Consider the following 144,179-nt stretch of genomic DNA (forward strand, 5'->3'; position numbering starts at 1 on the left):
AAGCTAAATTTATTTTTAATTTTGTAGTGTGACCACCTCCTCTATTCCGGCTTGCTGAAAAGCTGCCTGGATGTTTCCAGCTGCTGAGGTGGATGGATGTAGCTGTGATTGTGGATATGAAGTCACCTGCAGGATATTCCACCCGGCCATCAGCACACGGTTGTGCTCTTTGCTCACCCCACAAACCAGTCGAAGTAAAAAAAATGGTGCAAATGACTCAGAGCACTATGCGACTTAACATCTGAGGTCATCAGTCGCCTAGAAGTAATTAAACCTAACTAACCTAAGGACATCACACACATCAATGCCCGAGGCAGGATTCGAACGTGCGACCGTAACGGTCGCTCGGCTCCACATTGTAACGCCTAGAACCGCACGGCCACTCCGGCCGTCAGTCGAAGTAAGGTTATTAAAAAGAGTCGAAGGAACACACAAACTAAAATCTGAGACTTCAAACAACAGAGACTTCAAATAGCTGTAGCGTCGGCAGCTCTATAGGCGGTTACGTTTCACATTTTAGTTGACAGAAGACGAACGATTTTTATGATCAAATCTAAGGTGAGACTCTAGATTTGATCACATTTGTTTGACGAAAGGCGAGATTTAACAAAGTTCTCTCTTACACTGTCAAATTTATTTGACACGTATATTTCACATATTAACTTTGAAAAAGAAATATGATGTCTAGTGCCGGCCTCAGTTATCTGACAGTTGTTATTCTGTCCTGCATCACCGTCTTCGTGTAGTTAAAGTTTCCACTGCAGCATCATTCGATGAATACTCACTGAAATTCTGACTTTAACTGTTTGTAGCTTCTCTTTTATACATCGTTTTGGAGGACGTTCATACTTGAGTACAGATTTCTCTAGCTTATTTTTTGCTGCCTCGGGAATATTCCGTTTCCGCTGACTCATATCGACTTGCTTCTGCCCAGGAGAGTTCTAGTTCGGATTCTTCTACATGTAAATAAGGTTCCGGGACCTTCACTTTCGGTGGACCGCCGTGTTTACCCACGGCGACTGTGCCCAGTTTGTCCCACTTTCGCTGGATGTGTTTGTCCAGCGCTGCTTCCTTAAGTGGCTTACGTGGCTTCGCCTGCTCAATAGTACTGGCCGAATCATTACAACGTGTGATATTGGTTTCCAACGGCATACTGATTTGTAATTAAAATCTTCTATGGTGACGACAGCGCAATGTTTGGCTTGGACCCTTTCAAAATAAAGTAAGTTGCCTAATTAAAAATCAAAAATATGTAGTGAATTGTGTTAACACTGAATGTAGCGTCTAAGCACCATTGCGCCTTGAATTTTCCAAATGCAGATTTTTTCTCTATTTTCAACTCTGTATTCCATATTATCCGATTGCTTCATATTATCTTCCATATGAAACTGATTAATTGCGTTTCTTTCCAATTAGAAAAAATTTCCAAACTAATTTGTCCACAAAATATAACCAACCATAATAAATACAATCTTCCTTTTTTTCTTTTGATTCTGGGAATTGTAATCGTTCTGATGGCCATCCACGTCTAAGCAAAGAAGGTTCAAATGGTTCAAATGGCTCTGAGCACTATGGGACTCAACTGCTGTGGTCATCAGTCCCCTAGAACTTAGAACTACTTAAACCTAACTAACCTAAGGACATCACACACATCCATGCTCGAGGCAGGATTCGAACCTGCGACCGTAGCAGTCGCACGGTTCCGGACTGCGCGCCTAGAACCGCGAGACCACCGCGGCCGGCAGCAAAGAAGGAAAAGCAGAAATGTGGAAGGAGTATATAGAGGGTCTATACAAGGGGATATACTTGAGGAGAATATTATGGAAACGGAAGAGGACGTAGATGAAGATGAAATGTCGTATATGATAAGGGTGATGAGTTTGACAGAAAACTGAAAGACCTGAGTCGAAACAAGGCCCCGGGAATAGACAACATTCCATTTGAACTACTAAAAGTCTTGGGAGAGCGACTCCTGACAAAACTCTACCATCTGGTGAGCAAGATGTATGAGACAGGCGAAATACCCTCAAACTTCAAGAAGAATATAGTAATTCCAATCCCAAAGAAAGCAGGTGTTGACAGATGTGAAAATTACCGAACTATCAGTTTAATAAGTCACAGCCGCAAAATACTAACGCGAATTCTTTACAGATGAATGGAAAAACTGATAGAAGCCGACCTCGGGGAAGATCAATTTGGATTCCGCAGAAATGTAGGAACACGTGAGGTAATACTGACCATACGACTTACCTAAGAAGAAAGATTAAGGAAAGGCAAACCTACGTTTCTAGAATTTGTAGACATAGAAAAAGCTTTCGACAGTGTTGATTGGAATACTATTTCAAATTCTGAAGGTAGCAGGGGTAAAATGCTGGGAGCGATAGGCTATTTACAATTTGCACAGAAACCAGATGGCAGTTATTAGAGTCGAGGGACATGAAAGGGAAGCAGTGGTTGGGAAAGGAGTGAGGCAGGGTTGTAGCCTATCCTCTATGTTATTTAATCTGTATATTGAGCAAGCAGTAAAGGAAAGAAAAGTAGAGTTCGGAGTAGGTATTAAAATCCATGGAGAAGAAATAAAAAGTTTGAGGTTTGCCGATGACATTGTACTTCTCTCAGAGATAGCAAAGGACTTGGAAGAGCAGTTGAACGGAATGAACAGTGCCTTGAAATGGGGATATAAGATGAGCATCAAGAAAAGCAAAGAGAGGATAATGGAATGTAGTCGAACTGAGTCGGGTGATGCTGAGGGAATTAGATTAGGAAATGAGACACTTAAAGCAGTAAAGGAGTTTTGATATTTGGGGAGCAAAATAACTAATGATAGTCGAAGTAGAGAGGATGTAGACTGGCAATGGCAAGGAAAGTGTTTCTGAAGATGAAACATTTGTTAACATCGAGTATAGATTTAAGTGTCAGGAAGTCGTTTCCGAAAGTATTTTATGGAGTTTAGCCATGAATGGAAGTGAATCGTGGACGATAAATAGCTTACACAAGAAGAGAATAGAAGCTTTCGAAATGTGGTGTTACAGAAGAATGCTGAAGATTAGATGGGTAGATCATATAACTAATGAGGAGGTATTGAGCAGAATTGTGGAGAAGAGGAGCTTGTGGCACAACTTGACTAGAAGAAGGGATCGGTTGGTAGGACATGTTCTGAGACATCGAGGGATCACCAGTTTAGTATTGGAGGCCAGCGTGGAGGGTAAAAATCGTAGAGGGAGACCAAGAGATGAATACACTAAGCGGATTCAGAAGGATGCAGGCTGCAGTAGGTACTGGGAGATGAAGAAGCTTGCACGCCATAGAGTAGCATGGAGAGCTGCATCAAACCAGTCTCAGGACTGAAGACCACAACAACAACAATCATTCATATAGTAAATTATTATATCAGATATAAAGTATATTCCATATTACGCCAACCATCATTAAGTTTTTAACGGGAACGGAAGGGAAAAGAGAGAAGTATATGTATATTAAACATTCTGTCATTCCGATCACTTCATGAAAAATATTTCAGTCGTGAGCCAATTTATTTCAAAATCTTCATTACATCGAAATTTAATGCGTCAACTATTTTAAGAATCTCGTAAAATGTTGACGAAATATAGTGTTCACTTGCATCGGTTTGCAGAATAAATCCGTGAATGGGAAAAATAGTTGTAGTTTCGTAGTCTAGCGTTGTCGTAGCGGTACACAGGAGTTGGACAGAAAAACGGAAATACCGCGAGAAATGCATGGTTGGACGCAAATGCAGATGCCAGCGAAGCCTGCGCGTTACGCTGTTGTGTCTGACCAGGAACGGCGCCTGTGCCATGTCGTCAGTATGTAGCTAGTGGAAGTCGTAGTAAGAACAGAGTTATGTGTAGTTGTGAGTGTATCACTGTGGCGGTCAGTTGACCCTAATCAGCCAGTTGTTGTTGAGCAGGAGGACCGGACCACATAAGTAACATTCACAGTTTATAACAACAGCACTTTTAGTAAACTCTTTTTTGGCAAAATAAAATTTTATCTTTAAAACTTTTGTGATAAGGTAGGTTAGCAAGAAATCCTTACAAGCACGGGCAACGGCCCTATTCAAACAACAACATTAATCTTTAAACAAACAATAAGTGACTCGCAAGTAAATTAAATTCTGTACACAGTAAAGCTACCAAAAGGAGACTACAATAATGAGATAAACTTTAACCAATAACGGATATAAAATAATTCTTTAATACAAAATCAAATACAAAACACATGCGCCCCTTCGTGACACATTTTCAAAACAGGTGACGTCATATAGGCAGGGGCTAATTCAAGTAACAGAAGGCAGAAGGGGTGCCGACTGGACCCAGATCAGAGGTGGCTACACCCAGAACCCACAGCAGGCGGGCGAGCTGGATAGGGTGCCGCACACAGTACACTGTAACACACTGGAAAAAAATTCTTAGAGCCCGTGCTACTATACGGTTTCAGAAATAGGGGGGGGGGGGGAGGGAGAAAATGACAAACATTAATTCCTCAAACGTAAAATAAACGATGTATAAAATGATAGCCTATTTCACGAACGTTGAAATAAGTAAGACTACTGTTTCACTGTTTACGAGTGAACAAGTAATACAGTTAGGTAACACAGAACGTACACAATGTTAAGCCTGTGCTTTGAACCAACTATAACAACGTCCACACGCACACTGTACCAGGAAAAATATTACAGTTTCACCATACTGGCTTATGCCGTCCGTCAGTCCGAACAATTAATACAACTCGCCTGATCGGACTGTATCACATCAAAAAACCAGTTAGAGCTTTAACCAAACACAATAACACGTGTTTACTTAAACAGCACTAACTAGAGGGGACCATTTGGTTGGCAAGACAGCAGTTCCCGGTCATGGTGGCGAACTTGGGAAACAAGGATCAGTATAATTTGCGCACCAAAAATATGACAAGCAATTCTCACCAAAACTTTTATGAAACCCTGTACAGATCCAAATCAGAGCCGCACTACTCGATTCGGCTAATGTGGCACAGTCCGGTTCCCACACTACAAGCCAGGTTCGGTGTTGCTAACGTGTCGGACACACCACAACCTGTGCGTCGTGCCCCGCCCTGCTCAACCACGCTCGCCTGCGATTCTCCCGCGCCGCGCGGCTCTCCGTCTGTGCCTCTCGAGCACCACACGCCCATCGCGGCCAAAAGCCACGTCCAACAGCCGAGCCCAAACATCACACGATGCCGACCCGATCGATCAATCGATACGAGCCGGCACGACTTAGTCACATCGGAGATAAGTGAATTCCAACGTGGGTAAATAGTTGATGCTAATGTTGTCGGTGTCTCGTAAGCAAGGAACCGGAAGCGTATGGTGCTTCAAGAAACACCGTATCGAAGATTCATACCGGATACAGGGAAATTGGAAAAACGCACTGATCAGCCAGAAATGGCCATCTGCCTAGTAGCTCGCATGTCCACCTTCGGCTCGGAAAACCTTCGGCTCTGAAAACAGCGGCGACGCATCAGGGCATGAAAGCAATTGCGCCTTGGTAGGTCGCTCGAAGGAGTTGGCATCACATCTGCACACGCAAGTCATCTAAATACCGTAGATTCCACGGAGGGTGCGACGAGCCTGAGGCCACGTTCACACAGATCCCAGATGTATTCGATCGGGGTAAGGTCAGGTGAGCAGGCGGGCACCTCATTAATTAAAATTCGCCATTGTGCTCCTCGAACCACTGCATCACACTCCTGGCCTTACGACACGGCGCGTTATCTTGTTGAAAAGTGCCACTGCCGCTGGGAAACATGATGGTCATTAAGGGATGTATGTGGTATGCAACCAGTGTACAATAATCCTTGACCGTTATGGTGTCTTGCACGAGCTCCACTGGATGCATGGTTCTCCAACTTAATGGTCTCCAGAGCTTAACGAAGCCGCAGCCAGCTTGTCTCCACCCCACAGCACAGTTGTCAAGGAGCTGGAAGACGACGGATTCGGACTCTCCCATCGTCATCATGGAGAAGGTATCGGGACTCGTCAGAACATGGGACGTTCTGCCACTGCGCAAACGTCCAGTGCCGATCGTCATGAGCTCGTTTCAGTCGTGTAGCCGATGTTGTGGTGTTAACATTGGCACATGCATTAGTCGTCATGCGCGGAGGCCTATCGTTAGGAGTGTTTGGCGCACTTTGTGTTTGTACTCTGCCGAGCATTAAAGTCTGAAGTTAGTTCCACCACAGTTCGTCGCCGGTGACTTGTGCAAATTGGTTCTCTTTGGTTTCGCCACCTGTTTGAGACACTCATCACAGCACTCGAGCACTCGAACTCTCAACAAGTCTTTCAGTTTCCGAAATACTCATGCCGAGCCTCCGGGCCATCACAAGCTGCTCTCGGTCAAACTCAGGTCGTACACGCAGCGAGCGTGTGTCTGATTAAGAGTCATTCCTCGCCAGGTAACACTGCTATCGCTTGGATGGATTCATATTGGTAGTAGTTCGGTGGTCGTAAATCTCTGGCTGAACAGCTATCTGGTAAGTCACAACGCAGACGAAAGTGCATTTTGAAAAGTCATGACGGGCGATCATTGTTGAGGTTTGTGACGAAAAATAAGTGGGTGCAGAACTGAATATCCCGCTAGCGAACTCAGGCAGCACGAAAATAACACACAGGAAACTCAATAAGCAGAGTAGTGCTGGATAAGTTGCAATTTCGAAGCCACTCAACGGTGATGCAATGGTTCAAATGGCTCAGAGCACTATGGGACTTAACATCTATGGTCATCAGTCCCCTAGAACTTCAACTATTTAAACCTACCTAACCTAAAGACATAATACACATCCATGCCCGAGGCAGGATTCGAACCTGCGACCGTAGCGGTCACGCGCTTCCAGACTGGAGCGCCTAGAACCGCACGGCCACACCGCCCGGCCGGTGATGCAATGGTCTGTAATAGGAAACCCAGGTACTGAACAAATAAACCTGGGTTGTGGAACAATGTAAGAACGTTATTTGGTCGATGATTTCTTTTCATGCTGTTTCCAACTTCTGGCCTAGTTTACGTTCGGAGAGTGAAAAGTGGGAAAAGTTTGGTTGGTGATAATCTGGGCAGCAATATCACGGTATTCTTTGGGCCCCATGGTTACACTTCAAGGTCACATTATTGGCAAGGGTTATGTAACCATTTTGGCTGATCAGGTCCATCCCATTTTACAATGTTTGCTCTAAAGTATTGATGACATGTTCCAAGATGACAAGGCCCGCATCAACCCTGGGCACCACAGTCACTATGTCAGTATTACTGACTCCTTGTGGCCCACTTTATAGAGACGTGTGTGTCATCGCCATCCACCTCCATAATCGTTATGTACATTTATCACTGTTTTGTGGCATGAAAGATATACCATTCCTTTGAAAAGCAGCCAAGATCTGCATTTATCCATACCAAGATGACCACTAGCTGCTTAGAATGCTAATGGGTTTCGTACATCGTGTTAGACATGGTAATTTGTTATGTTCTTTGTGTTTCCATGTTTTCGTCCAGCAACTGTATCTCGGATATCACTATGCAACATTCCACGTTTATGAAGAAAATTAATTTGTGTGTGTGTGTGTGTGTGTGTGTGTGTGTGTTGTGAGAGAGAAAGAGAGAGAGAGAGAATTAATCTGTACCATATAAAAGTCGCATTCTGCTTTATATTTCAACATTTTGATTTGCAGCTCCTTGTGTTGGCGATGTTTGCAGTCAAAATTGTTGAATGTGAGGTCCGACAATTATGCAAAACACCGTTTTGTTCTCAGTAACCACACATAAAACAAATAACACACATAACTTCACAATATTCAGGAAACCAACAGACACAAGGACCACCATTCACAACCTATCAAACCACATACTGACACATAAACATGCAAACTTCTGATTCATGCTACACAGATTAAACAGAACGCCCATGAACAAACAGAACTACACATAAGAACTAAATACAGTAAAACAAATAGCTGTATAAAATTGTTATACTACCCATATGGTAGAGACGTTAAATCAAAAAATATGCAAACAGTACAAAAATGAACCTACCACACACACACACACACACACACACACACACACAAAGATAAAATCCAAACAAAATTCAAATTTAGCGGCCAACTCTCCGGTGAACAAATGAACACCGACTGGGCTGGGACACACCACAAACGACAATCACACCGTGTTCTGGTGAAGTGAAAAGTGTTCTACTACGTTGTTTGTGGGAAATATTTGTGCAACACAACACCTCAGGATGATGCGAAGAATGGATGTGCTTGGAACACGAAAACGTAAGTTAAAACGAATATAGGCGCGAAAACATCGCGACAAACTAAATTACATTCTAGAAGGTACGTTAACTCCCAGCAAAAAGTTTTCTGATCAACATCGTTTGGTTGCAGATTACAACCTACCTATAGCAATTAACACACAAGTGATCCAGAAAATTCAACAAATGTAAAGGTATTTACAAAAAGAAACGATCTTTTGTTTGAACTAAAGATGCACGTAATTTTATAATCATTTAACAAAACAGTTCACATTGCAGAATACAAAACAAAAACCCACTGATGATGACACAGTGGTGCTGAAACATGTTACAATAATGAGTACAGAGAAAAAACGGTGTGCTTCATAACTGGCGGACCTCGCATCCAACAATTTTATCTTTCAAATTTTAAGTACTATTTGAGGAAATCAAGTTGAAATCCTGCGCGGTGGCTGATTGGAGCGGCCGCAAATGAGAAATGCCTTTCCCTAGCTCCCAACAGCCACCTCGGCGAGTGTCAGCTTGATTTGCGCGAATAGCAAATCACGTACATCTGAAACGCAAATTTCGCTAATCACTTTCCTTCTCGCGTAAATTACGGAAAATACTGTTCGCGACGAAATGCGGAATCTTGTGTGCTCACTCTAGCAATCACGAGGCGAATTTTTAGTCACGCTACACTTCTCCGTCAAGAAAAAGTCTTTGACAGAAAGTTTCGAAGGGATTTAGCGGGAGCTGTAAAAAAATATTACCCCGCTACGGGCAGATTGTGTGCGTTATTATTCGCGGAAGACGCAGTCGCCCCCATTGTCTGCTATGGAGGGGGGCGGGGGCGGCGGCGGAAGGCACAATGCGGCGACCTCCGAAACAAGCGTCGGCGGTCCGCGGGCGATAAGCAGATTTCCCACGGGGAGCGCGCGGCAGCAGTTTTCATTAGGGGGTCCTCCCCGGCGCTGACAGATAGCTGGTTGTCCGCCTACCAGACGACGGTTCTCTGCAGACAGCCGAACCGGGAGCTCCAGCGGGCGATGCGAGGGCCGCCGATGGTGTGCTGGGCTGCCGGTTCAGTTCTCCGGCATCGTCCGCCGAACAATGGCGCAATTTCAGAGTTAGCATCTCTACAACAGGCTCCTGTGCAGTAGCACAATGGCGTTCTCGGTGTAATCGGAACGGTAGGTAGGATTGGATGCCTTCCAGAAAATGTAGTTGACCCAAGTTCAGATTCCGTTCCAAACACAGTATACAGCCGGCGATATTCTTTTACGGAGGGACGTACGAGGGGCATTCTCTAAGTAATGCAACACTTTTGTTTTATCGGCCAAGCTAGGTTCGAAAATATTGTGACTTACTTTGCAACATCCTTAAACTTTTCTCCGTCATGTACTGTGTTGCTTTGGTCTTCAGTCCAGAGACTGGTTTGATGCAGCTCTCCATGCTACTCTACCCTGTGCAAACTTCATCTCCCAGTACCTACTACAAACTACATCCGTCTGAATCTGCTTAGTGCGTTCATCTCTTGGTCTCCGTCTACAATTTTGACCCTCCACACTGCCCTCCAGTACTAAATTGGTGAGCCATTGACGCCTCAGAACATGTCCTACCAACCGATCCCTTCTTCTAGTCAAGCTGTGCCACACATTTTCTTCTCCCCATTTATATTCAATACCTCCTCGTTAGTTATGTGATCTACCCATCTACTCTTCAGCATTCTTCTGTAGCACCACATTTCGAAAGCTTCTATTCTCTTCTTGTGCAAACTATTTATCGTCCATGTTGCACTTCTCTACATGGTGGATACATTCCATACAAATACTTTCAGAAATGACTTCCTGATACTTAAATCTATACTCGATGTTAAGAAATTTCTCTTTTTCAGAAACGTTTTCCTTGCCATTGCCAGTCTACGTTTTATATCCTCTCTACTTCGACCATCATCAGTTATTTTGCTCCCCAAATAGCAAAACTCCTTTACTGCTTTAAATGTCTCATTTCCTAATCTAATTCCCTCAGCATCACGCGAGTTAACTCGACTACATTCCATTATCCTCGTTTTGATTTTGTTGATGTTCATCTTATATCCTTTTTTCGAAACACTGTTCATTCCGTTCAACTGCTCTTCCAAGTCCTTTGCTGTCTCTGAGAGAAGTACAATATCATCGGCGAACTTCAAAATTTTTATTCTTTGGCCATGGATTTTAATTCCTACAGCAATTTTTGTTTCTTTCCTTTACTGCTTCCTCAATATACGGATTGAATAACATCGGGGATAAGCTAAAACCCTGTCGCAGTCTCTTCCAAACCGCTGCTTCCCTTTCATGCCCATCGACTTTTATAACTGCCATCTGGTTTCTGTACAAACAATAACCTTTCGTTCCCTGTATTCCAGTCAACATTGTCAAAAGCTTTCTCCAAGTCTACAAATGCTAGAAACGTAGGTTTGCTTTCCCTTAATCTATCTTCCAAGATAACTCGTAGAGTCAGAATTGCCTCGCATGTTCCAACACTTCTACAGAATCCAAACTGATCTTCCCCAACGTCGGCTTCTACCAGTTCTTCCATTTGTCTCTAAAGAATACGTGCTAGTATTTTTCAGCTGTGACTTGTTAAACTGATAGTTCGGAAATTTTCACACCTGTCAACACCTGCTCTCTTTGGGATTGGAATTATACTTGGTGTAAATCCCAGAATTTTTAAAATCAACGAAACGACTATTCACGTTGGTGTGCAGAATGTATCAGTCAGGTGACATACCATCTAACTTTCGGGATAATATCATCCACACAATTATGAAGACTGAAATGCGGACAAGTGCGAGCATTATTATCCCACAATTAGCTTAACAATTAATGCATCCAAGGTGATGACAAGGATAATATGTAAAAGAATCGAAAAGAAAACTGAGGATGTGTTAGTTGACAATCAGTTTTTAGTTTGGGAAAGTTGACGATGCCAGAGAGGCAATTATGACTTTCAGGTTGATAATGGCAGCAAGATTAAAGAAAACTCAAGGCATGTTCATAGGATATGTTGACCTGGAAGAAGCGCTCGACAATGTAACACGGTGCAAGATGTTCGAAATTCTGAGGATAACAGGGATAAACTATAGGAAAAGAATGCTAAAACACAATATGTACAAGAGAGGATAATTTCGGAGTAGGTATTAAAATCTATGGAGAAGACATAAAAACTTTGTGTTGTGGTTGGCAGGAGGCCGAAATGCACGCGTTTTAGCTCACGCAGGCTGGCGTGAGGTCTCGAAGATGACAAGGGAATTAGAATTGAGAAAAACGGACGTAGCTGGTGGAATACGTAACTTTAATTCATTAATGACGAACGTCGATCTTGACATTATATCATTTACAATATCAATTGAAACTGATCGTGGCACCTTGCTAGATCGTAGCAAATAACATAGCTGAAGGCTATGCTAACTATCGTCTCGGCAAATGAGAGCGTAGAAGTCAGTGAACCATAGCTAGCAAAGTCGGCTGTACAACTGGGGCGTGTGCTAGGAAGTCTCTCTAGACTACATCTGCCGTGTGGCGGCGCTCGGTCTGCAATCACTGATAGTGGTGACACGCGGGTCCGACGTATACTAACGGACCGCGGCCAATTTAAAGGCTACCACCTAGCAAGTGTGGTGTCTGGCGGTGACACCACAGAAACAGTAAGAGTAGACGACAAAGAACGAAGTAATTGGACGAAAAGAGTGAAGACAGGGATGTAGTCTTTCGCTCCTACTGTTCAATAAGTGCATCCAAGAATGAATGACGGAAATAAAAGAAAGATTCACTAGTGGAGCTAAAATTCAAGGTGAAAGGGTACCAATGACATGATTCGCTGATGACATGGCTATCCTGAGTGAAAGTGAAGAGGAATTACGTGATTGCTAAAAGGAATGAACAGTCTAATGAGTACAGTGTGTGGATTGGGAGTAAATTGAAGAAGGACAAAAGTACTAAGAAGTAGCGGGCATGAGAATAGATAGAAACTTAACATCAGTATTGATAGTCACGAAGTAGATGAAGTTAAGGAACCAGTGGCGGACGAAGCAAGGACGACATCAAAAGCAGAGTAGCACTGGCTAAAAGTGCATTCCTGGGCAAGATAAATCTGATAGCATGAAACATAGGCCTTAAATTGACTGAGAATATACGTATGGAGCAGAGAATTTTGTGGTATTGAAACATGGATTGTGGGAAAACCGAAACAGGAAAGAATCGAAGCATTAGAGATGTGGTGCTGTAGACGAATCTTGAAAATTTGTTTGACTGATACATTGAGGAATAAGGATGTTCTGCGCAAAATCTAGAGGAAAGAAATATGTGGAAATCACTAACAAGGAAAAGGGACAGGATGGTAGAACATGTGTTAAGACATCAGGGAATAAGTACCATGGCAGTAGAGGGCGCTATAGAAGGTAAAAACTGTAGAGGAAGACAGAGATTGGAATACGTCCAGCAAATGATTGACGACATAGGTTGCAAATGCTACTCTGTGATGAAGGGGTTTGCACAGGAAAGGAATTCGTGGCGGGCCACATCAAACCAGTTGAAAGATTGATGACTCACAAGAAAAAAACTATACCGACACAAATATTCACAGAGCAGCCACAACAGGGCCCTGGAATGCTTCCATTCATAAGTAACCACATTTATCCTACTGGGAAGCAAGAACACCCGCTGACGAATCCAGAAACGCATTCCTTCATGCACTTTTTCTTCCTACTGGAACGGACGTGACCGTGCCCTGAGAACGACACGTCGAAAGATGTGGGTCATACGGAGGATGTTGTAGTAGCCTTCATCTGATTGACAGGGTGAGGACGTGGGTCATCGTGCAGTGCCCCTCATAATTTATCTATTTGTTATATGTGCGCAGAACATGAAATTGTTTTACAACTGGTGGAGTACTAATGAGGAACATACAAGAATCAACTACAGAGGAAAAACAACAAAGAACAAGCAGAAAGTGGTAAGAGCAAACAACACGCAGATTAATAATGTCACTCTCATGTTGGTCACAAGGTTGGTCCTTGGCTGCCCATGTGTGGGCATTAGTATATATGAGCGTGCAGCAAGACATGGTCCAGGAGAGTTCCACCCGTGATCATTGAGATTCAAGCCGGGGGATTGACAGACCGTCCATTCACCCAACATCCTCTCGTTCCAAGAGTTTCTCCATCTATACTTTTAATCCAGTCCCGTACTGTCAGAATCGAAGGCATCCCTGAAAAGACGCTTAGAAAGTGGGGAATGAATACCATGACAAAATGTTGACTGGATCGATAGTCTTCCTGGGTGAAGTAAGTGTTCCCAACTCTCGCCACGTGAGGGTACCTTCAGAATCACTACTCATACTCCATTTGGTCTCATCCATGAAGATCACCTCTCGTTTGTCAAATCCCTGTGCTCCTGACACTATCGTAAACGTGTCCTGATTTGCGGGTGTCAATGTATCTTAACGTACTGGTCTTCGGGCAATGAGGCCATGCAGTCACTGTGCGACTGTGGAGCGTGAGATTATTTGTCTGGCACTTACGTTAAGTATGGTTGCAGTTGCACCCACTTGCCAGTTCCACAATATAGCTGCCGTCTGCCACAGTTCCACAGTTCCTGACCACGTTAGACCACTCCCCTCCTTCGGGAAACAATGCCTGTGGTTCGAAACGATGGCCACGCACGAAAATAGTACTGCGAGTAGTATCAAACTCCAGGGCTACTTTCACCACAAGCCGTCCTTCTTCTGGCTATCTATGACTCTTCTTCTTGTGAAGTCGTTCATGTATCGCCTCTGGGATATGTTGTAATCAAGAACATTACCACAGTGGGCCGCAACTGCTCGCTGATCAACACACTGTGTTTCCCATTTCCTTCAACTGCCTCGTGATCTGGACCCATTTGGCACTATAGCCTAGTGGTCCTCACGTCATGTCACGTCCAGCATTCTCCGCACGGCTGGAAGACCTCAGACAACAAGCTCCGACACTTTCATGCCACCGAGTGGTTTTCAGAGCCTGATCGCGGATTTTCTTTGTTTCCTCGTTGTTATGCGATGTTACTATATCTAGCTCGTCCTTCCGATAATTCATTTCTGTGGAGAGCTATGGTGGGACAAGGCGGAGGGGGGGAGAGGTTGGGGGGGGGGGGGGGTGTCGAGCAGGTGCTGCAGCGGAAGTAGTGAGAGCTGGAGGGGAAGTACCTTTATACTGAAGCCTACACTCACATTTTCTGTAAATATTATGTGGAGTTCCTCCATACCCACACTTGCATGGTATCGATTCAAAAATATGTGTCACCGTGCCTTTTTTTTAACAATATCTAAAAATCAGCCAACCGGTTGCATAGGTTTTCTATATACATGAAGAACATATCCTCAAAGATATACAGTGATTTAAGAGCTCAGTTGGTCAGGTCATTCATTAAAACATAAAACATAATGTTATTCAAAAGGTCAAACATTAAAACATAAGTAACACCAGTGTGGTGTGAGGAGTATGACCTGAGCAACCAAGCTCTTAAATCACTGCACATCTTTGACGATATGTTCTTCATGTAAGTACTACTTGTTTTACACTCTTTTACATAACGTAACTTTTATCAGATAAGAATTTAATCTGACATTCATTTTAAGTAATTAGCTTACCTTCTGATGAAATCACCCTTAGAGGTGACTAAACCTGGTCAAGGTATATAGAAAACCTATGCAACCGGTTGGCTGACTTTTACATATTTTTCAAATTTGATGCAAACGTCAGCCATGTTCAAAATTGTTCGTTTGAGTTGTTAATCATTTGTAATTTTCATAGAGGCGCCATGAGTGGCGAATTTTGAGTAGAACTTACACATTTGTCTGGAGTTGCCATGTTAAAATTTGCTTCTTTTGCCAAAACACAGTGTACACACTATCACGTCTGTAACATCTTCTGCAAACGTAAATGCGAGAGAATTCTGAAACAGGGGATTGTTAACTTTATTAACTGAAGAACTCAGGAAAAGTAAGGTCAGCAGCTTAATAAAAAACATATCCTCGGTACGAAATAAACTTGTGTTGACTTCACTTACGTTGCTCCAAAACCCATAGCATTTCTTGTTTCAACAGCTATCAATGACCCCAAAAATTTTAATTTTTCATCGAAAAAGTCTGTAGTTAGTGAATTAGCAAGGTAGATATGAAGTTTTGCATATTGACTGTGTAGTGAAATATTATCCTGTTTAGCGACTGCAACTAAGACACGTACCAAGCTCAGAACAGCTACTAAATTTCTTTCAGCGTAAGACTAGGTAGAAGTTTAACTGACAAGTGAGAAATAATCAAAGTGCAAAGAAGTTGAATACGGAAGTACTTAACAATGGAGGGTCGTGCTTGAAGTTCTCTGAGGATGTAGATACTGCGATAGTGAAAAGCGTAGTAGGCAGTTCAATTGAAAACGAATGGACAACTCTAAAAAGGGCAATCACAGAATTTGGATCGAAAAACATAGGTACAAAGAAGGTAACTGCGAAGAAACCATGGATAACAGAAGAAATGCTTCAGCTGATCGACGAAAGAAGGAAGCACAAAAATGTTTAGGGAAATTAAGGAATACACAAATGCAGTTCACAAAGGAATGAGATAAATATCAAGCGCAGGGAAGCTAAGGCAAAATGGCTACACGAAAAACGAAAAGGTATCGAAAAAGAAATGATTATAAGAAGGACTGGCTTAGTGTATAGAAAAGCCAAACTAGACTTTGGTGAAATTTAAAGCAAGGGTGGTAAAATTATGAGTGCAATGGAAATTCCATTGCAGAGGAGATAGCGGATAAGTGGAAAGAGTACACTGACTGCCTCTATGATGGTGAGGACATAACTAATGACGTGATAGAAGAAGAAAAGGAGACGATAGGAAAGAGACAGACGATCGAGTATTAGAATTTAGAAAGACTTTGGAAGACTTAAAATCAAATAAGGCGAAACATTAGAGAACATCCCGTCGGATTTTCTAAAATGTTGGGAAAAGTAGCAATAAAATGATTATTCACTTTTCTCTGTAGATTTTATGAGACAGGGGTCATATAGCATCAGACTTTAGAAAAAACGTCATGCACCCCCAATTTCCAAGATTGAGAGAGCCGACAAGTGCTAAAATTATGACAAAATCATTTTAACATCTCATGCATCCAAGTTGCTGACAAGAAGAATATATATAAAAAAGGAAAAGTAAGTTGAGATTCTCACAAATGGCGATCAATTTGAATTTAGTATAGGAAAGGCACCAGAGAGGCAGTGCTGACGTTACTGTCGATAATGGAAGGTAGACTGAAGAAAAATCAAGACACTTTCGAAGTATTCATAGACCTGGGAAAAGCGTTCAACATGTAAGATGGTGAAAGATGTTCGACGGGTAACATACAATACGGAGAAGAGCCAAAAAGGAATAATAAGAATGTCAGACCAAGAACGAAGTGCACGGATTAAAAAAGATGTAAGAAGGTGTAAGACAGGGATTTAGTCTTTCACCTCTTGTATTCTAGCTGCGCTCGGCTCCTCCCGCCGGAGATTTGAGTCCTCCCTCGGGCATGGGTGTGTTTGTTGTTCTTAGCATAAGTTAGTTTAACTAGTGTGTAAGCCTAGGTACCGATGACCTCTGCAGTTTTTTTCCTTAAGAACTCACACATGTCTGAACATTTTTTATTCTAGCTGCACACCGAAGAGGCAATGTTGTTGTGGTCTTCTGTCCTGAGACTGGTTTGATGCAGCTCTCCATGCTACTCTATCCTATGCAAGCTTCTTCATCTCCCAGTACCTACTGCAACCTACATCCTTCTGAATCTGCTTAGTGTATTCATCTCTTGGTCTCCCTCTACGATTTTTACCCTCCACGCTGCTCTCCAATGCTAAATTGGTGATTCCTTGATGCCTCAGAACATGTCCTACCAACCGATCCCTTCTTCTGGTCAAGTTGTGCCACAGACTTCTCTTCTCCCCAATCCTATTCAATACTTGAAGAGGCAATAACGGAAATGAAAGAAAGATTCTAGAGAGGGATATCAATGATAGAATTAGCTGATGAGATTGTTGTCCTCAGTGAAAATGAAGAATTACAGCACCTGTTGAATGGAATGAACAGTCTAATGAGTAAGTCATATAGACTGAGAGTAAATGAAAAAGAAACGAAAGTAATGTCAAGGAGCAGGATTGTGAACAGCGAGAAACTAAATATCACAACTGGTGATCACGAAGTAAACGATGTTAAGGAATTCTGCTAGCTAATCAGCAAAATAACCCATGACGGACAAAGCAAGGGGAACATAAAAATCAGTCTAGCACTGGAAAGAAGAGCGGCCCTGGCCAAGAGCTGTCTACTGGTAACAAACATAGGTCTCAACTTGAGGAATAAATTTCTGAGAATGTACGTTTGGAGTGAAGCACTGTGTGGCAGATGTGGACGGTGGCAAAACCGGAACAGAAGAAAATAGAAGCGTTTGAGAAATGTTACATAAAATGTAAAAAATTTGGTGGACTGATAAGGTAAGGAATGTGGAGCTTCTCCGCAGAGTCGGCTAGAAAAGGATAGAAAGCGCTGACCAGAAGAAGGGACAGGATGACAGGACATCAGGAAATAACTTATATGTTAGTAGAGTGAACTGAAGAGCAGAGGTTCATAACTTTTCGTAGAGCTTTACTCCTGAGTGCAATTAAACATTAGCTACTACCTCCCGATTTCTCCCTCCCCCCCCACCACCATCCCCTTACTGTCTGTTTCCTCTATTCACCCACATTATCAGCAACTTAAGCACCTAACTAAACTGCAGAATGAAAGACTTCTCTAGGAACACTTTTTAAAATTATGAAATATTAATCATATTGTTTGCGTGCCTCCGTGTGTGTGCGTGTGCGTGAGTGCGTGCGTGTATGTGTCTTGGAAGAATCAATGACGAAGGAATTCATTGTGCATCGGAAGTGCTATCCACAACTCCTCTTGTGATAAGAAAGTTATCCATCCACAGGGAGAGTATACACTTGTTACAAGACCTACTTCTGCTACATTGTTCCTCTTCATTGGAGCACTTCCTTGACCTGCTCACTGCAACTCCACTTAAAATGAACACAGTTAAAATTTGTCACTATACTTATTCTTCGTAAATCACTTGATTGCTGCACACATTTCTTCTGGCAGAAATTGGAGGACTTCAGGCTATTAATGGTATGTGTCTGAGCAGAGCCATTAACAGTAATATTAATAATACTGCGAACAGCACTGTAGTAGCACCAAGAAGTGAAGCAACTTCTGGGTTACCTCAGGTACTACCTACAACTCGAAGAAGACATCTTGAGATATTTCGCATTTTTTACGTGTATGTCTCACTTTTATCGATAGCAATGTAAGGAACAAAGCACAACATGTGTGTGTATTGGGTGAACTGTGTGAGGAACCCGTAACCTTCTCCGCGCTGTTGCTAATAATTGAGGAAAAGTAGTTATTGATGTCTTACAAAATTAATATTACAGCAAGGATCTTTTGAAAATGGTTTACTTTCTTGACTGAAACATTATCGAATCGTTTAGTTATTACCACACAGAAAATTACATGCTGCCCCGCAGGGGTAATTACCCCTGCTGTAGAAGGTAAAAACTGTACATGAAGACAGACTGGGATAAATCTAACGAAAAACTGAGGTCGTGGGTTACAAGTGTTACTCTGAGATGAAAAGGTTGACACGGGTGAGGAATTCATGAGGACACATTTGAAACATGTCAGAAGACTGATACCTTGCCACGGGATGGGGTTGTTGTCGGCGTTGCTCGTATGTATTGTCTCTCTCATTCATCGTCCACCTATCTCAGTACGGCTTCCTTACGACGTCCCTTCACTCTGCAGTAGTAGACACTCATTAGGCCGTGTAAAGCAGCGTTGATGAAACCGCAACCTAATACCTACCACATAGAGGCCGAGTAACTCAACATGCGAATCAGTTCCTGAAAGTTCACTTTAACAAATTTCGGGTGGTGGGTAAATGCAGTTTGCCTGCAGTAAGCCTTCGGAAATTTTAGTAAACTGGTTTTCATTCGCAAGGACTCTGTGCTCCAACTATATATTTTTCAGAAACTTCTGTCTCCGATTGACGGCGGTACTTGATACTTGCAAATTGCTTTTGACCGCGTACAATACGAGACTGGAATAGAAGGGAGAACCGATAGAGGTACTCAGGGTACCCTCCGCCACACACCGTCAGGTGGCTTGCGGAGTACGGATGTAGATGTAGATGTAGATACCCTTTTACTTATCGTATTTCGTGTTTTTTTATGTCCTCTTTGTGTTGTCCGTCATATATTATATTGCTTCCAAGGTAGCAGACACTCTTAACTTCGTCTACATCATGGTCCATCGTTAATATCGTTTCTACTAGTCATTACTTTCATCTTCCCTCGACGTTGTCTCAATCAATAGTCTGTACTCAGTGGAATGTTCATATTATTCGACAGATTATATAATTCATCTTCACTTTCACTCACGATAACAAAGTCATCAACCAATCATACCATTGATCTACTTCCACCCCGAATTATAATCCCATTCGTGAACTTCTATTTCCGTCTGTGCTTCCTCGGTGTGTATACTGAACGGTATGGGCGAAAGGCTACATCCATGTCTAACTCTCCTTTTAATCTAAGCAATTCGCTCTAGGTCTCCCTTTCTTATTCTTCCTTCTTGGTCCTTGTACAAATTATACACAGGCCAAGCACATCTTGTCATCACCGCCCACGCTCGACATCGGAGTTCTGTAATAGCTGACAGACGGCTGGTGGTAGCACCAGCACTGGTGTGTACGTAACGAGTGCCGGGGTACGAGGGAAACGTTGTAGTCGTGGTCGACATGCAGAAACGGAACTACATATCTGACATCCAAATGGGCGCGGTCACTACCTTTCGGCCCAAGGGTGAAAGCGTTTCTAAAGCGGCTGAGTTTGTAAACCGTTCGTTTGTCGCCATGGTTAGAGTATACCTTGCATGACAGAATGACGCTATTCGAAACGGTGACGCGGCAACTGTGCTACACTGCCATAGATAACAGGGGTGGAGGCTGTGGAGATGCATACGGCGAACAGACTTGAAAGTGCTGACCAGCTGCATCTCTAGCCACTAACAGTGAAAATAGTCATAATAATAATTACCTAATAATAATAAAGATGATGATGATAATAATAATGACAATAATTGTGATGTTAACAACAATATTGACAATGTCAGACAAGAAGAGAATTTATAGGTCTACAAACATATGTTTTCTGATATAAGGAGTGTTTGTAAGAGAAAATTTAAGGAGACTGTTTCGGATGAGGATACCGGGACAAATATTTGCTTGCATGCAGCCAGGATAGCTGTGTATATTACGGTGAAATGTGATCAAAGGGTCGAATACGTAACCAATAACTGGAAGAACAAGTGTTTCCAAAAGTTTCTTTTTTATGTCAAGAGGGCTGAGTTTTTATATTTTTGTAGGACATGGAGACATGCTGAGGCCTTCTTGCACTTTACTGTTTTTCTCTAAGCCCAATTTAGATTTTTATCTATTATTATTCTTAGACTCTTTGCTGAGGGAGAGTGGTTGATACATATATTCAATTTAGGTGTAAATGAGGTAGGGAGCCTAGGACGATTAGAATGACCAACCAGTACCAATTTGGTTTTTGATGGGCTGAGCAATAACCCTATATCCAGTGCCCACTTTGAAGGTGCACACAGGTCGATATTGAGATTCACGATAGCTGTCTTCAGGTTTGATGGAGTTGTACGTAGATACAACTGGAGGTCATCAGCATACATGTCACATTTGCAATGGGATAAGACTAATGACACATCATTCAGGTACAGTAAAGACTATAGGACCAAATACCGAACCATGAGTGATGACTGATACTACCGGCAACCTCTGTGATTTTATGGTGCTGGACATGATGTATTGCTGGCGAGACGTCAGGTATGAGAGAAACATAGGCTGTTATGTTTGGCAAGTAAAATGTCAAAGGTTAAGCACATAATAGTCAACTCTTGTGCATGTATGAGAAGCTTCAGATGATCTCTTACCTTCATTAGTCGGCCGCGGTGGCCGAGCGGCCCTTCAGTCCGGCGCTTCAGTCCGGAATCGCGCGACTGTTACTGTCGCAGGTTCGAATCCTGCCTCGGGCATGTATGTAATATCCTTATATTAGTTAGTTTTAAGTAGTTCTAATTTCTAGGGGACTGAAGACCTCAGATGTTAAGTCCCATGGTGCTCAGAGCCATTACCTTCATTAACGCAAATGTAGTGCTGCGATGTTTACGGAAGCCTGATTGGTATTCGCCTAGTAGGTTGTTTGTAGTTACATAGTTTGTTAGCTGCTCATGTACAGCATAAACTGATTAGCTAGAACATTATGACCACCGACTTACTATCGGACTGAGCCCGTCGTGGCGAGGAATGAATACTAGTCAGACACACGCATGGCGCATGTAGCATCAGTGTGCGTGCTGTCCATGTGCAGAATAGGGAAGGCGCGCGTTCTACCTGAATTTGACCGAGGGCAGATTGCGATGGCCCAGAGGCTTCGATAGAGGATTTCGGAAACTGGACGACTTGTCGGCTGCTCGAGAAGTCCTGTGGTGAGGAGTGTTCTCAACATGTGGAGAAACCAGGGTGGAACATCGTGGAGTTAGGCGGCCATTCCCCAATAGAGATGTCGGAGTCGTAGACTGGGTAGCCTAATAAAACAGGAAAGGCGACGAACTGTGACGGAACTAACGTCAGTCTGAAAACATAGCGCACCGAAGACTCCTACTGGTGGGCCTCCGGAACCGACTACCTTACATCTGCCAGTATCAACGCCATGACATCGGGAACTACGACTGAAATGGGAACGACACCATCGGCACTGGACGCTGGGACAGTGTCATTCTGATGAATCCTGATACCACCTTCATCATGCCGAGGGAGGGTGCGATTCCGTCGCCTTCCAGGGGAATAGCTGCTTGACACCCGTATTGCGGGATAGAGACAAACTGGCGGTGGCTCCATGATGCTCTGGGGGACATCCACCTGTGCATCCATGGGTCCCGTGGAGCTCGTGCTAGGCACCACGACGGTCAAGGAGTATATAGTATTCTGGTCGCAGACCGCGCTCACCCCCTCATGACGAACATGTTTCCCGACTGCTTTGGCGCATTTCAGCATGTTAATGGGACATATCACAAGGCCATAACTGTGATGGAGTAATTAGAGGAACTGATAGGCTGGCCTCCAGGATGCGTGATCTGAACCCGAACGAACACATCAGATATGAGACTGAACGTGGTGTCAGAGCCCATCAAAATGGCTCTGAGCACTAAGGGACTTAATATCTCAGGTCACCAGTCTCCTAGAACGTAGAACTACTTAAACCTAACTAACCTAAGGACATCACACACTTCCATGGCCGGCCGCGGTGGTCTAGCGGTTCTAGGCGTGCAGTCCGGAACCGCGAGACTGCTACGGTCGCAGGTTCGAATCCTGACTCGGGCATGGGTATGTGTGATGTCCTTAGGTTAGTTACGATTAAGTAGTTCTAAGTTATAGGGGACTGATGACCACAGCAGTTGAGTCCCATAGTGCTCAGAGCCATTTGAACCATTTGAAAACATCCATGCCCGAAGCAGGATTCGAACCTGCGACCGTCGCAGAAGCACGGTTCCGGGCTGAAGCGCCTACAACCGCTCAGCCACAACAGCCGACTCAGAGCTCATCATACCCTCCCCTAATTTTACGGGATTCAAATGAGTTGGGTGTGCATATTTAGTTGCAGCTCCCTCCAGCCACCTACCGAGGCCTCATTGCTTTCACTTCACGACGCATCTCAGCTGTTATCCGTGGTGGAGGAGGACATTCTGGCTATTACGTGGGTTGTAGTATAGCTCTGGCTGATCAGTGTATTCAAAGGTCTTGGACAGTTCAGGAAGAACTCAAGTAGGTCGGTAACCAGAGGGTGCTGTAACAACGTCCTGGTTAGGTAACGGCTCAACTAGCCACTATTTCCAGGCCTGAGGGAAAACGCTTGTGGTAGGGGAGTAGTTGAAGGTATGTATTATATGAGCAACAGTGCGTCAATAATGAGCTTCATCATTTGCAGTGTGATGTCATCGTGTCGAGTATATGCTGATCTCATACGCATGACGGCATTTTTGGCCGTGCTCCAAGTAACATGCTGTTGTAGTTGGCAGGAGAGCCAACCGTATGGTTAAAGGAGGCCGAAATGCACGCGTTTTAGCTCACGCAGGTTGACGTGAGGTCTGGAACATTACAAGGGAATTAAAATTGAGAAAAACGGACGTAGCTCGTGGATTAACTTTAATCCATTAATGACGAACGTCGCTCTTTATGGTACATGATTCACTATATCAATAGTGCGGATACTGGCGCCTTGCTAGGTCGTAGCAAATAACGTAGCTGAAGGCTATGCTAACTATCGTCTCTGCAAATGAGAGCGTAATTTGTCAGTGAACCATAGCTAGCAAAGTCGGCTGTACAACTGGGGCTAGTGCTAGGAAGTCTCTCTAGACCTGCCGTGTGGCGGCGCTCGGTCTGCAATCATTGATAGTGGCGACACGCGGGTCCGACGTATACTAACGGACCGCGGCCGATTTAAAGGCTAACACCTAGCAAGTGTGGTGTCTGGCGGTGACACCACACATGCTTTATACAGAATTTTCCATGGCTACAGTCGTTTATTCACAAGAAGTAATCAAGGTGTCTCTGTTTCGTGTTTGGTTCAGTTGTCGTTGTAGTTAATGTGAGGTACCGCTTCAGTTCTTCGGCTGCGACAATGGGATCAGCTACAGTTTTTACAACGCCTACACCAAGACCACACAGGTTTTTCCGTAGGACAGCTGGTCTGTTAATGTTCTCGTCTTATGTTCGGATATACGTGAGTTTTGCCTGACTAACTCTGTTCCCCTTCTGCATGTAAATAATATGATTTTCAGGAATGGGACGCTATCAGTTCGGAACAATTGAACTGCCTAAACCATATTATCACAGCACAATTGAGCACGAAGACAATGAAACGCTTATCACAATTCTCAGTACATCATTATCCTACTTCTTTGCAAGTTGATTCTTTAAGACGACTCAAACATCAGCCTACTCTGAATGATTACTAGATTTTGATCCGAGTCTCTATCTATTTCTGGAAAGGCCTCGGAACCCAATATTTGATTTCGGAATCTCTGTCTGACCATGGTGTAATCCAGATGGGACCTTCCGGCTATCTGCAGTCCTTTTCCAAGTACATCTCCTCCACTTGTTATTTTTGAACACTGTATTTGCTGTTACTAGCCGAAATTTATTGCTGATCTGTATTACTCTATCTCCTCTGTCCTTCCTGCTATAAAGCCCATAGTTTACAGAAATTTCTTTTTCTGTTACGTCCCCTACTAGCACGTTATAATCCCTCATGATTATTGGATTATCATCTCCTTTTACATCCCAAGTGAAGAGTTCTCTATCTTTGTTCACTTACCTTTCTCTTCCTCTTCAGCTTCTGACGTCAGCGTGTTTTCCTAGATATTTTTGTTGGCACTAGTTTGCTTTCAATTATGATGGAAATATCCATATCACTGAATTGTTAGGAGTAACTCACTCTCTCCACCGCTTTCTCTTCATAACGAATCCTATTTTCTCTACACAATTACACTGTATTCGCTAGTCCGTGCATAAATTTCAGAACCGTCATCTTTCGAACCTTCTTACTGGAATCAATCCTTTGCAGTTCTGCCTCTCCCCTCACCCCCCCCCCCCCCCCCCCCTCCACTCACACACACAGAAATGTCATTCCATCGGCATTCTTGTGTAGCACCTGCCATTTCAAAACTTCTCTGAATGTTTCACTTCCACACACACAAAAAAAAAAAAAAAAAAAAAAAATGGTTCAAATGGCTCTGAGCACTATGGGACTGAACACTGTGTGACTTAACTTCTGAGGTCATCAGTCCCTTAGAACTTAGAACTAATTAAACCTAATTAAGCTAAGGACATCACACACATCCATGCCCGAGGCAGGATTCTAACCTGCGACCGTAACTGTCGCGCGGTTCCAGACTGTAGTGCCTAGAACCGCTCGGTCACCACGGCCGGCCTCTTCCACAGAAATCTACACATTAAAGAAATACCGTCACGAAAGCCTTCCTGAAACTTCACTTTATATTCGATGCAAATAAAAATATCTGTTTCAGTTACGCTTTTCCTGTTGTTGCCAGTCGACATTTAAATCCTCTCTACTTCGGTCATTCTCAGTTGTTTAGATGGCTTATAGCGATACACTTATACTTCTTCTATTGTCTTATTTCCTAAACAAATTCCCTCAACATCTCCTCGATTATCGTAAGTAGTCTATGCTCCGTTACTCTTCTTGTACATTTGTTGGGATTCTTCTTCTAGGACACTGTCCACTCCGAAGCCCTCTCCAATTTCTGTTAGATATCAACAAATCTCAAACTTTTGGTACCTTCCCTATGAACTTTAATTCCATTTTAGGTTTCTTACTGATTTCCGTCCCTGCTTGTTCATTAGACAGATTCACCTACACTGGGACATTCTAAAGCCCTGTCTCGGTCACTTTTCAACAATTTCATCACTTTTATATCCTTCTACTCCTACAACCATATGCAGGTTTCTATACAAGTTATAAACAACCTTTCGCTCAGTAAATTTTATCTTTGCTACCTTCATAATTTCAAGGAATATAGTCCAGTCAACACTGCCGAAATTTTTCTCTAAATCTACGGATGTTGCAAACGTAAATTTCCCTTTGTTTAAGTTATTATCTGCAGTAAGTCGTCTGGTCAGTATTGACTTGTGTATTCCTTTAAACACTCCTCAAGAAAAGTTTGGAAATCATCGTGTTTACTACAATGAGTTCTTGTAGTACACCCATTGAAGTTTTTACAACACTTTATTAACAGAACCTTAATGCCGACAAAAGTATATTGGTACTGCCTGCCGATAAGGGAAATGCGACCGTTGTAATGAAGACCGAAGATTATGAGCAAAAGATCCGAAATTATTAGATCCGAAGACATACCGAATACTAAGCGCAGATCCGACGCAGCGTATCACATGGAATACGAACCGGTTAATCAAGGCGTCTCCTCTGCCGGCGGACATACAGAGAAACCTGCGCAACACTGAAGCCCTACAGCCTCGGCTGTATGGATTACCTAAGATCCATAAGAACAAAGTTCCATTAAGACCCACTGTTAGAGCTCCTGGCTCACCGACGTATAAACTGGCAAAACACTTGGCCTCTTTGATCCAGCCGCAAGTGTGGAAGACCGACGACACATACATGAAGAAGAAACTGAAACTTGCACCAAACGACATCCTGGAAAGCTTTGATATTGTTTCTCTGTTTATGAAAGCGTCTCCCTGTGACGTTCTTGAGCACATTGGTTCCATTTTCCCGCAAAACATCACAAAGCTCTTCCATGCATGTCTCACCATGAGCTATTTCACGTGGAATGGCAATTTCTACGAACAGCTGGAACAGCAATAGGTAGTCCTCTTAGTCCAGTGGTGGTAAACTTCTTCATGGAACATTTCGAAGCACAGGTACTGGACTCGGTGACTTGTAAACCTAAGGTGTGGTTAAGATACGTCGATGATACTTACGTTGTGTGGAGCCATGGTGAAGGACAGCCGGTGGCTTCCTAAGCCACCATTTACCATGGAAGTAGAAAAGGACAAAAAAAGTACAATTTCTATATGTGCTGGTCAGAAGGGATGGCGAAAACCAAGGACATAGCGTGTACCGAAAACCGACCCAGTTGGACCGATACCTGCAGAAACTATCAAACCACCACGCGAGCCAGAAAAGAGGCATGATTCATACGCTCGTAACGCGAGCAGGACGAATATGTGAGCCGCAGCACCTCAAACGCGAAATGCAACACCTGGAGGAGCAATAGGTACTCCACAATTTATATTAGAAGTGTAACAGAGCTAAACACTCGGCGAAGTAAGGAATCAGAAAAAGAAATGTCGGGTACGGCGCCGGCCGCGGTGGTCTAGCGGTTGTAGGCGCTCAGTCCGGAACCGAGCGACTGCTACGGTCGCAGGTTCGAATCTTGCCTCAGGCATGGATGTGTGTGATGTCCTTAGGTTGGTTAGGTTTAAGTAGTTCTAAGTTCTAGGAGACTTATGATCACAGATGTTGAGTCCCATAGTGCTCAGTGCCATTTGAAACATTTTTTTCCGGATACGACGTTTCTGCCATACTTTCCTAGAGTGATGGACAGAATCGCACGTATATTGCACAAACACGGCATAAAGAAAATTTTCAAACCCACAAGGACGATCGAAGAATGTCTTAGATAGGCGAAAGATGAAAGGGACCTACTTGCAGTGTCGGAAATATACCACTAACGATGCACATGCGGTACAGTTTATGTCGGAATGACTGGGCGATCAGTCAACACCAGGATCAAAGAACATAAGCGACATTGCAGGTTGGGGCAGGTGAAGAAATCGGACGTGGCAGAGCACACGTTGAATGAAACCGACCATGTTATAAAATTCACCGACACGGATGTTCTGGCTGTAGAAAAGCACAACCACACCCGCTAGAAATACACACACACGAGAATAGCTTCAACAAGAAAGAAGAAAGCCTTAAGTTATACGGATCCTGGCTTCCCGTACTGCAGCGAACGACCGTCGTAGGTAGCAAGAGGAGAACCGAACCGGAAATGGCTTCGGAGAAGCCCTCGAACGTTGGAGCGCCAAGTTCATATAGTCTGCGGCTGTGAGCTCGGCTCCAGTTCACCTCCGGCAGTGGAGGGTGAAGCTATGATAATGTTAGCCACTCGTGCTGGTGAAACTTCCGTAAAATTATCAGAAGAACGTCGGCTGAAGAACCCGAGACAAAATTGGACAGGCAGTTTGCTAACAAAATTAACATAAAATATGGATAATGTAGGAGTAGGTTTAATAATGAATAAAAAATAGGAGTGCGGGTAAGCTACTACAAACAGCACAGTGAACGCATTATTATGGCCAAAATAGACACGAAGCCCACGCCTACTACAGTAGTACAAGTTTATATGCCAACTAGCTCTGCAGATGATGAAGAAGTTGATGAAATGTATGCTGAGATAAAAGAAATTATTCAGGTAGTGAAGGGAGACGAAAATTTAATAGTCATGGGTGAATGGAATTCGAGGGTAGGAAAAGGGAGAGAAGGAAACATAGTAGGTGAATATGGATTGGGGCTCAGAAATGAAAGAGGAAGCAGCCTGGTAGTTTTGCACAGAGCATAATTTAATCACAGGTAACACTTGTTTCAGGAATCATGAAAGAAGGTTGCATACATGGAAGAATCCTCGAGATAGATAATACAGGGTGTTACAAAAACGTACGGCCAAACTTTCAGGAAACATTCCTCACACACAAAGAAAGAAAACATCTTATGTGAACATGTGTCCGGAAACGCTTACTTTCCAAGGCAGAGCTCATTTTATTACTTCTCTTCAAATCACATTGATCATGGAATGGAAACACACAGCAACAGAACGTACCAGCGTGACTTCAAACACTTTGTTGCAGGAAATGTTCAAAATGTCCTCCGTTAGCGAGGATTCATGCATCCACCCTCCGTCGCATGGAATCCCTGATGCGCTGATGCAGCCCTGGAGTATTGTATCACAGCCGTGCTCAATACGAGCACGAAGAGTCTTCACATTTGGTACCGGGGTTGCGTAGACAAGAGCTTTCAAATGCCCCCATTAATGAAAGTCAAGAGGGTCGAGGTCAGGAGAGCGTGGAGGCCATGGAATTGGTCCGCCTCTACCAATTCATCGGTCACCGAATCTGTTGTTGAGAAGCGTACCAACACTTAGACTGAAATGTGCAGGAGCTCCATCGTGCATCAACCATATGTTGTGTCGTACTTGTAAAGGCACATGTTCCAGCAACACAGGTAGAGTATCGCCTATGAAGTCATGATAACGTGCTCCACTGAGCGTAGGTGGAAGAACATGGGGCCGAATCAAGATATCACCAACAATGCCTGCCCAAACGTTCACAGAAAATCTGTGTTGATGACGTGATTGCACAATTGCGTGCGTATTCTCGTCAGCCCACACATGTTGAAAATTTAAAAACTGATCACGTTGGAATGAAGCCTCATCCATAAAGTGAACATTTGCACTGAAATGAGGATTGACACATTGTTGGATGAACCATTCGCAGAAGTGTACCCGTGAAGGCCCATCAGCTGCTGATAGTGCCTGTACACGCTGTACATGGTACGGAAACAACTGGTTCTCCCGTAGCACTCTCCATACAGTGACATGGTCAACGTTACCTTGTACAGCAGAAACTCCTCTGACGCTGACATTAGGGTCATCGTCAACTACACGAAGAATTGCCTCGTCCGTTGCAGGTGTCCTCGTCGTTCTAGGTATTCCCCAGTCGCGAGTCATAGGCTGGAATGTTCCGTGCCCCCTAAGACGCCGATTGATTTCTTCGAACGTCTTCCTGTCGGAACACCTTCCTTCTGGAAATCTGTCTCGATACAAACGTACCGTGCCACGGCTATTGCCCCGTGCAAATCCATACATCAAATGGGCATCTGCCAACTCCGCATTTGTAAACATTGCACTGACTGCAAAACTACGTTCGTGATGAACACTAACCTGTTGATGCTACGTACTGATGTGCTTGAAGCTAGTACTATAGAGCAATGATCCGCATGTCAACACAAACACCGACGTCAACCGTACCTTCCTTTATTTGGGCCAACTGGCGGTGAATCGAGGAAGTACAGTACATACCGACGAAACTAAAATGAGCTGTAACATGGAAATTGAGCGTTTCCGGACGCATGTCCACATAACGTCTTTTTTTATTTGTGTGTAAGGAATGTTTCCTGAAAGTTTGGCCGTACCTTTTTGTAACACCCTGTATAATGGTAAGACAAAGATTTAGGAACCAGGACCTAAATTGTAAGACATTTCGAGGGGCAGATGTAGACTCTGACCATAATCTACTGGTTGTGAACTGTAGACTGAATAAACTGCAAAAAGTTGGGAATTTAAGGAGATGAGACCGGAATAAACTGAAAGAACCAGAGGATGTACAGTGGTTCAGGGAGCGCACAAGGGAACAATTGACAATAATGGGGGAAAGAAGTACAGTAGAAGAAGAATGGGTAGCTCTGAGGGATAAAGTAGGGAAGCCAGCAGATGATCAAGTAGGTAAAAAGACGAGGGCTAGTAGAAATCCTTGGATAACAAAAGAAATATTGAATTTAATTGATGAAAGGAGAAAATATAAAAATGCAAGAAATAAAACTTTGAAGTTCACCGATGACATTGTAATTCTATCAGAGACAGAAAAGACTTGGAAGAGCAGTTGAACGGAATGGACAGTGTCTTGAAAGGAGGATATAAGACGAACATCAACAAAAGCAAAGCGAGGATAATGGAATATAGTCGAATTAGTCGGGTGATGCTGAGGGAATTAGATTAGGAAATGAGACACTAAAAGTAGTGAAGGAGTTTTGCTAGTTGGTGAGCAAAATAACTGATGATGGTCGAAGTAGAGAAGATATAAAATGTAGACTGGCAATGGGAAGGAAATCTTTTCTGAAGAAGAGAAATTTGTTAACATCGAGTATAGATTTAAGTGTCTTGAAGTCGTTTCTGAAAGTATTTGTATGGAGTGTAGCCAGGTATGGAAGTGGAACATGGACGATAAATAGTTTGGACAAGAAGAGAATAGAAGCTTTCGAAATGTGGTGCTACAGAAGAATGCTGAAGATTAGATGGGTAGATGACATAACTAAGGATGAAATATTGAATACAATTGGAGTTTGTGTCCAACTTGGCAAAAAGAAGGGACCGGTTAGTAGGACATGTACTGAGGCATCCAGGGATCACAAATTTAGTATTGGAGGGCAGCGTGGACGGTAAAAATCGTAAAGGGAGACTACGAGATGAATACACCAAGCAGATTCAGAAGCATGTAGGTTGCAGTAAATATTGGGATATGATGATGCTCGCACAGGATGGGGTAGCATGGAGAGCTGCATCAAACCAGTCTCAGGACTGAAGACCACTTCATCATCATCATTATCATCATCATCTCCAAAACTCAAACCGTTTTTCTTCGAAGTCAGGTTCAACCAGGTTTTCCATACATCAGTAAATAATTCTGGTCAGTATTTTGCAACTATCATTTATGAAACTGATGTTCGGTAACATTCACAGCTGTGAGCAAAAACCTTGTTTGGAATTGGAATAATTACATTTATCTTGAGGTGTAAGGTTACTTGACCTGTACCATATACCCTGTGTACTATGTGGACCTCAGTAATTCTGAGAGTATGGTGTATGGGCCTTGTTTCGACTTACATTTATCAGTGCTCTCTCAAAGTGTTGTCGCAACTGCAATCCCATATCATCTTCGTTTATTTCCTCTTCCATTCCTTTAAAATATCCTGCAAGTTGATTTCCCTTCTCTTATCGTGCATGCATCCACAGACCTAAATTTATCCTCTAACCCTTCCTCCTTAGCCACTCTGCATCTTCTTTCAAACTCATCTTTTACACGTTTGTATTCGGTTTTGCCCACTTCATACTCCGTGTTCTTGTATTTCCTCCATTACTAATTAAATTAAGTATCTCCTGTGTTAACCAAGTATTTTTACATGATTTTGAGTTGATCTTCTCCTGGTTCCATTATGTCATTTCTTAAAGCTATTGATTAGCACGAAATTGTTAAGGCTTTTGTGGCCGCTTGTTAACCAACTGCCTGTCTGAGTCTGTCTCGCGTTCTTTTGCTGACGATTGTTTGATGACTTTTCTGACGTTTCGCGTACATAAATGGCTGGCTTTGTCTAAGCTTCACCCTCGTTGCTCGCTAAATGTCAGAAAAATCATAAAAAAATCGTCGGTTTAAGAACACGGGACAGAATCCAACAGACAATTTTTCTGCACATTCGTGTTCAGTTTTGTATTCCTTTCCTCTGTTTCAGTCAATCGTTACCTAATTCGTCCCCAGAAATTCTCAAGATACATCGACTCCCTTTGTTTATCCTACACCCGTCGCCTTAATTTCCTACGTTTAACGTATTTTCTCCAGGGTTTTGTACAGTTCATAAGCAATTAGTGCGTTTCAGCCTCTAGAAGTGTTCTACCGTTGAAGTCTACTTTAGAGATATTTGTCTTTTCAATATTCAGTTAATCTGAAACAGTGTCTCCAGTCTCACTGGTATTTACAATTATACTACCTTCTTACATAATGCTTAAACGAAATGTTAGATATGATTAAATTATGCTCTGTGCAAAATTGAGGAAATCTGGACCACTAGAAGCTTTATCTTCCATATTTCACGTTCTGTGAACTAGAGACAAGGTTAGTCCATAAACAACAGGTGCAGGACCATAGCAAATACGCCAGTATTGGACACGATCACTAGGCCGATGACACTGGACGAAGGGCAGGAGCTGCCAGCTGCTCAGACATTCGCCATCCAGCAGGCTGCGCCCACGTCCGCTCTGCTCCCCTCTGATTGTCCTGCACTGCCGCCGTGACGGCGTGTCGCCCTCAGGGTCAGCTCCTATAACTGCAATGCAACACTGTAGTAGATTCCAGGTTTGCATGTGTTCCAGGTGTCAAATGCTCAATCAGTAAATCAGTGTAATAGCAGGTGTCTTGTATGTTTCTAATGTATCGCACAGAATATATCACAGCTAAAGGTGACGATTATTGAACAACATGAACTAAAATCGTCGTAACGTCTGAACAGTTGGCGTCAGGAAGTCGAAGCTGCACGGTGGGAAGCGGGGCGTGACGGGAATTACTATGCCCATACGCACACTGATTAGCGACGGAAACATCACCCCACCCCACCCCCATCCCACCACCACCACCACCCCCTTTCATTATGGTGGATTAGTCAATAAGCAAAATTGTCGCATTTGGAAGGCTGAGAATCAGCATTTCGTGATCGAGAAGTATCTTCACCCTCAACGGCTGACTGTGTGGTGTGTAGTGTCCAGTCATATAATAATTGGTGCGATCTTATTTGATGGTACGGTGACTACCGAGCGGAACTTGAAGGTTTTGGAAGATGATTTCATCCCCATTATCCCAAGTGAGCCTGATTTCGACAAGGTGTGGTGCGTGCAAGATGGAGCTCGACCACATTGAAGCAGGTGAGTGTTTGATGTCCTGGATGAGCACTTTGGGGGCTGCATTCTGGCTCTTGGGTACCCAGAGGCCACTGGCATGCCTCTCGATTGGCCACCATGTTCTCCGGATCTGAACCCATGCGCCAAAGATGGCAGGCGTATCGAACATATCATAACCTAGATCCGAATATCATTAGTGACATTTACATGTTGAGTGAAGTGTGTGCATTCCGTAGTTTGTAAATAATTTACGGTTTTTCATATAATTCAATAAGTGTCATCTTTTACAAACAATAATATAAACAAACAACTATTCAATATCATGTAGCGCCCTGATATGCAACACTCCACGTAATATATCAATACACACATACAAAATAAATACACAAAAATACAAACCATTTCAGATGAGAATAGCTCTAGGTTCTTCTCACCTGAAATAAGTACAAATACGTTATTATCAATCAACAAGATGCTTTGAGTATTTCATTCATCCATATATAGTACATGACTTCCCTCTGTATATTGCAACTTATTTTCAACACACTTATTCTATTACTTTTTTATATTTGCAGTGTATAAAATATATTCCCCTAAAGTAGACATAAACAAATTATATAGACAAACTTTATCAATTTTTAAGCACTCACCTCTCTGTCCCCTTACGGAAATTTTTGCACATCATATTGTTTATATTATTTAAAAAAAGTAATAACAACTGTATACCAATAAGATTGTAGTAATAAGAAGTATTTGCCGTTAGGTTTAGAAGCGTTCGACTCACATTTCAAGACGGTTGGATACTCTGTACTGATAACGAAATAAATAAATAATGAGTGTGTCGTGGATAAGTAGGAAACCACCATAGAGACTAGGAATCCGATTATTTTTTTATTGCCATTTTGTTTAACATTTTACAGATTTAAATAATTGAGGCATACCAACAACAGCATGAAACTGCATAGATTAATCTTAAATTGAATTTTCCCGGAGACATTTAGGTCTCTAATTGATCTACGATAGTCCTGGAAACTAAAGAAGCCAACTAAAATTTATGCTGTGGAAGACGACGCGGGTTCGAGCCCCGGCCGCAGCACAGATTTTAATTCACTTCTTCAGCTTTCGACTTTATTGCATATTTAAAATTTATGCTAAATGATTTTCCAAAAGTAGGCCTTCAGGAATCATATGGCAATTCTGTTTCTGAAAATTACTTTCGTTTTCTCCTCTCCCGTTAGGATTTTCACATTAGATATCACAAGGATTTAAGTAATCGAAGCACAAACGTTAAAATAAAATTTGATCCAATTTTTGTTAGTTATTGTTTTATTTTTCCAGATCCACGCTTAAATATCATGAACACTCCAGTTAACATCATTGTGGGTAATCTTCCACATTTAAGTTTCTCATTTTTTTATTTCCTTGTACAATTTAATCTTTAGTGTCCCTTTTCAACATCTAGCAATCTTCGGTGACCATTCCGTCTTCTCATCTGCCCTGATACATCTTTCTCATGGCCTGACAGAAGCGATATCCTCTATCGTCAGTATAATGTCCCAGATGTTCGGAGAAGTGATCGATATGTGTCTTTAGGAAGTCGTCGTTCAGACTCATGTTGTAAACAATGTCTTGAAATTTTGTATAATTTTATTAATGATATTCCTGAGAAAGTGTCCAGTAACAGATCTGAAGGCAGGCTATGCACTTTGTCTCTAACATTCATGTTAGTCTCAAATCTAGGAATCTTCATCGGTTTGAACACCAACAAAAATGTCAGCTTTCAGTAATTCTCCACAGATACAAGGAAATTTTATAGATTGTTACTTAAAGCGCGATTCATCTTGTGGAAGTGCCCTTACAATCTTCATCCAGCTCATCATCATGTGTAATGGTGGAAGCAATATTTTCTTTATGCTCTTCTGGTGGTTCATGCAAAATTAATGTCTCCGATTTGGACAAACCTTTGTACTCCATATCTTTTGCTTGGCACAGCTGTGCCACTCACATAAAAAGGGATTTTCATGTACCCAATTTCTTGTTGTCATGAAAGTCCTGAACTGAAAAAAAATAAGCTTTATTCCATTTTGCAAAAACTGTAAGTGACCAAAGAAACTTAAGAACAGTTCTGAAATCAGCGTAAAAAAGTTAGTTAACTCATATGTATTTTCAGTAACCATGTGTGGTGTCATATGGATTGGTGTTGTCCATTTTGATTATTATCTGTGTACAGTGTAATACCAAAACTACTGCCTATCCAGTGGGACAATGGGCAGGCTTCTTGTTACAAATTTGTGATAAAATTCGCTGTGTTTATGCAGTACAATTTATATGCCCTTATCGACTTTTGTCGGGTTGGGTCGCTTGAGGCACTCCACCATCTGACATATAATATGATACTGCTACTCCTCACTAGGCCCTAAATGTTGTTCTAGCGATGTTTACATATAATAAATCGTATCTTGTCTCCCTCACAAGTTCTCGATTATGTAGCGGCTGAATATGAGAACAGTCCTATCTCTTTTACAGCTGTTTCAGTTGTCTAAGTTGAAACGCCTGAATTTTTTTGAACAGAGGGATGGGACAGTGGGTGTCTCTTCTGCCCCAAAGCAGTCAACAGTTTTAATGTTCGATCTGTCGTGACACTCTTTTCATATCATGCTGATATCATACGGCTTGTATCTTATTCGTCTCCATGAGAAGAAAGAGAAGCGTTAATCAGTCGCATTCTATGAATGTGTTTTTAAGGCAACCATGATTAATTTCCGTATTTTATATGTTGCCAGTTTAGATTTACTGTAGTTTGGTAAAGTTTTTAATTAAAATGAACTGTAATTGTGCAAACCGATATTCCTAAATAACCCTCACGTTTTCCTATATGACGTCAAGTTCCCATGATAGAGTACATAGTGTGATACGCACTGTGCAGAAACTGTTGTTCGTACAATAGGAGATATGTAACAGTGTATAGAATATCATATTGTCACTATACTAGTTGTTATCCTTCGGGAAAGGCTTTGTATTTGTTTCCATCGACCCTGAAACGTTGTGAAGAGTTCTGGCGCTGTCTTAATTCTAAATGATCCTGCGCCGAACTAAGTCCTAATTTACCCCGAAAAATTGCGAAGGCCCCTCGTTGGCATTTTGAACAGGCTACTGTTTCAAAAAGCCCTAACTTTCCTTGGGCCACCATTTAATACGTAATTTACGACTATTTACTTATCATTGGTGTGGTACAGAATATAAAATTAATAGAAAAGTTCATTATCTTCGGAAACGTAGAGATATTATACAACTGTGGCCTTTATTTGACAAAGGTAGTTATGCACACGGGAAAACTTGATGCTGTTGTGAAGAGAGTAAAGGAAAAGTAAATTTGAAATGTAACGAGCTGTTAAAGAGAATGCAAGAGATTCAAGTTACTAACAGAAACCTGACACAATATGGCATACATAGAGTTTTTCAAAAAGATTCATCTAATTTCACAAATTTATATTTTCTGCATGAATGAAGCTAGAAACTTTCGGGCGAATTTTAACTTGCTCATATGGCAAATAAGTTTTTGTCTTCAGGAGAAACATCCAATTTTGCAGGGGAGTATCTTTCACGCTTGGAGGTACTGCATTTAGTGCTGTGCCTGAACAGCGCCGCAGTTCGCAAAAAGTTGTTGAGGGAGGGGAGTTGTGGGGGGCACATAAACGGAGTCTTACGCGTCTATCAAAAACATTCATACCATATTGTGAGGTGTCCTAGGAGCCCTCTGGTGAATTGTCACATACGCACACCTCTTACGGCAAAACCATATTTGAGGCAGCCCCATACTAAAGTAATATACTCTACGAAAATAAAAAGGAAAATAAAACCACAAAGCGCTCCACGAAAGAATTATCCGAATGAGATGGAAAACGGTAGATGTGATGTACATGCAAAGAAAAACAAATGATTACAGTATCAGAAAAAAAGGACGATTTATTCAAGAGAAAAGGTTTTACAATCTGAGCAAGTCGGTAACACGTTGGTCAATCTCTGGCTATTAGACAAGTAGTTATTGGGCTTAGTTTTGATTGACAGAGTTGTTGCATGTACTCCTATGCAATATCATGCAAAATTCTGTCCAACTGGCTCGTTATATCGTCAAACCACTGAGGCGGTTGGAGGGCCCTGTCCATAATGCTCCAAGCGGTCTCAGTCGGGGAGAGATCCGGTGACCTTGTGGGCCGAGCATCGGTTTAGCAAGCACATAGCAAGCGGTGGAAACGCTTTTCGTGTGCAGGTGGTCATCATCTTGCTGAAAATTAAGCTCAGGCTAGCTAGCCATGAAGAGGAGTAAAACTGGGCTTGGAATACCGTAGACATACCGCTGTTCTGTAAGACTGCCATGGACGACAACCAACAAGCACCCGGTATGCACTGAAATGGCACCCCAGATTATTACTTCTGCCAAGCTACAATCAGGCTGGTATTCCACCATCGGCCGGAACACCTGTAGACACGTCGTCGGCCTGCAGACTCATTGACTGGAGTAGAATTGTCTTCAGTGATGAGTACTGCTTCGAACAGAGGCTAGATGACGAGCGAAGACGCGTCTGGAGACGCCCCACACAATGTAGAATACCAACCCGAGTGTCGCCCGCCATACCGACCGACAACGAGCAGGGACTCTCTGGTGGACCATTTCCTTTCTTAGCAGGATCCCTTTGCTTGTCATTCGCGGCATTCTTACAGCATAGTGCCACGTTAAAGATATTCTACGCCCTGTTCGGTTATCTTCATGGAAAACCGTCCTAGACTTACATTCCACCAAGATAAAGTCTGCCCGCACACGGCGAGAGTTTCTACTGCTTTTCTTCATACTTGGCAAACCCTGACTTTGCCAGTAAAGTCCCGGATCTCTCCGCAATTCAGAACGTTTTGAGCATTATGGGCAGGGTCATCCAACTAACCAGATTTATAAATTTAGTTTCCCGTTACTTCAGAGTCACATAAGCAAACTTTAAAAATTTTACTGACCCGTAAAATTATTTCCATACGAGTGACATTTCCTGCTACTGACGCGTCTAATCAGTAAAAAATAGTTATTTAGTTCAAAAATGGTTCAAATGGCTCTGACCACTATGAGACTCAACAGCTGTCATCAGTCAACTAGAACTTAGAACTACTTAAACCTAACTAACCTAAGGACATCACACACATCCATGCCCGAGGCAGGATTCGAACCTGCGACCGTAGCAGTCACGCGGTTTCGGACTGAAGTGCCGGCCAGCTATTTAGTGGTGCGCACATATATGTGCCACGTAATAGCGTCAACGATACATTTTAGTACACAACTAAAGAAACTCAAGTATGTTTAATACCTTTTATTCATAGACATGTACCCGATCGCACCAATAGAACCATGTGTTTGAACAGTGAACTATACCGGCGTATGTGGCTGAGCGCTTCAATCCGGAACCGCGCTGCTGCTACGGTCGCAGGTTCCAATCCTGTCTCGGGCACGGATGTGTATGAGGTTCTTACATTAATTAGGTTTAAATAGTTCTAAGTCTAGGGGACTGATGATAAGTCCCATAGTGCTTAGAGCTATTTGAACCATAAACAGTGAAAATACATAAATCGCTAGACATCAACGCTGACACGCCAAACCCGCTGGGCAGAACATGTAATAGGATTGTCGAAAGGGCCAAGGGTTGAAGTCAGTTTCTGCTTCTACTTGTCATTATGGTAATTCAGCCCAACTAGAGGACCGCCACGGACCGACTGACACAACGACTTGCTTGCCACCAATCGGTACATGAGAACTCCAACATGCAAAAGTTACGAAGCACACAACATGAATGGACTTGGCTCGGGTAGTTGAAACTACTACTCAAGTTTGACGTCCTTGGTCGGTGAACCACGAAGCTCGCAGTGATCGGAGAGCTCCACACACGCTCCGACACTACGCATGGACCGGCAGCGGACCCAGCGACTGCACCGCCCGGCGACATCTTTCCTGGTCAACAGCAACCGACCGTCTGTTTGATGATCTGTGGGCATACTCGCGACTCCACTGCTGGTGCATCTGCCACTCTCTTCCAGACACACGACGAGTGGAAATACTGGCTCTGACCCAACCATGTAGAGGAAACACGCTCACTGGCTAAATGACATCCCTGCACAAGGAAAGGACCGGCCCAAGCTCCACAAGATGGTAATTGAAGAGGCCCACAAGATGGTAATTGAAGAGCCCCAGAAACGCTCAAAGAGCCAGTTACACGTCACCCCGTAAGACGACCGACCTCTCAGAGGCAGTACACCGACAATATTTAAAGTAATCGTCAGTAGAACTATCTCCAACTACACACACAAGCTGACAAGCACTTGCACGAAGACCTGAACGATACAACAGCAACTTAGCACGCACGAAGACAAATCGGGAGTCGATGCATACACACACACACACACACACACACACACACACACACACACACAGCCGACTCATGAACGATCGGCGAGCCAAAACGTGTCGTCCGGTAGGACGACCGACCGACGATCCACCAAGACAGCAGCCCGGCTCAACTGATGCGTGGCGGCAACGGTCGGGTGAGCCACGTGGACGCAGACCTCACCACTCCAGCCGACTGCACTAGAGCCACACTGCAACTCCCCGACTGGCAGGTCCGGACTGCACTCCAGACGCGTTCCAACTGACTTTCAGACCCGAACTCCCGGCCCGCACTTGCGACTAACTCGTTACCCGAACTGCGACCAACTCACTTCCGACAGACAACGACCGGGAAATAATAGCAGTCAAGCAAAGATACTACGAGAGGGGACATATCGATACGCGCTGCTAGAGTTGCTCACAGTCGGGCAAAGCAGCAACTCAGTGACAGTAGTAATTTAAATTAACGTAGTGAAGTGGAAGTACGTTAAAAACAGGGTGTAAAATACATGATGGCGGGAAAACGAGCCACACACGGCTCAAACGCACCATTGGGATACTAATAAAGTAATTAAATAATAATCGCAGCAGGAAGAAATTGATAATGCTCATGAGATACTAATCTATAGATTTATTTAGTTTCATTGTGAAAGCAATTTTGATCTATATACGAGAATAGTGTGCAACAGTTCAGCACTGTGAGACAACAATTTTCAGAATTGTGGTGATATTATTAGTTCTCCCTCTGTGTCGAACTTTTATACTGTGTCGGAACATATTAGCATTTCTGCGAAAGACAATGTCAGGGAGAAGTAGTTGCCCTCGTTGAAGCTGCAGGTAGGTGGTGTAGGCTAGGAAGGGGAAAACCGAGCGGTTAAAACATGACCGGTATTTTAGTTCTGAATAATCGGTACTTTTCGCTATTTGTTTTGTCTCGATTATAATAGTTTTTTTCGTTTCATACAAATAACCGGATAAAAAAGCGGTATATCAGTTTGTCATAGGAGGAGAGTTAAAATTTTTGGGTTTTAGATGAAACCTTTTTGGCAAGCGAGTAATGTTTATTCGCAACCTTTCTATTTCCTTAAATATTGTGTTAATATAGAAAACGGGAAGAGCGATCAGTGCTTTTCTTTTTCTTATAACAACGCCTGTGTAAGAGAAACGTGCAACAAACAGATGGCATAGCAAGTCCTACAGCGCTGCTGGAATGATACAGTATCAGATGCCATGTGACGTAGCTTTTTAGATGGCACAAGTTAACCTTCAGTGTGCAAGACTCGTCCCCATCTCGTCTGTTCAGCAGATTCTCACTGTGCACCTGGGACATCCGTTGTATTGTAGTAAGGTATCATCAGTAAATTGCAACCAGCTTACGCAGTGCGGTAGCAACGGAGAACAGTGCTCCATCTGCTTTAACAGATTAAAAACTACAGCAGGCACAACAAGCTCCTCGACATACGAGGACAACACACACACAATGGTCTTTGGAAGAGAAGACACATCCGATTGTAATTTTTGTAATTTTATTAGCGTTCAATAAACTTGGTATAATAATTGAACCCTTAATTTTCTGATTGCTTCAGCGTGAAAAATTTATACCGCCCAAAATCCCTTTGTATCCTTTCGGTCTCGCTGTCTTCTTCTCATTCCCTATCTTTCCTGGAGACATTGAGACCGATTTCTGCCGCAGGCTGAAACCAACATCGTAAAATATCTACTCGTTCACACTAATTACAATTTTTCAGTCTTTGTTCGAAGTCTACGTTCATTACTCGCTGCAACAGCAGTAAAAAAATCGAAAATGCGCAATTTAAGAAACGGTTATTTTTTGGCGCTGTTAGCAGGTTACAATTGGAGACGAAAACAACCGGTGTAACTGAAATATGGTTGTTTCACGATAACGACCATCCCAGTTTAGAAAACTGCCATTAAAGTAAGTTTCCTATTGTCTACGTTCCGGTCCACCTACACATTTTAGAAACTGGTAATTAAATTCTTCACCTGGCGAAAGAAATAGACATCGTACGGCTGTCACGAGGTTGTACTCTTTGGGAGAATTACTTGCAACAAGCAATCTGACCACCTCTGGTTGTCAATAACTGTGGAATCATGAACAGCCTCGTCCGTTTTCCCTACCCATGAATCCAGCCGCAAGCACATAGGCTTTGCAAACAAGTCATTCTTCGCAGTCACATAAAGTCATCTCCTGCTTACCTAGTTCATAAGAAAAATTAATTTTATTTGTAATAAAAACGTAAAAACGTATAAATTTCGCAACAGCTACCATTCACTTTCAAAAAGTAATAAGAAGAAGAAAAATTGGAATAAGTGCAATCTGAACTTAGGTGTGTGAAAGTTGTTTCACCCGAAGACTTATATCGATAGGTAACCATCTCAGTTAAAAACTGCCTTCCTCACGTAGAAATCTCGGAATCCTTTAAGTTGCGGGCTTGCTAAACAAAATTCAAAAATAACCGTTATTTTAGAGCGTTCTGACGATTCCAGCTGGACCGAGATGGTTCCACCGCAATAACCATTGCCTTAAATCTTGTAGAAAATGTTAAGTGTCGTGATCTGAACACCGTCACAGCAGCTGAGACACAGGGGATTTCTCCTAGTGAAGAGAAGATCCTCGAAATCGGTGTGATGATAGCCTATAATCTCCGTCCGTAAGATTCTACGCTAAAGCCGCTGAATGACTACTTTAAGCAAGTAGCAGTATGTGGAACTCTGGATGGATGGTGCATATTAAACAGCAGCTGTCTCTAGTCTTATTACTTCGTAGCTGCTTTGCAAGTGCTGACGGAGTGGTACATCAAGAAACTTGTTAAGACAGGCGTAATCTTCCTACAACGTCACTAGAAGCCGTGTTTGCGAGTTGTTCGAACAAGACCCGAGCGCCGAACGAGACGGCGACAAAAGCAGGACGATAGGTGCGAGAGGGAGAGAGAGACGTAATTAATGTCGCGATCTGTCGGTGGCCGCGTCGACTGCAAGTAGCGATGCATAACAAGCGCCAGTGCCGGCCAACTTTGTGTCACAACAACGTCTTTAATTAACAGCGCCTCCTTTCTGCGAAGGAATTTCGCGCAATGCTCCCACAAGAAAAGTAATGCAGTCTGATGGCGGTCGCGTTGTTAATGAGCCCCCAACAAGGCTTTAGCTCTCAGGGACATCAGGGAGCAAAAGAAGTCATTTAGGGTCTCTCACCTGATTGCCTCTTATTTCCAGATGGATTCACCACAAAGCAGCTATTCTTTAATTGAGATAATACAGAAACAACATCTTGAAAACACCAAAAGCTTCACCAACAGTTCTTTTATGGACGACCAGTTTCCATCGTTGGCCATTATCAGCTCAGCAATCCCAACGAAATATATGAAAATACGTGACATAATAACAAAGTATTGTGGATACACAGCTAGTACACATGAATTTATCGCCATCAATTTTTTGATTGATTGGTCAGTCTCCGTCTCTATCTGTGATGCGCTGACTTCTTGATTTTGACATTTGTAATGACTCTCACATTCCTTACTGCTTAACAAATTGCAGTCGAGATCTTCCACATGCTTTGATTCTTTTTACTGCTCCTTCTAGAATGTTTACAAAGAAGCTACTGCTATTTTTACAATATTCGCAAAGAACCAAGTTCGACGTATTAAGTGATCTATTACTTGGTATCGTTTTCATTCGACAGTTTTCGTTATTGTTTTTATCTCACCTATTCTTTCGAAGACCACCATTCTGAATCGAGTGTTTAACAAACAGAGACTTCATAGTCTCATCATGCCAACTGGCAATATCGCACAAGAACTCAAACGCTCTAAGGTAATAATTATTTTAAAGCCTTAGAAGCCAGCTGACAACCCAAATGCCAAAGCTGCACATCTAGTTAACACATCTAGGACACCAAAGGATAAAACACATGAAATACAAGTGAAGCGAGAACTCAAAATCTTAAAAAATGAAGCCACAGAAACTGAACACTCTCGCTCTTTCTCTAGCGAAGACATAGGAAAAGCTCTGAAAGATGTCAAACCAACAAAGGCACCAGGTTTCGACAACTTTCACCCGGAATTCATAATAAACTGTGGCAAGTATACAAAAGTATGGGTGGCTCGATATTTCACAAACACTATGCACACAGGGAATATCCCAGAAGAACTCAAACGCTCTAAGCTAATAGCTATTCTAAAGCCTTGGACGTCAGCTGACAATCCAAAAAGCTACAGGCCAATTGCCCTACTGTCTGTAATTTACAAATTACTAGAGGGGCTTATATATAAAAGAATTAACGGAGAATTGTTCAGGGTGATCCCAGTTGAACAGGTTTTCGGCCAGGAAGAAGTTGTATTTGACCAGGTGTTGTCACTCACTACTTACATTGAGGCGGGATAGCAGATAAAATTGAAAACGTCAGTGACCTTTATTAACCTCTCAGCAGCTTACGACACTGTGTGGAGAGAAGGCATCATGTACACAATTCTCCGAGTAATTACTTGTAAATCTATAGCACGCTTTATTGACTGCATGCTCAATGATAGGGTGATCCAAATAAGTATGGGCACTGAATACAGCTCCATGAAAAACTAAAGAATGGATTACCATAAGGATCAGTGCTCGCACCATTGCCGTTTAGCCTCTGTATTGCAGACCTACCGGAAACACAATCAAAGTTCGAGTAAGCTGATGACTGGGCCCTCGCTACAAGATGTAGCACAATTGAAGCAGCTGTGGACATCCTACCGAAAGGCCTGAAGATAATGGGCGAATATTTCTGTAAGTGGAGACTACAACCAAATGCTTCCAAAACAGAGGTTAGTTGCTTCCATCTCAACAACAAACTCTCTGAATAGGAACTCAACATTCGATTTGGAAATATCATTGTCAGGCACAATAAAACTCCGCCGTACTTGCGCATGACGCTGGACTGAACACTATCTTTTAAAGAGCACCTAACAAAGACTGCCGAAAAATTAAGCTCTGCGCTACTACTTGGGGAGAAACGGGCGCTCACCGCACCTCTGTTTTAGTAATTGTATTCTTGGCTGCCGAATACTGTGCTCCGATTCGGCTAAACAGAACACATGTAAAAAAGGTGGATGTCGAGTTGCGTAACACTCTAAGGATGATTTCTGGAGTAATTAAACCCACTCCAACGCAATGTCTCCCAATATTAAGCCACATCCCGCCGCCACACTTGCGACGTACGTGAATACAAAAACATCATTGGAAATCGAAGCCTGCCAATCTATCAAGACATTGAGGCTACAGACACAAACGTGGTTCCAATCTAAATAGGATTCGAACTCGTCAAGACAGATGTGCTTACTTCCTGTATAAATGGGGTAAAATACCACCCCGTCAGTGTGACTGCAGAGAAAATCAGACCATCAGCCACATTGTTGAAGAGTGTTCCAGAAGAGCCCCGACGACTTCCTGCTCGCAACTCCAGAGTCGATAGATTATATTAATAGACTTGATGTTTGTTTGTAATCGTTAAACTTTGTTATATTAGTGATGTTTGTTTGCAATCGTAAACGTTTGTTATATTAGTTACTTGTCTGTTTCTTTCTTATGTGTCTGTATTGCCATACGATAGGAAAATAAATAATTCATAGTCTGCATCTACCTTCATACCTCGAAGGCTACGATGGCCTTCTATTTCCACGGGAACTTCGTATCTAGGACCGTCTATGGGACCACTGTATTACACTACATCATGACGAACGGTGGAATACTAAGACAAAACAATGAAGAAACCGTTACAGCTAGCAACACATGGAAACTCGCTACGACCTAAGCCTTTCATCACTGATTGCGTTGTGTTTTCTCGTGAAAACGAATCATAGACATCGACAGAGTGATGCGATGGCGAATAACCTCGAAGCAGGCAAAATGCAGGAGATCCAAGAAAAGAACACTAATGTATTGAACTCGTCTTGCTCTCGGATTCCACGACATGGAGTGACATAACTGAAATGAGTAACTCACACTGAGCTTAACAATGGGGTAAGAAACATCAAGATAGTGCGTAAACATGAATTCATATGGATGATCTTCCTGGACGTTATGCGTAGTAACATTTACCAGAAACAAGAAATCGTTAGGAAAAGAAAACTTGCAAAAATTGTTAAGAATATTTCTAGAAATCAGGATAGGAAAAATAAATATGGGAATTGAGTACGGATATTCTTCAGGCAGAACGTAGAAAAATCGTTTAAAGAGTTAAAGGAGTTAGCAAATGGCACAGGCGAGAAAACCGAGAAACGATTCGAGGTAAAAGAAAAATAGATTTTCTAGAATGCAGCAGAAAACTTACCAGCCCCGACAGAAAAGCGAACTTCAGAAACAACCACCTTAGAAATTAGGCAAAAACTATGTAACCGCCATCCTCATTTATGGGAGTTACTTAGCTAATTTGTCACATGTTGCATAACTCATTCAAAAGATTCTTGTAGAGAAAGTGATGAATGAGCCAACTTACACGAGACGTACATGTGATTAATGCTGAGATCGTATTCATATTTCTTAATCGTACTTATCGAACTACACTTAGTAATAAGGTCTTTTCGTTGTAGGCTGCCAATATGTAAATAAAAATTCATCCATTGGACAGAAAGAATTATCCAGGAGAAACGATTTCAAATTACATTTAAAACATCGTTTGCAAATTGTCAGGCAGGATGATTCTTGTTAGAGAAAGCTTTATTTCTCCTAAAACGAGTTTCTTTTTTGTAGTGGTGTGAAAGGCCTCAGTTTTTCAGTTTAAGTGAAAAAGTTGCATTGAAGAAGAAAAATATTTACTTTGTTTAATGAGTTCGATAAAGTACACCTCCTAACAATGGCTAAACCGACCATACCCCTAAAAATAGCTACATTCAATCCTGCTTTCACACATGAGTTCACAGTTGCTGTAATGCATTTCCAAATTAGACAACTCCGCCATTAAAGTTCACACTTGCCTTAATAACTATACTAGTATAACCCGTCACCGAACGCTACTGCCTAAGAATGACGATACTGATTTGCCCTCTGATTCTCATGTGCATTCACTGTTACCGCAGCATTCGGCGAAAATCTTGTAAAGTTATACGTTACCAACATCGGCAAACTATATATACAGGGTGAACCGAAATTCGCGCACTCGGGCTTCACAGCGGGGCTCCTCACGTACCAACGATAAAAAAATGTTTCTCACAAAATTTCGTCCGGTGAGTGCATCTGCAGAAAAAGGATATCAGAGAGTGGCAATCTAGCAACACTGTAACCACATGTATGGTAACTAAATCTGTCAGCGCAGTTTAATCTGCCGTGCAGTTGGCGCAGTGGATAGAATTTTGGGTTAGCCTGCAGGAGGTCGATGGTTCGATGCTTGGTTGAGGCATGTGTTTTTTATTTGGTAAATGTAGTCGAAGCGGCACAGTATCTGGTATATTAATCGTCAACAGCGATTGCAGCGGGCCCTCTAGAAAACATGTGCACTTGCATACTGCAATCGTAGAAATGGAAGATTGGTCAGCTTTGAAAGAACCCCTTTCCACATCGCAGGCATGAATTTATTTGCAGCACTTCATCTGCTAGATGCGAAACCTGTTTTTTTTTTACCCTCCTCCAATGGTCCCTAGAGTAGTACCAACTATTATTCTTGCCTCGTTCAGGTCCATTACATTTCGTTAGTGCCTCACGTTACAAGTAAGACTAGCAACGTGCTTCGCGAGTAATGTCCAATCCCGGTTACTATTTGTATGTGTTATACGATGGTTCCACTAATTATGCCAGTGTGTCTGGTAACCGCATACTGTTTAGTACGTATCTCAATGCATTATTATTTTTGTTATTATTATTGTTCTTACAATTATTTTATCGATGGGATTGTGGAAACATCACTTCTATTACCGTTAGGGAAATAGTGTAAGTCGACACGTAGCATTTCACAACTAGCGGTGTCAGGATGAATCATGCAGAACAATATTTGTCAAAGGTGTAATGTGTGTTAGGTGGAACAACACACAGGACTGACGACTTGTTTATTCTGTATGCGCTGTCCATCAGACGGGGACTAGTGGAGAAACGCTCCCGTGACAGACTACAGTGCACATGCGCAGAGGTATCGAATTTTGTGATTGGAAACCTCTAAACCAGTGTGGCAGATGTATGGCATTTGAGCCGTGCTCACTCCGAACTATGCGTTTCCTTGAACTTGGCTCTCTATCTGCGTACTTTCCTGCCGTTGTCGCGATTATACCGTGGTTCTTCTTGCTTCTACGTGTGGCATAATGTGTATCGATATTTGCACCATGTACCATCTTTGGCCTTGTGCATATAGAATCAGGATAGGGTGCGTGCGGGCAGTTGGTGGGTTGGTGCGGACCAGGGAGGTCATCTCCGTATGGCGCAGTCGGCTCGGTCCACTGGCGGTCCCTGCGCAGTGTCAAAGAGTGTGTGGAGCTGTCTGATCGTTACGAGCTTCGTGGTTCACTGACCAAGAACGTCAAAGCTGAGTAGTGTCTTAAGTACCCAAGCCATGTCCGTTCATGTTGTGTCGTTCCTATCGGTGTTTCGCTGTTAAGGAACTTTTCCTGTGAGCGACACAGAGTGGTTGTAGTGGTGAAATCGAGCCGCCGTGCAGTGGAATTAAATATATTGGTTCACTACAAGTCAAGTGCACCAGTAGAATTTTCTGTCTTGTGACCGTTAGTGTTCTGGTTACCTGCCCCGGCCACTGACGTAAATTCAGGCAGTGTTCTTTTGATGGAGTTAACTCTGTTACCTTATTTCAAATTCAAGTGTACCTGTTGAATTTTCTGCCTTGTGGCCGTTAGTGTTCCGGTTTCCTGCCCTGGCCATTAACTTAATTTCAGGCCTGTTGTCGCTGTCCAACACGGTGAATAGTTCTGACAGCTTAATACACATTTCACTGTGGATAATCAAATGGCTGGCTCTGAACACTAAGCGACTTAACTTCTGAGGTCACCAGTCGCCTAGAACTTAGAACTAATTAAACCTAAGTAACCTAAGGACATCACACACATCCATGCCCGAGTCAGGATTCGGACCTGCGACCGTAGCGGTCGCTCGGCTCCACACTGTAGCGCCTAGAACCGCACGGCCACTCCGGCCGGCTGTGGATAATCACGTCCGTAATAGTTTGGTCTTTTAGTTTCATGTACCGATTGGTGGCTAACATGTCGTTTGGTCAGTTCGTCCGTGACTGTCGCTTGGTTGGGTTACCTACGGATCGAGTGTAGTTGGGCGCACCTCCTGTCTCACGTAGGTGAATGTTAATGTTTCGATGGCAGTCCCCAAACCCCACGCACCCTGAAGGCGTCTGAGTGCCGTTGTCTCTCTTTTTCATAGGTGTTTAATGGTCTGATGGTAATCTATTATAGTCAATGCTTCAAATTTTTTTTATTGTGTTTTATGTAAATCATGGGCTTTTAGCCCGCATAAGTAAGTTTTTATTGTGGCAAGTAGATATTTTGCTGAAAGTTACTCTTGTTGTGCTATCTTTTCATTTAGTGCGCGGTCAGACACTTTAAACTTAAAGGTTTAAGGTATTTGGAATCTGTGGAAAGTCAATTGTGGGCCTTAGGCCCTTAAAACCTTATTCTTGAATTTAGTTATCGTCGTTGCGTTGCTTTTTCATTTAGTGTGCTTTCGGCCAACTAAAACCTAAAGGATTAAGATATTTTTGAATTTTTGGAAAATCATCTGTGTGCCTTCAGCCGCTTAAAGACTTATTCTTAAAATTTCCCCTTAAGTGAAAACATTGTAGCCTTCTGCGTTAAAAGATTATGGTAATATACACTACTGGAAATGGAAAGAAGAACACATTGACACCGGTGTGTCAGACCCACCGTACTTGCTCCGGACACTGCGAGAGGGCTGTACAAGCAATGATCACACGCACGGCACAGCGGACACACCAGGAACCGCGGTGTTGGCCGTCGAATAGCGCTAGCTGCGCAGCATTTGTGCACCGCCGCCGACAGTGTCAGCCAGTTTGCCGTGGCATACGGAACTCCATCGCAGTCTTTAACACTGGTAGCATGCCGCGACAGCGTGGACGTGAACCGTATGTGCAGTTGACGGACTTTGAGCGAGGGCGTATAGTGGGCATGCGGGAGGCCGGGTGGACGTACCGCCGAATTGCTCAACACGAGGGGCGTGAGGTCTCCACAGTACATCGATGTTGTCGCCAGTGGTCGGCGGATGGTGCACGTGCCCGTCGACCTGGGACCGGACCGCAGCGACGCACGGACGCGCGCCAAGACCGTAGGATCCTACGCAGTGCCGTAGGGGACCGCACCACCACTTCCCAGCAAATTAGGGGCACTGTTGCTCCTGGGGTATCGGCGAGGACCATTCGCAACCGTCTCCATGAAGCTGGGCTACGGTCCCGCACTCCGTTAGGCCGTCTTCCGCTCACGCCCCAACATCGTGCAGCCCGCTCCAGTGGTGTCGCGACAGGCGTGAATGGAGGGACGAATGGAGACGTGTCGTCTTCAGCGATGAGAGTCGCTTCTGCCTTGGTGCCAATGATGATCGTATGCGTGTTTGGCGCCGTGCAGGTGAGCGCCACAATCAGGACTGCATACGACCGAGGCACACAGGGCCAACACCCGGCATCATGGTGTGGGGAGCGATCTCCTACACTGGCCGTACACCTCTGGTGATCGTCGAGGGGACACTGAATAGTGCACGGTACATCCAAACCGTCATCGAACCCATCGTTCTACCATTCCTATACCAGCAAGGGAACTTGCTGTTCCAACAGGACAATGCACGTCCGCATGAATCCCGTGCCACCCAACGTGCTCTAGAAGGTGTAAGTCAACTACCCTGACCAGCAAGATCTCCGGATCTGTCCCCCATTGAGCATGTTTGGGACTGGATGTTGCGTCGTCTCACGCGGTCTGCACGTCCAGCACGAACGCTGGTCCAACTGAGGCGCCAGGTGGAAATGGCATGGCAAGCCGTTCCACAGGACTACATCCAGCATCTCTACGATCGTCTCCATGGGAGAATAGGAGCCTGCATTGCTGCAAAAGTTAGATATACACTGTACTAGTGCCGACATTGTGCATGCTCTGTTGCCTGTGTCTATGTACCTGTGGTTCTGTCAGTGTGATCATATGATGTATCTGACCCCAGGAATGTGTCAATAAAGTTTCCTCTTCCTGGGACAATGAATTCACGATGTTCTTATTTCAATTTCCAGCAGTGTATTTTAAAATTTTGAAAGTTCATTGTGGCCTTCAGGTGTTTGTATTGCACCTTGTTTATGTTTGTTCTATCCACCTTTGCCTTGAGGCTTTCAGTCGAGCTGTGATATTAAATATTTTATTTGAATATCTTCAACATTTCGCAGCCCTGTCAGCAACTGTGTGAATATTAATTTTAATTTTAATAACTAACAGCCTCAGTTGCATCGTTTACCTAGAATTTACCTAGGTTTCAGTCCGGATAACACAACCTTCTTCAGAATAACTGTAAGTATTGTTTGCCTATATGGACAAACTGTAATTACTGTTATTCTGAAGAAGGTTGGGTTATGCCGACTAAAACCTAGGTAAATTCTAGGTAACCGGTGCAACTGAGGCTGTTAATTATCAAAATTTATTATTTTATTGGCAATTTTAGCTACTTGTCTTCAGTCAATTGAAATCTATCTAGTTGATTCTTAAGGTTTCTTGTTTGAAGGCCTTCAGCCGTGAAAGAATTGGACTTTGAAACTCGTAGTAGAAAAGGTTCGGCTATGTACCGGTTTCGTTTATATGTGTTATTAAAATACAATAAATTACAATTTTGAAGTGAAACTGACCGCTACATTATTTGGCCCTTTTCCACAATCCTAATCACCTCTTCTATTCTGCTGGTTCAGCGTATCAGCAATCACTAACGATGAATATGTGGTTATGCTGCTGGTCGTTGGTGCATCTGATAACCGGGTTGGCGTTGCTGCTCGTGAACAAGCTGCTAGATATCCTCGTCAATGATATCCAGATTAAAATGTCGTCGCCTGGAGCTGTTAGTTCGGGAGTCAGGTTCTCTCTTTCCACCGTCGTTCACGGACTTGCCGTACTCCAGCTGCTGAGGAAGCTGTTCTGGAGATCATACTCCAAGAACCTCAGCGAAGTACACGTACCGTAGCAAGGCAGCTGCGTGTCTCACAACGCACGGTCGTTAATGTGCTGCGGGAGCTTGGGCTGCACCCCTATCACTATACTTTCACGCAACACCTCCATCCTGCAGATGGCTATCAGAGGATACTATTTTGTGAATGGTACCAACAACAACAGTAAGGCAACGATGACTTTATGAATATAATATGGTCGGATGGAGCAGCATTCACTCATTAGGATGTCTTCAGTATGCACGATGTCCACCATTGGTGTGAGTTTAACCCACACGCCACCCGCGACTATGCATGGATAATAAGTTCGCTTTGGTATCAATGTCTGGGCCGGAACATTGGGCGACAGGTTCTTGGGCCTTTACATGTTGCCTGATCGTTTGCCTGCACGAAGGTATCATACATTCCTCTCAGATTATCTGAATGATGCGCTGGAAAATGCTCCACTGCATATTCGGCAGAGTATATGGTTCCAAAATGATAATGCACCTCCCCACTCTGGAATTAGTGTACGACAGTATTTGGACAGAACATTTCCAGGGAAATGGCTCGGACGTGCACGTCTAGTTGTACGGCCATCTTGTTCACCTGACCTAAATCCCCTGGATTTTTTCCTGTGAGGAAACTTGCAGGAGCAAGGTTATTCTACTCCGGCGACGAATGCGGAAGAATTGGTGGCGCGTGTTCGTGCTGCTCTTGTTACTGTGGATGCAGCTTTGCTGCGAAGGGTCCAGAGCTGTATGATCCAGCGGGTTGTGCAATGTTTGGACGTGCACGGAGTTCGCTTTGAGCATCTGTTGTTCTGAGGACAACGTATTCTGTTGTGTAGGTCGTGCGATCATTAATATGGACATTACTGTTGTAACGGGTTGCTAATGTCCGACATCTGAGAGCTCATATTACGTGTAGTATAAATGACAAGAAGATGTATTATTGTACTGTACTATCATCTTTAGCATCTCGAAACTGACGTTGTTTTTTAAGTTATTCTGTCCTATGACAGGTCATTTGTTTCAACTGTCTATTTCTTATCTGTCTAACCAAATATTTGTTATGTTCAGCGTTACAAGATGTTACAAGATGTTGTAAATTTGGGATAGATGTGACCTAAGAAACGATGAGTATTACAGTATGAAATGTCACTATGAAATTAGGAAATACAAAAATGCGCCACATACCACGATCGAACCCTCCTGCATGCTAACCCAAAACCGTATTCCCTGTTCAGTGCGTATCGCACGACTGTTTTGAGCTGACAGATATATATATATATATATATATATATATATATATATATATATATATATATATATATATATATAACCCTTTTTTTACGTGTGGCAATAAAAATTCATTTAGGTTAGAAAGAATTAATCACATTTAAAATTACGTGAACTTTAGCAACCCTCTCATGCTGATAAATTCATACTAACTGATTGATAACATTTATGACTTTGAAAGTTATTTAAATTAAATTTTTTACGTATTTCGGCCTAGCCACACATTTTCTAAATGCAGTGGGTTTTTAAATATTTACTGAATTGTTTCCCGACGTTAGCTATGGAACACAAGACTGTCTCTGTTTACATAAAATGGTTAAATATTGCCAAGGCGATCTGAACGTTTAATTATCATTGACAAAACACACTTCACTATGCGTTTAAGGTATTTGCTTTAGAAGTTGAAAGTACCGACAGACTGACAACCCCAACGTTAATTATCCGCCTATGAATGCACAAATGTGAAACCAGTAATAAATTCAGTCAGCCTCAGGATCGCTGTAAAAGAAAAATATTTCATAATTCACTGCTAATTTTACCTGCTCCCGATTTACAGGTTTGGTTAATCTTATAGCGGAACAATTTTTTAAATATGCCGCCGCTGCAAATCGTTCGGTCGCGGCACAGCCAAGCAACACCAACGATAATCGCTAAAGGTGCTGACAATTCTTCAAAGAAATAGTACAGATGACATGGGCAAGCTAATTTACATTAGTAATACACAATTTTGATAAATTATTATGTATTTAGACCACAACAATAATTAAAATTACACACCTTTATAATTTCTCCTCCTATGGCGGCTAAAGACAGATACGGACAAAAGAAGTCTACTCATGCATATAATGCTACGTCACAGGTTCCAATCTCTCAGCGCTCGAGGAGGACGACAAAGAATGCACGTTATGTAGTGCTATTTATACTATTGCTGATTATTAATATCTGTTTGTAATCTTACAACATTATTTTCCTCTGTGACTATATTTTACATTTTTTCATCGCAGATATTAACATATTTCGTAATTACATTATGAGTATAGAGATATTACAATCATAAATGCATCGAGGATATTATTACAGAAAAAATTACAATAATAACCAACGTCCTTCATACAAAATTAAATAATATTTTTTGTTAAACAATTACAGTACATACGAATTGCTTCATAGCAGCGTTCATAGTACAATTAATCGTCATTTCAGTTTATTAACAGTGTACGTGCTGCCAGGGAACGTTACAGATAGTTACCATACATTTGGTCGCAGTGTTGCCAGATTGCCACTCTTTAACGTCCTTTTCCTTTCGGATGTACTCACCGGACGAAATTTTGTAAAAGACATTTTTTTTATCGCTGGTATGTGGGGAGTCGCGCTGTGATGCCCCAGTGCGCGAATTTCGTTTCACTATTGGCTAAGTCGTGTGTGTGTGTGTGTGTGTGTGTGTGTGAGAGAGAGAGTGTGTATGCGACTCTTCTGCATAAGAACGTTCCTGACCACGCGGTGATTGGAGGCACGCGAACGGTAGCGATGGCTGCTTTTGATCGAAGCAGCAAGAGAATCTCTTCTGCTGGAAAAGATGCCCAAAACTCCGAAAGTTCCAGACAACTATCGTTGCATAATGGTACGACTAATGGCGTCATATCACTCTCGACGTTTGTAATCACTACAAACTTAGTTTCTGAGAGCGTGCTGGAGCAGAAATAACATATCCTGTCCCTAGGCTGAACCTGAGGTGTGGACCCTACATGGGGGAATTTTATTGCTGTGAATGACTAGAATATAAGAATACCGCTAACGTAGCTTTCTAAGAGTCATCAGGCGAAGATGCGCATTGTCACTATTGCTTTTCGTATTATTCGTGATGATTTATAGAGATTATTCGTGATGATTTATTGGCATATATTTGATGGCTGGGTTTCTTAGATGCTGTTTTCTTTACAACTTTTTCATCTTTGGCAGTCAGGGTTGGTGTGTAATTTCGATAATATTTTCGAGATAGGGTTTGTGTTTTATGTCAGTTCCGTCATTGGCTAAGTCGTTTGGGAAATTTTTCGTGTGTGTGTATCTCTAATTCTTCCAAAATTGTCGTAGTGGGTCATTTACATATTTTTTGTAAATTTGGTATAGTGATTTCAATGTGTTCTGCTTCGTGTTCTCATTTTTTATGATGTAGGTGAAAAGTTGACTATCTGCTTTCACACGTTCTCGAATGTTCTTTGAACCTAGTGTTGATGGTTCTTTCCCTTTATTCCAATGTAGAATTCAGTTTTCTCAAGAAAAGTTGTACACCTCTCGGTTACAAATTTCCAGGATTTTGGTTTTTTTCCGATCGAATTCGTGTTTTAAGCTTACTGGACATGTAAAATGCAGATTTAGCACTTGTCCTATGTAAAAGTTCGTTCATTTTATTCGTTATGAGACCAAAATAATTTGTTGCTACATATGTTATTTTTGTTTTATCTGTTGGTCCTTCTTTCAGCCTTATGTATGGTTTGTGCTTGAGGTTTTGTTTGTTGGTTGTACATTCTGAGCACTATATCTGAGTTGAAATTATTGTTCTGTTATATATGATGTAGTGTTAGAAATACTTTTTGTATTGCTTGTTGCTCTAGGGGCAAATTCGCAGTTCTGTTTTGAAAAAATGCATATTTATATGTATTTGGGTGACAAGAAATTCTATTAATGATGATAGGTGTAGTAGTAGCGTTTCCGTATATTTAGAATTTATGTTTGTTGTTTATTTTACTTATTTTTAAGACAAAAAATTTATGGCGTTGTTGGCTTCAGTTTCTACGGTAAAGTAAATTGTTTGATATAAGTTATAAAATGTTTGGTCTAGTTCTCGAATATCAGCATAGTTGCCATTTATTAACAATAGGGCATCGTGTACCTACGTGTAATAACATTTGACTTTCAGGTAATTGGATGTTGGAAATAAAATTTTTTGTGGTAACGTGTTCACGAATATGCCTGTAATCATTCCACAATATTTCCTGCTTTTCATATTAATTATAGTCTTCATATTGAGAAAAAACTATAGACAACTTCAACGTTGACATACGTTAGAATTAGATTAGGGATGCATGTTTTGAATATGTTTTTTCTGGTAGAAACACCAAAAAATGTGATAAGGTGATAAGGTAAACGTAATGTGTAAAAGAAGTGGAAATGTATCTACTCAAATTGCAGTGGAACACACGAACCAACTTGCGTATCTCAGCAATCCTCCTCTGAAATGACAGACGTAAAGGCGTAAGTGATTGTCGTAACTGGGAAAGCTGTTCCTGTCTTCCAACGAATGCGATTCATTTGACAGTCAGTCTCAATTACTATGCCCACAGAGCTTCGGCTGTACTCTTCTATCTTCCTATCGATTGACATACACTGAGGAGCCAAACAAACTGGTAGACCTCCATAACATCGTTTAGGGCCTCCGCGAGCACGCAGAAGTGCTGCAACGCGTCGTCGCATGGGCTCGATTAATGTCTGAAGTAGTGCTGGAGGAAATTGACACCATGAATACCGTAGGGCTGTCCATAAATCCGTAAGAGTACGAGGGATTGGAGCCTTCTTCTGAACAGCATGTTGCAAGGCATCCCAGATATGCTCAATAATATTCATGTCTTGGGAGTCTGGTGGCCAGCGGGAAAATTTAAACTCACAAGAATGTTCCTGGAACCAGCCCGTAGCAGTTCTCGAAGTGTGGGGTGTCGCATTGTCCCAATGGAGTTTCCCAAGTTCGTCGGAATGCACAATGGACACTAAAGAATGCAGGTGATCAGACAGGATACTTCGTATCTAGACGAACCAGGAATCCCCTTTAACTCCAACGGCGCACGCCCCACACCATTACAGAGCCTCCACCCTCTTCAAGAGTCCCCTGCTGACATGCAGGGTCCATGGAATCATGAAGTTTTCTCTATAACCATACACGTCCATCAGCTCGATACAACTTAAAACGTCCATGGTGAGGTCCATCTTTGCTACCAGGACACCATGCAGCGCAGTACAGATGGGTCCAACAGCATGCCGAATAGACCGCTCAGGATTGGCATCAAGTGCTGTTCATCGATGAGTGTAGCATATGCCTTCCACCAGACAATTGTCGGAGAGGTATTTGGCGGCATCCCGGCCAGGATGAACGCCCTTAGACACACTGTCCAGCGAGTGCAGCAATGTGGAGGTTCCCTACTTTTTTGGGGTGGCACCATTCAGGGCCGACTACGCCGCTAGTGGTCATGGAAGGCCCCGTAACGGCTGTACGATACGTGAATTCCATCGTCCGACCGATAGTGCAACCATATGGGCAGCATATTGGCGAGGCATTCGTATTCATGGACGACAATTCACGCCCATATCGTGCACAATTCGTGAATGACTTCCTTCAGGATAACGACATCGCTAGACTACAGTGGCCAGAATCTTCTCCAGACATGCCAGAACATGTCTGTGATACATTGAAACGGGCTGTTTATGGACGATGTGACACACCAATCACTCTGAGGGATCTATGCCGAATCGCCGTTGAGGAGTGGGACAATCTGGACCAACTGTGGCTTAATTAACTTGTGGCTATTATAACAGAACGAACACAGACATGCATCAATGCAAGAGAACAAGCTGCTGGGTATTAGAGGTACCAGTGTTTACAGCAATCTGGAGCACCACCTTTGAAACTCTGTATGTGGTACAACATGTAATGCTTGGCTTACATAAGCAATAAAAATGGCGGAAATGATGTTGGTGCTCTATTCCAGTTTTCTATTCAGGACCCATAACTGTCGATGTGTAATTCCTTGAAGAATGCTGAAGCAAGTAGGGCGTATTCACTGAATGAAAGATGGAAGAATCTCCAAGTCAGCATTGTCTTGAAAACCTACGGATGGATACAGAATGAGAGAAAGACCTCGCAAGAAGTGGTAACGAAATGTTGCAAAGGATCATCAGTGCATGGATAATGATCAGGGGGAAAAGCTGTAAACCCGAAAAGCGATCGACATCGATGGGGAAATTTGTTGCGCGATGTGCTACCTAGCTTTGGAAGAACTATGTCGAAGTAGGTAAGTAACCCGCGAACCGTGTGTTTCAGAACGTTTTTAGAATTATCATCCTCTCATGCAGCACTTAGATTTTAGTATTTAACTGTATAACATTTTAGTGTAGAGTTCATAATTCGATAAATTGATGAGTTAGAAAAAATAAGACTTGAAGACACTAAGGTATTCAGTTCAATATATTTACATCGCTATAAACAATTTTAAAAGTTTCAGAATTATATTAGTGCAAAAAAATGTCAATAATAGGTTAACATATTGCACCTGTAAGTAAATTTTGTCTCTAAATAATTCTAAAGCAATACTGTCCCAAATAGTCTGCTTTAAAACGAAAGTTTAAATCTTGTTTCTAATTAGCGTTAAAAGATCACTTTTAGTACTGAGCGAAGCCAGAATTTACCGCTGGAACTCTCATGGTGGTTGCTTGAGGTTGCTATGAAGTCACGAGTCAGTAAGTTGTATGACACCGTCATTGGGTCTTAAGACACGTTCCATCAATTTGTGTCCAACGAAAACACCATGAAATAGGCCCACAGATTTAGAATTAACTGTGGTACCTCGCTCCTCTCTGACGCACGTCTTTAGGAAGGGGGTCATAAAAATGCGACGCTCCATATCCTTCAACAACAGAATCAAGGGATAAAAAGACTTTATCCTTCAACACTTACCGAACTGCACGTCTTCTTACTGTCAGGCTCAGTCCTAACACCTTCAGTATTCACATCCCTTTAGAATTGCGTTTAGATATTTTATAATGAATTACACTCCTGGAAATGGAAAAAAGAACACATTGACACCGGTGTGTCAGACCCACCATACTTGCTCCGGACACTGCGAGAGAGCTGTACAAGCAATGATCACACGCACGGCACAGCGGACACACCAGGAACCGCGGTGTTGGCCGTCGAATGGTGCTAGCTGCGCAGCATTTGTGCACCACCGCCGTCAGTGTCAGCCAGTTTGCCGTGGCATACGGAGCTCCATCGCAGTCTTTAACACTGGTGGCATGCCGCGACAGCGTGGACGTGAACCGGATGTGCAGTTAACGGACTTTGAGCGAGGGCGTACATTGGGCATGCAGGAGGCCGGGTGGACGTGCCGCCGAATTGCTCAACACGTGGGGCGTGAGGTCTCCACAGTACATCGATGTTGTCGCCAGTGGTCGGCGGAAGGTGCACGTGCCCGTCGACCTGGGACCGGACCGCAGCGACGCACGGATGCACGCCAAGACCGTAGGATCCTACACAGTGCCGTAGGGGACCGCACCGCCACTTCCCAGCAAATTAGGGACACTGTTGCTCCTGGGGTATCGGCGAGGACCATTCGCAACCGTCTCCATGAAGCTGGGCTACGGTCCCGCACACCGTTAGGCCGTCTTCCGCTCACGCCCCAACATCGTGCAGCCCGCCTCCAGTGGTGTCGCGAGAGGCGTGAATGGAGGGACGAATGGAGACGTGTCGTCTTCAGCGATGAGAGTCGCTTCTGCCTTGGTGCCAATGATGGTCGTATGCGTGTTTGGCGCCGTGCAGGTGAGCGCCACAATCAGGACTGCATACGACCGAGGCACACAGGGCCAACACCCGGCATCATGGTGTGGGGAGCGATCTCCTACACTGGCCGTACACCTCTGGTGATCGTCGAGGGGATACTGAATAGTGCACGGTACATCCAAACCGTCATCGAACCCATCGTTCTACCATTCCTAGACCGGCAAGGGAACTTGCTGTTCCAACAGGACAATGCACGTCCGCATGTATCCCGTGCCACCCAACGTGCTCTACAAGGTGTAAGTCAACTACCCTGGCCAGCAAGATCTCCGGATCGGTCCCCCATTGAGCATGTTTGGGACTGGATGAAGCGTCGTCTCACGCGGTCTGCATGTCCAGCACGAACGCTGGTCCAACTGAGGCGCCATGTGGAGATGGCATGGCAAGCCGTTCCACATGACTACATCCAGCATCTACGATCGTCTCAATGGGAGAATAGCAGCCTGCATTGCTGCGAAAGGTGGATATACACTGTACTAGTGCCGATATTGTGGATGCTCTGTTGCCTGTGTCTATGTGCCTGTGGTTCTGTCAGTGTGATCATGTGATGTATCTGACCCCAGGAATGTGTCAATAAAGTTTCCCCTTCCTGGGACAATGAATTCACGGTGTTCTTATTTCAACTTCCAGGAGTGTATTTCAGGCACGCTGCAAATAGAGCTTCGTCCTTACTTCAAGTGTGTTTGAGCTGTAGCGTCATTATTATGTAACGCATAGCTTGAACAGACGCACATACTGTATCAGTGAGCAAACAGTCGACCATCTATTTGTTGCTACACTGTTATAAGTCACGTAATTTCTATTTGTATGGATTTTTTTCGTTACGTACTTTTGACAGCTAGAGTGACAGTTTATTCTCCCAACGCCAACTGGTGGGCACCATGCGAACTCGGGGAGTTTACGGTTCTAATTACGCTACAGTCATATTTGTACAGGGTGCTACAAAAAGGTATGGCCAAACTTTCAGGAAACATTCCTCACACACAAATAAAGAAAAGATGTTAAGTGGAAATGTGTCCGGAAACGCTTAATTTCCATGTTGGGGCTCATTTTAGTTTCGTCCATATGTACTGTACTTCCTCGATTCACCGCCAGTAGGCCCAATAGAAGGAAGGTAATGTTTACTTCGGTGCTTGTGTTGATATGCGACTCATTGCTCTATAGTACTAGCATCAAGCACATCAGTACGTAGCATCAACAGGTTAGTGTTCATCACGGACGTGGTTTTGCAGTCAGTGCAATGTTTACAAATGTGGAGTTGGCAGATGCCCATTTGGTGTATGGATTAGCACAAGGCAATAGCCGTTGCGCGTTACGTATGTATCGGGACAGATTTCCAGAACGAAGGTGTCCCGAAAGGAAGACGTTCGAAGCAATTGATCGTCGCCTTAGGGAGCACGGAACATTCCAGCCTATGACTCGCGACTGGGGAAGACCTAGACCGACGAGGACATCTGCAATGGACGAGGCAATTCTTCGTGCAGTTCACGATAACCCTAATGTCATTGTCAGAGAAGTTGCTGCTGTACAAGGTAACCTTGACCACGTCACTGTATGAAGAGTTCTACGGGAGAACCAGTTGTTTCCGTACCCTGCCGCCGTTGGATAAGCAGCTGCAGCAGCTAACCGTATATTCCTAGCTCACTCATTTGTTACATAGTTTAATTCTTAATTTCTTTGCGTGTTTTTGGTACTTGCATTGATTAATTCATAAATTTCGGGCGTATTATAGTATTTGAGAGTTGTAGCATCGCGTTTTAGTACCTGAATAGTGTAAAATCGCGTAGTCTCCTTCCGCCGCCGAGCAGTGTGTCACAGTTTCTAGCATGGATAGGAACTGCAACTGCTGTGTTCGGATGCAGGCTGAGTTGGCATCCCTTCGCTCACAGTTTCAGGCAGTGTTGGCTTCGGTCACACAGCTTGAGGCTGTTGCCAATGGGCATCACTGTGGGGGTCCGGATGGGGGTTTGTCTGGGACGGCCAGCTCGTCCCACGCACCCCCTATCGGACTACGACTGTGGCTGCCCGGGATACTGCCCACATTGAGGCTGATTCCTCACCTGTGGTAGAGTGGGAGGTCATCTCAAGGTGTGGCAGAGGGCGAAAGACATTCCGAAGGACTGAACGGAAGGCCTCTCCAGTTTGTTTGCCGAACCGGTTTCAGGCTCTGTCTCAGGCTGATACTGATCTTCGGCCTGACATGGCTACTTGTCCTGTTCCAGAGGTTTCCCCCAGTATGCAAGATCCGGGCGGTCGCAGAGGGTGGGCTTACTGCCAGTTGGGAGATCCAACGTCAGGCGCGTAATGAGGCCCCTTAGGGATATGGCAGCAAGAGGGGGGAAGAAAAACAAATTGCACTCCGTGTGCATACCGGGGAGAGTCATTCCAGATGTGGAAAGGGTCCTTCAGGATGCCATGAATGGTACAGAGTGCACCCATCTGCAGGTGGTCGCTCATGTCGGCACCAATGATGTGTGTCGCTATGGATCGGAGGAAATCCTCTCTGGCTTCCAGCGGCTATATGATTTGGTGAAGACTGCCAGTCTCGCTAGTGGGATGATAGCAGAGCTCACCACTGCAGCATTGTCAACAGGACTGACTGCAGGCCTTTGGTACAGAGCCGAGTGGAGGGTCTGAATCCGAGGCTGAGACGGTTCTGCGACCGTGTGGGCTGCAGATTCCTCGACTTGCGCCATAGGGTGGTGGGGTTTTGGATTCCGCTGGATAGGTCAGGAGTCCACTACACGCAACATGCGGCTACACGGGTAGCAGGGGTTGTGTGGCGTGGGCTGGGCGGTTTTTTAGGTTAGATGGCCTTCGGCAAGTACAGAAAGGGCAACAGCCTCAACGGGTGCGGGCAAAGTCAGGACATGCGGGGACCAAGCAGCAATCGGTATTGTAATTGTAAACTGTCGAAGCTGCGTTGGTAAAGTACCGGAACTTCAAGCGCTGATAGAAACCAGCGAAGCTGAAATCGTTATAGGTACAGAAAGCTGTCTGAAGCCAGAGATAAATTCTGCCGAAATTTTTACAAAGATACAGATGGTGTTTAGAAAGGATAGAGTGCATGCAACGGGTGGTGGAGTGTTCGTCGCTGTTAGTAGTAGTTTATCCTGTAGTGAATTAGAAGTGGAACGTTCCTGTGAATTATTATGGGTGGAGGTTACACTCTTCAACCGAGTTAGGTTAATAATTGGCTCTTTTTAACGACCTCCCGACTCAGCAGCATTAGTGGCAGAACAAGTGAGAGAAAATTTGGAATACATTTCACGTAAATTTTCTCAGCGTGTTATAGTCTTAGATGGAGATTTCAATTTTCCAGATATAGACTAGTACACTCAGATGTTTAGGACGGGTGGTAGGGACAGAGCATCGAGTGACATTATACTGAGTGCACTATCCGAAAATTACCTCGAACAATTAAACAGAGAACCGACGCGTGGAGATAACATCTTGGACCTACTGATAACAAATAGACCCGAACTTTTCGACTCTGTATGTGCAGAACAGGGAATTAATGATCATAAGGCCGTTGCAGCATCCCTGAATATGGAAGTTAATAGGAATATAAAAAAAGGGAGGAAGGTTTATCTGTTTAGCAAGAGTAATAGAAGACAGACTTCAGACTACCTAACAGATCAAAACGAAAATTTCTGTTCCGACACTGACAATGTTGAGTGTTTATGGAGAAAGTTCTAGGCAATCGTAAAATGCGTTTTAGACAGGCACGTGCCGAGTAAAACTGTGAGGGACGGGAAAAACCCACCGTGGTACAACAACAAAGTTAGGAAACTACTGCGAAAACAAAGAGAGCTTCACTCCAAGTTTAAACGCAGCCAAAACCTCTCCGACAAACAGAAGCCAAACGATGTCAAAGTTAGCGTAAGGAGGCTATGCGTGAAGCGTTCAGTGAATTCGAAAGTAAAATTCTATGTACCGACTGGACAGTAAATCCTCGGCAGTTCTGGTCTTACGTTAAATCAGTAAGTGGCTCGAAACAGCAAATCCAGAGACTCCGGGATGCTGATGGCATTGAAACAGGGGATGACACGCATAAAGCTGAAATACTAAACACCTTTTTCCAAAGCTGTTTCACAGAGGAAGACCGCACTGCAGTTCCTTCTCTAAATCCTCGCACAAACTAAAAAATGGCTGACATTGGAATAAGTGTCCAAAGAATAGAAAAGCAACTGGAATCACTCAACAGAGGAAAGTTCACTGGACCTGACGGGATACCAATTCGATTCTACACAGAGTACGCGAAAGAACTTGCCCTCCTCCTAACAGCCGTGTACCGCAAGTCTCTAGAGGAACGGAAGGTTCCAAATGATTGGAAAAGAACACAGGTAGTCCAAGTCTTTAAGAAGGGTCGTCGAGCAGATGCGCAAAACTATAGACCTATATCTCTGACGTCGATCTGTGGTAGAATTTTAGAACATGTTTTTTGCTCGAGAATCATGTCGTTTTTGGAAACCCAGATTCTACTCTGTAGAAATCAACATGGATTCCGGAAACAGCGATCGTGTGAGACCCAACTACCGTTATTTGTTAATGAGACCCAGAAAATATTATATACAGCCTCCCAGGTAGATGCTATTTTTCTTGACTTCCGGAAGGCGTTCGATACAGTTCCGCACTGTCGCCTAATAAACAAAGTAAGAGCCTATGGAATATCAGACCAGCTGTGTGGCTGGACTGAACAGTTTTTAGCAAACAGTACACAGCATGTTGTTATCAATGGCGAGACGTCTACAGACGTTAAAGTAACCACAGGGGAGTGCTATGGGACCATTGCTTTTCACATTATACATAAATGACCTAGTAGATAGTGTCGGATTTTCTATGCGGCTTTTCGCGGATGATGCTGTAGTATACAGAGAAGATGCAGCATTAGAAAATTGTAGCGTAATGCAGGAAGATTTGCAGCGGATAGGCACTTGGTGCAGGGAGTGGCCATACACGGTTGGGTGGCTTGCGGAGTATAAATGTAGATGTAGATGTAGATGTACAGCGTGTGCAGGCACTATCAGCAGCTGATTGGTCTCCACGGGTACACTTCTGCGAATGGTTCATCCAAGAATGTGTCAATCCTCATTTCAGTGAAATGTTCTCTTTATGGATGAGGCTTCATTCCAACCTGATCAAATTGTAAATTTTCACAATTAACACGTGTGGGCTGACGAGAATCCGCACGCAATTGTGCAATCACGTCATCAAAACAGATTTTCTGTGAACGTTTGGGCAGGCATTGTTGTTGATGTCTTGATTGGGCCCCATGTTCTTCCACCTACGCTCAATGCAGCACGTTATCATGATTTCATACGGGATACTCTACCTGTGCTGCTAGAACCCGTGCCTTTACAAGTACGACACAACATGTGGTTCATGCACGATAGAGTTCCGGCACAATCCAGTCGATATGTTCCTACGTTTCTGAACAACAGATTCGGTGATCGATGGATTGGTAGAGGCGGACCAATTCCATGGCCTCCACCCTCTCATGACCTCAACCCTCTTGAATTTCACTTATGGGGGCATTTGAAAGCTCTTGTCAATGCTACCCCGGTACCAAATGTAGAGACTCTTCGTGCTCGTCTTGTGGACGGCTGTGATACAATACGCCATTCTCCAGGGCTGCATCAGCGCATCAGGGATCCCATGCGACGGAGGGGGGATGCATGTATCCTCGCTAATGGAGAACATTTTGAACATTTCATGTAACAAAGTGTCTGAAGTCACGCTGATACGTTCTGTTGCTGTGTGTTTCCATTCCATGGTTAATGTGATTGGAAGAGAACTAATAAAATGATCTCTGACATGGGAAGTAAGCATTTCCGGACCCATGTCCACATAACATATTTTCATTATTTGTGTGTGAGGAATGTTTCCTGAAAGTTTGGCCGTATCTTTTTCTAACACCCTGTATATGCAATACTTTGGAAAACAAGGAACTTTGAAAATGACTGAATCATTTACAGTAGTCCAATGTACGGTACACATACTTAGGTACGTTAACTGACGATTGCACATCAGGGAATGGCCTGATGGTGGTACTTAGGTACCGACACCTGTACTCATGAGAAGATATAAAATTGCGACTCCACAGAATATAAAATAAAAATCTTATTGTTTTGGTAGCCGTTCGAGCAGATAATTTGCCAGGAATAGGTCACATAATATCATCTGTGTGGTGCACCTGGTTACCAGCTACGTTATTTTGACTTGCTACAGAGATACAGGGAAGTACACCACACGGAGAAGCCGGGTAACCAGATCGCAGGCATCTTCGTTACAAGTTTACGTTGTCAGTGGCAGAAACATCTCTGGCGAGAAAGGCTATGAAAGCTTTTTGCCCATATGATATTCACCTTCTTGATTATCCAAGAAATCACACATCTGCTCCACAAAAAATTGTTATGAGTTTAGCGACTGCACTAAGGGGTTGTGAAGAACGATTACCATAAATTAACCTTCAACCAGGTCAAGTGCTGTAAGGTCAACCGTTCACCTTGGTGCCCTCACAATACAAATACCACCCCCCTCCCCCCAACTATTGTTAGTAAAACAATTTTTAACCGCCCAAACGTACTAGGGTAATGGTGACTCGTGGAGTAGGGAAGTAACTTCATAAAAAAATTTTAAATCCACATAACAGCCATAGACAGGACATACTAATAAGAACTTACCAAATACTTTGTCCAAAATTTTGTGAAAACTAATGAAAACGTTTTTAAAATCCATTCCACTTGCTGCCCGTCATGAAAGCAGAAGCCCTCTGTGGTGGGCTCCAGGGACCAGGCGGACTACAACTGAGTTAGTGCATATTATTGTTTTGTTTGTGGCTGCTTGCTAGTCGCTTTTCCATCATATATGTGTAATCTGCAACTAACAGTAAATATTATGGTCGTCGATTTTCGTTCAGCGGTTTGACTCCCAACTGTGAAACATACCCGCTATATAACTGGTTCGAATACTGCCTCGAGCATGGGTGTGTGTGATGTCCTTAGGTTTAAGTAGTTCTAAGTTCTGGGTGACTGATGACCTTAGAACTTAAGTCCCATAGTGCTCAGAGCCATATATAACTGGGGATAATTGCAATACAATTACGCAGTTACACTACAGGTATCCATAGTCAAAGATGTAGCACATACTTACCATGGAATTATACCGATCTCGAGCAGACTAGGCAGGAGTATGAAGGTGCCTAGGACTGGACTAGTAAAATATAAACTAGCTCTGCGCAGGTACTTATTTTTTAAATTCGCACATGCATATAGGACCACTTCTGCAGAACCCCTTCTCGTAATATTACGGGTATTTCCTTTTGACTTAGTAACTAAGGTTACAGAGATATTAGGGGTAAGAGCAAACTCCACTGAAGAAATCACTACCCTCAAAAAGGGAGCCGCGAGAAGTGGCCGCCTGGCTTGAGGCGCCATGTCACGGATTGCGCGGCACCTCCAGCCAGAAGTTCAAGTCCTCCCTCGGGCGTGTGTGTGTGTGTGTGTGTGTGTGTGTGTGTGTGTCTGTGTGTTACTGTTAGCATAAGTTAGTTTAAGTAATGTGTAAGTATAGGGAACGATGGCTTCAGCAGTTTGGTCCTTTAGGAATTGACACACTTTTGAACACACATTTTCACAATGGGAGGACGATAAGGTGATTGAGATACAGATATAATAAGGTTCTCTAAGGGTGCCGATTCATTTCATAGGACATTGGCCTCACCATACGTATCTGAACACATCTTGTTAGGTATGATGCGGAATTATGGGCCTCGTGGGAAAAGGTTGACCCGGTTGAGTCACGCAATTTGACTATTAATACGATCACAAGATGTGGCCATTAATTGCACGCGTTGATCACGTAGGCCGACGTGAGGATAAGTGAACTATACTTGACGCGATGTATCTGGGACATCTTAGGTGATTAGGAAGTTAGCAGACAGGAATCCAATTAAATACTTACAGCATCAGCGGTGAACGTCGATCTTGACTTTGTACAATAATATTTACAAATGCATTTATAGACTGAACCGCGACTACTTCTTTACAATACTGATTGCTTCTCACATATAGCTCAATTGTCAATGCATAAACTGTATGTGGCGCCTTGCTCGGTCGTAGATACTGACTTAGCTGAAGGCTATGCTAACTAGCGTCTCGACAGAATGAGATCTCTGAAGCTATAACCAGGGAACCATTCCTATTCTAGTCGGCTGTAGAACTGGTCATTGCACCAGACCAGCCGTGTGGCGGCGCTCGGTCTGCTAGCGTCGACAGCGGCGACTCGCGGGTCCGATGTGTACTGACGGACCGCGCCCGATTTGAAGCCTACTACCTAGCCAGTGTTGTGTCTTGCGGTGACACCACAGAACTAGCCATGGCTTTAACGGTAACTAAAGTTGCGGAGAGGTTGGAACGCCTGACCAGACTGTTCCTCACGGTATCCACTTCAGAGGAGTAGCGGAGTGCAAAGAGTTGAAATAGGGGATACAACAGCACATGTCCTACGGCATCAATGTGCCTAAGGTTGGATAAAATAGCGGAGGATATCTGATGGAGCTATATACACACATCAAAGAAAGTTTTCCATCATCTCACTACGGAAAATTTCGGAACAGATAGCAAAATAAACATCATTCCCCCCTTTTAACTGCTCATGAATACGACACATTGCATGTTATAACACCATACAGCAAGACCATCTGAGGTGGTGGTCCAGATTGCGGTACACACCGCTAATAACCAGTCGCATGACTTCTTGCAATGATGCATGTCTGTATTCGTCGTGGCACTACTATCTACAAGTTTATCAAGCACTGTAGGTCCAGATTGTAACATTCCTCAACGGCGATGAAGCATAGATCCTTCAGATCCATTTTCAATCTGTCTCAGGCATTCACGAAGCCTACAGCTGTTACGGGGCCTTCCATGACAACCAGCGGCGTACGTCGGCCTCACATAATGCCACTCCAAAACAGCAGGTAACCTCCACCTTGCTGCACACGCTGGACAGTGTGCCTAAGGCGTTCAGTCTGATCGGGTGCCTCCAATTACGTCTCCGACGATTGTTTGGTTTAAGGCAATGCGACATTCATGGGTGAAGACAACGTGATGCCAATCCTGAGCTGTCCATTCGAATGTTGTTGGGCCCATCTGCACTGCGCTGCATGTAGTCGTGGTTGCAAGGATGGACCTCACCATGGACGTCGGGAGTTAAGTTGCGCATCATGCACGCTATTGTGCACAATTAGAGTCGTATCACGACGTGCTGTGCCTGCAAGAAGAGCATTATTCACCATGGTGGCGTTGCTGTCAGGTTTGCTCCGAGTCATAATCCGTAGGTAGCGATCATCCAAAGTAGTAGCAGCCCATGGGCGGCCTGAGCGAGGCATGTCGTCGACAGTTTCTGTCTCTCCGTATCTCCTCCATGTCCGAACAACATCACTTTGGTTCACTCTGAGACGCCTCGACTCTTCCCTGGTTGAGATCCCTTCCTGGCACAAAGTAACAATGCGGACGCGATCGAACCACGGTGTTGACCGTCTAGGAATGGTTGAACTACAGACAACACGAGGCTTGTACCTCCTCCCTGGTGGAGTGACTGCAGTTGATCGGCTGTGGGACCCCCTCCGCTTAATAGGCGCTGCTCACTCATGATGGTTTACATCTTTGGGCGGATTTAGCGACATCTTTAACTAGTCAAAGGGACTGTGTCTGTGATAACAATGTCCACAGTCAACGTCTATCTTCAGGACTTCTGGGAACCGGGGTAATGCAAAACTTTTTTTGATGTGTGTATATATATCTTTAAAGAAAAGAGGTGAGAAACACTGAATCCCCATAGTAAAGTTATGTGACATGTAATGAAATATAAAACTGGAGGGCCAGTAATCATTTGAGGGAGGGGGGGGGGGGGGACTGCCGGTTCGCCGTTACGCGCAATCGCAGTACGGCTCCAGTAGCAGCAGATTTGCGATTCCGTGTTAAGCACGTTCATAGAGGCTGTTGAGCGATGGAGTTCATGATTTCAAAATTAAATATGCCGAGAACGAAGACTGATAGCGGAGTGAAAGCTGTAAGAATTTTATACGGAAGTTATGCAGAAATTTCGAAATGTGCTGTTCGAAAAACTGTACAGATGACGCCCTAATCGCAATACTTAGTGACTATAGATAGCGCGCCAAAGCTCAGTGCGATCAGTTCTATCCTTGAAACGCGGAAGGAAGTTAGCGTATGGAAGGAAGATGTTGAAGTAGTGTATTTCATCGAATAGCTTGTTTTTCTGGTGTTGGATCACAGTATGTTGGATCACAATCCTATGGCAACAAGGAATAACTTTCTAACACAGTTTAATGTTGCCCGTGGACCGGCAGCGTGGCTAATGATCTAGCAAAGAATGATGACAACACACAAACTGCACGTACTTCTGAAAACGTCATTACGGTTTCTGGAATTATTCAGCAAAATCCATGGAAATCTGGCCGAAAAACTGCAGCAAAGACTGGTTTGAAGCATTCCATCAAGCAGAAAATACTGAGACCGAGCAAAATCTGTATCCAGCAAGCCATACCTGTACGAGCTGTGCTACAAAGGGTTGACTTTACGAACAATCTTCCCATAGTGGGCAATAATGAAGGATGTGATGTCTGCTGCTTGTAGTTTAGCGTAAGGGACATTTCCACCTGAGTGGACTCGTGAGTAAACAAAATTGCCAATTTTGGGGTTTCCAAAAATCACCATTTGTGTGAAGCCAAGGAACTATATTCTCCCAAAGTTACTGTTTCGCATGCAGTATGCAGCAAAAGCATTATTGGCCCTTTTCTCATGCAAGAACGATTATTAGTGAACGGTTCGTTTCAATTCTGGAACAACTTGTCGCCACACAGTTGGTGTCGCAAGATCGGCCACGCACCCAGTGGTTAATACATGATGGAGCCAGACCAGGACGCTACGAACTAGTGATTCGCTTTCTTTGTGAATACTTCGTAAATACTGTCATTTCGTTGGATTATTGTAAATTTATTGGTGCAGGGACGGATCGGCCTCCATATTCGCCCGATATGACTCTATTGTTGTAAGTAGGCTGTTTAGGTTTTTATACTGGTAACGCCACGTAGCGCTCTGTATGAAAATCACTGGCTGTGCTGTGTGCAGTGTGTGGCTCGTTTGCATTGTTGTCTGCCATTATAGTGTTGGGCAGCTGGATAAGCGCGTAGCGTTGGGCAGTTGGAGGTGAGCCGCCAGCAGTGGTGGATGTGGGGAGAGAGATAGCGGAGTTTTGAAATTTGTAAGGCTGGATGTCATGAACTGCTATATACATTATGTCTTTTGAACGCTATTGAGGTAAATACATTGTTTTTCCCTATCAAAATCTTTCATTTGCTAACTTTGCCTATCAGTAGTTAGTGCCTTCAGTAGTTTGAATCTATTATTTAGCTGGCAGTAGTGGCGCTCGCTGTATTGCAGTAGTTCGAGTAACGAAGATTTTTGTGAGGTAAGTGATTTGTGAAATGTATAGGTTAATGTTAGTCAGGGCCATTCTTTTGTAGGGATTTTTGAAAGTCAGATTGCGTTGCGCTAAAAATATTGTGTGTCAGTTTAAGCACAGTCTTGCACAATTTTTCTAAGGGGAAGTTTCATTGTGACTCCTCTTTGTGTTAGGCATTGGAAGACGCTATCTATCGGAACCATTCCACTACGCTGGAAGAGCTTGAATCGGCAATCTGCATCTACTTCCGTTAAAACACTGCACGATTGTTCGTTTCTGGTGGCACCTCCGTACGGCGAATGATGGACATTCCGTAGAGACTGTGACGTGACTGCAAAGCTACTTGCAGAAGACGAATTTAATTGTGCGCGCCAATACTGTACGAGGTACACAGCGTTCAGCGCCTTTTGTTAGCAGCTTTAAAAACTATTTCGAAACTTCTGCATAACTTTTAAATAAAATTCTTACGGGTTTCACGCTTGCAAAAGTTTATCGATTGCAGTTTTCGAGATATTTGATTTTGAAATTAAGGTCTCCATTGCTGACACCCTGTAGGTTCCCCATTAATGCTTTGCGGGTTCGTAGTAGTCTGATCACTTTTCTCAGCAATCTCACATTCATCTTCACACCTTCCACTAGAGATACAGATTGCCCTGAGAAACGAGGCATATAATAAGAAACAGCAACAATCACGTTGCAGATAGCATTGTCTCGAGCAGGGGATTGGTAACCCTCAGCCGGGGTAGAAGAGCGATTTAGCATCTGGATACAGGACAGATGTTGTGTTACTGCTCATGCTCAGATTGTCGCTATGGTAACTGACCGGTTATAATAAATTCGTTATTCCGAACCAAGTTATACATTGTGTTGGGATTGAATCTGTCGTCCACGAGCCGCAATGGGCTCCACGGAATTCCAGGTGAATGTTCCATGCAGCCATTGCCTTTCACGCGATGCTTATATTTGAATTCAACTACCGACCATCTACTCTGGCGTTAATTCGTGATATGAGGATGAAGTAATTCATCCTTCAAACATATGTATAAGGGTGGCATAGCCAGAGTCTTCATGATTTTGTAGTTGGTGTGGGGGGAGGGTCAGGGGGGTATCCCCCATTGGATGCTACATCTACATCTACGTGATTACTGTGCAATTCACATTTAAGAGCTTGGCAGAGGGTTCATCGAACCACAATCATACTATTTACCTACCATTCCACTCCTGAAAAGCGCGCGGGAAAAACGAACACCTAAGCCTTTCTGTTCGAGCTCTGATTTCTTTTATTTTATATTGATGATCATTCCTACCTATGTAGGTTGGACTCAACAAAATATTTTCGCATTCGGAAGAGAAAGTTGGTGACTGAAATTTCGTAAATAGATCTCGCCACGACGAAAAACGTCTTTGCTTTAATGACTTCCATCCTAACTCGCGTATCATATCTGCCACACTCTCTCCTCTATTACGTGCTGCCCTTTTTTGCAACCTTTCGATGTCCTCCGTCAATCCCACCTGGTAAGGATCTCACACCACGCATCAATGTTCTAACAGAGGACGAACGAGTTTAGTGTAAGCTGTCTCTTTAGTGGACTTGTTGCATCTTCTAAGTGTCCTGCCAATGAAACGCAACCTTTGGCTCGCCTTCCCCACAATATTATCTATGTGGTCTTTCCAACTGAAGTTGTTCGTAATTTTAACACCCAGGTACTTAGTTGAATTGACAGCCTTGAGAATGGTACTATTTATCGAGCAATCGAATTCCATCGGATTTCTTTTGGAACTCATGTGGATCACCTCACACTTATTTAGCGTCAACTGCCACCTGTCACACCATACAGCAATCTTTTCTAAATCGCTTTGTAACTGATACTGGTCTTCGGATGACCTTAGTAGACGGTAAATTACAGCATCATCTGCAAACAACCTAAGAGAACTGCTCAGATTGTCACCCAGGTCATTTATATTGATCAGGAACAGCAAAGGTCCCAGGACGCTTCCCTGGTGAACACCTGATATCACTTCAGTTTTACTCGATGATTTGCCGTCTATTACTGCGAACTGCGAAATGAAATCACGAATCCAGTCTCACAATTGAGAAGACATCCTATAGGCCCGAAGCTTGATTAAAAGTCGCTTGTGAGGAACGGTGTCAAAAGCTTTCCGGAAATCTAGAAATACGGACTGAACTTGAGATCCCCTGTCAATAGCGGCCATTACTTCGTGCGAATAACGAGCCAGCTGCGCTGCACAAGAACGATGTTTTCTGAAACCATACTGATTACGTATCAATAGATCGTTCCCTTCGAGGTGATTCATAATGTTTGAATACAGTATATGATCCATAACCCTACTGCAAACCAACGTCAATGATATAGGTATGTAGTTCGATGGATTACTCCTACTACCCTTCTTAAACATTGGTGCGGCCTGTACAATTTTCCAATCTGTTGGTACAGATCTATCGGTGAGCGAGCTGTTGTATATGATTGCTAAGTATGGAGCTATTGTATCAGCGTAATCTGAAAGGAACCTAATCGGTATACAATCTGGACCTGAAGACTTGCCCGTATCAAGCGATTTGAGTTGCTTCACAACCTCTAAGGTATCTACTTCTAAGAAACTCATGTTAGCAGCTGTTCGTGTTTCAAATTCTGGAATATTCCATTCGTCTTCGCTGGTGAAGGAATTACGGAAAACTGCGTTCGATAACTCCGCTTTAGCGGCACAGTCGTCGGTAACATTACCATCGGCACTGTGCAGCAAAGGTATTGACTGCGTCTTGCCGCTTGTGTACTTTACATACGACCAGATTTTCTGCGGATTTTCTACCAAATTTCGAGACAATGTTTCGTTGTGGAACCTATTAAAGGCATCTCGCATTGAAGTCCGTGCCAAATTTGGCGCGTCCGTAAATTTTAACCAATCTTCGGGATTTCGCGTTCTTATGAATTTCGCGTGCTTTTTCCGTTGCCTCTCAACAGCAGTGGGACATGTTTTGTGTACCACGGGGGATCAGTTCCATCTCTTACCAATTTATGAGGTATGAGTCTCTCAATTGCTGTTGCTACTATATCTTTGAATTTAAGCCACATCTCGTCTACATTTGCATAGTCAGTTCGGAAGGAATGGAGATTGTCTCTTAGGGAGGCTTCTATTGACACTTTATCCGATTTTTTAAATAAAATTATTTTGCGTTTGTTCTGGTGGATTTGGAAGAAACGGTAATGAGCCTAGCTGCAACGACCTTGTGATCAGTAATCCATGTATCAGTCATGATGCTCTCTAAGAGCTCTGGATTGTTTGTGGCTAAGAGGTCAAGTGTGTTTTCGCAACCATTTACAATTCGCGTGGGTTCGTCTCAGGAATCCGAAACACCTCTACCAATAAACAATTTCTTTAAGTTCTGGGGCTGTTAGAAGTTTCAGTGATCTCCAAAACGTACTCAGAGTCCTACTTCGGCTCTTAAATTTCCTCCGTGGCCCCAGTGAAGACACATGCTGCAACGAAGGCGAGACTCTAGCCTTAATCTTGTCGTGTGCTTGGTCGCTGTGCTGCATTATGCCGTTCGTCACTCGCGACGAATTAGCTAACGTTCACGTGACGCACTACGAGTTTGGTGACGTCAGTTCCTGCTACGTCACGTTGAGGAGCTACTTCTTCACGTGGAACACAAAATAAGTTGTGCACATTTCGGCTACGTTCCAGGAAGCAAGAATGGTTCCTACGACCAAAGTGAGACGCCATACTGTATATTCGGTGGGTTTTGCGTTATACGTTACGTCCTATGAATGTATGCTGTTTGTAAGCACCAGCACAGTGAATGAAGAGACCGAAACGTTACTGGCACAATCTGTTGGAATAAACGGCAGTTAAAGAATTTTCGTATTTAGTTAGCGTCGCGTGTTATGAAAGTAAGCCGTTGTGAGAAAAAGGCACTTTGATGATCCATGAAAAAGTTGTTATAATTAAATATCAGTTATTAACATTTCGGCGATTAAGGCTTTAGAAAACAGTAATACAAAATAAAAGATCTCCCATTGTAATCCAAGAGTGTAGCGAAGTTAGCATTTCGCCATGTTACTGAGCTGAGGGTATTGGGGCAAGAGATTCTCACCCTCCTGCATTTAGTTCTTTTTTCTTTTTCATCCTCATGTTTCCCATAAGGTTGCGGGACTTCCTTATAAAATTAATGGAAATAATTTCTGTAATATTTGATGTTCTGTAAATATCTGTGTTCTCTATCGTGCGTGAGTTTGTTCAATTTGGTAAACTTTTGGAAGCTGATGTTCTGATTGGTGATGTACCGTTCTTCTTTATCTTTTTACATGTTCACGGATACTGGAGCTTTTTTGTACACCAGACAAAACACATGGTCAACATATGGACATGGAAGGAACTGTGCGATTTAATACAGGTAACGCAGGAATTCTATGCGTGTCCATTTTAATCAAAACACTGTATGGTCTGTGAGCCAAATAAAGCCGACAACTGCCGCTGGAGAGCGATGAGAGCGCAAAATCCTCTTAACTAGGCAGTCCAGTGTGCCGAAGGTGCTGTGTCTCGTATCGGTGGATACCCCATCTGCTTGCACGTCAAAGTTAGCAGCCTCATCCCATGTGACGACGGCTGTACCGAAAAGTTAGAAAGGTCTCATGGCGTTCAATAGCAGGTTCCCTACCTAACGCCTTCCATGGGCAACAAAAATTTGGTTTTGGTATTTTATATAATTATTGTTGTTGTGGTCTTCAGTCCAGAGACTAGTTTGATGCTGCTCTCCATGCTACTCTATCCTGTGCAAGCTTCTTCATCTCCCAGTACCCACTGCAACCTACATCCTTCTGAATCTGTTTAGTTTATTCCTCACTTGGTCTCCTATGATTTTTACCCTCCACGCTGCCCTACAATACTAAATTGGTGATCCCCTGATGCCTCAGAATATGCCCTATCAACCTATCCCTTCTTCTAGTCGTGCCACAAATTTCTCGTCTCTCCAATTCTATTCAATACCTCCTGATTAGTTATGTGATCTAACCATCTAATGTTCAGCATTGTTCTGTAGCACCACATTTCGAAAGCCTCTATTCTCTTCTTGTCAAAACTATTCATCGTCCACGTTTCACTTCCATACATGGCTACACTCCATGCAAATACTTTCAGAAACGACTTCCTGACACTTAAATCATTACTCGATGTCAACTAATTTCTCTTCTTTAGAAACGGTATCCTTGCCATTGCCACTCTAAATTTTACATCCTCTCTACTTCGACCATCTTCAGTTATTTTGCTCCCCAAACAGCAAAACTCATTTACTACCCTGAGCGTCTTATTTCCTAATCAATTCCCGCAGCGTCACCCGATTTAATTCGACTACATTCCATTAACCTTGTTCTGCTTTTGTTGATTTTATATAATTATTAACAGAATTTAAAATTTTGTCGTAATCTGCCCATTGAGAGGTAAGTCTTACATTATAGGGCTAACGCAACAAGACAAATACTAAAGTTACGAACTGTGTATGTATCTTGAGACAGCGTAAATCGAGGTGTACAAATCACACAGAATATATTCATTAAGTATTTGAGAAATAGAGTACTTACCGACTTCCAAATAGCTATACACATCATATCAAAACTTTTCGCAATATTTTCTCGCTGATAATCCCACAAAATGTAGAAGGGAGAAAAGATTTATCACTTACTACATTTTCGGCGATACTTTAGTGAAGCTTTAGCATCGTCTCAACACATACACCAGACGGTATCCACAAATGTTTGCTATAAACATTGAACTAATCTCTAATAGCCTGTTCTCGAAAAAAAAAAAAAAAAAGCAGGAAGAGAGAGAGAGAGAGAGAGTGAGAGAGAGACAGAGAGAGAGAGAGAGAGAGAACGGTATATTAGCCAATGCCTGAAACGCCATTGTATCGCTATATGAGTAGATTTTCTACAAAAGGACCTGATTTACTATCTTTCTGGTAGACAAGCGAAACCGGCACCACACAGCACAGAAGTCCCTCTCTACCACACTACACAACAAAATATTCAGATAACATACCACATACATAAAGTAACAGATAAATGAAGATTACTGGCGAACTCTATGGAGCAACTACATTTTGTCATCAAAAGTATCCTGAGAGCCTTGCTAAACCCACAGGACAGGACAGATAAAATAATGGAAAAGGGCCTAAGTAAGCGGCTGTCAGTTACACTCGAACATATAGCTTTATTATTTGATCAAACATTACAAGAACCCAATTTTTTTAACACACAGCTTTAATCTTTGGGTCTTAATTAATGGCTGAAAGACACTTTCATTTAAAAGCGGCTTATGGCCAACAACTTAAAACGCAAGCATCATCATAAATTTAAAAGGCAAGAATTAAAACAGTTCTTTAATTAGGCTGAAGTAAACAAGTTAAATTCAAATCGGCTGAGGGCTGAAGACTTAAAAATTCAATTATTTTTAAATCCCAAAGGGTTTGTGCCAAACAGTACTTTAAACTAGCCTGAAGGCCTTATAAGTGAAACAACTCTAATTTAAAACACAAAACATCTGGAAGCCATAGAAGTACCAACAAAGAGAACAAATTAAAAACAGGAGGGCAGTACATACAAGGGCGCCCAGATGTTCGAGGATCGGGCTGTAATTCAAACACCAACGCTCGCTTAGGTGAAACAGACAGTCGGGCCAACCATTCACGATCCGACGACAACCCAAACGACCGAAAGTCAACAGACCCTCCGACAAGGTAACATGTCCCAACAGCCGACAACGAAATTCGAACGACACAGTGCGAACAGTCTTGACTTGCTGGTAAGTTAAATCAGAACTCAACTTTCGTATCCAGGGCCGGTGAGCCATGGACCTCGTAGCAATGGGAACAGCGGCACACTCTCCGACACCGCATAGGGGCCGCCAGCGGGCCTGGACAAACAACGCCTTGCCGAGAATTCCTCGTTGCTCCACGCCAACCGACCGACTCCCCAGAGCCAGTACGCCGACAACATTTAAAATAACTTGTCAATCAAAATCACACAGACTACATACAGTTTGACGAACACTTGCACGAAGAGCCAAGCAATGCTAACGGCAGTGACTGTACAGTAACAGTGACGAACCACGAGGCGGCACACACAGCCAACCAATAAGCGATCCCCGGCCAAATACACGTCGTCCGGTAAGACGACCGACCGACGACCAACAAGTCGTCCCCACTCCAACTGTGTCAGCAACCGTTGGGCGAGTCATGGAGGTCAGGACCTCACTGCTGCCGTGCCCCGACAGAACTTCTGCCGTACGCCATCTGAGACATGCCAGGTCCGAACTAACTGCTGGCACGTTCCAATTGACTCACGACACACGACGACCGGGAAGTAATAGCAGGCCAGTAAAGATAATACGGCAGGGCTTATATCGATAAGCTTGCTGCTGCCGCTCACGGCCAGGCAAGGCATCAACTCAATGACACCAGTAATTGAAAATTAACATAACGAGGTGGCAGTACGGCAAAAGCAAGATGTAAAATAAGAAATGACACGAACATAAGCCACGCACGGGTCATAACCGGACACCGCCAAAAACACACATTTTTCATATTAGGTGCATTGTGTTGCCACCTACTGCCAGGTACTCCATATCAGCGACCTCTGTAATTAGACAACGTGAGAGAGCAGAATAGTGTGATCCGCGTAACTCACGGACTTCGAACATGATCAGGTGATTAGGGTGTCACTTGTGTCATACGTCTGTACACGAGATTTCCACACTTTTTAACATCCATCGGTCCACTGTCTCCGATGTGGTAGTGGAAACGTGAGTGGACACGTAGAGAACAAAAGCTTAGATGCCGTCCTTGTCTGTTGACTCGCAGAGACCGCCGACAGTTGAAGAGGGTCGTAATGAGGAATAGGCAGACATCTGTGCTCACCATCACACAGGAATTCCATACTGCTTCAGGACCCACGGCAAGTACTAGAACAGTTAGGCGGGAGTTCAGAAAACTTGAATTTCATGGTCGAGCAGCTGCTCATAAGCCATACATCACGCCGGTAAATGCCAAACCCCGTCCGGGATTAGCCGAGCGGTCTTAGGCGTTGCAGTCATGGACTGTCCGGTTGGTCCCGGCGGAGGTTCGAGTCCTCCCTCGGGCATGGGTGTGTGTGTTTGTCCTTAGGATAATTTAGGTTAAGTAGTGTGTAAGCTTAAGGACTGATGACTTTAGCTGTTAAGTCCCATAACTTTTCACATACATTTGAACATTTTTGAAATGCCAAACGACACCTCGTTTGGCGTAAGGAGCGTAAACATTGGACCATTGAACAGTGGGAAAACGTTGTGTGGCGTTACTAATCACAGTACACAATGTGCCGATCGGATGACGGGGTGTGGGTATGGCGAATGCCCGGTGAACGTCGTCTGCCAGCGTGTTTAGTGCTAACAGTAAAACTCGGAGGCGGTGGTGTTATGGTGTGGTCGTGTTTTTCATGTAGGGGGCTTGCACCCCTTGTTGTTTTGCGTGGCACTATTAGAGCACGGGCCTACATTAATGATTTATGCACCTTCTTGCTTGCCACTGTTGAAGAGCAGTTCAGAGATGGCAATTGCATCTTTCAACACGATGGATAACTTTTATGTAATGCACGGCCTGTTGCGGAGTGGTTACACGACAATAACATCCCTGTAATGGATTGGCCTTCACAGAGTAATTACCTGAATCGTATAGGGCACCTTTGGAATGTTTTGGAAGGCCGATTTCGTGCCAGGCCTCATCCACCGATACCTCTCCTTAGTGCAAAATTCCGTGAAGAATGGGCCTCCATTCGCAAAGAAACCTTCGAGCAGCTGATTGAAGGTATGCCTGCGAGAGTAGAAGCTGTCATCAAGGCTAAGGGAGGGCTAACACCATACTGAATTTTAGCATTACCGATGGAGCGACTTTGTATATTGCCATTCTGACGCTTGGTGGTGTAATTATTCGTAATAGCAGCCGACTGTGACACGAAATTCTGTATAAATTAATATCTGGCACTTGAAAAACGTTATTGACTATCTGTTGTGCTTTAGCTATCTATATGAAATAATTAATAGCTTTGAATACTGAACGGTATTTCGAAAGCTATTGTCATGTTGTCAGTGGAATACATCGCTCTCTGCAAAAGTTGGCTGATTACATTATGTAACCTCTTTGGTCTTTTAGTAACTTTACTTGAAATTCTACTTCAGTATCTGCAAATTTCAATCTAAGTATCGTCTACGAAGAGAGAGATGCCGGAGAAGACGTAGGTTTGGGTAACGTAGCCTCGCTGATGCTGCGAGATGATTTACAACCACCAATACACTTACATAAGATAGACGTAATGCTGAATCTCCAAAGAGCAAAATGAAATACAGATTTTGGGGGTCTCTGCTGTAGGAGTGCTCCTTTAAACAGTTTGCGGCATGCTGAGAATCTCAACAGTTACAGACGCATCTGAAGCTGAATTAGAGTAAAACATTCTTAATTAAGTTAACGTTATACACGGGTCTCAAGTTTATTTCATCGCAGAGTGCACCTTTATTTTGTTCCACATCCACCACACCTCAAATATACGAATGACCCATGCATTCGGTCAGCTTCTCACTGTTAAACCTTCAGTTGATTGCCTAAAATCTTAGTCTCTCCTTAATACAGTCCTGAATTTCGATGCAATCAGCATCTACTGAACTTTCTTCACACCTCTTATCAGATATTTTCGTTTATTAAACATCCACTTCCGACACAGTTAAAATTCATTATGTAAAGTTTTAATAATGCTCTATTTTAAGACGGCATTAATCTCCATCTGCATAATAACGTTGGATGCAGAATTAATATTCCGAGCTTCCGCATTGTCTTCACTTACCCAAGTCCAACCAAAAGAGTCTTTACACAGTCACTTCTGAAACTGTTCACAGTGGAAGGTCAAATCCGTTCACAAAATGTCTCAGAAACCACTAAAAATGTCCAGACATCACCTGTGGAAAACTGGGGCGCGCGCACCCGTGCGTTCCCCTCCAAACACGCCAACTGCTATTCTCATGCTATAGTAACAAAATCCTCTGACCCACGAGGAAGTTTTACATTAATTGTAGCCCCATCCAGGCAATTTCATTGCTTTGCGTACTGAGTAATGTTTTCAGATGATACTACAATTACAACATAGAGACTATTTACGCATGTGAGAAATTATGATGTGCAGTAGAATTTAAAGATAACGTTTTCGAAATTCCACGATTTGTGGTGCTTAAATTTGAAACTTGGCTCTGAGGTGGGCTACAAAGGCGTGACGCGACGCAGCGCGCCGGCCAGTGTGGCCGAGCGTTTCTAGGCGCTACAGTCTGGAACCACACGACCGCTACGGTCGCAGGTTCGAATCCTACCTCGGGCATGGATGTTTGTGATGTCCTTAGGTTCGCTAGGTTTAAGTAACCCTAAGTTCTGGGAGACTGATGACCTCAGCAGTTAAGTCCCACAGAGCCATTTGAACCGATGAGGTTTCACCTCTGGGCTCGACGGCGCTTCAAGCAGCAAGGTGTCGGCGCATTCGGAACAAAGGGCGCAGCTCAGAAGTTCGTGAGACGTTTCAGGTGGGTTAATGATGTCACATCCTCACCAAATTTCGCCACAATTGTGTTCATTCCCACGATGGGAAGGTCGGCAAGTCCCCTCGTACCCACATTTCACCTCTCCTTTTGAGGCCTCTGCGATGGAGGTCAGAAATCACGCGGTTTTCTTATGGGTGGCCGAGAAAAACGTCGCAGACACGTCGACGCTCAGAATCGGCATGAAAAGACCGCAGGCGTGGCATAAAGGGTGTCTATTAAACAATACATTTCCCTGGAGAGTTGATTCCAGGCAGTTAGCGGAATAAAACGACAGTTCTCAGTTCGAGGAGCAACAGAAAGGCGTCCTTCACAACCTCTGCCATTGCTGACACTGTTGGGCGTTTCAGTCCTTCTCTAAGTACATTGTGGAGCTGTACCGCTGTCGTACGTGATCCCACCCATTCGGAGCGCAGCACGACCGCAATGTCTGCTCTCGTATACAGGTTGGAACGATTATGGACCGATCAAATGCATTCGACGAGATTTGAAAGTGATCCAAATGGTTCAAATGGCTCTGAGCACTATGGGACTTAACATCTGAGGTCACCAGTCCGCTAGAACCTATCTAACCTAAGGACATCACACACATCCATGCCCGAGGCAGGATGCGAAGCTGCGACTGTAGAGGTCGCGCGGTTCCAGACTGAAGTGCCTAGAACCATTCGGTCATTACAGGTCGGCTGAAAGTGATCCGAAGAGGCTAAGAATGCTTATGGGTTTTCAGATAACCTGTTTCGTGTCCTCCTGTGACGTCATCGCTGAGTGATGCGTCATTGACACGTTCTTGAATAAAACAGTAGAGGGTTCCCCCAAGACCGCCCCCCCCCCCCCCTCCCTGCCCCTCCCAAAGTTCGACAAAATCTTCTTTCGCACCCACCCACCGTCATTTACAGTTTCAAAAATGCACCCTACAGACAGAACCCATGACGACGTTCTTGGCCCAGGCTTCGCTTCTGCTCTTAACCCACTAAAATGCTGCTCTTGCGCCTGACTGTAGACCATCCGGAATCGAATAGTATCAGAGGGGTTGCACTTTGTCAAGAACGTCGTCGTGTCGCTCACCGCACTGGGAGCTGTTGTTTTCGACCGCGTATTTTGGTAGAACGAAGGGAGGTTTTTTTGACACTCTTTATGCCACCCCCTGCGGTCTTTTCGTGCCGATTCTGAGCGTCGGTGATTCTGGAATCTTTTTCTCCGCCACTCATAAGAAAACCGTTTGGGTTCAACGCTCCGTGTCGCAGTTCTGACCTCCATCGTAGACGCCTCAAAAGGAGTGGTGAAATGTGGGTAAGAGTGGGCGTGCCAACCTACCCATCGTGTGACACGGCCACTGTGGCTTTGGAAGCAATTGTGGCGAAATTTAGTGCCAAGCAGAAATCATTCAACCTCCTTATACGTCACTTGAATTTGTTAGCTGTGGCCTTTCTTTGGCTTGTGTCGACAACCTGTCTTTTGAAGCATTGTGGCGCCCAAGGATGACGTCGCACAGCACCAGGAAGGCTGTTGGCACCTTTGAACCAATTATCTAACTTGAGCGTCACAAAAGCGTGGAAATTAACGAATTTCGCAAAAGTGATTCTTTAATTCTGTTGCACAGTGTGGTATACTTCACAATGCAAAGATTATAAATTAAGTATTGAACTTTATATAACCGGCCAGTGTGGCTGATGGGTTCTAGGTGCCTCAGTCTGGAACCGCGTGACCGCTACAGTGGCAGGTTCGAATCCTGCCTCGGGCATGTATGTGTGTCATGTCGTTAGGTTTAAGTAGTTCTAAGTTCTAGGGAACTGATGACCTCACATGTTAAGTCACATAGTCCTTAGAGCCATTTGAACCATTACTGAGCTTTACATTCTCAATTGGCACGCCATTTGGTGGACGTGATTTCTTGTCATTTAAAAGCGTGTCAAATGTTTCTTCACTCCATTTCATTTCTTATAGTTAGAGGAATGATTTCACAAAATATTTGATTGTTGTAATTTCTTTTTTTAATTTTCTCTTCAGAAAACACGAAACGCAATATATCTGCATATCTATTGATATTTTGTTATTTTATTAAAATTAAGTGTATGAAAAGAAAGCTGAGGCGTTTGAGTTTGTGCTCTGATTTAGTATCTATTATAATTTTTCAAAATGAAACGTAGAAAACTACAATTTATAATGTGATTAGATGTGGAATTGTGGTAACTTCCCCACCTTTTGAGATGGTCGACCTTCCCGCTCACTGTTATTATCAACAAATACTTTCAACTGTCCAGCGCTAATGGCTGCAGGAGGAAGAGTATTCCTCTACAGATTTGCAACAGCACTTTAGCGATACCGCAGAGACGTTAACAAAATCGCTTTTCTATTTTTTGTTCCCAATATGTCATGAATATAATACTTTTCTCGAAGGACACCATTTTCGCAATAAAATATCACATCAACACAAATTTTTATGCGCGTAACAACAACACCTTAGATAGATGAACTTTTTGACGCCTCATTTTTCTTCATTCCGTTTTCTCTTCTCGAAATGTCCTAAATTCAGCACTTGTTTCGAAGATACCCTTTTTGACAGTTAAATATGACGAAAATGCACCTTTGTATGTCCAGAATGGGTAGGTTTGGAAAACATTAACTTTATGACGCTTCAGTCCTATAGAAAGCAGCAGCTGCTCACGAAATATTTCAATTTTCGATCAAATACCTGATTAAGTTTCTTTTACTTACCAAACTGCTTTAAAGCAGTTAAATCTCTTTTTGCAGAACTAGACCTCATGATTTACTGTTTAATACCTCATATGTCCCCTTTACCCGTCTGCCTTCGGTATAAAAATTCGACAGGAGTCCATAGTTCAATTTTTTCCCTCAAATGACGAAATAAGTTTTCCTAATCATTCTTATTACGTTCAAACAAATTTTTTTTCTTCGTAACAAGATCTCGCGATGATGCGTCAGGCATCAATTTCTTCAATTCCCACTATGCCATGACAGTTCGGATGAAAACTTTTCCTAGATGTACTAAGTCTTCAGAGCAATAAATACTTATTTGCAAAAATAGACCCCAAATTAGTCAGTTCATTTCCGTTCGGCAATGAAAGTACGAACAAGACCCAATGTGCAGTTTATAGGAAGTCATTCACTCCTTACAGTCAAATATTTAAGAAAAAATAAAAAAAAATCCACTACAGTACTACATTTCAGCAACCTCTACCCACTATCGCCTTTCATGTCTGCCGTCCACGTTTCCATTTCTTGTCTTACTACACTTGCACGCTGTAAGATTACTCCCGTCTCGCTATTGGTTGTTTGTCTATTTGTCACAAATTTAACTAAGTCTGTCTAAAATTATTTATCTCGGTCCAGGATGTTTGGCACGGGTAAACAAGGCCTTTATCGTGTGACTATTAAGAATCCCACGCCTATGTTTCGGTCTGCTGAGCTCTTCTGTAGCACTTTTCATTGGAAGTTAATAGGTAACATTATGGCTTTGGTTAATTTAGCAACTAACAAACTGTACTTGCACTAAGTTATCATTCATTTCACAGCGATTTCAGGCTAACGATATCCCAGGCCGCAGTTACTCAGGATAAGGCATTCTGCAGTATTCCCTACAAAACCGCACTTTTCTTTTTCATGTCACTGCTGCGGTAAATTCTGTAACTCAACACATGCTTCTTAGCATGTGGCTGAGCTACAGCTTAGATATTTGCCGTAGAGCGAAGCTGTGGCACATTGAACATTTATAACCTGTGGTAAAAACAATTTGGCACTTTGTACTTTCGTTGGTATATAGAGTGATCATGTACAACTTATTTTTAACGAAGTAGAAATTAGTTAAATTGGGTGCATTTTTTGAACAGTGCTCTGTAACTTAAAGTTCCTCTCCGCTTTTCATGTCTGTACGTAGAGGCTCCCGCCATGGTTTCTATGTATGTAAAAATTGATATCAGGATCCACTGGTAGGAATTTTGACAGGGTTTTCGCTAATGGCATATACTTTCGTGAGAAAAGTTTGTGTGTGTAATTTATTACAATTTCGTGCATTGGCGAACTGAAGTAAAAAAAAAAAAAATGGTTCAAATGGCTCTGAGAACTATGGGACTCAACTGCTGTGGTCTTAGTCCCCTAGAACTTAGAACTACTTAAACCTAACTAACCTAAAGACAGCACACACATCCATGCCCGAGGCAGGATTCGAACCTGCGACCGTAGCAGTCGCACGGTTCAGGACTGCGCGCCTACAACCGCGAGACCACCGCGGCCGGCAATTGAAGTAAACCGCCACTATTTTGTGTTTCTAAGTGAAGACTAACCTGAGGTTCTACTAAGTGGATTTGGATGTGGTTTTCAGTAATAGAGTCTGATTCAACATGAATACTTGAGTATACAATCTATTTCCGCTGCTCCATGCAAGTCATCCAGCTGTATTCACTCAGTGCTACACGTGTGAAGTCGCTAGTAAACTGCTAAATCTTAAATCAATAAGCGCTGAAGAAAATTACCTTTTCTTGTCATGTGCACGCGATTGTTCATGAATTCGGCAAAATTTCTTTCAGAGCATGGTATTATGTTGCTGTCCCGTGAATTCTTTTTTTTATCGAAATTCCACTTTTTATCTTCCGTCGTTACCTATTCCATTTTAAATGATAACAGTGCTGAATATTAATCCATTTTAGAACTGATTCTCTCTGCATCTCTTCACGCCAAGATTTCGGACTCGGCGCTCGACGCCACCCCCCCCCCCCCCCCCGCCCCCGCCCTCTCCCTCCCAGCACCCTACCCTCCCTGACACCTTCAAAACACAAGCATATTCAGATCAAACGAAATTGTATTGCTGACAGGGAAATGGCAAACAATTGTCCGTCTCCCAAGGAAATTGGCAGCCTGATCAATATGGTGTGCCCTCACAACATCTCAAGCAAGAGTGGGAAACTGGAGCTTTCAAGTGGCGTTCCTCTTCAACGTCGTCCAGAATAGAGAAGAAATTTGCCTGTTGAACTGTTCCGACTATGCCAGTCTGCGTAACATACTTCTTACCAAAGTCGACCAGCCAACTAGAGATACGTCATTCACAAAGGAATGAATCGAAAGGAACGATTCACTAAGGTGAACGGAGAGACAGAGGAATGATCTGTAAGGAACGGTGGGTCACCATTCCCTTCAGGATGATATCGTTTCCGCTTTGGTCTCATTCAGTGGGTCTCTTCTTTTTCGGATGGTGATTCGTTCCTCGTTAAAGTTCCTCCGTTCTTTCTTCGTTATCTGGTCGTTCCATTCATTCATTGTGGTCGATCGACTATATTCAGTTTCAGATAGATCTAGTAATCTCGACTTGTAGTTATTTGCGTACTTCGCTCAGCGTCTAACACCAGCAATTTAGAACTTCCTATTAATATGCATCATCGTTAATATTTTAAACATAGCTGCACAACAGCAACGGTTCCACGTAATAAAATTATAAACACACGACCAGTTGCAATGGGTAAAGAAATTCTTTACCTAGGTTTCGACAAATATAAATTTGTCTTCTTCAGAGGGTAGCAATTTTACATTAATAAGGTCTTATGTACCATCGCCGCAATTACAATTGTCGACATAGCTCCATGTGTGAAAAATAAAATATAGCCCTACAATTAGTGCTATATTTTATTATAATCGTTAAAACAAAAACTTCCGATTCACTGAAACTCGCTTTTCACCATGCATGTCCACGTACGTGAAAAACGAAGCGCCAGTAATTTCCACATTAGCTACCATGAATAATCATATCAATGCCTATGTTTAAGTGAGTATTTACTACAAGCTGATAAAACAATATTTGTAACGAAATTAAATGATTTTATCAAACAAGTCCTCTGTACCATTTTCACTTTCTAGCTTCTGAGATGCAGATGATAATTGGATGGAGGAATTAGAGTGTTGCTAGAATAATGACAGTTTTATTTGCTAAAGTCACCAACATTTTAGTTCGAATTTCGAAACCTTCTGATGCAATTTGAGTTTGATGTTGCAAGAACCCTACACTCGTACTAAACCGCCAGAATGTCTCAGTTTAGCGGGTGAGTCCATAGATGGTGGTATCAGGGACGTACAGTATAACGAGACACGGTTTCCCAGTCGTGTTTTGTGAAAATTAATCGCACTGAGTAAGTGAGCTGCAGCGTAGGAATTATATCCTTGCTATGTGGAAATCGCCCCCCCCCCCCCCCCGCCCCCTCTCGGCCCTAGTTTTATGTATCCTTGCAGAGCAGTAGCACAGCCGTCGGATTCTGAAAGTGCAATACTACTGTCTACGTTTTAGGTAATAAAGCGGGAAAAAGATTTTGTGCAAATAATTTTTACACAGGATGCCGTTGTGGTGCGCGTGTCTAGGAAACACCGTAAAATGAACTTGATTACCTTGATTATAAGCTGGTTCTCCGCCCGACTGGATTGAGAGGCATCCTACCAACGACTCCCGACTATGGCGCACAGTCTCTAACTTGAGTGTATAATCGGCATAGTTCGAATAAGAACGTATGACTTCAGTTATGCCAAAGCTATTAATTTAACTATTAATATCAACGTTTCCTGACATTGTAAAATCACATAAAGTCGTTTTTATTACCTGTAGTCTCCTCCTAATGTCTGAGTGGCAAAAGGCAACTTTTGTTAGCAAATATTAATTAATAGCAATTGCTTGATTCTAGCCACAATAAATGTACTTTCGCGACGTATCTCTCTGCTAACGTCATCTCACTCCATTAGCTCTGAAAGCGCCAGATGGCCAATCGCCTCTGCTAGCCAACAAGGGAAGCTGCCGCTCGCTCCTTACTCCATACATACTGCAGGAAATAAGGTAAAATATGCTCTTACCTACAGATAAGGGGTAAGTCACAATTTGTGTATGATATTTGCCCAAATGATTCGATTTTTAAAATGAGTACGCTTTATTACTCATATGTATTTGCTATCTTACAGTGAAGGCTTTCACAATCTGATGTTTCAGCTACCGAGAATAAACATGGGGATAATTTTAACAGAAACGAAGAAGCTATGAAACTCAGTAGTATATGGACGTTGGCGCTACAGATTCGACGAGAAACTTTTTTTATCTTTGACGTACTGTGATCGATAGTTATATTTTATCCTTGATAAGGTTTATCTCTGCTATCACTTGAAATCCAGACCACGTCCACCTTCCACGGTATTTAGGCCATTCTTGGACGTCCGACTCGTCAGTTGGCAAGACTCAGCACAACCAGGAACACCTCCGAAGATGTCCAACGTAGCTTTGGACGAAACGTCAGGGACCGAAGAGTTCCATGGACCACGGCCATACAACCAGGAAGAATGTTCGGCTGCTATTACTTATCTATTGTAACGCCTAATGTGTTACGTAAGAAATTGTTTTAATTGGAAACATTTTATGAATTTTCATTTGAAAAGAATAATTTTGTTGCAGTTTTCATCCAGTATTCGAGACTGTTGTCGTTCCGGGTGTGGTGTACCCGTCTATGAGTGGGAGAGAGGGGAGGGCGCACCAATCGTTCAACCTTCCGAAACTGAATTCACATCATACGTCGCCCAACGACAGATGCATCAGTTCAGAATATGTTTTCAGAGAGACCGAACATGTAGTGGATACAGTTTTGTACCAAGTACACCCAGAAATGTTGATACTACTTCGCTGTTAATGATGAGACAACCCTCGTAATACTGGGTGCAATGTTTGTAGTTTTCCATCTTCCGTCTTTTAAACATCACAGAGTTACATAAAAATAGGAACGCTAAAAACTGAAACGGAAAAGTCCCTAAAAAGGGTGAACTAGTTCCCAGTGAGGACTGAGTTTGCCCATCCGCACTGCCGCCAGTTCCCTTGCAGATCTTCCTGCCCGGACGCGACGCGACACTTTCGGCGCGGCGCTCCGCACGCCTCGCTGTGTCGTACACTCGACCTTAACTTTTATTGGCTGCCACGGAGAGCGGCGGCCGCATTAGCATAGAGCTGAGCTGAGCGCGCACCAGGAGGGCTCTCCACTCCGGCACCACGAGGGCGATGCCGGGTCACCTGCGGCCGCCGGCACAGCCGCCGTTGCCGTCCCGACCAGTCTCTATCACAGCGACGCCGACATCGATTGTTACTAGCTTCCATCGAGTCGAATGTCAACAAGCCCAATGGGCCCCCTGCGGTGCTGTTTGGATAGGAGTGGGAAAATTTTTATAATTGTAGTTCCGGTTTTCCCACAGTCCATGTTTCACTACCATACAATGCTGCACTCCAGGCGTACATCCTCAGAAATTTCTTCCTCAAATTACGGCCGGTATTTGATATTAGTAGACTTCTCTTGGCCAGAAATGCATATTTTGCCATAGCGAGTCTGTTTTTGATGTCCTCCTTGCTCCGTCCGTCATTCGTTATTTTACTGCCTAGGTAGCAGAATTCCTTAACTTCATTGACTTCGTGACCATCAATCCTGATGTTAAGTTTCTCGCTGTTCTCATTTCTACTACTTCTCATTACCTTCGTCTTTCTCCGATTTACTCTCAAACAATACTGTGTACTCATTAGACTGTTCATTCCGTTCAGCAGATCATTTAATTCTTCTTCACTTTCACTCAGGATAGCAATGTCATCAGCAAATCGTATCATTGATATCCTTTCACCTCGATTTTAATTCCACTCCTCAACCTTTCTTTTATTTCCATCATTGCTTCCTCGATGTACAGATTGAAGAGTAGGGACGAAAGGCTACAGCCTTGTCTTACTCCCTTCTTAATACGAGCAGTTACTTCTTGATCGTCCACTCTTATTATTCCCTCTTGGTTGTTGTACATATTGTACATGACCCGTCTCTCCCTATAGCTTACCCCTACTTTTTTCAGAGTCTTGAAAAGCTTGCACCATTTCATATTGTCGAACGCTTTTTCCAGGTCGTCAAATCCTATGAACATGTCTTGATTTTTCTTTAGCCTTGCTTCCATTATTAGCCGTAACGTCAGAATTGCCTCTCTCGTGCCTTTACATTTCCTAAAGCCAAACTGATCGTCACCTAGCGCATTCTCAATTTTCTTTTCCATTCTTCTGTATATTACTCTTGTAAGCAGCTTCGATGCATGAGCTGTTAAGCTGATTGTGCGATAATTCTCGCACTTGTCAGCTCTTGCCGTCTTCGGAATTGTGTGGATGATGCTTTTCCGAAAGTCAGATGGTATGTCGCCAGACTCATATATTCTACACACCAACGTGAATAGTCGTTTTGTTGCCACTTGCCCTAATGATTTCAGAAATGCTGATGTTATCTATCCCTTCTGCCTCATTTGACCGTAAGTCCTCCAAAGCTCTTTTAAATTCCGATTCTAATACTGGATCCCCTATCTCTTCTAAATCGACTCCTGTTTCTTCTTCTATCACATCAGACAAATCTTGACCCTCATAGAGGCTTTCAATGTATTCTTTTCCCCTATCTGCTCTCTCCTCTGTATTTAACAGTGGAATTCCCGTTGCACTCTTAATGTTACCACCGTTGCTTTTAATGTCACCAAAGGTTGTTCTGACTTTCTTGTATGCTGAGTCTGTCCTTCCGACAATCAAATCTTTTTCGATGTCTTCACATTTTTCCTGCAGCCATTTCGTCTTAGCTTCCCTGCATTTCATATTTATTTCATTACTCAGCGACTTGTATTTCTGTATTCCTGATTTTCCCGGAACATGTTTGTACTTCCTCCTTTCATCAATCAACTGAAGTATTTCTTCTTTTACCCATGGTTTCTTCGCAGCTACCTTCTTTGTACCTATGTTTTCTTTCCCAACTTCTGTGATGGCTCTTTTTAGAGATGTCCATTCCTCTTCAACTGTACTGCCTACTGCGCTATTCCTTATTGCTGTATCTATAGCGTCAGAGAAATTCAAACGTATCTCGTCATTCCTTAAAACTTCCGTATCCCACTTCTTAGCGTATTGATTCTTCCCGACTAATGTCTTGAACTTCAGCCTACTCTTCATCACTACTATATTGTGATCTGAGTCTATATCTGCTCCTGGGTACGCCTTACAATCCAGTATCTGATTTCGGAATCTCTGTCTGACCATGATGTAATCTAATTGAAATCTTCCCGTATCTCCCGGCCTTTTCCAAGTATACCTCCTCCTCTTGTGATTCTTGAACAGGGTATTCCCTATTACTAGCTGAAACTTGTTACAGAACTCAATTAGTCTTTCTCCTCTTTCATTTCTTGTCCCAAGTCCATATTCTCCTGTAACCTTTTCTTCTACTCCTCCCCCTACAACTGCATTCCAGTCGCCGATGATTATTAGATTTTCGTCCCCCTTTACATACTGCATTACCCTTTCAGTATCCTCATACACTTTCTCTATCTGTTCATCTTCAGCTTGCGACGTCGGCATGTATACCTGAACTATCATTGTTGGTGTTGGTCTGCTGTCGATTCTGATTAGAACAACCCGGTCACTGAACTGTTCACAGTAACAGGCCCTCTGCCCTACCTTCCTATTCATAACGAATCCTACACCTGTTATACCATTTTCTGCTGCTGTTGATATTACCCGATACTCATCTGACCAGAATTCCTTGTCTTCCTTCCCCTTCACTTCACTGACCCCTGCTATATCTAGATTGAGCCTTTGTATTTCCCTTTTCAGATTTTCTAGTTTCCCTAATTGTAGTAGCCGATGCTAATGTTTATGAATATACCCGATACATGTTTCTTGCTGTAATTCGCAATACACGCAACATCATATACGTGAGTAGACTAGGTTGTAAGGTGTCAAAGCCTGCAGTGAAAGGCCTACATTTTATTTCACTCAATCAGTACAGCCAAGTGGTAGTATAAGGTGCGGCGCTTGAATCCGGACAAATGAAACTTTTTTTAAAGGAAATTTGTAAAAACAGATTTTTAAATGAACACATTACCATTTGCCTGTATTTTTCTTTATTTAATTACGACGCTGGGGTTCGGTCTTATTATTTTATTTTCAAGTTATTGGGTTTACATGTTTAACATATTTTGAAGGATATAAAAAAATGTTATTGATATAAAACCAATGGGGTTATAACATTAATGCTGAAGTTTGGGGTTATTCCGCCTGTCTCATACATCTTGACCACCAGACGCGAGAGTTTTGTCCCAAGACTGAAAGTAGTTCTGACGGAATGTCATCTACCCCCGTAGCCTTTTTTTCGAGGTCTGTCAGAGCTGTGTCAGATTCTCCTTGCAGTATCGTATCTTTCATCTTCCTTTTCCATCTCTATAACATTTCCTTCAGTTTCATCACCCTTCTATAGACTCTGTACATACCCCTTCCAGCTTTCAGCTATCCTTCCTTCGCTGATGATATGTTTTCTATCTGAATTCTTGATAGCCTCGCGGGATTAGCCGAGCGGTCTCAGGCGCTGCAGTCATGGACTGTGCGGCTGGTCCCGGAGGAGTTTCGAGTCCTCCCTCGAGCATGGGTGTGTGTGTTTGTCCTTAGGATCGTTAGGTTAAGTAGTGTGTAAGCTTAGGGACCGATGACCTTAGTAGTTAAGTACCATCAGATTTCACGCATTATTTGAGTTCTTGGTATTCACACAGCTGCTTCTCTTTTGTCCAAAGGTCTCTCTAATTTTCCTGTAGGCAGTATCTTTATGCTTCTAGATTCTTACATTTGTCAGATTTCCCATCTGCACCTTCCGGTGTCTCCAGGTGCCTTCTACGTATAAATCTTTTATGATTCTTGAACAAAGTGTTAGCTATGATTACAGTATACTCTGTGCAAAATAGTATTAGGTGACTTTCTCTTTTATAACTTCTCCCCGTCCATATTCACGTACTGTTCTTCCTTCTCTGCCTTTCCATGCTACCGAAATCACTACTAAATTTTCGTCTCCTTTAACTGCCTAAATAATGTCTTATCTTATCGTACATTTCTTCAATCACTTCATCATCTGCGGAGTTGGTTGGTATATAAAATTGTACTATTGTGGTGGATATGGGCTTCGTGTTTATCCCGGCTACAACAATTCGTTCACTATGCTTTTCGTAGTAACTTATCCGCGTTCTATTTTCTTATTCATTATTAAACTTATTCCTGCAATATCTCTATTTGATTTTGTATTTACACTGAGGTGATAAATATTCATGGGGTACCTCATAATATCGTGTCGCACCACCTTTTGCCCAGAGACTGCAGCAACTCGACGTGCCATTTACTCAGCAAGTCCCCTGCACAAATGTTGAGCCACGCCATGTGTCTTGCCGTTCACAGTTGTAAAAGTGTTGCCGGTGTAGGATGTTGCACATGAACTGACCTCTCAATTATGTCCCATAAATGTTCAATGGGATTCATGTCGGTGATCTGGATCGCCAAGTCATCAGCTCGAACTGTCCACAATGTCCCCCAAAACAACTGGGAATTGAAGCCCGGTGATATGGCCCCCTCTCATCCATAAAATTTCCATCGCTGTTTGAGAACGTAAAGCACACCCATGGTTGCAAGTGGTCAATCATCGGTTTAGTTGGACCAGAGGAACCTGTCCATTCCATGTACACGCAGCCCGTACCATAAATGTGCCAGCAGCTTGCAACAACACGAGTCCATTTCTTCGTGGCGTCTGCGCTACCATAAACTCTTACCAACTCAGATCCCGACTCATCTGACCGAGCTGCGTTTTTCCAGTGGTCTGGGGCTCAACCATTATGGCAAGGAGTCGAGGGGAGTCGCTGCAGGCGATGTCGTGCTGTTAGCAATGAAACTTTCGTCGCTCGTCTGCTTCCAAAGCCCATGAACGCCAAATTTCGCCCCAATGTTCTAACGGATAAGTTCATTGTATGTCTCACATTGATTTCTGCGGTTATTTCACGCAGCGCTGCTTGTCTGTTAGCGCAGACAAATCTATCCAAACTCCGCTGATCTCGGTCGTTAAATGAAGGCCGTCATACAGTGCATTGACCGTGGTTTGAGGTAACGCCTGAAATTTGTTAATCTCGTCACATTCGACGCTGTGGGTTTTGAAATATTGAATTCCCTAACGATTTTCGAAATGGAATGCCCCATGCATCTAGCTCCAACTACGATTCCAAATCCAGACTCTGATAATTGTAGTCGTGCGGTCATGATCACGTCGGAAACTTTTTACATGAATCATGTGAGTACAAATGACAGCTCCGCCCTTTTACACCTTGTGTTCGAGATACTACCGCCTTCTGTATATGAACATATTGCTATCCCATCGCCGGCCGCGGTGGTCTAGCGGTTCTAGGCGCGCAGTCCGGAACCGCGCGACTGCTACGGTCGCAGGTTTGAATCCTGCCTCGGGCATGGATGTGTGTGATGTGCTTAGGTTAGTTAGGTTTAAGTAGTTCTAAGTTGTAGGGGACTGATGACCATAGATGTTAAGTCTCATGGTGCCCAGAGCGATTTGATTTTTCAAGATCCAAACGGGAGACTATTTTACCTACGAAATACTTTAGCCAAAGGAATTCCACCATCATTTAACCATACAAGAGCTCCATGACTGCAGAAAAAATTATGGCTATTGGCATCTATTGAAGAGGCTGCTGCCCCTCTTTAGGAACCACACGTTTGACTTGCCTCTCAACAGATCCCTCTCCGTTGTGACTACCCCTGAGGTATGGCTATCTGTATCGCTGAGACACGCCAGCCTCCCCACCAACTGGGTCTAATTCATAAATATGTTTTTTTCTATTTTCCGTTACAAACGCGATATGTGTCACTAAGAGGCGACTTCAGAAAAGAATTTACACATTATTAGGGCTGGTCAACTTTTACTGAATGCTGCCCTACGCTTCAAAGTGACACAGGTGCGTTACGTTGTTTTTCAACATAGTAGATTAGTCTTTGTAAACAACAGTCGAAATGGTCTACGAACCGTTTCGTTCTTCAACGATACAAGTCTGCTCTTTGGTCGCGGAGCCATTCTATAGCCGCTGTGTGAAAGTACTCAACGCCGGAAAATCTACGATTGCTGCGGATGAGTTCCTCGACAGCATACACATAGTCTCCTGTGACTGATGGCGGCAGCCTTCCTTCCCGAACAGCGCCATTCACATCTGTACCGCGCTAGTTAAATTATATGCACCATTCTACTACGGTTGCACACGTTGAGAATCTGTGTTTATTTCAGGCGTTTTGCCACCAAGAATGGTACTGCCTCTCGTACATCGACTTTGGAATTAGCCTCTAGTTTGGCGTCATTTCACTCCAATATTTTGACGCACCTGATATCACTACCACAACAGATTTGTGTCTACAGGAAACCCATCTGACAACGCGCCTTTCTTGTTTCGTCGTATATATGAAACATCCATCTTATTATAGTGCTATTTTCCTAAGCTGTAATATTCAGTACGTGGTTTAGAGTTACTGATAGCAACGTTTACTTCGTTCACGCAAAAATATTTATTCGAAGTATTATTCAAAATTTAAAATTCAATAAAACCACGTCCACTTCAGAATTAATCTCGCTAAAAATTATGTTTTTCGGGATCGACATATGTGAGAACCCTTATTCTCGTCTATCTGAAGAGCGCCTTCATCTATCTGTAATCCACGACTTCCAGAAGATATCTTTATTTAAAATTGTTAGTTTCCAGAATGTTCGAACCTAATAACGTAATCCTTGTGTGCGTGTGAATTCCTAAGGGACCAAACAGCTGAGGTCACCGGTCTCTAGACTTACACACTACTTAAACTAACTTACGCTTACTTATGACAAGAACAACACACACACACACACACACACACACACACACACACACACACACAAACACACACACATGCCCGAGGGAGGACTCGAACCTCCGACGGGAAGGAAACCTTGAGACGTTCCAATATCCAATTGTTACAGCCAAGGCTTTTTTTGTTTGCAGAAACGTAAAGTGTTACTAGTATAACGCGTTGTTAAACCCAGTACCTCAATTAGAACGTTACTGTTTCTAGAAGATCCTTGACTTCTATCGCAAGTCCAGAACTTTGGCTTCTCAAAATAGATCGATTATTTTAACAAATTTATGGACCTTGACCTAATTGTTAACTAAAACAAGATTTCTGTCTATTTTATGTCATTAGTGTCTACTTTTCCGGTTTTTCACATCACAATATAAAATGTAGTAGCTGTAGAATTTGGAGTTTCGTAAAATCCTCGTACCTGCGTCTTTAAATAAGCGCTGCACACAAAATTCAAGTCATTCGGTGCCGATTTCTTAGAAAGTACGGTCACTGGGTAATCTACTCTTTCGTTACAGTTCTCATGTTACTCTTGCGTAACTACTGTGTAGATTTCGACAGTCGATAAACGTACGAAGATGTACTTTAATGGATTAAATACATTTCTGAACGAAGACGACGATCCCATGAAAACTGATCATAAGTACTCGCAATATGTTAATCGGACTGAAATATTTTAGTAGACAACAGACAACAATATGTTGCCCAGCGCATATAATATACCAGAGTATTTGTTGTATATTACCTGAAATGTTGTTACAATTACTGATGGTCACATGTTAAAAAGTACAGGTAATAAAAAATTTTCGAAGAGATTTTGATTTTCGAAATTTTGATTTCATAGATACGAGGAAAGTTCCTGGTTCAAAAATGGTTCAAATGGCTCTGAGCACTTTGGGGCTTAACATCTCAGGTCATCAGTCCCCCAGAACTTGGAACTACTTAAACCTAACTAACCTAAGGACATCACAAACATCCATGCCCCAGGCAGGATTTGAACCTGTGACCATAGCAGTCGCTCGGTTCCAGACTGAAGCGGCTAGAACCGGTCGGCCACCGCGGCCGGTGTTCCTGGTTCCCAGTAAGTTCGTGGAATCTGTTTTTCTCCTTACTTGAGAAAAAGCAAAGAAGATGCATTCTGCAGCAACAGTTTTTATTGATTAGCAACCGCTTTTCAGCTCATTAGCTCCTCACCAAGTCACAGCTTATACGGACTACAGGAGGCATCACTGTGCAAGAAAGCTAACCTTAGAAACTGAGGATAATTTGAGCCCACAGAATGTTTGGTCAGATACAAGGGAAATATAAAACTGAGTTCTTCTCACTCGTTTTTTGTATGAAAAAAATTGAAACCATCAGTGACTTAGAATGATAAAACTATATTAGAAATAGTTTGAGGTTGGATAAAATTACAAGGTAAATAGTTGCCTCTGAACGACAGACACTTTTCAATAGAAACGTCACATGGAATGTAATTTGTATTGCTATTTATGACTCCCGTGGCAGTAATTGAAGGCTCTATGGTAGCTACGGGCAAAATGTTGCAGGCCGTCGGTATCTCTTCATGTCGGGCGTCTTCCTTGACAGTGATGGCATATCCTTGTAGGATAACTGCCTGTGTAACAAGACCACAATCGTATTGCAGTGGTTTCAGGAGGCTGGTAGTGGACTGACGTTGATATCATGGCCAGAAACTTCGCCTGATCTGAGCGTGACGGAGGAGATCTGGGATGGTATCGGCCGCTAGCTCCACGCCCACATGCCACCAACTCACTGTTTCGAGGAACTGCCCAGATATCTGACGTCGCTTACATTTGCAAACCTATCAAGGGCGACTCGAATCCATGCCACGTGAATTTGTTACAGTAATGTGCTCAAAAGGAGGACCAACGCGCTATTAACCGTTGGAGCGCCAGTGGTTTCTGCCTGAGATCACAGTTTTAATGATTTTTTTTGAAGTGACAGTGCATTCGGTACGAAACCACCGATGCCATTTCAAGAGAGAGACATCTAGTGATACACCATGTTTCACCATCTTCCTGTAACACCACACCTCATAAGCTGGATTTCTCCTCTTTTTCCATTATCCAATGCTCCATGATTAAGGTGCATACAATACTGAAATGTCATATCCAGACCTACGTGCCATTCCAATATATTTCTTTTGCCTAGGAATTGTCTTTGACGGCGCTAGTCGTCTTGTTCCGTCCCTCATTCGTTGTTCTGCACTCAAGGAGACACAGTTATGTCACTACGTTAACTAAATGATCTTCAATTGTGTACCAATTAGTCGCTAATCTCTTTCCTACTTGGCATTCTCACCTTTCTTTTGTTTATATCAATCCTTATTCTGTGCTGATTAAATCGTCTCTGCCATTCAAACGGAACTGCAACCATATCTATTTTTCACAGAGAAAGGCAATTTAATTATCGGATTTTACCGCTGACTGAATTTTAGTCTTCTTCCTCAATTATTTTATTATTTACTGCCTTCTTTCTTACTGTCGAGTCAGATTGCCGCACGCCCTATTTAATCGAAACTCTTCTTTCTGAGACTTCCATTCTTATGATTTCGTCTTTTTCCTTGAACATATCGTTTAACACCCGTGCAGTGAAAATCTATTTCTCTGAGGGTATATGACATCTTGCACCAGTTAACGTTGTCGAATTCTCTTCGCAGGTCAACAAATCCTATGAAGGTGTCTTGATGTTTCGTAAGTCCTGTTTCCTCACGTAACACGAGATGTCCCTCCCAGCTTTCACCTTTCCTAAAGCCAAACTGACCGTTACATAACAGATCGTCAATTTTCTTTACTGCCCTTGTTCATATTATTCTTGTGACCGACCTTGATGCGCCGCATGTGAAACTATTTGTACTGTTGTTCTCCTATTTATGTGTAGTTTCTGTCATTGAGACGTGACAGTAGACAGATTCAAACAGCCGAGGGAGACACACCACAACCCCCGACCTCCTCTCACCCTCACCCCCCCCCCCCCCTCCCCCCGTCCCCTTATAAACGTGTCAAACCAACATTACATTGTGCTGTACTGTCTTTTAGAATTGAGTGGACTAGTAATCAGTCATATGAGTGGTGGTCACACTATGTATTTCAGTACTCTCTCATCTCTCGTATGAAATAATTACAAACAAAATATTGTTTACTGTCTTTCCCTCTTGTTTTCTGCACATTGCCTGAGTTATGTGATGACGGAAACATATTTATTCGCCTTCCTACACATGTATTTAAGTTATATCAGCTCTACACGACTAAACTTTTACAGAGAAATGGGACAATTGACAAACATTTACAGACGATTCCTGTAGCACCTTTTAAGTATTAAACTAATCACAGACTGAATGACTTTGCAGGTCAAAAGATGAGCAAACTCTCAGAATTGAGCACAGCGCCCGTATCTATGACATGTGATAATTTTCGCGGAACATGAACTTTTTAATTGCAGTAATTTAGTAAATATCACATTAATTTAGGCAAAAGTATATAGTTTAGAAATCGGAGAATTAGAGTTACAGGAATAAAGTACTGGTTATTCAAATCTTAGTCACTTTTGCTTAAGCCATATTTGTGGAAGCACGAGGCTTTATTGTGTAAAAGTTACAGAAACATTTCGATTCGAAGTATTGGCAATCGCTGGCTATTACTTTCTCTCGTCTTCCGTACAGTATACGATTTTCGAAGCGGACAACTATGTGTCTTTCGAGGAGATCCACAGATCGATCGAATTTTGCACTAGCGCATATAATCGGACGTGGTGGTCAGCCAGGCTGTGTGCCATTGATCGGTGAAGGTGGCAGACAAAAGGAGCCACGTCTGGTGAATAAGATGCGTTGGGTTTCCAGGTACGTTTTGAAGGCCTTGCGTCAAGGAGCCGAGAGCTGTCATGCTGCAAAGTCACCTTTTTAAGTCTTTCGCTGTACTGTCGCCATTTGCCTTTCAGCACTCGGCTTAAACGCATAAATTCCATTCGATAACGATCTTCTGCGTTTGTTTTCGTCGGTTTCAGCAGCTTCGAAAATTTCTCTCTTCTACCGCCATGCCAGTCTTCGACGGCAAAAATCAACTTTCTCGAAGCGCTGGAACCATTCTCCGTGCATTCTTTCACTAATAGTTGCCTCACCAGGCGTCTTAAACAGTATTTTATGAGCCTCAGCCGCAGATTTCTTCTTCCAAAAGGTGAGAACTGGGCTCTTAAGTTGACGTGTTCAACCGTGAATAATAATTGTACAATGCAACGACAGATTGACTTATATTTTTCTGGGGTTACAATTACAAATGTTGAAGCTTGTTGCATGTCACTTACGATCTACCACCTGCACCACCATTTGCTACTAACTGCCGTTTATTGCAAAACGATGGAAGCGAAGCTGTAAGCCTAATACAAAAATGTACTACACTGCGACAGATCTTTTCATCACTGACTTTTAAGACAAATTATTTTTGGAAAGGAAATTTGTTACTTGAAAGTGGGGAAAACGACATTTGAATTGAAGTTCCTCAAGGCAATACATACTTTGTGGGCATCATAATTTAGTCTTATATTTCTATATAAAATCTCTTTCATAAAATGACACTATTACAGTCAGGAAATTGACAGCTACTTACTGAATAATAACGTTCCACATGACTCATCTTTACTAAAATTCTGAAAATTACCAGAAGGTGTCGATTACAATGAAAAGGTGAACTCTGCGCTCAGTCCCTGAAAAATCATTTGGCATCGACTGTCCGTCGTGTCACCCTCTACCATCTGACGTCACGTGGATGCGATGTGGTGGGGTGTGGTATGAGCACACTACTGCCTCGGCCGTTATTGACTTTTCCACACCTTGGGGCACCTACTTCTCGTTCCTCACTTGGTATCATGACGCCACCAGGTTGAGTACACCCCGTTCCAGGTCTCCCGCCAAGGAAAAATCCCTGAAACTATTGGGAACTGAATCGGGGTCCGGACCAATCATCTGCAGAGACTGATTACATATTACGTACATAACACCCAGCCTAGAAGAGTTATTAAGTGTTAACTGGATAATTTGTTCTTCGTTTTGTTTTTAATTATTATCTTTATTTTAAAGTTAATTGTGTGATGACGAATCTTTATCACCATATACTGATTATACGTGTTACACTTGACTGTAGCGCAAAACAAATGTTTTTGTTAGTTACAACAAACGTTGAATGAAATAAATACTTATACCTGGCGATCACCTGTATCGCGTGATTCAGATATAAGTTACTGTGGAGACCTTTTTATAAACATTGATGCAGACTGTGACAATAATGGAAATTTATCAGAGACCAGCATCCTGTTCCCTCCTCTCACACACAATACAAATTGATATACAGCACGTAACAGTAGCTCCTCCTAGGAGCGCTATAATGATATACAAGACATATGCTGGGGAAGCATCATTCCCGAAATCGCAGGAAGATCTGCACTCATGAGAATTACAATCGTAGCAGTCTTTGAATGCCGCAGAGACATATAAATGTATGGTTTTAGTACGAGAAGCCGCAGTATAGAACATAAACAATTACGATAATATAAAGTAACGAAGGCAGCATGTTGTGCCAGAATTCCAGCTAGATTTGACAATGACTGTATTGCGAAATTAGTCCACTCTACGGAGCAGACTTATCGAAACTGTCCTGTGGAGTGAATGGTTCTATTTGACTATATGAGCCATTTAGAGGGTGTTAGACACATGTGTCGCAGCAGTTTACATTCTTGTTTAAAAAGCAGGAGCTGCTGAAGTAAGTTGCTACTTACATAAGTAAATTATTTATCATTCCTGGTTGCTTAAAAATGTGAGTGTTTGATACTACAGGAAAGAAGCCTGGATAGGTCACATGTATATAGTAATGCTGAGGCGAAGAAGAAATTAATAACTGAAATACACACTCAGGCTCATTGAGGCACGAAAAATTGCGAAAAGGCAAGGGAAGAGACGGTAAGCCTGCCGTCTGAACTACTTGGAAGTCGTAGTCTTCCCCGTACTTCCTCCTTCCATCTGTTGTTCACATTAAACATTGCCCAGTTAAAGTAATTAATAAGTAACGTCTTTTATGAAGATCCGAGAGAAGCGAAGATTACAATAAACTTTCAGGTTCACCTAGCTTGTCATGCTGAAATGGCTCTAGTTCTTCTTGTCTAGGGGTCTGATTCTTGAAGCTGAAAATCTAACAACAGGTCCTCACGGTTGGTTTGAACTAAATAAGTTGGAGGATTACTGCTGCAGAATTTTTTACGTAAATATATTTTGCACTGATTTTCTCACGTTTTAATTTATCATATAGTGTTTTGGTTTATCACATTAACAACACCGAAATTACATTGTTAGCACCTATTATACAAACACACATCCGATCACATCAGAGGCAAGCTTACGATTCTCAAACTCTGCGATAATCACAATATTCCAAAGTGTTTACAATTTTTGTTAACACACGAATTCCTACTACTTTTCATTACATTATTAATTTCGATTTTTATTTGACAAATCAATCTAGAAGTAAACATAGTAAACAGCACAGGACTGCGCAATTAATAATAGAAATTTTAAGTGTGAATATAATTCGTAATTATATATGATTCTAAAAAATAATTTTAACTGTACATTCAGGACTAGTACATATCGACTATAACATCGAAAACTAAATATTTTATAACGTAATTCCTTTTCATAAATTTTAGTTTGAAATATAGCATACTGTGTATAAAATTATGTGAAGGTTTTCAGAAAAGCAACTGAAGCAATACTGACCTGTACGAAATTTGAAAAATAATGCTATTATCGGTAACTGCTGTTGATGTAAAGTAATGCTAGAGGAGGAGGTCTCCTTAGAAACTGAAATCAACAGAAAGTGTAAGGAAATGAAACCAAAATGAAGAAGGAGAGGAACAATTTACATTTTTATTAGGAAACTTACTCTTTGTTTTGGTGAGGTGAAAACTGAAGTTGAACATTAAGGAGCAACTTGAAGGAGACGAAAGGATGGGAAAAGCAGATTAAGGATACCGTATTAGGAAATGTACATTATAAACCTCTATGAAAATATTTCATCTGTATTTTTAATTTTTTTTTACGTGTCGTTTTAAGAGGGGGGAACTAGTTGTTACTTAATTATGGGTTTATTTGAAAGTTATAAATGTTTCAATCGTATTGTTCATGTATTAAGTAACTGTCAGTCCTTGGCAGACATAACACTCTGTGGTAAGTACCCAAATGCGAAGAGTTCTCAGTAAAAGATCGAGTTTTTCCATGCGTGTGTTATATCATATCGAAGTAATAATGTTTAGCTGCATCACTGGTTTACTCCAATTTCAACCACTTCACGTGGGTTCAGCTGCCACTAGGGAATTATGTCCATCAGAAATATTTAATTGAATAAGACAGAAGTGAATATGTGTACTGAGAGGTACCTACGAGCTGAAGAAATTCCTTGAAGGGCGATGGTTAACTAGTGAACAGATTGCTGACGAAATAAAAAATACAATATATTTCACCTTTTTTACAAGATGTTCACAACTACATCTTGCAGAGGTGAAGCTGCAGCTCTGTGAGTTTTGCGGTCTTGACACTACAAGATACGTGCCTCAAGTTAAAAAAAAAATACGTAGGGAGAATCAAATTCCAGGTCGGCAATGGAATACAACCTCACTAATCCATCGCCAAAAGATGTTTCCTATGTCTCATGGATGTCCAAATGTGGATGGCCTTTCATGATTGGTTGACTAATTAATGGTTAAATCTCACATTTTTTGTCTCTGCTTCCTTTCACATAGCAGAAGAACAGTCTTAAATAATTCGTGACTCTGAGAGAAGAAATATGTCAGTCATTAATAACAGAAAATCAAAACAGTAGGCAGTTTCCGGAAGCTTATTATTGCAAGATTCATTCTTCAGCGCTGATATAACAAACAAAAGTTATACGATTCAAGTTGCAAGCTGCAATGAAAACATCAGATTATTACGAACGTCCACTGATGAGCCAAACATTACGGCTATCCGATTAATAGCTTCTTTGTCCATGTTTGGAACGAGACACATCCCTGATTGTCCGTATTAGGCATCCGATAGTTTGTTGGTAAGTTTTTGGAGGTATTTGGCATTAGAAGTCTACGCACAGGTCATGTTAATTGACATGAATAACTGGCCGCTGAATTGCATACACGGTTATGGCGCCCGATAACGACCTTTCTGGGTTCAATAGTATTTACATCAGGCGAATTTGGTCGCTCCTCAAACCACTGTAGCACGTTTCTGGCTCCGAGACGAGGATAATTATACTGCTGAAAGATGACATCGCCGTCGAGGAATACATCGAGCATTAAAGGATGCAGCTGTCAGCGTGTCTTCGATTACTGCCACAGGTCCCACGCAAGCGCAGGAGACTGTCTCCCATAGCGTAATACTGCTCCCACCAGCCTGTGTCCGTGGCTCGCTGCATGATTCGAGCCACCGTTCACCTCGATGATGGCGTTTTTCTAGACGATAATCGACCTATTTTAGCAAAAACGTGATTCACTGGAAGAACGGACACGTTTCCACTGATTGACGGTCGCACCTCGAAGGTCCTGTGACAACTGTAGTCGCAATTAGCGACTTTGTTGGGTCAACATGGGCACACGTAGGGGTGGTCTGCTGCGGAGCTCCGTGTTCAATAATGTACGATGAATGGTGTACTCCGAAACACCCGTGCGTGCACCAGCATTGTACTATTCCGGCAGAGATGCCATAGATCAGCATCTATCTTATTTTATAGAGCAGACAAGCCTCCAAACCCCACATTCTGTGGAGATTCGTTGACGTCCAACTATTTAGCACCTAGCTTCACTGTCCTTCTACCTCTTTCTGCAGATGCTCACGATAGTAGCACGTGAACATTCCACAGGCTTCGCTGCTTTCAAGACACTCGTTCACAGGCTCTGCGTAGTAGTAATCTGCCGGCAAAGTCGGTTTTCTCAATGTATCCCCACTTGCAGCCCACATCTTCTTTATGGCGTGTCTTCGGTGACTGCTGCACTTAAATACTTAAGTTACCGCATCACGTGCCCGCAACGACACACGGCGGCATCCAAAGTCGCGGTGGGGAGCGGCCATAATATTTAGGCTCATCACTGTATGGTTCCACTTGATGACATTAAAGCGCCAAGTAGTTATAACAGTAATGACACCAGTGTCGGTGTATACGTAGTAGCTGTATTTATTACCATGCATTAGCTTTTCATGCAAACTTTCTCATCTGAAATGACAGAGACAGTCTTTGATGATTTCCAGCTGTGGAAATCACGGAATGGATTCACATGCTGTGGACAGGTAGTAGAGTAAGCTATTTGCGACATATGGAAATTTATGCCGGTCCGGACTCGAACCCAGTTTTCCCCTCTTATCATGAGTGGTCACTTAACAACTTTTGTTATACGGCCAAAGCCCCAGTTAGTTTCACGAACATGCGAGTATTTTGTGACTGCGTGAAATATGGAGGATTAGGATCGCCACTGGGAGGGAGGGGGGAGGGGGGGGAGGGGAGGAAGGACGTGCCAGAAGTAGCTGACGCTTCTGCCTGTTCACAACACGTTAATACATTTCATGAGTAAAGCAATTACCCGAATAACGCAAATCAGACGCCCATTATTATGCACTGAGGTGGCACAACTCCCGGGATTCCTAATAATACGTCTCGTATCTCCCTTTCCTGACGTAGTGCAGCAATTCCACCTGGCAGGGACCCAACAAGACGTTCCAAGTACCCTGCAGAAATACTGAGCCATGGTGCATCTTTCAACGCCATATGTGGCATTGTAGCGAGAAGGAAGGGACTCTGCCTTACTTCTCTGGTTTATGTATCACTAACCCGGTGTCTTGCTGCTTCGGCAGTCTCTCGTCGCACAGTAGTAGCGCTCAGGCGCCAGGTTCAACGTAGGTTGTGATCCTGCTGAAGTGCGGTGTGTCAGCATGTCAGTTGTTAAATGTTAACAACGTTTTGTACTCTACTCGTTTTAATAAAGAATACTTTGAAACACACTTCATAAAATTTCCAATATGGCGGCTCTTGGCTACGCCGTTATTGAACCCTTTAAAACGCATCAACATTACTCGTGATAGACTGACCACGACACGTGGCTTTCTGATAACTAATGCCTTCACTTTATATCTTGTTTAACAGCTGGAATAATTACTCGCGACTGTTCTTTTGGAGCCGCCCCCTGATACTCGACCGTCTGCTTTGAGTGGCATCAGGTTACTAACTCGCCCTGCCTCCCGACGGACAAGAGATACCCCACCTTTCTCCATCAGCCAATAAGGACACATCACTCGTTTCCTGCATATATACATATCCAAACTTTCAGCCAATGAGCGGATCTAAGGTCATGTTTGAGGATACTGTGATCGAAGTTTGTCTCGGAACACTGTCTCAGATTGTAATAGCCCATTCCCAAATAGTCGGATCTTGTCCCTACTAAGGTTGCACAACATTGCCTCCTATGATATTATCATTAATGCCCCTTGTTGACGCATAATTGTCAGACGTACATGTAGCCTGGCTGCTACTGAGCATTCCCGATCGCATGAATGTGCGTAATACTTGGCCTAAACAGGTGAAATCTATACATCTCTCGCCAACTGCGACATAATCAGGTGTACAAACAGTGATCCAGTACTGTAAAATACTTTTTTTTATTCCAGTCTCTTATCACAAATGAATACTTTGCACGATGACCAGTTTCAGTCTGTAATGACCAGCTTCAGATCTTTTTTACACCGTGTCCTGAAAATTGTCATTACAGATTGAAAGCCGACCGTTGGTGGCCGAGCAGTTCTAGGCGCTTCAGTCTGGAACCACGAGACCGCTACGGTCGCAGGTTCGAATCCTGGCTCGGGCATGGATGTGTGTTATGTCCTTAGGTTAGTTCTAAGTTCTAGGGGACTGATGACCCATAGTGCTCAGAGCCATTTGAACCATTTTGAACAGACTGAAAAAGGTCATCGTCTAAAGAATTCATTTGTTGTCAGAGACTGGAATAAAAAGTTGTTCTATACTTCTCTATTGCTGCGAAAGTGTTGTCAGTGCAGGATTTTGTGCACGAAGTGACCTCTCGATTATGTCTCAAAAATTCTTGATGGGATGCATGTCTGGCGATGTGCGTGGCCCAATCATTCGATCTCAAATCGTCCAGACTGTTCTTGAAACCAACTGCGAACAATCGTGGGCCAGTAATATGACACACTGCCATCCATAAAAATTCCATCGTTGTTTGGCAACGTAAAGTCCATGAATAGCTTTAAATCGTCTCCAAGCAGCCGTACATAACCATTTCCAGTCTCTGATCCGTTCAGTTGGGCTGTTGGACACAGTCCGTTTCACGTAAACGGAGCCCACACCAATACGGAGCCACGACCAGCTTGCACAGTGCTTGTTGATGACTTGGGTCCATCGTTTCATGGGGTCTGCGCCACAGTCGAACCCTACCATCAGCTCTTACCAACTGAAACCGGGATTCATGTTACCAGGCCTTGGTTTTCCAGTCGTCTATGGTCCAACCGATACGGACACGATCCCAGGAGAGGCGCTGTTGGCATGTTAGAAACGGCACTCGCGTCGGTCGTCTGCATCCATAGCCCATTAACGCCAATTTTCACCGCACTGTCCTAACGGATACTTTCTTATTACTTCTCGCAATGAGTCCTGATGTTATTTCATGCAATGTTCTTAGTCTGTTAGCACTGACAACTCAACGGAAACCCGGCTGCTTTCGGTCATTAAGTGAAGGCCAGCGACCACTGCGTGGTCAGTGGTGAGAGGTAATGCCTGAAATTTGACATTCTCGACACACTCTTGACACTGTGGTTCTCGGAATTTAGATTCCCTAATGATTTCCAAAATGAAATTTCCAAGTTTATAGCTCCAATCAACATTCCGCGACAGTATCGCCAATTTACATCCTGTGTACGCGATACAAACACCATCTGTATATGTTCATATCGCTATCTCATTGCTTCTGCAGTCCGTCTGCTTAGCTGGGTAGTAATGTGCTCGCCTGCCAAGCAAGCGGGCCCGGGTTCGATTTCCTACCTCATTGGAGATTTTCTCCGCTCTTGCACTGGGTGTTGTTCTCATCATCGTTTCATCCTCAACACAGGCCCGCAAACAGCCCGTTGTGGCGTCGAATGAAATAAGATGTGCACTTGGCGGCCGAACGTCCGCGAATAGGGACCTCCTGGTCAACCATACCATACGCGCATTTCCATTTTTACCATTTCTTTCACTTCAGTGAAGTATGCAGTTTTTACTAGTGAAGATCACGTGGGTCTATATTTTCTCACAAATATGCGCGAACAATCGTTAAGTCAATGTACAGAATTGTAAGTTAAGTTTGCACATTTGGAGTTTGGAAGAGATGTATTCTCTATTTCCTTCATATTCCTTAATAGGGGGGCTGTCTCCGTGTTTCTTCCTTACTCAGCTTCGTGAGCTTTTTCTTTTTGTGGCTATACATTCGTCAAACATGTGTATTTGTTGTTGGCAACAGGTACTGTCAGCCCATGAATACGCAGGTTGCGGTGAGACAGTGTTGTCTGGCTCGAATCTTACTTGCCAGCGTGACTCACGTGGGCTGGTCTTCATGCAAGCAACTGAAATGTGTTAAACGTAGCTTATAATTTCCTGAATTCCTTGATGTTTCGGAGACTCTTATCTTTCGTTCCATTTCATTCTCCGAAAATTAGCTGTGAACTTTGGAAGTTGATACGTACATGAAATACAAATACAATCGGTTCTACTAAATATCGGTTTTCGAAGGAGCGGATGACCCTGGCGCCTATGACTGCCTCACCATGAGTGGGAAGAGGTGGTAGCAGGAAGGGCATCCGACAAGTCTCCACCAATAACATCGGCAAATGCGGAAATTGACATGACGTACCCGTGAAGACACGGGGTAAAGGCCGGAAGTGATGAGGAAGAGCTACGTACTGTTACGGCGTAAAGTCAATCGCTCGCACGTCAGTCGCGAACGAGAGAGGAGAGAGGCCGGTGAAGAAGAATTCAGTCAGATTAAAACTGTGTGCCCGACCGAGACTCGAACTCGGGACCTTTGCCTTTCGCGAGCAAGTGTTCTACCATCTGAAATAGCGAAGCACGACTCACGCCCGGTCTCACAGCTTTACTTCTGCCAGTATCTCGTCTCCTACCTTCCAAACTTTACAGAAGCTTTCCTGCGAACCTTACAGAACTTTTGACAATGTTGACTGGAATAATCTCTTTGAAATTGATGACTAGGCAGGATTCAACACTTACCCTCTTCCTTATATTACACCAGAGGGAGTCTATGCCAGTTAAGTAAAGTCATTTGTCGTGAATGGCTGGGGCGCCCTAAAAGGAGGTTCAGCCGCTTAATCGGAAAGGTTTTCCCTGTCCTCTGCGCCCGTAGGCACCTTCCCTTCGCAAAGTGTGAGGACTTTGTGTGTGAGTGTATCTGTTACTTGTAATAGACTGTAATGGTGTGTGCGCAGTGCAGAGTGGTCCTTATGTTGCAGATGATGAGAGGTGGGAGATGGTGCAACCAGGTCTCGATGTGTATATCATAGTGCTCGCCAATGGCACCGAAGGGCCCGCCCCCCCCCCCCCCCCCCCCCCCCTCCCCAAGCTTCATTTCTTCATACGACAGCCTCAAGTACTGCATGCTCTCCTTTCATGAGACACTGCGGAGATATTTAAAACTGAATCCACGACATTGGTGCCAGTAGTGGTGATCAGGGACTGTTCGTCGACAACTCTTCTGCCCCTTCTGCCGTAAAGGTGAAGAGCAAATCGGCAACAGCACACGGCGTAACCGGACGGTCACCAGTCCAAGTGCTGGCCTACCTCGTCGGTGTTTGTCTGTAAGATCCGATCTGATCTGGCGGGAATCGGTGTATCCCCCTCGGCACGGCTGTTGACAGCGTTTGTTAAAAACCTTTTACAGTAATTCACTCCACTTTATCGATCGACAAAGATACCTGTATATTCGTAGGACATTTCTTTTTCTTTCACTTCACAGAGAGATGTACAGTAAAAAAGTTATTCCTAGCATATCCATGTATTTTTTTCATGTTATAATAATTATTCCATTGTTTCACATTGAGGTAAGAGGTTGTCATTTGTGAGTCTCTGACAAAACTTTGCCATCTCAGCCTCAACCAGAAGTTGCTAATATGTATGGCCGGCGCGAATCACACAGTGTCCATGAAACAAAAACATTACATCGTATTCTTGTATTGGAACCACACATTGTCAGCACATGGAATTCTAAAAAGAAAATAAATATATTAATAAGTAAAATAAATGTGAGTTTACTAAACCGGCCCTTCACAAAGTGCAGTCTTACAAACTAGAACACTTAATCCTTTGTTCATTGGAGGGATTTGAGAGTCCCAACAGATCCTGTATGGGATTATGTAAGCAGCCCGTTGGATATGTTGTGACGGAAAGGTCCTGTTCCATACAGTTCTTGCTTCCTTCTTTGGATGCCATCACAGCCTGCACGACGTTCCGAAGCCTACACGTTAGTCGGGAATGTGAACAGACGTTTTGCAAATGCCTGCTTGGTGTGCGAAACTATGAAATCACGTATGTAAAATGATACGAACCTTACTTTTACATACGTAACTTCATTGTTTCAAACTGAGGTTAGTGAGAATGTCTGTGTAGTTACTATTATACACTTTAATGTTAATTTGTATAAAATATCAACTGAGCACCCTTTTAATATTAAATTATGACATAAAATGTAAATGGGACTTAGCAGTGCATTTATTTTACAAGGTGCGGTTACAAAGACTTTTGGCAGCGTCGCTTTGATTTTTATATCTTTATGTGCCTTCAGGACCTTTTTGCAAACAAAATCACACCCTAGCTGAGGACAATATGTCATTTAATTTTACAAAAACAATAGAAATAGTGCGGGAACTGTAATCCAGAAGTGGACTTAGTAAGATATTGTCGTCGTTCAGGCTATGGCTACATATTAGATGTTACAGACAAAGAAATTGATACAACTAGAAAATTTTCCAGATGATACTGATACACCATCAGAATGTAGTGATGCTAGTGAAGGTTAAATGATGCGTAATACTCGTCGGAATAATAACGCAAAAACTCTTCCGGTGTATGCCGGTAATTCCCAAAATATTGCGGAACGAACGTGAGCTAAGTGGTAGTAAGGACGAGGCAGACAATGAAGAAAATGTTCAAACTGTAGTTCTGCAGGTATGTACAAGTACTTTACAAGAATATGGATTGACAATCGTGCAGTTCACTTTCTTTCAAATTGCCATATGAATGACGTAAGTAGTGTGCTCAGAACTCAGAAAGATGGAACGAAGTTTGATGTCTGGGCACTCACAGTTGAACAACATGATAATGAACAAATGGGTGGCGTAGACAAAGCTGACATTGTTAGGTCTCCTTATGAAACACGGAGAAACTCAAATAAGTTTTGATACAGATTGTTTTGTGCAACAGTGGAAATTACTCTTTTGAATTCCGAAATTTCATGCTGTGACGTAAATTGGAAATTTAAATAGATTTATTTCTAACGTAGAACTACACTTAGAAAACTCTCCTCCTTAAAATGCAAAGGAAAAAGGGCAGCATTTTCAGTACGAAACAACGTACGTTTGCCGAATTCAGGGTCTTACTAGGCAATATTTGCCAATTCAAAAGGCAGATGTGAACTTCGCTCATGTACAAAGGTGGAATCTAGACGCCATTCGAAGTGTTCAGAGCGTAATATTTTTTGTGTGTTAATGGCATAAAATTAATGATTATATAAACAATAAATCTACGTGTATGATTTTTTTGGGACTTCCCAATCCCTTAACATAGTTAACCCGTATAGTCGTGTCGGTACTTACAATACCTCCGAAAATGTTATGTATTTAAATGACTTTGTGTCACTTTTGAAATAAAATAATTTGATATTAGTTGAGTAACAGTTCATCAAGCAATGAGGTAAAAATTTTGATCTGTAATTTTATATTTCTTACAGTTACAACAAATGAAGGGGTGAAGAAAGATGCCCTTCTTTGCATCACTTGGCAAAGTGACCTTGTGATTTCTAACTCATAATTAAATACGGAAGGAGCCGGAAAGGCTGATTGGCGTTCAGTTACAACATACTGCTACTACAGTACTATTTCCTCTCCCTCGGCACTGAAAGGCAAATTCTGGCGACACGACATTCGCACGTGTGACGATATCTGAGCAAGCACGTCCGCAAATCCGTTCTTCTCAGGCGGGAACGGTCGGAGGGGTCGCACGTCGCAGTCAGACGCCGCCGGGATGGGACGCCCACTCTCCTTGATTCCATCGCGACGGAGGTGGAGGACAGGCGTCGCGACGCGGGGCGAAGCCACGACGATTCGGCGCCGATTGGCCATTTATCCGGTGACCCGGGGCCGTGGCGCCTCCGCCGATCGTGGGGTGACAGGGGAGGGGGCGTATCTCTCACTTCCTCCCGAGGAGGCGGGGGTGGCAGGCAGCGTGCTGAACTGCTAGATTGAGTCCGATCACCGTGTTACGTACTGAGTACCGACACACATGATGCTGAAAAAGATTCCTCAGATTTCACATTCTTTTAACGCGCATATCGTGCATTAATGGCGCTTTGGATGGAGCCGAGAATGCACGCTTCCACTGCAGTTTGGGTTACAACGTTCTGAACCCCCAAAATGGGGTCAGCTTTGACGGGATCAATCAGCATGCTTTTAGGGCAGTTCTCGTCCGGATCTCAATAGGAAGACAGAATAAGGTAAACTCTTCTGGCACCATAGCACTCAAGGTGTTTCAGTTGCCCCTGCTGATATCGTTTTCTGCAACCTGCAATATAGAATCTGACCTTTATAAACCACGCGCGAAATGTTCATATTCTTTGTTTAATATGTGCAAATTATTAGTTCCTACAGAAAAATGAACAAGACCTTTTTACAGAAAATTTCTTGTCAAATTTTGCATTGGGATACGCTTTCGCTGACACGATTTTGGTGTTATTCAAGAAAAACGTCCAAAAGTGGTCTTCAAACACACCCCTCCCAACATTAAGTCCTCACCAGCCATTATTTCTAGTATGTTCTTCGTGGCACCCCCTCCAACCACTGTACAAAAATTTCCGACTACACGAACGATTCCCGATCTTCGATCTTTCTTGGTCTGATGAACTCAACGATAGTTTATTTGATGATGTTAAAATTCACGAAACTGTTTGGTTTGATGATGTTAAAATTCACGAAACTGTTGAGTAATATTTAAACAATCTTTAGTATTACAAATCGTAAGTGATCGACTAAGCTGGTGGCGTAATTAGATCTGTTGTAGCGTTTATACCACATCCATGTCCACGTTTATTACATTTTGTCGCCATGTTTCAATTCGCAGTGTAGGAAATATTTTGTTGGTGGAGGCCATCGAGTAGGTAGGATCACAAGAAAAAGTCATCGAATGCCGCGCCAGGTAGTCACATAGAGCGTGAGAACGGCCGGCCTAGCAAGAGCCGTGTATAATTGGAGCAGAAAGAGAGCGAGAGTGGCAGTGGGATTCACCTAAAATGCTGGGGGCCAAGATATGAATCTTTAATAATTTATATACTGTTTCACTATTAATTTGTAGCTACAACTATGCTGATGATGTTACCTGCGCCGAGAACTTGTTAATAATAATTTCAATATCACACAGTTCATCAGGAAATTCCAATTAAAAATTGTAGTTATTATCATTGCTTATGGATGGAAAGACTGGATCAATCTCAAGTGTCCTCCGAGAGGACAGGCGCCTAACTGCTAAGGTACCTCACTACTAATCTACGACCAGTTTACGAGGAGGTAATGCATGAATCCGAGTGTAAAATCTGATCTCATGTGTTTGTTGAAAAATTGCCTCGGAGGAAGTACTTGTGCGATGTAGCGCTAATCCAAGACAGTCTACGATCGGCTTTTGAGATGGCAACAAGCAAATTAGTGTGTGAAGTGCAACTAGATGGAATTAGTTGTTACAGTTGCCTCGAAAACATATTTGTGCGATCTCATGTCGATTCTAAGATCGAGTTAAGCATTTTTGTGACTTTTTTGGTGCTCGGCAACTAATGATTAATGATCAGGAATCTTGGTATGAGTACGAACCACACACTGGCTATAGAAATCATTATAATTAATGAAATAAAACAAAATTAGTTGGAATTTTAACATCTTACGAATCTCACTATGCTTGGCATTGAAACCCACCTACTTGTCACGTTATTATGAACTGTTTATTGCACAAGCGTCAGAGCTCGCGATCTACGCAAAAGAAACGAACTGAGCCACATCTACGAGAAGTAAGTAATTTGGCTTCGATACAGTTACGAGAAGTGGGGGATGGACGCACTAGAGTTACATTTGCAAATCGCACGCTGGATGTGTGTGCGTCGACGTGTACATATTGTGATAGAGGATGTTACGAAAATTCACTCCCCTGTCTGCTGTGATTAGTGTTACACAGTCAGTGCATATCATAAAAGGTCGAATATCGAATGTGGTAAATAATTCGTGCAGGCACAAATTTTTAGCAGTCCTAGGTGGGAGTGCCATGAACAACAGCGTAGAAATCATGACCGGCTTGAGGGGGGGGGGGGGGGGGGGCTGTGTATGGGAGAGTGGCTGCGTTTTAAAGCCTCTTTCGTATTTTTTTCTTGAATAACTGTAAATCTACGACCACTAGCGAAACGTAACCCAGTACAAAATGTAGTTACGACCAGTTCCCTGCAAAAAGGGTCCGGATCATTCTTTTTTCTGACGGACTAATAATTTGCGCGTAGCTAGCGACTGAAATCTCGCGCTTGGTTTATGAACGCAAGATATAGCACTGCGGGTTGCTAAAACGACATCGTGTGGGGCAAATGAATCACTATGTATACAGCGGTGCTACACTTCTGTTTTAAATAAGAAAAGTGTGATAATAAAAAAAAGTATGATTACCTTTATTCTTACCTGTAGCGCAGCCCAGGTAATCATATCAGTATTATTTTGGGATATTTACAGTTTTATATAAAGTACGACTGCTCTAAAACAGTGGTTGTCATGTTCCTAAGAAGATCCGGACTAATCCCTTTAGGACAACCGAATAAGGCATTATATTATTTCTCCGTGCTCCTCGTCAAATACGTGGAGTCCAGGAATCCTACGTACTCGGTTCGCTGGACAAATAATTCAAACAGATCGTATTAATGAGTTTTATTGCAAAATGAGAAGAGACAATACTTAACTTCTGAGATTACACAGATGTGTCGCAAACAAAGGACGGCATACATAATAAGAAATTTTCTTCAGCATAGACAACCCGAAGTCTTAGCTACATGGAGTGTACAAGCAAAGTAACGATCGTTTACTCTTCTATTCAACTCGCTAGTCTTGTAGCTCCTACTCAAATGGGGCGTCGCCAGTCCGTCTCATCGCTTGTGTCCTCTTCACATAGGGGCCGTTGCTGTCACGTTGTCGTCCTGGAGAGGGGGCGATCAGAGTGCGATTGGCGGACGTCTTCTCACAGCCGTCTCTGCTCTAACGTTCCCAACTGCCGTGCTGGCGCTTGACTCTACGCCGTAACACACTGTTAGTTGACCTTTGTGCTGTCAAATAGCTATATTACTTACGAAAGATATGAAATAAAAAATACTGCACACATCACATATATCTACATTACTTCAGAGGCTATGTCCTATGCATAATTTTCACTGGGCTGAATCTTGTTTGAAAGATCCTTTTGTTGACACAAATATTTAAAAAGTAAAAATTAAACTTTAATACTGCACTTCCTTTTACACAATCAACTGTCTACGCCTTTCCATTGTCCATTTGCCTATTTCAACAGAACATCTCAACACAATAGCTACAGGCTGACAGAGCCACCGAAACAAATTATTATTTGAATTAAAAACGTATTTCAGTTGTAATCAGCATGGCTCTCAGTTAAGGATGTTTTCGAAATCAAACAAGATTTAACTCAATAATAAGAAAACAGTCTTAATCGGGTTTTTATTTATTTAGTGCCGACCGGTTTCAGCCCATCGCAGGGGCCATCTTCAGGGTGAACGTACTATGAAATTACAATAAATATTGGCCGACTGCTGGTGGCGTCACGTCTACAAAGATGTGGCAGGAGACATGCAAGATACTGTCTAAGTTTTACGTGACAAAGAGGGAAGAAGTTTCTTTGTACAAATAATTTCTACCCTCGATGACATTTATGCGTCTGTTGTTCATTCTGACTGTAAGCTAAATATTGCCATACGACAGCATGGTCTAGCGCATGGCTAGATTGAAAGGCATCCTACCGACGACTACCGACTATCGCGCACAATCTGTAACTGGAGTGTACAATTGGTGTACTTATATATCGCCATCTTCAGTTATACCAAAATTATTCATATATTTTATATCAATTTTCATGTCATTGTAAAGTATTTAACTTGTAGACTTCTCCTAATGTCTGAGTGGCAAAAGATAACTTTTGTTAGCAAATATTTATTAATAATGATTACTTGATCACCCCAGAATAAATGTACATCCCCTAAGTATCTCTTTGCTGACGCCACGAACATTTTTTGTATCGGCACCTCATCACACTGGCTCTGAAAGCGCCAGATGACCAACCGCCTCTGCAAGCCACCTTGGGAACCTACCGCTCGCTCCTTACTCCTTACGTACTCCAGTGCCGATACAGTCTTTTCAGGTATGCGAAATAGGAGAGCTGGAAACAAAGTAAAATGCATTTTATATAGAAATAAGGGGTAACTTACAAGCCCTGGGCCTCGCCGCCATGAACTTTGTAAGTGGTCTGGGTGAGGCATTGTCGTCCTCAGGCTCACCTGGCACGACATGGAAAATGTTTAAATAAAATTCAACCTCATATTCCTATCCCACTGCAAATATTTAAACAACACATAACTGCAAACTTAGGGCAAGTCATCTCCTTGTTCTGAACTTAAAGTCGTAATTACTAAAGCATACAAGCTATCACGGAATTCCAACGTCAGAGGAACAGTGAAAATTGTTTGGATGTTGTTTTAAACTGGTCTACATAAATTTACTCCTGATTCACTATGGACCTTGCCGTTGGTGGGGAGGCTTGCGTGCCTCAGTGATACAGATGGCCGTACCGTAGGTCCAACAACGATGGAGTGGTATTTGTCAAGAGGCCAGACAAACGTGTGGTATGAGGGGCTGCAGTCTTTCCAGTAGTTGCAGGAGAAACAGTCTGGAAAACAGACTGAGATGGTCTTGTAACATTAACCAAAACGGCCTTGCTGTGCTGGTACTGAAAATGGCTGGAAGCAAGGGAGAACTACAGCCGTCATTCTTACCGAGCGCACGCAGTGTTACTGTACGGTTAAATGTTGGAGACGTCCGCTTGGATAAAATATTCAGCGGGTAAAATAGTCCCCCATTAGGATATATGGGCGTGGACTACTCAGGAGGACGTCGATATCAGGGGAAACGAAACTGGCGTTCTACGGAAAGGAGTATGGAATGTCAGATCCATTAATCGGGCAGGTAGATTAGAAAGGAAATTGATAAGTTAAAGTTACATACAACGGGAAGTAGTGAGTTCGGTGGCAGGAGGAACAAGACCTCTGGTCAGGTATAATGGAAATGCCGTGTGGCTAGGGCCTCCGTCGGGTAGACCGTTCGCCACTTCGGCGACTTGTGTGTCGATGGGGATGAAATGATGATGATAAGGACAACACAACACCCACTCCCTGAGCGAAGAAAATCTCCATCCCAGCCGGGAATTGAGCCCGGGCCGTTAGGTATAATATTTCGCCGCGCTGACCACTCAGCTACCAGGGCCTAACATCTGGTCAGATGAATAGAGGTTTATAAATGCAAAATAAAATAGGGGTAAAGCAGGAGTAGGCTTAATAATGAATTAAAAAAAGGAGCACGGATAAGCTACTAAAAACAGCATAGTGAACGCATTATTGTAGCCAAGATAGACACGAAGCATACGCCTACCACAGTAGTACAAGCTCATAAGCCAACTAGCTCCTCAGATGATGAGATTAAAGAAATGTATGATATGATAAAAAAAATTATTCAGAGAGTGAAGGCAGACAAAAATTTAATAGTCCTGGTGGACTGCAATTCGATAGTATGGAAAGGAACAGAAGGAAAAGTAGTAGGTGCATATGGAATTTGGCTAAGCAATGAAAGAGGAAGAATTTTGCACAGAGCGTAACTTAATAATAGCTAACACTCGGTTTAAGAATCATGAAAGAAGGTTGTATACGTGGAAGATGCCTGGAGAGACTGGAAGGTTGCAGATAAGTAATATAATGGTAATACAGAAATTTAGGAACTAGGTTTTAAATTGTAAGACATTTCCAGGGACAGATGTGGAGTCTAGCCACAATTTATTGGTAATGAACTGTAGATTAAAACGGAAGAAACTGCAAAAAGGTGGAAATTTAAAGAGATGGGACCTGGATAAATTGAAACAACCAGAGGTTGTAGAGAGCTTCAGAGAGGGCATTAGGGAAAGATTGGCAAGAATGGGGGGAAACAAATATGGAGGAAGAGGAATGAGTAAGATAGATGCCGCGTACAGAAAAATTAGAGAGACCTTTGGTGAAAAGAGAACCACATGTAAGACAATTAAGAGCACAGATGGAAAACTACTGCTAAGCAAAGAAGAAAAAGCAGAAAGGTGGGAGGAGAATACAGAGGGTCTAAACAAGGACGATGTTCTTTAAGCCAGTATTATGGAAATGGTAGAGGACGTAGATGAAGATAAAATGGGAGATATAATGCTGCGTGAAGAATTTGACACAGCACTAAAAGACCTAAGTCGAAACAAGGCACTGTGAGCAGACAACATTCCCTTCGAACTACATATAACCTTTGGAGAGCCAACCACGATGAAGCTCTGTTATCTGGTGAGCAAGATGTATGAGACAGGCGAAATACCCTGAGACTTCCCGAAGAATAAAATCATTCCAATGCCAAAGAAAGCAGATGTTGACAGGTACCGAAGTATCAGTTCAATAAGACACAGATGAAAAATTATAACGCGAATTCTTTACAGACGAATGGAAAAACTCGTGGAAGCAGACCTCGGTGGAGATTTGTTTGGATTCCGTAGAAATATTGGAACTCGCGAGGCTATACCGACTCTACTACTTATCTTAGAAGATAGATTAATAAAAGGGAAAGCTACGTTTCTAGCATTTGTAGACTCAAAGAAAACGTTTGACAATGTCGACTGGAATACTCTCTTTCGAATTCTGAAGGCGGCAGAGGTCAAATACAAGGAGCGAAAGGCTATTTTCAATTTGTGCAGCATCCACATCGCAGTTATAGGAGTCGAGGGGCATGAAAGGGAAGCAGTGGTTGGGAATGCAGTGAGACAGGGCTGTAGCTTATCCCAAATGTTACTCAATCTGTGAATAGAGCAAGCAGTAAAGAAGACAAAAGAAAAAAAATTGGAGTAGGAATTAAAATACATGGCGAAGAAATAAAAACTTTGAGGTTTGCCGATGACATTGTAACTCTGTCAGAGGCAGTAAGGGACCTGGAAGAGCAGTTGGACTGAGTGGATAGGAGGATATAAGGTGAACATCAAAAAAGGCAAATCGAGGATAATGGAAGGTAGTCGAATTAAATTAGGTAATGCTGAGGGAATTAGGAAATGAAACACTTAAAGTAGTAAAGGAGTTTTGCTATTTGGGGAGCAAACTAACTGATGATGGTCGAAGTAGGGAGGATATAAAATGTAGACTGACTATGGCATGGAAAGCATTTCTAAAGAAGAGAAAGTTTTTAACATCAAGTATAGATTCAGGTGTCATGAAGTCTTTAATGAGAGTATTGCGTGTAGCCATGTATGGAAGTGAAACATGGACAATAAATACCTTAGACAAGAAGAGAGCAGAAGCTTTCGAAATGTGGGGCTACAGAGGAATTCTGAAGAGTAGATGGGTAGATTATGGAACTAATGAGCAGATGCAGAATATAATTGTGGACAAGAGAAATTTGTGGCACAACTTGACTAGAAGATGGGATTGGTTTGCAAGACACGTTATGAGGCATCAAGGCATCACTAATTTAGTATTGGAGGGAAGTGTGGAGGGTATAAATCGTAGAGGGAGACCAAGGGATGAATAAACCAAGCAGATTCAGAAGGATGTAGGCTGCAGTAATTACTCGTAGATGAAGAAGCGTGCACTGAATACTGTAGCATGGAGAGTTGCATAATACCAGTCTCTAGACTGAGGACCACAACAAGAAGAACAACATGAATTACCAGCTTTTTTAAACTTATGACAACTTGACTCTTAGTCGTCTGACAAACAAGCAACCTGCACTCTTATCCCCGAGGTCTACCACATTGGATACAGTTCTCCCAGCGCTGAAAAGGCCCAGAATACTTGACAACCATGCAGACTGCATTCTAAACCCTAGGTCCACCATGGTTGATCGTGATCTTCTATTGTGACGTAGGGGCTGCGTCCTTATTCCCAGATCCGCTGTCTCTCCATCTTGAATTCTGTAGTCATGGGGCTCTTCTCTAATCTTCAGTTTCACTGTGTTGGATTCTGACGTTACTAGGCTACACCTGCATTTCATGGTTGACCATCTTGCAAAACCATCTTGGATTGTTGTCATGGGGAAGGTAAGTTAACAATAGCGCATTCTTTGCTCAAATCCACGTGCCAGCCCTCTTGGATCGCCACTTGGTTCTTCTGAATTTTACACCTATAGGACAGTTGATTATCTTGGATTTTGATACTACAGAGTCTGGACTCACATACCCCATCTTGGATTTTATCCTTAGCGGAATTGCCGATCTATTTTTCAAATCTTTCCACTCTTATACACTTAGCACAATGGTGGTATTGTGAATTTCTTGTCATTTTTTTCCAATAAATAGGGAAATTCGTCAATGCTGTCAAGGGTTGAGGAATTTGGAAACATTGCCTGACACCATGGGAGTAGTGCAGATGGTAGGGAGAGTTGAAATCTTGCAACAGTGCAGATTCCACACAACCAGCCGCGCTTCACTAGGCCTAAGCTGGACATCTCTTTGGCACTGTAATTTCCACTAGCCATTTGGATTTCATGGTATTGGGCTACTGTCTTAATTTGCATTTTTTGCTTCTATTCGAGGTTTAAGTGCAGGGATGGTTGAGGCTAAGATGTTTTAAATAAGTAGCTACATTTATGAGATAGCAAAGCGTGACAGAATTTACGATGGGACTTGTCAGTGAATTTTTGATGTTGTAGTATTTAGGCGGAAGCCTGGTTTGATGCACTGCTGAGTGCAGTCATGTCCTGTGCAGGTGTCTTGAGCCGTGCATGATTATTGCAACTTGAGCCTTGCTGTCATCTCATAGAATTTAATGTCCACAACTGCATCTGTTATCAAATTAATTGTCACTTGAGACCTCAGATTATGTATCACGGCTTCTCTCATAGTCATGTTGTCTCACTGCGTTCTTTTCTTTTCTATTCTACGTACTCCTTCATTATTTTCTCAATTTGTCGATCAGTAACGTTTCAGATTTCGAGGTAGAATGGGATAGGAATGATGATGGAAATAGGATCACATTTGAGGAAGTGGAGAAAATGGTCAATAGATTGCAGTGCAATAAAGCAGCTGGGGTGGATGAAATTAAGTCAGAACTCATCAAATACAATGGAATGGCAGGTCTTAAATGGCTACACACGATAATTGAAATGGCCTGGGAGTCGGGACAGGTTCCATCAGACTGGACAAAAGCAGTAATCACACCAATCTTAAACATGGAAACAGAAAAGATTGTAACAGCAACAGAGGTATTTCTTTAATCAGCGTTCTGGGTAAAATCTTCTCAGATTTGTTGAAAGGAAAGTCCGAGTATTAGTTGAAGACCAATTGGATGAAAATCAGTATGGATTTAGGCCTCTTAGAGGTTGTCAGGACCAGATCTTTAGCTTACGGCAAATAATGGAGAAGTGTTATGAGCGGAACAGGGAATTGTATCTATGCTTTATAGATCTAGAAAAGGCAAATGCCCGGGTTCCTAGGAGGAAGTTATTGTCTGTTCTACGAAATTATGGAATAGGAGGCATACTTTTGCAAGCAATTAATGGTCTTTACGTGATAGTCAGGCAGCAGTTAGAGTTGACGGTAAATTGAGTTCATGGTTCAGAGTAGTTTCAGGGGTAAGACAAGGCTGCAACCTGTCTCCACTATTGTTCATATTATTTATGGATCATATGTTGAAAACAATAGACTGGTTGGGTGAGATTAAGATATGTGAACACAAAATAAGCAGTCTTGCATATGTGGATGTCTTAGTTGTGATGACAGATCCGATTGAAAGTTTGCAAAGTAATATTTCAGAGCTAGATCAGAAATGTAAGGACTATGATATGAAGATTAGCATCTCCAAAACGAAAGTAATGTCAGTGGGGAAGAAATATAAACGGATTGAGTGCCAAATAGGAGGAACAAAGTTAGAACAGGTGGACGGCTTCAAGTACTTAGGATGCATATTCTCACAGAATGGCAACATAGTGAAAGAACTGGAAGCAAGGTGTAGCAAAGCCAATGCAGTGAGCGCTAGGCTACGATCTACTCTCTTCTGCAAGAAGGGAGTCAGTACCAAGACTAAGTTATCTGTGCACCGTTCAATCTTTCGACCAACTTTGTTGTATGGGACCGAAAGCTGGGTGGATTCAGGTTACCTTATCAACAAGATTGAGGTTACGGATATGAAAGTAGCTAGTATGATTGCAGGTACTAGTAGATGGGAACAATGGCAGGACAGTGTCCACAATGAGGAAACCAAAGAAAAACTGGGAATGAACTCTATAGATGTAGCACACAGGGCGAACAGGCTTAGATGGTGGGGTCATGTAACACGCATGGGAGAAGCAGGGTTACCCAAGAGACTCATGGGTTCAGTAGTAGCGGGTAGGAGGACTCGGGGCAGACAAAGGAGATGGTACCTGGATTCGGTTAAGAATAGGTTTAACATCAGAAGAGGCACCAATGTTAGAGCTGAATAGGGGAACATGGAGGAATTTTATAAGGGGGTTATGCTCCAGACTGAACGCTGATAGGCATAATCAGTCTTAAATGATGATGATGATTTTTCGCCGAATTACACAGTTCTTATCTCGTCAACGTAAGTGTGGCTCCAATGTGATGTTACCAATCGATCTCCTGTTAGTCATCAGGATCTCAGCAATAGTTTAAGTTTCTCCCACTCGTCCGCAGATGACGTTGTCCTACTTATAATTTTTCATCTACTCCACACGCCAGCCTGTGGTATCCAAGATTCCAACATTTGTACACTCTTTTGTGACGCTCCAATAACAATCACCAATTCCGTTTGGTTGTGATCTTAGTTATAATTCTATTATTCTACGTTCTTTGGACCTCACCCACGTGTGTAAGTATTCTTCGTATAGCGCTACAGATATTCTGATTGCACTGTCATTGAGATCGGTCCAGAGTGTATGGTCTCTAAATGAGTCTGCCAAGCCGTCGTTTAAGTGTGCTCGTCGTCTTTCCTGCGATTAATGATCACAGTATAGAAGTACGGTTTCTGGGATCCGATGACCTGTCCACAGTCACAGTCAGTATGCTCAACAAGGTTTCCTCGCAGCAGGTGCACGGGGTACGACCCTTCGCCAGGTAAGAAATGATCCAGAACGTGGATAGGACTGATATGTTTCATCTTCATCTACTTCCTGTACATTTGAGAAGGAAGCATCTACTCTACGGATACTTCGCAGTCGTCTCACCCTTCCATTTGCCTTGAATTCTATCTCCAGGCTATGAACTCCTTCAAGGTGCCAGGTGGTTATAATTAAAGTGCAGGTACTCAGAGATGTCAAATGTGAGCTGTAATTATTTAATGGCAGCCAAACTTTGTAAATACACTACTGTTTTAATGCGGAAGTAATGTAGGCTGGAAAAAAGTATTTCCAGTTGTTTTTTTCCAACAGGTGAAAATCTGGCCCCGTGTTTGGAAGAATGACATTTAGAAATATTTTCATATGTAATGGACTAGGATTGAAATGTGTGCAGACAAGGTCAAGAAAATAAGGAAGGCATGATGTTAGTTTTTCTTATTAGCTGCTGCTTGCACAATTCCTTCAATTCGAGCACTAGAGACATCGATGAGATGCAGTATACGTGATCAGGAGTTGCTCGCACCAGCACTTGTGAAACCCAAGTAACGTGTTCCTGTATATTGTCCATCAGATCAGGTACAGACCACGCGTGTCCCTGACTGAACGGGTTTTCTTAGATCTCACCAGAGCCCAAAATCACGCTGATTCTCAACAGGTGATCTTGCAAGCCATGCATCTGGAAAACTTTTGGAGGTTCACGGAAGGTTGAGTTAAGCAGACCTTTCACTGGGTCCACGATACGAGGTGTTGCCCCATCTTGCATGTGAAGAGTCGTTCCGATACAGTTCCAAAGCAGGAATCGCATGCTGTACAAAGAGGCCTCGATCTTTCTGGGATGCCAGTGTAACGTAGACTGGAAAACTTTCCATAGTGAGATGGACAATTCTTACGACACTCCACGAACACTAGCACTACCCAGTACACGTGTTTTTTCGTCAATTACAACAACAAAACTTGTCAATAACTCCTTCGAAGATAGGAATTCTTCCACTTCCAGGAGCCACACGAAACTAATCTGCGTTATGGAATTTCATTATGATCCTCATTAAACCATTTAATGACATCGGGCCCCTCGCCAGACTTTTCAGACAGAGAAACTCTCCCAATGGAGCACTGAAATTGCTGTCGCTCATACAAAACGGTTTCATCAACAGTGCACGGAGTCTCTTCTCGACAGCCATACAGGTCACTCACCTTATGGCTTGTCAAATAACAGTTTGGATCTCATTCGGTCATAAAGTGACAGCGTCAATTAGCACCTGGCGGCCAGAATTGGAACTAACTTTTTCCAAAGTAAATCGGTTCCTCATTAACGCATTAGAATGTCTATCAAGCATCGCTGACATGCGAGAATTTCAGCCCACGCTGGACCTCCATGAGTAGCTGTATTTTATTATAACGAGCCAACCTGAGACCGTAGCAGCAGCGCGCTTCCGGACTGAAGCGCCTAGAACCACTCGGCCACAGCGGTCGTCTCCATGCACACTGTCGCAATTTATTTGTGCAGAAATACCCTAGGAAACCGCAAGAGTACACTACTGTGTCAGTGAGTTCCCATCATGCTGCCGGACTGATAGGAACGGCAATAGGCAAAACGTGTCAGAGCAGTTTGGGATGGGTGCTGCTCTAACCAGGACGCGTCGTGAGAAAGCGGGAAGTGCGCAAGACGGTGCTGTCGTTCCCGCTGCGTTCGAGGCCTCTGGGTGGACCCGCTGGGCTTGATTGGATTACCCCTCCAGTGGGCGACGCGCCCCAGGCCGGATGCTGATAGCCGCTCTGCCGAGAGTGGTCTGTAAACGAGGAGCGAGTGTGGTGGGGGAAGCAGCGTGGCTGACGTGAGGACGCCTTTGTGGCAAGTGCCTGGCTGCCGACGATCGTCCACAGCGTCTCCGAGACAGCCACTACGTCCACACGGTGTGGTAAAGAAACTCACTGATCAGTTCCTAGGAGATACGAACCAGCATGTCCCTCTTGACGCAAAGGTATCCATATACGTAAATGTAGAGTGTACCCAAATGGCTTGTTAGAGGAAGAGTGCTTTTCACGTTTTTGCTGTTGTTGTCTTACGCGTGAAGGCGGGTTTGATGCAGCACTCCATGCTACTGTATTCACCTCTTGGTCTCTTTCTACAATTTCCCCCCCCCCCATCCCTACTTCCCTCTGACACTAATTTGGTGATCCCTCCATGCCGCAGAATGTGTTCTATCCCTTTTTCTACTTGGATTGTGTCACAAATCTCCTTTCTCTCCACTTCTGGTCAGTACCTTCTCATTAGTTACGTGATCGACCCATCTAATTGGAAATTTGTTGTAAGTTTCTACAGGACCAAACTGCTGAGGTACGTGATGACTGGGTGTTGTGTGCTGTCCTTAGATTAGTTAGGATTAAGTAGTTCTAAGTTCCAGGGGACTGATGACCATAGATGTTAAGTCCCTTAGTGCTCAGAGCCATTTGAACCATTTTGCTGAGGTCATCGGTCCCTTGGCTTACTCACTACTTAATCTAACTTAAGCTAACTTAAGCTGGGGACAACACACATACCCATTCCTGAGAGAGGACTCGAACCTCCTAGACCGCATGGCTACCCCGCACGGTCACATCTAATTTTCACCAGTCACCTCTAACACCACGTTTCAAAAGCATCTATTTCCTTCTTCTCTAAATTGTGTATCATCCACCTTTCACTTTCATTGGTCCTTTGTTGGATTTATTCCACCGTGTCTTTCACTGATGTTTTTTGTCATCTATAGATCATGGAGGCTCTTCCTTGAAGTTTTATCACACGTCCTGTCATCTTGTCCTTTCTTCTTGGTAATTTCGTTATGTTTCTTTCCTCACCAAACCTGAGGAGAATATCCGCTTTCCTTCCCTTATTAGCATCCTTTTACAGCACCCATTTTCAAGCCCTTCGAGTCTTCCTTTTCGGTTTACCCAGACCCCAAGAATCACTACTATAGAATACTGTTCTCCAAACGTACATTCTTAGAAATTACTTTCTCAAAATAAGGACTATCTATGTCCTAGCTTCGTCTGTCGTGTTTCATTTTGCTCCCAAGGTTGCGGAATTCCATAACTTCGTCTACTTCACTGTGCGCAATTTTCATGTTAAGTTTATCGATATCCTCATTGCTCCCATTGCCCATTATGTTTGTCTCCATAGGTTTATCCTCAATCCGTAACCTGTACTCATTGGACTGTTCGTGCCATCCAACAGGCGCTGTAATTCTTCTCTTCCACTGAGGATAGCAATGGCATCACCGTATCTTATCACTGAAAACCTATCACGCTCACTTTTGATGTTTGTTAATAGCTTACTCATACTTCTCTCAGAATTTCGATCTTGGATTAATTTAGAATGTTAAACTCTTTTTCTAGGTCGACAAACTCCTCATTAAGTCTTGATTGCGTTATCAAGTGTGCATCATACCTGCCCTTTCCTTTTATGTAGCGTAAAACCGCAAAACGCAGCAGTTGCGTATATCGCAGATATGGATACATCGCTGGAACAAGTGTTCCACTGAAGAAAATCGCAATGTTCTACACACCAATATTGATCTTGAGGACATCAAACTCTGGGAAGTATTCGACAACAACATGTCCGGACATGACACACACGTTACTGATGGTCGACGAAATGAGAGTCGTATGGTGGTCTGAGAAGAAGAACAATACATAGGAAATGTACTCAGCATTGCATACTATAAATATTCCCAACACTGCATCATCAGAAAAAGGTGATTTTGAGGATGGTAAGACAAAGTGAACCAAACCATATTTGCTTGTTGCACCTGATGAACGAAGAGCAGTATGCAAAACATAAAATGTGTTATATACCAACCAAAAAAGATAACTGTGTTTTTTAGACCAATGGATACAGCAGCTCTCAGACTCTGCTGTTAGTAGTTGTATATTTTGTAGGGTATTTTATACGTGAGCATTACAGTATTTTGTTTGAAAGCCTGTATCGTTGTTGTGTGATCCGAGTTGTGTAAAGTTTATCTGATAGACGAACTTTTTTAATGTTACATTTTTAACATTCGTTAAATTCTAATATTGTACTCATATAGTGCAGCGTGTCATTGGATTACGTAGTTTCAAAATTTGTTATGCATAATTTGGCATTCCACAGATCACTCTCGATATTCTGCAGTTACTCTATAACGCAAGGGAAAAACATTTCCCCCGAGAACAGTTTTGTGTCTGTCTTCTATTGTATTATACAAATAGAAAATCATTTACGTAATAGGAGTTGTCGAGGAAAAGCTTTTTACTTCCTTTTATTTTTTTTAACTTCAGATTGACGTTGTCTCAATACTGAGAAGATTTAATACAGCGATGTCACCATAAAAGGGTCTTATTTCATTCCTTTCCTCCCAGTCTATATTCACCTTGTGTTAATGGCTGTGGGCTTCGTGTTTATCTTGGCTACGATAACGCGTTCAGTAAGTTGTTCATAGTAATTTACTGTCATTCTTATTTTCTTATTCATTATTAAACCTACTTCTGCATTACTCCTACTTGATTTCATATGTATAGCCCTGTATAGCTCTCCTGACACCGAACTTCACAAATTATCAGTATATCTAACTTCACCTACCCATTTCCCTTTTTAAATTAACTTACCTACTCTGCTAAGGAACATTTCTCTCTCCAACGCAGTTTTGTTGCTCCTGAAGACGACATCCTCCTGAGTAGTCCCTGTGTGGTGATCCGCTGGGGGAGTGTTTTACCTCCGAAACATTTTGCCCAGGAGGACGCCACCATGATTTAACCATACATTAGAGCTTGGGAATAATTACGGCTGTAGCTCCCCCTTGTTTTTGATCATTCTCAGTACCAGCAAACCAAAGCCATTTTGTAAGGTGCTACAATCCAGGTCAGTCAATTACCCAGACGTTAGTATTAGGACAATCTATATTCTCTCATCTGTCTCGTTACGTAATTCAAGATGGTGGCCATGACGTCAGCTAATGACACAAGTACTATTGTCCAAGATGGCGTCAAACAGTGTGTTCACAAGAGGCCCAAGTGGTCTAGTAGACAGTACTGCCACCAGAGGGCTCTGTCATCCATTCTGTAATGTAATCCAAGATGATGTTCTGGGTTGGGGGAAATGGTGGGAACCAATAGGAACCCTTAATCCAGTCACGTGCTCGACTTCGGCCAGTACTATGGTAGTCTCTGGTGACATCACCGTAGGAGATGTAGGCAAGGCTCAGCGGTGCTGGAACCTAAGTTTTGTCCAGTCAGTCAACAGCAGAAGCAGAACAAGAACAAAAACAATGAAGTTCCAACAGCAGTCACTCTCCAGCACAGTCATGGAGTACAGGATTAAATGGAGAAGTAAGTATCCCTTATCACATCTTTCTCTCCCTCGTTAGCCTTACTATTATTATTACTATTATTATTCTAAGTTGTCATGCCTGTGTCCACGTCTAATGCTTCCTCATCCATGTTCAAAAGGGTCGAGTGCCAACATGCCAAGCTTTGCTGCCATGTCCAGACCTGTATCAATGTCAGTCAGCTGCCGACTTGTCGATACCTAGAGCAACAGCCTCCAGCGCATCTCAGTCAGTAGCCACTATGTGGGATCCAGTAATGCACAAGGCCCACTTGAAGGAGCAGCGCCTGGAGTTGCTGTTATCCATCGCACTCATTGATTTGTGTGATGAGGACATGCGATCTGCCCCTGACACATCGAATGCTGTCACCGGAGGTGTTAAACAACAAGATGGAGGCCAGTACTGGTCACCAATATATGACTCATCCCAGTAGAACATCCTTGTGATAGTGCAACCACAGAGTGCAGATACTGTGGATAAGAAGGCGTTGAGTGCACCTATGATTTTCACCTCCACGTACAATTTAACTCCCAGTGGATCTAAGCATATGAACATTGATATAGAAGCGCATCATGTGTTTGCGTTGCATGCAAGAACAGAGATTGAAAATGTATCCAAGTGTGTTAAAGTGCTAATTTCCTAGTTCGACTTTGATGAAATATTTCGCGCAGAGCGTTACATCAATCAGCAAATTACTACAGAGCAATATCCAACTCTTTCTCCCACAGACATTCGCCTTACTCGTGAGACACTTCCTATTACAACAGTGTATGATGATTGTGCATTGTGTGTGAAATCGGGTGACAACTGTATTTATCTAAGGCATGCCTCAGTTACAAAGGTATACGATCTGGACAATGCCATACGTCTTGCACTGGAGAGACTGAACCATTGATTGACTAGCACAGACTCTGCATACAAACTCCCTACATGTGCATAGCATCTTAAGCAACACCTTTGTTCGCACAGATGTAATGTGCGTTTGAAAAACCTGAGTACTGTGAGGCACCTATTGTCTTGAGGGAGATACGCACTGAATTTATTGCATATCAAAACGCTTTATTTGGTAAATACTGTACAGGTGCGAAGAAGAAGAAGATACATACAGATTGTAATGATATTTCTGAAATACTTCACCCCATGTATGATATTTAAATAAATAATTTATGTACATATAATCTCAAACCCTGTTCGTGTTTTATTTCATATCTCTCTCATTATAGTGAAAATATTACAATTATTAAATTTTTTCACTGCTCTATGAGTTATTGAGACGATCATCGATCAAGTGACTCTTCATGGGTAAAATATATAGCTGTTTTCCCTGTGTAGTCAATATAGCTCAGTCAGTAAAGTGATGTAACTATAGTGACTACACATACTATTGTTTCCTTTCAAGTGTATTTTTCTATACATGTCAACTACTTGTCTGTACCTGGCGTAGTTAGTATCATGGCAGGCTGGGTGAAGCAACCTCACCACAGGGACTTTGTTGTCAGTGACTGAGGGTGCAAATGAAGACCTGAAAAGAACAAGAAGAGTGGAATTCTCTTTCCTTATAATATACAAGCAATTATTATAGGTCAATCCAATTGTCGGAAGAGTAATGTCCTGATGACTCTGCTAACACACGTAGGTGGGGTCCAATTTGAACATGTTTGTGTATTCTCAAAAACACTGTTTCAGTCCAAGTGTCAGCTGTTGCAGAAGATATTGTACGGTTAAATGGTGTTACACACACGACATTCAGTGAAAACAGTGATATCCCTCCACCTGAAAAAGCAAAGCTTTCATACTTGATGATGTTGATGTGGAAAACCAAGACCAAATTCAAAATATTTCTGTTTCGGCTGTCAAACATATTCCAGAATCCCCGAACAGTTGGTAAGGAGTAAAGGTAACCTCATCATAAACTCCAAACAAGACAACCTGAATTTAAAACACATTTACCAGGCGCATGTCGGAACGCTCATGTCATTCAATGATTTTGTAAAGATATGTGCAGTTTGCTGGAATCATTCACAGTATGGGTTTCTCGTTATTGATAAAACAAGAAAATTGCGTGATGGTAGGTACAGGCGAAACTTTCAAGAATTTTTGCATATATAGCACAGTAAGATAGGTTGGTACATCAGTCTACGCTACACCATGGACAAATTGGCGCGTATATCTACCTCTCGACCTGAGAGGATGGCTGTAGACAAGCAGAACATTCGCCTGTACATGGATGATAAAATTCAGGCTATTGCGCATGAATTTGCAGGTATGGACAGGGAACTAGACACGTATTATCAGACTCTTCTGAGAATGGTGATTGCGCTAAATGAGCTAGGTAATCAAATAAGTAAAAAAGTAACTGACTTAACTGAACAGGTCGATGATATTCACGGGAAAATAGATGTAGACTTCCTTGTTTTTGAGAAGGGCGATCACGATCATAGTAAGACGAGGAAGAAAATGACCGGAGATATAAAGCTTCACGCTGCGGAGGAGTCTGATTAGTATACACCGAGATGTCGACGAAGCAGAGAGTGATTCAGGCGCGTAAAGCAGTTGGTGAGAAATTACGGCTGCTGGGATTAGGGCATATGGATCGACAGCAGACACTAAGAGAGACCCTTAAGGCGGTTACTGAATCTCTCCAAGAGTTCACAGCCAAAACAAAAACACACAATAACGAGGGCATTGTAGTTGATGAATTCATTATTCGTCACACCCCAGGTAGAATAATTCGGCGTTAGCTGGGGAGGACCATACATGTTAAGTACGCATCCGATAACGGTAACTGATGACACAATACAGATTGGTGATAGACAGTTTCAGATAACACACTGCTTAATGAAACTTATTTTCCTAAGACCTACCAAAAAACCTATAAATTATTCAGTTAATGACAGGGAAACATACCATGAAATACTGCACTTGACTATTGTACACAAGACCAACAAAAGCCTGAGCAACAATAAATATAAAACCAATACTTGAAGGCGAAAACAACAACAGAAGCAGCGGTGATGGTATTGACACTGAGCATAAAGCAGTGAACAATCGAATTCCTCAGTATATATATTATCACGACCCGAACGAGCTAATAGATCGACTACGGCTGCTCATAGCATCAACTGCTGCAGGTAATACAGCTCATTCGAATGAGGTTGTATCAGTAATGTCCGAGCTTAGAGAGAAAGGTATCATCGAATAAGTATGAAGGCAGTACTTCCAGAATTGCACAAACCTTTACGCAAAATATACCCAGGCAGGCATGTTATGATTAAAGAGTTGGATGACTAGTGGCATGCTGATCTCGTAGAGATGAGGGAAAATTCACATGAGGACAATGGATTCAACAATATTTTAATGATTATTGATACATACTACAGATTTGCCTGGCCATTGCCAGTTAAAACAAAAAACAAAACAATACAAGGTCGAATGTGGATGCGTTTTGACCTTCGCGGTTCATACAAATGGACAGATACCCTCCAAGAAATAACTGCTCTGTATAATCGAACCAAACATAGCACAATAAAAATGAGACCAATCGTTGTTCGTGATAAAGGACTCATAGATACGGTGTACTATCGCATTAAGATGCTGGATCTATGCAGACAGAAATTTAATGCAGGTGATTTGGTGCATATCTCAAAACACAAGACAGCATTTTCAGAAATACTACCTACAGAACTGGTACACTGAGATATTTTCTGTTTCAAAGGTGCAACGAACAAATCTTAGAACTTATATACTGAAGGATAGTAAAGGTGAAGAAATTTCAGGCTGCTTCTACACCGAGGACTTGCAGAAAAGCTCAGAACCGAATGTTTTTCTGGGGGAGAGAGTCATAAGACGTCGGGGAAATAAAGCACTAGTCAAATGGTTTTCTGCTACACAAAACAACTGGATTGATGCCGAAGATTTGCTATATAATTGGCGTGAATAGTCCACAACCACCACAGTAGCATAACATGCATGCTAGAAGACGCATTAGAGGGGGTGGTGGTACTCTAGACAAACTGCCAGCGGAATCACACATCCCTGGGAATAACTACCGTGAACGTGGGACAAAGTTTGAGAAACGCTTGGCGCGATGTGATAAGGGAGTTAATCTGCTCAACGAAGCGTGTATGGAACACGACATTCTACATGCTGAAAATAAAGATCTACCAAGTCGTCACATTGCAGATAGGATTTTAAGTGATAAGGGCAAGGCAATACGGAGAAGAAACGATATTGATGTATGTCAATGCATCGTAGCATTTGCAGCTGATAAAACCATGAGTGGAAAAATTAAGTTTGGTTTAATAGTGATGAATTTCAAGTGTGTTGTTAATGCTGCACTTTGAGCACTAAACAAGAAGAAGAACAAGAAGGGCAGGGAATAGGGCTGTTTGTAGAACTGTATCCTGACAGCGATGTATGCAGCTAAAAACGCACTGGAGCAGAAAGATGCTGGAAGAAGAAGATCGGTCAAAGCACCTAGAGTTCTACCATACCCAAGATATCTGGCGGTTTTATTCCATTTCTCACCCGGCACTCTCCGCGCTCTCGGCGGTAGGTTCCCTCGCTGGTGATTCTGTAGCTATTGCTCGAACGGTGAAGAACGCGCAAAACTCCCAAAACTCCCAAGCACAGTTAAATGAGGCAAAGAGGCATAGCCGCATGATGGAAGCCGCAGCTATCGGAAAAGGACTGTACTTGAAAGGGCTTGGTCTATTCATAAATTTAAAAAAAGCCCTTTAGCGGTCTTGCCAGATCAACCACCCACAAATACAGATCTTCCTAACTTTGTTAGAGAAAATTAAAGAAACGAAGATTCCGTGGTGTGTTTGTGCGGGATACATTACCGAAGTCTATGTGGAAAACTGGTGAATGCGGTATTGTGAATTTCGATATTGCTGGAGGCCTAGGCACCCACTGGGTGTCATATGTTGTGAATGATGCGGATACCGTCTACTATTGCGACTCATTTGGTGACCTGGAACCACTAGAAGAATTACAACGACACTTCACTAATAGAAGTAGTGTGCTCTACAATTATCGACGCTGTCAGGACTTCAATACACACCTCCGTGGACATCTATGTATCATGTTTCTCTAGATCTTCACAAATAAGAAGCATGCTATATAAGGAGGAGTTTTAAACATTCATTCATCAGTTAAGGTTCTGTTGCAATGTCGTACACTTTGACCTTAAAAGAACGATTATTTCTACTGTGTGCAAATTACTTCCCGCCAAATCATTTGAGCGTTGGTGAACGGAGTAGTGCATTGATTGGAATGGATACGTATAACAGCGTCCCAAATATCACTGAGACTAACAACAAACTGCATCAGGATATTACGGTGAAAAATATATTGTGGAAATAGAAACGGGGGCATACGATACCGACGGTTTAAACGAAATCCTAAAACAGCATAGGAAGGTATTTAACTACGTGCAAACATCAATACACTTAAATCTGAAATAAGGACTGTGAATGTTACTATTGACTTTAACCTGAAAAGCTCAATAGGATGCTTGCTGGGTATCACAAAAGGACAGATTTTGAACATGGATCCAAGTAAATTTTACAAGTCAGATCAGACAGTGGACATACTCCCCGTCAGCACAATACGTGTCTAGTGTAAAACTGCAATGAACTCCTATCTCAACGGTAGTCTGATTCACACTATTTACGGTTTCTTCCCTTCAGTTGCAACGGGGTATAAGACTGTTGAGGTCTCTGCCAATGCAATAGACCTTCCAGTGACAGCTCAGACATTGGACTATTTGGAGCTGCGTATTGTGGACCAGAATAATAAACTTGTCGACTTTCGTGGTGAGGAAATCATCCTTCGATGGCATCTAAGGCAGGATGGGCATACGGTATAAAAAAGTGCACGCATTCCACAGCATGCCACTTCGCTACCGAACAGCAAAGTGACAACACGTGAGAATTACGAGTTTCTTACAACAGTTGTCCTGGAGCCGCGCAGTGACGTCCTCTTGCTGCTTTCGTGTGAAAGCTATAACCAATAATATTTCTGGCAGTAAATACGGGTTTCATAGCCATTTACAACATGTTTTGGGTCAATAAAGATTAATTAATGGAACTTCAAAATTTTGATACGCAAGTTACTTACAAACCCGGTCGCTCGGTATTTTTACGAACTCGCAGATGTTGCCTCCAAGGTTGAGTTATGCCCCCATTGTTCGGTAGCTATTTTCTCAAATTTAGTTCAATGGTGCTTTTGTCGGCTGAGAGAATAGGACACACATTAAGAGGCCTATCGATGTAGGCTGACTAAACTGTTAGAGGTGACGAAGAGCGAACCCGCCCTCTGCAAGACGAGTGACCAATATAAACACGTGTCTGCCAAAGTTAATGGAAAGTTCATGCAGTGTTGTGTTTGGCGAAGGTTGCTGTGAAGTGGGTTGGCGCTACATTCCGTGTGGTACGGCGCCATGTCTGAGTGATGTCATCTGCGTGGTAACTATTGTTGACGAGCAATTGAACGGCTCCAAGCCACAATGTGTCACCACCATGGCCATTTCTATGTCCCACGTGTCATCTCGCGACTAACAAAAAGCCGCTGAAGGTGGAAATGTAACGTGAAAATGTGCTGGTGGTCGTAGACGGACCACTACATTGCAAGAGGATCGATACTTAGCCCTTGTGGCAAAAAGCATGAGACATCTTTCTCCTAGTTAGATCCCTACAGACCTCGCAACCGTTACGCCTGTCTCTGCCACAACTATTTCATCATGATTAAATTAGTCTAGTTTATGCTCGGCAGTTTGTTAAATGTATCCCACATTGGTTGCGGTCGGCAACAGCGATCCAGAGTGATGATCTCCGATGAATCTCACTTCATTGTGGCGATTGATTCTGACTACCTCTTAGGATGAGGAGAGAGGGGAACACGTTATGGTTCAAATGGCTCTAAGCTCTATGGGATTTAACATATGATGTCATCAGTCCCCTAGACTTAGATCTACTTAACCCTAACTAACCTAAGGACATCACACAACACCCAGTGCCCGAGGCAGGATTTGAACCTGCGACCGTAGCAGCAGCGCGCTTACAGACTGAAGCGCCTAGAACCGCTCGGCTACTAAGCACAGAATGAACACGAACGTCACCGGTATGGCCTTGGCGTTATGGTGTGGGCAGGGATCACACACAATTACCTAAGACCGCTGCGTATCCTTGCGCGAGGTATCTTTGCAGGACAGCGGTACTGGAGAGAGATTATTCAGGATCACGTCCGTCTGTTTATGGGTACAGTAGGCAGTAGATCGAGATTGACTGTTCATGGACGACTGTGCCGCCTGCATAGGAGCGATGAGGTGTCGGACACAGTGGAATGTGAAGGCACACTCCCTGAAGATAAATAGTATAGCGCACGCCTGGGACGCTCTTAGCCGACATGTTTCTCAACAGACTACCCCGCCACCGCCCTCCACCAATCGTGCAAGAACTGAACCGTTTTCTGAGAGGTGTGGGACTATATCCTTTAAGGACTCCACAGAAGTTTGGTAGCCAGCTTTAGTAGCTGGTACAAAATGTGAATTATTGCCCGAGGAGAGCACATCTGTACTGAGTCGTATATCGAACTTAATGTAGGGAATCTGGCCTGTGTCAATCATAAACCTTGTTTACGTCTGTTCTCTTGCTTTCGCGTGTGGTGTAGGGTGTACCGGTTTCGTTATAGATATACCACTCCGACTACATTACATATGAACAGTGTTTCATGTCTTCCGTCACTGTGCGACTGGTCTCGGCGGACGTTCGAGTCCTCCCTCGGGCAAGGGTGTGTGTGTTTGTCATTAGGATAATTTGGGTTAAGTAGTGTGTAAGCTTAGGGACAGATGACCTTAGCAGTTAAGTCCCATTAGATTTCACACACATTTGAACATTTGAACATCATAACGTCCGTCGTTGCCTCTGGTTATTCCTGACCAGAAGCGTCTCTGTTTCTTGTCAGTGTGAAGAAGTGCACACAATCTTTCCTTTATTTAATATTTCAGGCATTTTGTGTTGTTGATGGATTCCAGATTGTTCGGTAACATATACAGTACATGATGTGAAGCACTCGCACACCACTACGGTATGTCAGGCGGAATTGGCCATCAGATGTCCTGAGAGGCGGCCCCGTTGCTGTGAAAGGAGGAGGTAGTGAATAATGATCTCAGTAGAAAAGCAGTAACAGCAGACCCGGCCGATCAGGAGAGTCAAGCGACGTATAATGTCGACTAACCATTGTACGTCACCTGAGTAACCAATTCACCACGGATTTTTAAAGGCACACAAAGGTTGCGAAAATGACTCTTCCTGATGCAATTTTGAGGCAAAGCACGAAGGAACAACTACAGCTAAACCAAGAGCAGGCAGACCTCAGTCTCGTCAAATGACCGGAAGGAGTCACTCGTAAAATGAAAAGTGCTACCAACAGTCCAACTAGAACAACGTACTGAGCTAAAAAGAGTGGGGTCCAATGGTCAACCAGTTATTCATCAGCCATTGATTTTTGTAGTCAAAGACAAGCGGCGTTGGAGGTGATGCTAACATCGCTTTTCTCCGGGCAGTGGATGGAAGCAAACGAGTGTTTTAGAGTGCTGAATCAGGGTAAACCGTGCGGTAATGTAATGGAATGGCTTTCTTTTGGCGTGTGCTTGGAGAACGCTAACTGCCATCATGTGTAGTGCCACCAGTGAAGGAAGGTGGAGAAGGAAGGTGGAGGTGCTGATACGATAAGGGGGAGTATTTAGTTCCATTATTGCCATTAGAAAAATATTAACCGCGGGAGGATATCCGTACATTATGTGGCTCTGTGTACTGCATACAGTAGAGTAGTAGTTCGGACAGAATGACTTTGTATCAGGATGATCATGCACCTTATCATAAAATAACATCCTTGAAACTGTGGTCTGTGGTAAAGAACATTGCTGGAATGAAATGTCCTTTCAGAGTCCCGACGTGAAGCAGCGGAAAAGCTTGGGAATCAATGAGAACGTCAACATGGATCCAGGCTCGTGTGTCCGACATCACTACCTTTTCTGGCTTGGGATTCTGAGAAAGAATGGACTGCAATTCCTCCATAAACATTCAGACAGTGCATTAAAAGTAAGACGTCGTGAAGTGGAAGGGCAGACACATCACGTGTCATTGTGTCTAGTAATAGCTGCCAGGTTGATTTTTAACAAAAAATGTTCAAATATGTGTGAAATCTTGTGGGACTTAAATGCTAAGGTCATCACTCCCTAAGCTTACACACTACTTAACCTAAATTATCCTAAGGACGAACACACACACCCATGCCCGAGGGGAACTCGAACCTCCGCCGGGATCTTCCACACAGTCCATGACTGCAGCGCCTAGACCGCTCGGCTAAACCCGAGCAGCGTTTTTAACAGATGCTGTAGGTACAATGACGAGCTATTCATTTATTTCGATGACTTTTGTGCGTATTCCAGCGTTGATATCCCGACAGACCGTCGATCATTTTACCGGAAGCAGAATCTTCAGAAAATTACAGCCAGAAAAGAGTAATGATTCATGGTTAGTGAATTCCTTCGTCTCATGGGGTCAACAGTTCGTTGAGAGTTTGGCGACCCATTGATTTACAATTATCGATGTTAGAAGGATCAGTATCATTCTTATTTAGGGAGTTTAGTTAGGGGGAGAACGTCACATCTGTTACGATGCTTTAAGATCGTTCCGCCCCACACATACAGACCACAGTCTCAGAAAACATGAGAACGCAGTAGTAATATTTTTAGGGGGGATATTATAGCCAATTTACATTATATTCGACGTAATCACTCACGAATTTTATTTCATCATCATCACCATCCTCATTTAAGACGGATTATGCCTTTCAGCGTTCAGTCTGGAGCATAGACCCCCCTATAAAATTCCTCCATGATCCCCTATTCAGTGCTAACATTTGTGCCTCTTCTGATGTTAAGCCTATTACTTAAAAATCATTCTTAACCGAATCCAGGTACCTTCTCCTTGGTCTACCCCGACTCCTCCTACCCTCTACTGCTGAACCCATGAGTCTCTCGGGTAACCTTGTTTTCCCATGCTTGTAACATGACCCCACCAGCTAAGCCTGTTCGCCCTTACTGCTACATCTATAGAGTTCATTCCCAGTTTTTCTTTGATTTCCTCATTGTGGACACTCTCCTGCCATTGTTCCCATCTACTAGTACCTGCAATCATTCTAGCTACTTTCATATCTGTAACCTCAACCTTACTGATAAGGTAACCTGAATCCACCCAGCTTTCGCTCCAATACAACAAAGTTGGTCGAAAGATTGAACGGTGCACAGATAACTTAGTCTTGGTACTGACTCCCTTATTGCAGAAGAGAGTAGATCATATGTGAGCGCTCACTGAATTAGCTTTGCTACGCCTCGCTTCCAATTATTTCACTATGTTTCCATCCTGTGAGAATATGCACCCTAAGTACTTGAAACCGTCCACCTGTTCTAACTTTGTTCCTCCTACTTGGCACTCTATCCGTTTATATCTCTTTCCCACGGACATTACTTTCATATTGGAGATGCTAATCTTCATACCATAGTCCTTACATTTCTGATCTAGCTCTGAAATATTACTTTGCAAGCTTTCAAACGAATGTGCCATCACAACTAAGTCTCCACATATGCGAGGCTGCCAGTCTATTGTTTTCAACATATGATCCATAAATAATATGAACAACAGTGGACACAGGTTGCATCCTAGTCTTACCCCTGAAACTACTCTGAACCATGAACTCAGTTTACCGTGAACTCTAACTGCTGCCTGACTATCTATGTAAAGACCTTTATTTGCTTGTAAAAGTTTCCCTCCTATTCCATAATCTCGTAGGAAAACAAATTCATCCTGTCATATGCCTTTTCTAGATCTATAAAGTATAGATACAATTCCCTATTCCACTCGTAACACTTCTCCATTTTTTCTGAAGTTAAAGATCTGTTCCTGACAACCTCTATGAGGTTCCTCCAATTTGTCCTCAACAAATACTCGCGTTTTCCTTTCAACAGAACCTGAGAAGATTTTACCCACAATGCTGATTAAAGAAATACCTCTGTAGTTGTTACAATCTTTCCTGTTTCCATGTTTAAAGATTGGTGTGATTACTGCTTTCGTCCAGTCTGATGGAACCTGTCCCGACTCCTACGCCATTTCAGTTACCCTGTGTAGCCATTTAAGATGTGACATTCCACTGTATTTTATGAGTTCCGACTGAATTTCATCCACCCCAGACGCTTTATTAAATGTGATCTTATTTCCATCATCGTTCCCATCCCAATGTACATCGAAATCTGAAATATTACTGATCGTATTTTCACCTACATTGAGCAACTCTTCAAAATATTCCCTCCATCTGCCCAAGGCATCAACAGGATTCACCAGCAGCTTTTCTGACCTGTCCAAAATACTTGTTATTTCCTTTTTACCTCCCTTTCGAAGACTGCCAATTACAGCTCCAGAATGGTTTTCCAGCTGCTCGACCCAAAATCTCCAACCTGTTTGCAAAGTCTTCCCACGATTTCTTCTTGGATGCTGTAATTATCTGTTTGGCTTTGTTGCTTGCTTCAACATAATTTCCTCTGTCTACCTGAGTATCCATTTTTGATACGCCTTCTTTTCCCTTTTACAGGATGCCTTGACTGTGTCATTCCACCAAGCTGTTTGCTTCATCCTATCTTTACACACTACTGTTCCATAACATTCTTTAGCCACTTCTAGTACTGTGTCCCTGTACCTTGTCTATTCCTTTTCCAATGACTGTAATTGACTACATTCAACTTACTGGTACCTTTCTGAAATCACTGTTATGTACTTGTACCCGATTTCCTTATCGTGATGTTTCTCCACTCTTATCCTCCTACATATGTCCCTGACTTCCTGCACTTTCGGCCTCACAGTAACAATTTCACTGCAGATTAAATAGTGATCAGTGTCATCAAAGAATGCCCTGAATACACGTGCATCCCTCAAAACCTGCCTGAATTCCTGATCTGTTATTATATAGTCAATGACAGATCTGGTTCCCCTGCCTTCCCAAGTATACTGATGAATGTTCTTATGTATAAAAAAGCAGTTTGTTATCACTAAGCCCATACTGGCACAGAACTGCAAGAGTTGTTTCCCCATTCCTGTTGTCCTCCATATCCTCTCTAAATTTACCCATAACCTTTTCATACCCTTCTGTTCGATTTCCAATCCTGGCATTAAAATCATCCATGACCAGAACACTGTCCTTGTCCTTTACTCTAACAACTACATCACTGAGTGCGTCACAAAAACTATCCATCTTATCTTTATCTGTCCGTTAAAAATGCGAATATACTGACACAATCCTAATTTTCTTGCTAGACACTGTCAAATTTATCAGTCATCCGTTTACATACCTTATTGCAACAACGCTGGGTTCTATTTCGTTCCTGATGTAAAGCCCTACACCCAATTGTGCTATACCCGCTTTGACTCCTGACAGGTGGACCTTGTATTCTCTCTCTCCCTCTTCTTTCTCACTTCTTACCCGAATGTCATTAACAGCTAAAACGTCCAATCCCATCTTACTTGCAGCCTCTGCCAGCTCTACCTTCTTCCCAGAGGAGCCCCCACTGATATTAATAGCCCCCCACCTCGTTACCTTTCGTTTCGTATCTTAGGAGTCCCTGGTTTGTCAATTAGAGGTGGGACTCCGTCGCCTCCAAAGGTCCGACGCACTTTGCTCTGATTGTTGACAGCATCATATTTAAAGTACCAGGGAAGAAGGTTGCTAGCCCTACTTGCGCCGGATCCCATTGAGTTTTACCCCTAACGGTTGAGGGACTAACCGCTGGATTTGGTAGTCTTTGCCGTCTGAGCACAAAGGTCCGAGATGCCCAGCCTTATTCCAAAGTAACTGGTATCCCGACTGTCAGAACCACTTACTTGGCCTTCCATACGTTGCCCGTGGTTCATGAACTAGGACATGAAAATAGGAACTGACACCATGAACCACTGTCTTTTATTTTAAATATTAGAGTTCTTTTATGTGCTAGAGGCTCTGTATAATTCGTTCGTTTACTCCTTTGCCTTTTGACCTACTCACTGGCGAGGACTAACAGGTCTAGGTGAAGTAGGGCATGTCAGGAGCAGCCGTGTGGGTCGCGTGGCGCGGCGTGGGCTGCGCAGAAGGGAGGTGGGCGTGGGCGGAGACCCCGTCACCCCCGCCGCGCCGCCCTCGCCGTGCGCCGCCGGCCGTGAGTTGGACAGACAGCCCGTAACAAGGCGCTGCCTCTCGCTGGCCGGCCAGGATGCTCTCTTGTTATAGAGGGCACTCTTGGGCGCATGCACCGAAAACACCAGCCAGGTGGACACTCGGTACGGAAAAGAAAAAAGAAACACTGTCTGTCGTCTCCACAACAAGAGGACTGGCCACCTGCTTTGTCTCACAAGGGAGAGTTACCAACTACTCCTCTCCGTTTTCCTTCAGACTTGAAAGATCTGAAGCATGGAGCTCACACGTCAGTTTCCGTAAGCGTTGCGACTGCATTCTGTATATAGACGTAAAAGAGTTTCTACATCTACATCTACATGACTACTCTGCAATTCACATTTAAGTGCTTGGCAGAGGGTTCATAGAACCACAATCATACTATCTCACTACCATTCCACTCGCGAACAGCGAGCGGGAAAAACGAACACCTAAACCTTTCTGTTCGAGCTCTGATTTCTCTTATTTTATTTTGATGATCATTCCTACCCCTGTAGGTTGGGCTCAACAAAATATTTTCGCATTCGGAAGAGAAAGTTGGTGACTGAAATTTCGTAAATCGATCTCGCTGCGACGAAAAAGTCTTTGCTTCTTATGACTTCCATCACAACTCGCGTATCATATCTGCCACAATCTCTTCCCTACTACGTGATAATACAAAACCAGCTGCCCTTTTTTGCACCCGTTCGATGTCCTCCGTCAATCCCACCTGGTAAGGATCCCACACCGCGCAGCAATATTCTAACAAAGGACGAACGGGTCTAGTGTAAGCTGTCTCTTTAATGGATTTGTTGCATCTTCTAAGTGTCCTGCCAATGAAACGCAACCTTTGGCTCGCCTTCCCCACAATATTATCTATGTGATCTTTCCAACTGAAGTTGTTCGTAATTTTAACACCCAGGTACTTGGCTGAATTGACAGCCTTGAGAATTGTACTATTTATCGAGTAATCGAATTCCAACGGATTTCTTTTGGAACTCATGTGGATCACCTCACACTTTTCGTTATTTAGCGTCAACTGCCTCCTGCCACACCATACAGCAATCTTTTCTAAATCGCTTTGCAACTCATACGTGTCTTCGGATGTTACAATGATTTACGAGAGCAAGTCAAATGAAAATCTT

This window comes from Schistocerca gregaria, chromosome 3 (assembly GCF_023897955.1).
Source record: "Schistocerca gregaria isolate iqSchGreg1 chromosome 3, iqSchGreg1.2, whole genome shotgun sequence".
NCBI lineage: Eukaryota > Metazoa > Arthropoda > Insecta > Orthoptera > Acrididae > Schistocerca > Schistocerca gregaria.